This window comes from Geotrypetes seraphini, chromosome 17 (genome assembly GCF_902459505.1).
Source record: "Geotrypetes seraphini chromosome 17, aGeoSer1.1, whole genome shotgun sequence".
NCBI classification, from domain to species: domain Eukaryota; kingdom Metazoa; phylum Chordata; class Amphibia; order Gymnophiona; family Dermophiidae; genus Geotrypetes; species Geotrypetes seraphini.
Window position 1 is genome coordinate 39,137,245 of NC_047100.1, and position 123,060 is coordinate 39,260,304.

The 123,060-nt window shown below is 41.2% G+C and overlaps 2 protein-coding genes across 5 annotated transcripts; one reads left to right on the plus strand and one right to left on the minus strand.

Annotated features, from left to right (window-relative positions):
- The first annotated feature begins 28,919 nt into the window (after window positions 1-28,919).
- Window positions 28,920-34,710, plus strand: LOC117351398 (hyaluronidase-1-like). Its single transcript, XM_033926628.1, has 3 exons — window positions 28,920-29,984; window positions 31,048-31,137; window positions 33,343-34,710. Exons 1-3 carry the CDS (start codon window positions 28,920-28,922, stop codon window positions 33,805-33,807), a joined length of 1,620 nt encoding a protein of 539 aa, XP_033782519.1. The 3' UTR covers window positions 33,808-34,710.
- Window positions 34,711-41,929: 7,219 nt separating this feature from the next.
- On the minus strand, window positions 41,930-119,160 carry TWF2 (twinfilin actin binding protein 2). 4 transcript variants are annotated; one of them, XM_033926149.1, is made up of 10 exons: window positions 118,765-118,846; window positions 112,782-112,850; window positions 107,509-107,586; window positions 103,850-104,028; window positions 93,138-93,233; window positions 83,367-83,471; window positions 61,058-61,183; window positions 55,720-55,870; window positions 46,425-46,546; window positions 41,930-45,350 (listed from the first exon to the last, which is right to left on the minus strand). In XM_033926149.1, the coding sequence occupies exons 2-10, from the start codon at window positions 112,813-112,815 to the stop codon at window positions 45,183-45,185; spliced, it is 1,059 nt and encodes a 352-aa protein (XP_033782040.1). In that variant the 5' UTR covers window positions 112,816-112,850; window positions 118,765-118,846; the 3' UTR covers window positions 41,930-45,182. The 4 variants fall into 4 exon arrangements, with proteins under 4 accessions (XP_033782040.1, XP_033782041.1, XP_033782042.1 ...); XM_033926150.1 differs by lacking the exons at window positions 112,782-112,850; window positions 118,765-118,846 and adding an exon at window positions 118,969-119,160; XM_033926151.1 differs by lacking the exon at window positions 112,782-112,850 and having other exon boundaries at window positions 118,765-118,891.
- Between the last annotated feature and the right edge of the window lie 3,900 nt (window positions 119,161-123,060).

Genomic DNA, 123,060 nt, shown 5'->3' on the forward strand with positions numbered 1-123,060 from the left:
GCTTTCACATTTGATTTAGTATAAATTTTAGATAAACAGAAGTTAGTACCATTAGATTTTCTGAGTATAATACAGTTTTTCAGCACTTGTGTGCTGAATTGCTCTGCACTGCTCTGACGCTTTCTTTCTTTTTTACGCTTTGTCATTCCCTCATTCTTTTTATCTTTCTTTTTCACGCTTTCTCGTTCCCTCGTTCTTTTTTAACTTTCTTTTTCACACTTTCTCGTTCCCTCGTTCTTTTTTATCTTTTTTTCACACTTTCTCGTCCCTCGTTCTTTTTTATCTTTCTTTTTCCTTCTTTCTCGTTCCCTCGATTTTTTTATCTTTCTTTTTCACACATTTTTGTTCCCTCATTCTTTTTTATCTTCCTTTTTCCTTCTTTCCCATTCCCTCATTTTTTTTTATCTTTCTTTTTCACACTTTCTCGTTCCCTTGTTCCCTCGTTCTTTTTTATCGTTTTATCTTTCTTTTTCACGCTTTCTCGTTCCCTCGTTCTTTTTTAACTTTCTTTTTCACACTTTCTCGTTCCCTCGTTCTTTTTTATCTTTTTTTCACGCTTTCTCGTCCCTCGTTCTTTTTTATCTTTCTTTTTCCTTCTTTCTCGTTCCCTCGATTTTTTTTATCTTTATTTTTCACACTTTCTCATTCCCTCGTTCTTTTTATCTTTCTTTTTCACACTTTCTCGTTCCCTCGTTTTATCTTTCTTTTTCCTTCTTTCTCGTTCCCTCGTGTTTTTAATCTTTCTTTTTCACACTTTCTCGTTCCCTCGTTCTTTTTTATCTTTCTTTTTCACACTTTCTCGTCCCTCGTTCTTTTTTATCTCTCTTTTTCCTTCATACTCGTTCCCTCGGTTTTTTTAAATCTTTCTTTTTCACACTTTCTCGTCCCTCGTAATTTTTTATCTTTCTTTTTCCTTCTTACTCATTCCCTCGTTTTTTTAATCTTTCTTTTTCACACTTTCTCGTTCCCTTGTTTTATCTTTCCTTTCAACACTTTCTCGTTCCCTCGTTCTTTTTTTTCTTTTTCACACTTTTTCGTTCCCTCGATTTTTTAATCTTTCTTTTTCACACTTCCTCGTTCCCTCGTTCTTTTTCATCTTTCTTTTTAACACTTTCTTGTTCCCTCGTTCTTTTTTATCTTTTTTTCACGCTTTCTCGTCCCTCGTTCTTTTTCCTTCTATCTCGTTCCCTCATTCTTTTTTATCTTTCTTTTTCCTTCTTTCTCGTTCACTCGATTTTTTATCTTTCTTTTTCCTTCTTTCACGTTCCCTCATTTTATCTTTCTTTTTCAAACTTTCTCGTTCCCTCGTTCTCTTTTATCTTTCTTTTTCACACTTTCTCGTTCTCTCGTTCTTTTTTATCGTTTTATCTTTCTTTTTCACGCTTTGTCGTTCCTTCGTTCTTTTATCTTTCTTTTTCACGCTTTCTCGTTCCCTCGTTCTTTTTTAACTTTCTTTTTCCCACTTTCTCGTTCCCTCGTTCTTTTTTTATCTTTTTTTCACACTTTCAAGTCCCTCGTTCTTTTTTATCTTTCTTTTTCCTTCTTTCTCGTTCCCTCTATTTTTTTATCTTTCTTTTTCACACTTTTTCGTTCTTTTTTATCTTCCTTTTTCGTTCTTTCCCGTTCCCTCATTTTTTAATCTTTCTTTTTCACGCTTTCTCGTTCCCTCGTTCTTTTTTAACTTTCTTTTTCACACTTTCTCGTTCCCTCGTTCTTTTTTATCTTTTTTTTTCACGCTTTCTCGTCCCTCGTTCTTTTTTATCTTTCTTTTTCCTACTTTCTTGTTCCCTCGATTTTTTTAATCTTTCTTTTTCACACTTTCTCGTTCCCTCGTTCTTTTCATCTTTCTTTTTCACACTTTCTCGTTCCCTCGTTTTATCTTTCTTTTTCCTTCTTTCTCGTTCCCTCGTGTTTTTAATCTTTCTTTTACACACTTTCTCGTTCCCTCGTTCTTTTTTATCTTTCTTTTTCACACTTTCTCGTCCCTCGTTCATTTTTATCTTTCTTTTTCCTTCTTACTCGTTCCCTCGTTCTTTTTTATCTTTCTTTTTCACACTTTCTCGTTCCCTCTTTCTTTTTTATCTTTCTTTTTCACACTTTCTCGTTCCCTTGTTTTATCTTTCTTTACAACACTTTCTCGTTCCCTCGTTCATTTTTTTATCTTCCTTTTTCACGCTTTCTTGTTCCCTCGTTCTTTTTATCTTTCTTTTTCACGATTTCTCGTTGTTTTATCTTTCTTTTTCCTTCTTTCCCGTTCCCTCATTTTTTTTTATCTTTCTTTTTCACACTTTCTCGTTCCCTCATTCTTTTTTATCGTTTTATCTTTCTTTTTCACGCTTTCTCGTTCCCTCGTTCTTTTTATCTTTCTTTTTCACGATTTCTCGTTCTGTTTTATCTTTCTTTTTCACACTTTCTCGTTCCCTCGTTCTTTTTTATCGTTTTATCTTTCTTTTTCACGCTTTGTCGTGCCCTCGTTCTTTTTATCTTTCTTTATCACGCTTTCTCGTTCCCTCATTCTTTTTTAACTTTCTTTTTCACACTTTCTCGTTCCCTCGTTCTTTTTTATCTTTTTTTTAACACTTTCTCGTCCCTCGTTCTTTTTTATCTTTCTTTTTCCTTCTTTCTTGTAAGTGCATACTTATAAATATGTATTTACAAGTGCGTATTTACAAGTGCGTACTTATAAATACGTATTTACAAGTGCGTACTTATAAGTTCGTATTTACAAGTGCTTATTTATAAGTACGTATTTAAAGGTGCGTATTTTCAAGTGCTTATTTATAAGTACGTATTTACAAGTGCGTACTTATAAGTAAGTATTTACAAGTGCGTATTTATAAGTACGTATTTAAAGGTGCGTATTTTCAAGTGCTTATTTATAAGTACGTATTTACAAGTGCGTACTTATAAGTAAGTATTTACAAGTGCGTACTTATAAGTACGTATTTACAAGTGCGTACTTATAAGAACGTACTTACAAGTGCGTATTTACAAAGTGCCTAATTACAAGTACGTATTTATTAGTGCATACTTACAAGTTCATATTTACAAGTGTGTACTTATAAGTACGTATTTACAAGTGCGTACTTATAAGTACGTATTTACAAGTGCGTACTTATAAGTACGTATTTACAAGTGCGTACTTATAAGAACGTACTTACAAGTATAAAGTGCGTACTTACAACTACATATTTATAAGTGCATACTTATAAATATGTATTTACAAGTGCGTATTTACAAGTGCGTACTTATAAATACGTACTTACAAGTATAAAATGCGTACTTACAAGTTCATATTTACAAGTGTGTACTTATAAATATGTATTTACAAGTGCGTACTTATAAATACGTATTTACAAGTGCGTACTTATAAGTTCGTATTTACAAGTACGTATTTATAAGTACGTATTTAAAGGTGCATATTTTCAAGTGCTTATTTATAAGTACGTATTTACAAGTGCGTACTTATAAGTAAGTATTTACAAGTGCGTACTTATAAGTACGTATTTACAAGTGCGTACTTATAAGAACGTACTTACAAGTGCGTATTTATAAGTGCATACTGATAAGTACGTATTTACAAGTGCTTATTTACAAGTGCATACTTATAAGTACGTATTTACAAGTGCGTACTTATAAGAACGTACTTACAAGTGCGTATTTACAAGTGCATACTGATAAGTACGTATTTACAAGTGCTTATTTACAAGTGCATACTTATAAGTACGTATTTACAAGAGCATACTTATAAGTAAATATTTACAAGTGCGTACTTATAAGTACGTATTTACAAGTGCGTATTTATAAGTACGTATTTACAGGTGCGTATTTACAAGTGCTTATTTATAAGTACGTATTTACAAGTGCGTACTTATAAGTAAGTCTTTACAAGTGCGTACTTATAAGTACGTATTTTCAAGTGCGTACTTATAAGACCGTACTTACAAGTGCGTATTTACAAGTGCATACTGATAAGTATGTATTTACAAGTGCTTATTTACAAGTGCATACTTATAAGTACGTATTTACAAGTGCGTACTTATAAGTACGTATTTACAAGTGCGTACTTATAAGTAAGTATTTACAAGTGCGTACTTATAAGTATGTATTTACAAGTGCGTACTTACAAGTGCATATTAAAACGTGCGTATGTACAAGTGCATATTAAAAAGTGCGTACTTACAAGTACGTATTTACAAGTGCGTACTTATAAGTACGTATTTACAAGTGCGTACTTATAAGTACGTATTTACAAGTGCGTACTTACAAGTGCATATTAAAAAGTGGGTACGTACAAGTGCATATTAAAAAGTGCGTACTTACAAGTATGTATTTACCAGTGCGTACTTATAAATACATATTTACAAGTGCGTACTTACAAGTGCGTATTTACAAAGTGCGTACTTACAAGTACGTATTTACAAGTGCGTACTTATAAGTACTTATTTACAAGTGCGTACTTACAAGTGCGTATTTACAAGTGCCTACTTATAAATACGTATTTACAAGTGCGTACTTATAAGTACGTATTAACAAGTGCATACTTATAAGTAAGTATTTACAAGTGCGTACTTATAATTACGTATTTACAAGTGCGAACTTATAAATACATATTTACAAGTGTGAACTTATAAGTAAGTATTTACAAGTGCGTACTTACAAGTGCGTATTTACAAGTGCGTACTTATAAGTGCGTACCTATAAGTGCGTACCTACAAGTACGTATTTATAAGTGCGTTCTTTTTTATCTTTCTTTTTCACGCTTTCTCGTTCCCTCGTTCTTTTTTATCTTTCTTTTTCCTTCTTTCTCGTTCCCTCGTTCTATTTTATCTTTCTTTTTCACGCTTTCTCGTTCCCACGTACTTTTTTTATCTTTCTTTTATGTTCTTTCTCGTTCCCTCGTTCTGTTTCATCTTTCTTTTTCAGGCTTTCTCGTAACCATTTAATTTTTATCTTTCTTCTTCATGCTTTCTCGTTCACATTTAATTTTTATCTTTCTTTTTCCTTTTTTCTCATTCACTCGTTCTGTTTTATCTTTCTTTTTCACGCTTTCTCGTTCCCATTTAATTTTTATCTTTCTTTTTCCTTTTTTCTCAATCCCTTGTTCTGTTTTATCTTTCTTTTTCACGCTTTCTCGTTCCCTCGTTGTTTTTTATCTTTTTATTTTTCACGCATTCTCATTCCCTCGTTCTTTTTTATCTTTCTTTTTCACGCTTTCTTGTTCCCATTTAATTTTTATCTTTCTTTTTCCTTTTTTCTCATTCACTCGTTCTGTTTTATCTTTCTTTTTCACGCTTTCTCGATCCAATTTAATTTTTATCTTTCTTTTTCCTTTTTTCTCATTCACTCGTTCTGTTTTATCTTTCTTTTTCACGCTTTCTCGTTCCCATTTAATTTTTATCTTTCTTTTTCCTTCTTTCTCCTTCCCTCGTTCTTTTTTATCTTTCTTTTTAACGCTTTCTCGTTCCTTCGTTGTTTTTTATCTTTCTTTTTCACGCATTCTCGTTCCCTCATTTTTTTAAATCTTTTTTTTTTCCTTCTTTCTCGTTCCCTCGTTCTATTTTATCTTTCTTTTTCACGCTTTCTCGTTCCCTCGTACTTTTTTTTATCTTTCTTTTATGTTCTTTCTCGTTCCCTCGTTCTGTTTTATCTTTCTTTTTCAGGCTTTCTCGTACCCATTTAATTTTTATCTTTCTTTTTCACGCTTTCTCATTCCCATTTAATTTTTATCTTTCTTTTTCCTTTCTAGTTCCTTCGCTCTTTTTTGTCTTTCTTTTTCCTTCTTTCTCGTACCCTCGTACTTTTTTATCTTTCTTTTACACGCTTTCTCGTTCCCTCGTTGTTTTTAATCTTTTTATTTTTTACGCTTTCTCGTTCCCTCGTTCTTTTTTATCTTTCTTTTTCATGCTTTCTCGTTCCCTCGTTCTTTTTTCTTTCTTTTTCACACTTTTTCGTTCCCTCAATTTTTTATCTTTCTTTTACCTTCTTTCTCGTTCCCTCGTTCTTTTTTTTTCTTTTTTCACACTTTCTCGTTCCCTCGTTCTTTTTATCTTTCTTTTTCCTTCTTTCTCTTTCACTCGTTCTTTTTTATCTTTCTTTTCCTTCTTTCTCGTTACCTCGATTTTTTAATCTTTCTTTTTCACAATTTCTCGATCCCTCGTTCTTTTTATCTTTATTTTTCACACTTTCTCGTTCCATCGTTTTATTTTCTTTTTCCTTCTTTCTCGTTCCCTCGTTCTTTTTATCTATCTTTTTCACCCTTTCTCGTTCCCTCTTTCTTTTTTATCTTTCTTTTTCCTTCTTTCTCGTTCCCTCGTTCTTTTTTATCTTTCCTTTTCATGCTTTTTCGATCACTTGTTCTTTTTTATCTTATAAGTACGTATTTACAAGTGCATATTTATAAATACGTATTTACAAGTGCATACTTACAAGTGCATATTTACAATGTGTGTACTTACAAGTACGTATTTACAAGTGCGTACTTATAAGTACGTATTTAAAAGTGCATACTTATAAGTTCGTATTTATAAGTGCGTACTTATAAGAACGTACTTACAAGTGCGTATTTATAAAGTGCGTAATTACAAGAACGTATTTATTAGTGCGTACTTACAAGTTCATATTTACAAGTGTGTACTTATAAGTACGTATTTACAAGTGCGTACTTATAAGTACGTATTTACAAGTGCGTACTTATAAGTACGTATTTACAAGTGCGTATTTATAAGAACGTACTTACAAGTGCGTATTTACAAGTGCGTACTGATAAGTACGTATTTACAAGTGCTTATTTACAAGTGCATACTTATAAGTACGTATTTACAAGTGCGTATTTACAAGTGCGTACTTATAAATACGTATTTACAAGTGCGTACTTATAAGTACGTATTTACAAGTGCTTATTTATAAGTACGTATTTACAAGTGCGTACTTATAAGTAAGTATTTACAAGTGCGTACTTATAAGTACGTATTTACAAGTGCGTACTTATAAGAACATACTTACAAGTACGTATTTACAAGTGCGTACTTATAAGTACTTATTTACAAGTGCATACTTAGAAGTGCGTATTTACAAGTGCCTACTTATAAATACGTATTTACAAATGCGTTCTTATAAGTACGCATTTACAAGTGCATACTTATAAGTAAGTATTTACAAGTGCGTACTTATAATTACGTATTTACAAGTGCGAACTTATAAATACATATTTACAAGTGTGAACTTATAAGTAAGTATTTACAAGTGCGTACTTACAAGTGCGTATTTACAAGTGCGTACTTATAAGTGCGTACCTATAAGTGCGTACCTACAAGTACGTATTTATAAGTGCGTTCTTTTTTATCTTTCTTTTTCACGCTTTCTCGTTCCCTCGTTCTTTTTTATCTTTCTTTTTCCTTCTTTCTCGTTCCCTCGTTCTATTTTATCTTTCTTTTTCACGCTTTCTCGTTCCCACGTACTTTTTTTATCTTTCTTTTATGTTCTTTCTCGTTCCCTCGTTCTGTTTCATCTTTCTTTTTCAGGCTTTCTCGTAACCATTTAATTTTTATCTTTCTTCTTCATGCTTTCTCGTTCACATTTAATTTTTATCTTTCTTTTTCCTTTTTTCTCATTCACTCGTTCTGTTTTATCTTTCTTTTTCACGCTTTCTCGTTCCCATTTAATTTTTATCTTTCTTTTTCCTTTTTTCTCAATCCCTTGTTCTGTTTTATCTTTCTTTTTCACGCTTTCTCGTTCCCTCGTTGTTTTTTATCTTTTTATTTTTCACGCATTCTCATTCCCTCGTTCTTTTTTATCTTTCTTTTTCACGCTTTCTTGTTCCCATTTAATTTTTATCTTTCTTTTTCCTTTTTTCTCATTCACTCGTTCTGTTTTATCTTTCTTTTTCACGCTTTCTCGATCCAATTTAATTTTTATCTTTCTTTTTCCTTTTTTCTCATTCACTCGTTCTGTTTTATCTTTCTTTTTCACGCTTTCTCGTTCCCATTTAATTTTTATCTTTCTTTTTCCTTCTTTCTCCTTCCCTCGTTCTTTTTTATCTTTCTTTTTAACGCTTTCTCGTTCCTTCGTTGTTTTTTATCTTTCTTTTTCACGCATTCTCGTTCCCTCATTTTTTTAAATCTTTTTTTTTCCTTCTTTCTCGTTCCCTCGTTCTATTTTATCTTTCTTTTTCACGCTTTCTCGTTCCCTCGTACTTTTTTTTATCTTTCTTTTATGTTCTTTCTCGTTCCCTCGTTCTGTTTTATCTTTCTTTTTCAGGCTTTCTCGTACCCATTTAATTTTTATCTTTCTTTTTCACGCTTTCTCATTCCCATTTAATTTTTATCTTTCTTTTTCCTTTCTAGTTCCTTCGCTCTTTTTTGTCTTTCTTTTTCCTTCTTTCTCGTACCCTCGTACTTTTTTATCTTTCTTTTACACGCTTTCTCGTTCCCTCGTTGTTTTTAATCTTTTTATTTTTTACGCTTTCTCGTTCCCTCGTTCTTTTTTATCTTTCTTTTTCATGCTTTCTCGTTCCCTCGTTCTTTTTTCTTTCTTTTTCACACTTTTTCGTTCCCTCAATTTTTTATCTTTCTTTTACCTTCTTTCTCGTTCCCTCGTTCTTTTTTTTTCTTTTTTCACACTTTCTCGTTCCCTCGTTCTTTTTATCTTTCTTTTTCCTTCTTTCTCTTTCACTCGTTCTTTTTTATCTTTCTTTTCCTTCTTTCTCGTTACCTCGATTTTTTAATCTTTCTTTTTCACAATTTCTCGATCCCTCGTTCTTTTTATCTTTATTTTTCACACTTTCTCGTTCCATCGTTTTATTTTCTTTTTCCTTCTTTCTCGTTCCCTCGTTCTTTTTATCTATCTTTTTCACCCTTTCTCGTTCCCTCTTTCTTTTTTATCTTTCTTTTTCCTTCTTTCTCGTTCCCTCGTTCTTTTTTATCTTTCCTTTTCATGCTTTTTCGATCACTTGTTCTTTTTTATCTTATAAGTACGTATTTACAAGTGCATATTTATAAATACGTATTTACAAGTGCATACTTACAAGTGCATATTTACAATGTGTGTACTTACAAGTACGTATTTACAAGTGCGTACTTATAAGTACGTATTTAAAAGTGCATACTTATAAGTTCGTATTTATAAGTGCGTACTTATAAGAACGTACTTACAAGTGCGTATTTATAAAGTGCGTAATTACAAGAACGTATTTATTAGTGCGTACTTACAAGTTCATATTTACAAGTGTGTACTTATAAGTACGTATTTACAAGTGCGTACTTATAAGTACGTATTTACAAGTGCGTACTTATAAGTACGTATTTACAAGTGCGTATTTATAAGAACGTACTTACAAGTGCGTATTTACAAGTGCGTACTGATAAGTACGTATTTACAAGTGCTTATTTACAAGTGCATACTTATAAGTACGTATTTACAAGTGCGTATTTACAAGTGCGTACTTATAAATACGTATTTACAAGTGCGTACTTATAAGTACGTATTTACAAGTGCTTATTTATAAGTACGTATTTACAAGTGCGTACTTATAAGTAAGTATTTACAAGTGCGTACTTATAAGTACGTATTTACAAGTGCGTACTTATAAGAACATACTTACAAGTACGTATTTACAAGTGCGTACTTATAAGTACTTATTTACAAGTGCATACTTAGAAGTGCGTATTTACAAGTGCCTACTTATAAATACGTATTTACAAATGCGTTCTTATAAGTACGCATTTACAAGTGCATACTTATAAGTAAGTATTTACAAGTGCGTACTTATAAGTACGTATTTACAAGTGCGAACTTATAAATACGTATTTACAAGTGCATACTTATAAGTAAGTATTTACAAGTGCATACTTACAAGTGCGTACCTACAAGAACGTATTTACAAGTGCGTTCTTTTTTATCTTTCTTTTTCACGCATTCTCGTTCCTTCGTTCTTTTTTATCTTTCTTTTTCCTTCTTTCTCGTTCCCTCGTTCTATTTTATCTTTCTTTTTCACGCTTTCTCGTTCCCACGTACTTTTTTAATCTTTCTTTTATGTTCTTTCTCGTTCCCTCGTAATGTTTCATCTTTCTTTTTCAGGCTTTCTCGTACCCATTTAATTTTTATCTTTCTTCTTCACGCTTTCTCGTTCCCATTTAATTTTTATCTTTCTTTTTCCTTTTTTCTCATTCACTCGTTCTGTTTTATCTTTCTTTTTCACGCTTTCTCGTTCCCATTTAATTTTTATCTTTCTTTTTCCTTTTTTCTCATTCCCTCGTTCTGTTTTATCTTTCTTTTTCACACTTTCTCGTTCCCTCGTTCTTTTTATCTTTCTTTTTCCTTCTTTCTCTTTCCCTCATTCTTTTTTATCTTTCTTTTCCTTCTTTCTCGTTACCTCAATTTTTTTATCTTTCTTTTTCACACTTTCACGTTCCCTCGTTCTTTTTATCTTTATCTTGCACATTTTCTCGTTCCATCGTTTTATTTTCTTTTTCCTTCTTTCTCGTTCTTTTTTATCTTTCTTTTTCACCCTTTCTCGTTCCCTTTCTTTTTTATCTTTCTTTTTCCTTCTTTCTCGTTCCCTCGTTCTTTTTTATCTTTCCTTTTCATGCTTATTCGATCACTTGTTCTTTTTATCTTATAAGTACGTATTTACAAGTGCGTACTTATAAGTACGTATTTACAAGTGCGTATTTGCAAGTGCGTATTTACAAGTGCGTACTTATAAGTATGTATTTACAAGTGTGTACTTATAAGTACGTATTTACAAGTGCGTACTTATAAGTACGTATTTACAAGTGCGTACTTATAAGAACGTACTTACAAGTGTGTATTTATAAAGTACGTAATTACAAGTACGTATTTATTAGTGCGTACTTACAAGTTCATATTTACAAGTGTGTACTTATAAGTACGTATTTACAAGTGGGAACTTATAAGTACGTATTTACAAGTGCGTACTTATAAGAACGTTCTTACAAGTATAAAGTGCGTACTTACAAGTACATATTTATAAGTGCGTACTTATAAATATGTATTTACAAGTGCGTACTTATAAATACGTATTTACAAGTGCGTACTTATAAGTACGTATTTACAAGTGCATATTTATAAGTACGTATTTACAGGTGCGTATTTACAAGTGCTTATTTATAAGTACGTATTTACAAGTGCGTTCTTATAAGTAAGTATTTACAAGTGCGTACTTATAAGTAAGTATTTACAAGTGCGTACTTATAAGAACGTACTTACAAGTGCGTATTTACAAGTGCATACTGAAAAGTATGTATTTACAAGTGCGTATTTATAAGTACGTATTTACAGGTGCGTATTTACAAGTGCTTATTTATAAGTACGTATTTACAAGTGCGTACTTATAAGTAAGTCTTTACAAGTGCGTACTTATAAGTACGTATTTTCAAGTGCGTACTTATAAGAACGTACTTACAAGTGCGTATTTACAAGTGCATACTGATAAGTATGTATTTACAAGTGCTTATTTACAAGTGCATACTTATAAGTACGTATTTACAAGTGCGTACTTATAAGTACGTATTTACAAGTGCGTACTTATAAATATTTACAAGTGCGTACTTATAAGTATGTATTTACAAGTGCGTACTTACAAGTGCATATTAAAACGTGCTTATGTACAAGTGCATATTAAAAAGTGCGTACTTACAAGTACGTATTTACAAGTGCGTACTTATAAGTACGTATTTACAAGTGCGTACTTATAAGTACGTATTTACAAGTGCGTACTTACAAGTGCATATTAAAAAGTGCGTACGTACAAGTGCATATTAAAAAGTGCGTACTTACAAGTATGTATTTACCAGTGCGTACTTATAAATACATATTTACAAGTGCGTACTTACAAGTGCGTATTTACAAAGTGCGTACTTACAAGTGCGTATTTACAAAGTGCGTACTTATAAGTACGTATTAACAAGTGCATACTTATAAGTAAGTATTTACAAGTGCGTACTTATAAGTACGTATTTACAAGTGCGAACTTATAAATACGTATTTACAAGTGTGAACTTATAAGTAAGTATTTACAAGTGCGTACTTACAAGTGCGTATTTACAAGTGCGTACTTATAAGTGCGTACCTATAAGTGCTTACCTACAAGTACGTATTTATAAGTGCGTTCTTTTTTATCTTTCTTTTTCACGCTTTCTCGTTCCCTCGTTCTTTTTTATCTTTCTTTTTCCTTCTTTCTCGTTCCCTCGTTCTATTTTATCTTTCTTTTTCACGCTTTCTCGTTCCCACGTACTTTTTTTATCTTTCTTTTATGTTCTTTCTCGTTCCCTCGTTCTGTTTCATCTTTCTTTTTCAGGCTTTCTCGTAACCATTTAATTTTTATCTTTCTTCTTCATGCTTTCTCGTTCACATTTAATTTTTATCTTTCTTTTTCCTTTTTTCTCATTCACTCGTTCTGTTTTATCTTTCTTTTTCACGCTTTCTCGTTCCCATTTAATTTTTATCTTTCTTTTTCCTTTTTTCTCAATCCCTTGTTCTGTTTTATCTTTCTTTTTCACGCTTTCTCGTTCCCTCGTTGTTTTTTATCTTTTTATTTTTCACGCATTCTCATTCCCTCGTTCTTTTTTATCTTTCTTTTTCACGCTTTCTCGTTCCCATTTAATTTTTATCTTTCTTTTTCCTTTTTTCTCATTCACTCGTTCTGTTTTATCTTTCCTTTTCATGCTTATTCGATCACTTGTTCTTTTTATCTTATAAGTACGTATTTACAAGTGCGTACTTATAAGTACATATTTACAAGTGCGTATTTGCAAGTGCGTATTTACAAGTGCGTACTTATAAGTATGTATTTACAAGTGTGTACTTATAAGTACGTATTTACAAGTGCGTACTTATAAGTACGTATTTACAAGTGCGTATTTACAAGTGCGTACTTATAAGTACGTATTTACAAGTGCGTACTTATAAGTAAGTATTTACAAGTGCGTACTTATAAGTACGTATTTACAAGTGCGTATTTACAAGTGCATATTAAAAAGTGCGTACGTACAAGTGCATATTAAAAAGTGCGTACTTACAAGTACGTATTTACAAGTGCGTACTTATAAGTACGTATTTACAAGTGCGTACTTATAAGTACGTATTTACAAGTGCGTACTTACAAGTGCATATTAAAAAGTGCGTACGTACAAGTGCATATTAAAAAGTGCGTACTTACAAGTATGTATTTACCAGTGCGTACTTATAAATACATATTTACAAGTGCGTATTTACAAAGTGCGTACTTACAAGTACGTATTTACAAGTGCGTACTTACAAGTGCGTATTTACAAGTGCCTACTTATAAATATGTATTTACAAGTGCGTACTTATAAGTACGTATTAACAAGTGCATACTTATAAGTAAGTATTTACAAGTGCGTACTTATAAGTATTTACAAGTGCGTACTTACAAGTGCGTATTTACAAGTGCGTACTTATAAGTGCGTACCTATAAGTGCGTACCTACAAGTACGTATTTACAAGTGCGTTCTTTTTTATCTTTCTTTTTCACGCTTTCTCGTTCCCTCGTTCTTTTTTATCTTTCTTTTCCTTCTTTCTCGTTACCTCGATTTTTTAATCTTTCTTTTTCACAATTTCTCGTTCCCTCGTTCTTTTTATCTTTATTTTTCACACTTTCTCGTTCCATCGTTTTATTTTCTTTTTCCTTCTTTCTCGTTCCCTCGTTCTTTTTATCTATTTTTTTTACCCTTTCTCGTTCCCTCTTTCTTTTTTATCTTTCTTTTTCCTTCTTTCTCATTCCCTCGTTCTTTTTTATCTTTCCTTTTCATGCTTTTTCGATCACTTGTTCTTTTTTATCTTATAAGTACGTATTTACAAGTGCATACTTATAAATACGTATTTACAAGTACGTACTTGCAAGTGCATATTTACAAGTGCGTACTTATAAGTACGTATTTACAAGTGCGTACTTATAAGTACGTATTTACAAGTGCGTACTTATAAGTACGTATTTAAAAGTGCATACTTATAAGTTCGTATTTATAAGTGCGTACTTATAAGAACGTACTTACAAGTGCGTATTTATAAAGTGCGTAATTACAAGAACGTATTTATTAGTGCGTACTTAAAAGTTCATATTTACAAGTGTGTACTTATAAGTACGTATTTACAAGTGCGTACTTATAAGTACGTATTTACAAGTGCGTACTTATAAGTACGTATTTACAAGTGCGTATTTATAAGTACGTATTTACAGGTGCGTATTTACAAGTGCTTATTTATAAGTACGTATTTACAAGTGCGTACTTATAAGTACGTATTTACAAGTGGGTACTTATAAGTACATATTTACAAGTGCGTACTTATAAGAACGTACTTACAAGTGCGTATTTACAAGTGCGTACTGATAAGTACGTATTTACAAGTGCTTATTTACAAGTGCATACTTATAAGTACGTATTTACAAGTGCGTATTTACAAGTGCGTACTTATAAATACGTATTTACAAGTGCGTACTTATAAGTACGTATTTACAAGTGCTTATTTATAAGTACGTATTTACAAGTGCGTACTTATAAGTAAGTATTTACAAGTGCGTACTTATAAGTACGTATTTACAAGTGCATACTTATAAGAACATACTTACAAGTACGTATTTACAAGTGCGTACTTATAAGTACGTATTTACAAGTGCGTACTTATAAGAACATACTTACAAGTACGTATTTACAAGTGCGTACTTATAAGTACTTATTTACAAGTGCATACTTAGAAGTGCGTATTTACAAGTGCCTACTTATAAATACGTATTTACAAGTGCTTATTTATAAGTACGTATTTACAAGTGCGTACTTATAAGTAAGTATTTACAAGTGCGTACTTATAAGTACGTATTTACAAGTGCGTACTTATAAGAACATACTTACAAGTACGTATTTACAAGTGCGTACTTATAAGTACTTATTTACAAGTGCATACTTAGAAGTGCGTATTTACAAGTGCCTACTTATAAATACGTATTTACAAATGCGTTCTTATAAGTACGCATTTACAAGTGCATACTTATAAGTAAGTATTTACAAGTGCGTACTTATAAGTACGTATTTACAAGTGCGAACTTATAAATACGTATTTACAAGTGCATACTTATAAGTAAGTATTTACAAGTGCATACTTACAAGTGCGTACCTACAAGAACGTATTTACAAGTGCGTTCTTTTTTATCTTTCTTTTTCACGCATTCTCGTTCCTTCGTTCTTTTTTATCTTTCTTTTTCCTTCTTTCTCGTTCCCTCGTTCTATTTTATCTTTCTTTTTCACGCTTTCTCGTTTCCACGTACTTTTTTAATCTTTCTTTTATGTTCTTTCTCGTTCCCTCGTAATGTTTCATCTTTCTTTTTCAGGCTTTCTCGTACCCATTTAATTTTTATCTTTTTTCTTCACGCTTTCTCGTTCCCATTTAATTTTTATCTTTCTTTTTCCTTTTTTCTCATTCACTCGTTCTGTTTTATCTTTCTTTTTCACGCTTTCTCGTTCCCATTTAATTTTTATCTTTCTTTTTCCTTTTTTCTCATTCCCTCGTTCTGTTTTATCTTTCTTTTTCACGCTTTCTCGTTCTCTCGTTGTTTTTTATCTTTTTATTTTTCACGCATTCTCATTCCCTCGTTCTTTTTTATCTTTCTTTTTCATGCTTTCTCGTTCCCATTTAATTTTTATCTTTCTTTTTCCTTTTTTCTCATTCACTCGTTCTGTTTTATCTTTCTTTTTCATGCTTTCTCGTTCCCATTTAATTTTTATCTTTCTTTTTCCTTTTTTCTCATTTACTCGTACTGTTTTATCTTTCTTTTCCACGCTTTCTCATTCCAATTTAATTTTTATCTTTCTTTTTCCTTTTTTCTCATTCACTCGTTCTGTTTTATCTTTCTTTTTCATGCTTTCTCGTTCCCATTTAATTTTTATATTTCTTTTTCCTTCTTTCTCCTTCCCTCGTTCTTTTTTATCTTTCTTTTTCACGCTTTCTCGTTCCCTCGTTGTTTTTTATCTTTCTTTTTCACGCATTCTCCTTCCCTCGTTCTTTTTTATCTTTCTTTTTCCTTCTTTCTCGTTCCCTCGTTCTATTTTATCTTTCTTTTTCACGCTTTCTCGTTCCCTCGTACTTTTTTAAATCTTTCTTTTATGTTCTTTCTCGTTCCCTCGTTCTGTTTTATCTTTCTTTTCAGGCTTTCTCGTACCCATTTAATTTTTATCTTTCTTTTTCACGCTTTCCCATTCCCATTTAATTTTTATCTTTCTTTTTCCTTTCTAGTTCCCTCGTTCTTTTTTGTCTTTCTTTTTCCTTCTTTCTCGTTCCCTCGTACTTTTTTATCTTTCTTTTACATACTTTCTCGTTCCCTCGTTTTTTATCTTTTTATTTTTTACGCTTTCTCGTTCCCTCGTTCTTTTTTATCTTTTTTTTTCACGCTTTCTCGTTCCCTCGTTCTTTTTTATCTTTCTTTTTCACACTTTTTCGTTCCCTCAATTTTTTATCTTTCTTTTACCTTCTTTCTCGTTCCCTCGTTCTTTTTTTTCTTTTTCACACTTTCTCGTTCCCTCGTTCTTTTTATCTTTCTTTTTCCTTCTTTCTCTTTCCCTCATTCTTTTTTATCTTTCTTTTCCTTCTTTCTCGTTACCTCAATTTTTTATCTTTCTTTTTCACACTTTCACGTTCCCTCGTTCTTTTTATCTTTATCTTGCACATTTTCTCGTTCCATCGTTTTATTTTCTTTTTCCTTCTTTCTCGTTCTTTTTTATCTTTCTTTTTCACCCTTTCTCGTTCCCTCTTTCTTTTTTATCTTTCTTTTTCCTTCTTTCTCGTTCCCTCGTTCTTTTTTATCTTTCCTTTTCATGCTTATTCGATCACTTGTTCTTTTTATCTTATAAGTACGTATTTACAAGTGCGTACTTATAAGTACGTATTTACAAGTGCGTATTTGCAAGTGCGTATTTACAAGTGCGTACTTATAAGTATGTATTTACAAGTGTGTACTTATAAGTACGTATTTACAAGTGCGTACTTATAAGTACGTATTTACAAGTGCGTACTTATAAGAACGTACTTACAAGTGTGTATTTATAAAGTGCGTAATTACAAGTACGTATTTATTAGTGCGTACTTACAAGTTCATATTTACAAGTGTGTACTTATAAGTACGTATTTACAAGTGGGAACTTATAAGTACGTATTTACAAGTGCGTACTTATAAGTACGTATTTACAAGTGCGTACTTATAAGAACGTTCTTACAAGTATAAAGTGCGTACTTACAAGTACATATTTATAAGTGCGTACTTATAAATATGTATTTACAAGTGCGTACTTATAAATACGTATTTACAAGTGCGTACTTATAAGTACGTATTTACAAGTGCATATTTATAAGTACGTATTTACAGGTGCGTATTTACAAGTGCTTATTTATAAGTACGTATTTACAAGTGCGTACTTATAAGTAAGTATTTACAAGTGCGTACTTATAAGTAAGTATTTACAAGTGCGTACTTATAAGAACGTACTTACAAGTGCGTATTTACAAGTGCATACTGATAAGTATGTATTTACAAGTGCTTATTTACAAGTGCGTATTTATAAGTACGTATTTACAGGTGCGTATTTACAAGTGCTTATTTATAAGTACGTATTTACAAGTGCGTACTTATAAGTAAGTCTTTACAAGTGCGTACTTATAAGTACGTATTTTCAAGTGCGTACTTATAAGAACGTACTTACAAGTGCGTATTTACAAATGCATACTGATAAGTATGTATTTACAAGTGCTTATTTACAAGTGCATACTTATAAGTACGTATTTACAAGTGCGTACTTATAAGTACGTATTTACAAGTGCGTACTTATAAATATTTACAAGTGCGTACTTATAAGTATGTATTTACAAGTGCGTACTTACAAGTGCATATTAAAACGTGCGTATGTACAAGTGCATATTAAAAAGTGCGTACTTACAAGTACGTATTTACAAGTGCGTACTTATAAGTACGTATTTACAAGTGCGTACTTATAAGTACGTATTTACAAGTGCGTACTTACAAGTGCATATTAAAAAGTGCGTACGTACAAGTGCATATTAAAAAGTGCGTACTTACAAGTATGTATTTACCAGTGCGTACTTATAAATACATATTTACAAGTGCGTACTTACAAGTGCGTATTTACAAAGTGCGTACTTACAAGTACGTATTTACAAGTGCGTACTTATAAGTACTTATTTACAAGTGCGTACTTACAAGTGCGTATTTACAAGTGCCTACTTATAAATACGTATTTACAAGTGCGTACTTATAAGTACGTATTAACAAGTGCATACTTATAAGTAAGTATTTACAAGTGCGTACTTATAAGTACGTATTTACAAGTGCGAACTTATAAGTAAGTATTTACAAGTGCGTACTTACAAGTGCGTATTTACAAGTGCGTACTTATAAGTGTGTACCTATAAGTGCGTACCTACAAGTACGTATTTATAAGTGCGTTCTTTTTTATCTTTCTTTTTCACGCTTTCTCGTTCCCTCGTTCTTTTTTATCTTTCTTTTTCCTTCTTTCTCGTTCCCTCGTTCTATTTTATCTTTCTTTTTCACGCTTTCTCGTTCCCACGTACTTTTTTTATCTTTCTTTTATGTTCTTTCTCGTTCCCTCGTTCTGTTTCATCTTTCTTTTTCAGGCTTTCTCGTAACCATTTAATTTTTATCTTTCTTCTTCATGCTTTCTCGTTCACATTTAATTTTTATCTTTCTTTTTCCTTTTTTCTCATTCACTCGTTGTTTTATCTTTCTTTTTCACGCTTTCTCGTTCCCATTTAATTTTTATCTTTCTTTTTCCTTTTTTCTCAATCCCTTGTTCTGTTTTATCTTTCTTTTTCACGCTTTCTCGTTCCCTCGTTGTTTTTTATCTTTTTATTTTTCACGCATTCTCATTCCCTCGTTCTTTTTTATCTTTCTTTTTCACGCTTTCTCGTTCCCATTTAATTTTTATCTTTCTTTTTCCTTTTTTCTCATTCACTCGTTCTGTTTTATCTTTCCTTTTCATGCTTATTCGATCACTTGTTCTTTTTATCTTATAAGTACGTATTTACAAGTGCGTACTTATAAGTACGTATTTACAAGTGCGTATTTGCAAGTGCGTATTTACAAGTGCGTACTTATAAGTATGTATTTACAAGTGTGTACTTATAAGTACGTATTTACAAGTGCGTACTTATAAGTACGTATTTACAAGTGCGTATTTACAAGTGCGTACTTATAAGTACGTATTTACAAGTGCGTACTTATAAGTAAATATTTACAAGTGCGTACTTATAAGTACGTATTTACAAGTGCGTATTTACAAGTGCATATTAAAAAGTGCGTACGTACAAGTGCATATTAAAAAGTGGGATCATCTGGTTGCAGGAAAACAAGCTCAGGGCTCCCACTGATTCTGCATTATGGAAAGTTGTATAATTTCTATTACGATATTATAACTTAATAATAATAATAATAATAGAGATCTAATGTATATTGTATATAAAACTGCCCTATGAACCCACCCCAAATCCTACTTCCCCTACCGGTCCCTGGAAAAATTTACTTCTATAAAAGCGGTCCTTGGTGTCAAAAAGGTTGGAGACCATTGGTGTAAGCAGTGTACAAAGTCTGATTCTTTATAGGACACAGCTCATGCCAATCATGTGTCAATCACGCAATGACATCCTAAAGAGAATTGTGTCTACATCGCTGAATAGACGCCTTAAATGTAGGCCACCATTTTTCAGGTCTACATATAAAGCATCTTCTCACATCTACGGAGATGCGTAGGGATGCTTAAGCATGCCCAAGGCCACTTCCAGGTAAAACCATACCCACGCCCCCGCCTTGGGCATACTTAAGCATCCCTACATGTCTCAATAGATGCACTACAGAGGCCTACAATATGGGTGTCTGTCCTCACTCTATTTTTCCTAAAAACTTGCATCCCAATTGACTGCCAGACAGCAGTAGGACGCCTACTGCCACCTGCAATCAGCACACGCATTTCGATAATCAGGCCCAAAATTTTAATTGATGCCAAATAAGTGTTACATGAAACCAAACCAAAATTCTGAATATGAAAATCCTAAAATTGTGAATAAAAACGAAGTCCTTTAAATCTCTATGGGCTTTGGGGCCATTACCGCACAGCAACCACTAGCGCGGCTTTGTAAAACAGGCCTTAAATATATATGCATGCATATATGTTAAAGGTGTGAATGCGTGTATGTGTAATGTTATATAGAATAGAATATAGATTCTTTTAATGTTTATAAATTTTATTTTCATTTATACTTCTACTCTGCTTAGTAATTGTGGTAACTAAACTATAAATGGTTTAAATAAATAAATCAGTAATTATTTAATGTGAAATCCCACTGTCTTTAAACACACAAGAGCTTCAACAGAGGAATTTTTACCTAAAGGGTACTTATATCCAGGGCCGGTTTTAGACATTCTGGGGACCAGGGCAGAAATTAAGGAGGAGGCCCGTGTTCCCTTCTCCTCTCTGCATCCTCCCCCTGATATCCTTACATCCCATTAATACCACACATAAAACAACTTTAAATGACTTCTTCACACACAAAACACAGACTGACTTTTACCAAATACAGAACAGGAGTCCACAAATAGAAATTGAACTGGGAACCCCAAGAAATTAAACTCAGCAAGTATTACAATACTGGAGAAATAAAATCAGATATGCACTTTCTGTAACACACAAGGTCCAGGCCCACCAAAATTTAGCCACTTCCCTTGCTCTGGATGGTGGGGATCCCAAAACCCTGCCAGTTGAAGACCACCTCCTCCAGTCTGGCAGCCAGAAATCTCCCAAGCTCTGCAGCTAGCAGCAGAGTCTCTGAGCTGCCACCAGCTGCAGAGCTTGAAGAGTTCTGGCTGTCGGACTGGAGGAAAAGATTTTCAGCTGCCAGGCCTTTGGGAAACCCACCAGCTTAGGTACAGGCAGTCCCCGAGTTACAGATGCCCGACTTGTATGACTCGTACTTAAGACCGTGATTGCGGCTTCATTTGATTTTACTGAGCAGTATTTCCAGTGGCATAGACTCCTACACTTCTCATGTAGCAGATTCAGGAATGACGCATGGCCATATTAAGAACAGTGTGTGGTTGTGCATGCTGTACCTTAGAGGGAACACCGGTAGGGACAGTTGGCCCTTTTGTCAACTGAGAGCAGAGGTAAGCAGCAAGAAATTTAAAATCTACAAGTTCTGAGTTACATACAAATCCGACTTAAGAACTGCTTTAAAAACGTAACTTATTCTTAACCCAGCGACTGCCTGTATTTATATTTTACATTTGAGAAGGAGGCATGGTAGGAAGAAAATTTAGTGCCCACTTTGGGTTCAGGGCCACTGCCCATCCTCACTGCCCACTGAACACAATACAAAAATCTGTGATGCACATATCCCAAAGCTAACATTCCACCGTGGCATACCTAGCATATATGATACCCAGGGATGATAATTTTTTTAACATCCCCTCCTCTTTTTAAAGAACATGATTTTTGGTAATAATCCACAAGTCGCACATGAGTGTACCTAGGAAAAGGCAGCATCTTACACACTGCAGCGAGCACTAGAATATCAATACACCGAATGTAAAACAAACCCAAGCCAGATTAGAACAGATTAACCCTTCACAATTAATACTAACAAAAAACATGTATTTCGTACACACAGAACATACACAGAAACACCCTTGCCCAATATGGAATAAGTAATCACAAACTAAAAATAGAAATATGTAGATAAAAGTTAAATTGAACCACCAAGAAGCCAGAATCTGCATACAATGCAACACCAATATTGTACAAAATATAAAGACAGCAGATGTATATTTGGGAAAAGAGAAATAAATCACATTACAAATTAACATATAAAATTTTAAAAAAAGGAAAATAAGATAATACCATTTTATTGGACTAATACATTTTTCTGTTAGCTTTCAGAGGTCAAAATCTCTTTCCTCAGATCAGTAAACTATACTGTTGTTACAGTATCCTGTCCTAACCTGAACATGGGGAATTTGGCCTCTGAAAGCTAGTCAAAAGTGCATTAAAATTAATCCAATAAAAGGATCACCTTATTTCCATTTCCATTTAAAAACATTTATCAACAGAGTTACAATAGTACTTTATCCTAAAGCAAAAAAAATACAAACAAATAAATAGAAATTTTTTTCTACCTTTTGTCGTTTAGTTTATGCTTTCCTCATCTCATCATCCTCTTCCTTTCATCCACTGTCTGCCTTCTTTCTGTCTCTTCTGTATTACAGGTTTGATCTAAACAGACCGGGGATTTTAAATTACAGTCCACTTGAGGGAGCAATACTTTCAAATTAGAACAAAACACAAAAAAACCCCCTCTCATCAATACTGGGCAAATTTCTCAAATAATATTTTCATATATATACCTTCATATATATATAACATTTAAAGGCTTTTAAATATTTAAATGTGCTCATAAGCTCTTCAGCAAGGCGCCACTGCAGCGGTACAATGTCGCTGGGAAGGTGCTTGAATTTTAATCATAACACATTGCATGGAGCAAGGATTCTTGGTTCTACTGGAGTGGCAAATGCTATGGCTCTACAAAAGTTGTTTAACAGTAGCCCACTTATCTGAAAAGGCCTTGCTGAAGAGCTTATGAGCACATTTAAATATTTAAAAACCTTTAAATGTTATATGAAGATATTATTTGAGAAATTTGCCCAGTACTGATGAGAGGGTTTTTTTTTGTGTTTTGTTGCAGCAATAAATACCTATACTTTCAATGCAATTCACACTATAAATATGTTATCATTGAAATATGCTGTATATCTTCCACCCTTATATTCTAATTACCCCCTATTTACACTATAGGTGGATAAACAGCCTCAGAATAGTGACCATATAGTCACATGGGGTCGCAACGGTTCACTCACATTTTCAGTCCTCTTCTGTATGGCATCTTCTCTCTTTCTATGCCCCTTCCAGAAACTGTCTGCGTCCTCCTCCCATCTCCCCCCCAAACATTGGTCTGGCATCCTTCTTCTTGTCTCCGTACCTCCCATGTCCTTGTCTCCAGCCCAGTCCTTGTATCCTCCACCTGTGGTTTTTAGTGTTTCTCTCTTCTCATTTCCTCCCCTCAGATCTGGTATCTCTGTCTCCTTCCCCCTCTCTTTCCTTTTCTTCCCTGGTCTTCCTTCTCAATTTATTTTCTGCCTCCATCTATTTATTTCGGCATTTATATACTGCCTATCAAGGATATCTAGGCAGTTTACAATCAGGTGGGCTCACAATCTATCTAATGTACCTGGGGCAGTGCAGGATTTGAACCCACAACCTCAGGGTGCTGAGGCTAAGCCACACTCTCCTCCACTAGATTCAATTCCCCTCTTTTCCTTCACTAACTCCAGCAAATGCCCTCTTTCTCCACTTCCATTCAGCATCTGCTCTCCCCTCCCCCACTGACATCCAAAGCCTGCCCCTCTTCCTCCTTCCTCCACCCCAATTCTATCGTTCCCCTCAACGCAGCTGCTGCTTTCCCACACTTGGCACCTCAGGGAACATAATAAAGCTCCAGCGCCACTCGGCCTCTCGCCCTTTCCCCTCACCTTCGCCTCCTCACATCGCCGTTTCCTTCTTCAGGAGGGCCTCGCGCCGCTGCCCTTCTCAGAAAAGGCGCGCGACTGCCCCGCCCGAAGCTTTCCCTGTGACGCAACCGGCCCAGGCGGAAACAGGAAGTCGCGGGCTGGGGCCAGGCAGCCGCGCGCCACTTCTGAGAAGGGCAGCGGCGCGAGGCCCCGCTGAAGAAGGAAACGGCGATGTGGGGAGGCGACCGCGAAGGTGAGGGAGATGCGGCAAGAAGGGGAACAGCTGCCCGGACCCTGGGACCCGGGACAGCTGCCCTGTTTGCTACCCCTTAGAAGTCGATGCTAGGTTTGGAGGGCTGCAGATGAAAGTTGTTATCTGTGTACACAGGACCAGAAAGTAGCAGAGGTTTCCTTCTTACCTGTGATAGACTCTTGTGTAACCTAATTGTCTGTCTACAGCTCTACTACTACTACTACTATTAATTATTACTATAGCGCTACCAGACGCACGCAGGCTGCACAGAGTCACAAAGAGAAAGAAACAGTCCCTGCTCCAAAGAGCTTACAATCTAAACAGGCAAGACAGACAAACCGGATGTCATGGATACAAGGACTGGGCTGGAGGGCAGAGGGGCATACAGGACAATCAAGCCATTGTGACATCACTGATGAGGTTGGCTCTTATTGGTGGAATGAATGATGTATTATGACATCACAATCTCAGCTCTGTTTCCCAAAGACAAAAAGGATGTCATGGAACAGTTAAGGAGAATGGTTAATCTGCTGGCTGGATTGGAGGGCAGAGGGGAGAACAGGACAATCAAGCCATTGTGACATCACTGATGAGTTTGGCTCTTATTGGTGGAATGAGGCATTATAATAATAATAATTTTATTCTTATATACCGCCAAAGCCATAGTAGTTCGAGGCGGTTTACAACAATGACATCACAGTATCAACTCTAGCTACTAAAGACAAAAAGGATGTCATGGAACAGTTAAGGGGAACGGTTAATCATTGGGCTGGGTTGGAGGGCAAAGGAGTAGGGTTAAGGATTGAAAGCTATGTCGAAAAAGTGGGTTTTCAGTCTGCTTTTAAACAAGGGAAGGGGCTTGACAGACAAAATTGGTTAATTTATCCCAGGCATAGGGGGCGCTAGATGAAAGGAATGAAGTCTGGAATTGGCATAGGAGGAGAAGGGTAACGCTGTACAGAGTTCTCTGGGAGGTGTATAAGGAAAGATATTAATGGGCAGCAGAATGAACATACTTGTAGGTTACTAATAGGAGTCTGAAGCTTCAATTTTAACCTTGCTTTCTCTTCACCAGTCCAATCAGCTGGCCTTAGGAAATAAAGCAATCGGCTTTTTTTATTTGAAACTGAAGTAGAGAGATTGAATGCATATATTTGTTGGGAGAGAGATACTAGGCTGTGAGAGCTAGGATGTGCAAATTAGGAAGGAGAAGGAATCCTTCTGAGTCATCAGAGTTGAAAAAACCTGTAGTGGAATGGGTTCCCTGACACTGAGCTGAAGGAGAAGTGGAAACCAGGGTTGCCTTGCTCTGAGAATCATGGCTCCTGTCTCATTTTGAACAGTCTTTCCTGTTAGGGGAATTGGAGGGAATGCATACAGAAACTTGTTCGTCCAATCTAGCAGGAATGCATCTGACTCCAGACGATGAGGCGAGTGTAGTCTGGAACAGAAGTGCAAGAGTTTGTCATTGCTCACTTGTATTACTGTGGCATTTTCTCTAGAGGGAGACACCTACTTGTTCAAATGTTCTTTATGATCATTTATAATTCAGGAGTTTTGTGCAAACCTGGGCTTTGCTGACAAAAAAAGCTCACTTCCATTCTCTCCTCAAGTGAACAAGTTAAATGATATTTGTAATCCTATGCTTTCCATTTGAAAGGCAGACTAACTTTTGTACTGAAATGTTCCATTTTGGGGAGATGGAGCAAAAATCAGGGCTGACAAAAAAGCCCTGGTGAGCTGAAGTCATTTTTACAATTCTGTATTCAGTAACTGAAGGAATGTGACATAACCAGAACCTTTACTCACTGCATGTTACTATCCTGGGTGTATATCATACATATGTGTTTTATAGAGCACCTTAATACTTCAAGATACTAGGCCATGTAATATCTTCTACAAATGCCGCAAATTCTTCTCTAAGCTATATCTGCCAAAAATTTGTCCTTCTATACTGTGAATGTACCTCTGTAACCCGTTCTGGGCTCCTTTGGGAGGACGAGCTAAATAAATGAATGAATAAATAAATAAGATCTTTAAACTTGTAATTAATAGATATTTAGCCCCATACTGAGAAAACTGATAATTTACCTAGATAAAATTATTCAGATATACACAGTTCACAGAGATACCAAATTACCCTGTTCCATGATGGATATTTTTGGCCAGTCCTGGATCTGGACTTACATTTCAAAGCAGTGTAGGATTTGTAATCCAGTCCTACTCATTGAAATTAGTGCTACAAGTCCCTTAATGCAGTGCTTCTCAACTCGATCCTGGAGTATCCCCAAGCCAGTCAGGTTTTCAGGATGTCCACATTGAATTTGCATAAACTTGATTTGCATACACTGCCTCCATTATATGCAAATGTCTTTCATGCATATTCATTGTGGATATCTTGAAACCCTGACCGAGTTGAGAAACACTGCCTTAATGCACCAGGATAGGGTGGTAAGAAATCCAAGATTATTCCAAATCTCCAGCCTAGAACTGAAGAACTTGGTGTTTCTGAGCTCATTCTGTGTGCATTCATTCTGCAGTTCTTTAGTACCTTTCCTCTTATATCTCTCTACACCAGGGCTACTCAAATGTTTTGAGTAGAAATACAGACACTTCAGCTAACTGAAACCCAGAGTCTGCAAACTACCGCATGCACCTCATGTCCCTTCCATCCCTGGGTTCAACATCTCTCCTCTTTTCCCTCCCTCTCTTCCTCCTTTCTAACCGCTGTCCAAGATCTCTCTCGCCTTCCCCTCCGCCCCCAGGGTCTAACATCTGTCCATCCACTGCGCTCCTTGGATGGTAAATGCAGAAATTCAATAAATAATAATAATCTTGCTTTCTTCCTTCCATCCTTCCCTCCCTCCCTCCATCAAACAATTTGGTTCTATTATAATAGCTCAAGTGGAGGGCAGCCACATAAAACTCAAAGTCCTGGATTTCAAACATTCTGGAGCACCTGAAGAAAGAACTGATAGGATGGGAGAAGTGGAAAGACAGTGGTCCAAGCTGAAAGGAACTATAAATATAGCTAGTGCCATTTATGTGTGAAAAATAAGTTAAAACATAATAAATGACGGCAGACCCGAGTGGTCCATCCAGTCTGCCCAACCATACATGCTCCATAAATTAATTTAGTTTAAATGGTCCTTTTTCTTAGATATTTCTCAGCCAGAAACCCAGAGCTCTGTCCAGTAGTGTGCTTAGGTTCCATCTACTGGAGTCTCCTTCAATGTACCTATACCCCAAAACAATTACAAATGGTAGAAAACACAGCTCTTAGATTGATATATTCATTGAAAAACTACGATCACATTACCACTGCTTACCAAGACTCACACTGGCTCCCAATACAAGCACGCATACAATATAAATTCTTTTGCATCCTATTCAGAGCCCTAAATGGATCTGGTCCCAGCTACCTAAACAAACACCTTATCAGAAATAACACTTCAAGACCAAGGAGGACACAGGCTCTCTTCACCCACCCCCCAGCAAAAGGCATACAAAGCAAAAAACTATATGACGAACTACTAGCCACCAGAGCAGCGAAAATAGATGGCCACCTCTCCAAGCTACTGACCAAGACGACCAACTACAAAACATTCAGGAAAGAACTGAAAACTATACTTTGCAAAAAATTTGTCAAATGAGCTAATCAAAATCCTTAGAAACCCTCCCCCAAAACATAAGAAGCGCCATCTCCGGATCAGACCTTCGGTCCATCAAGTCCGGCGATCCGCACACGCGGAGGCCCTGCCAGGTGTATACCTGGCGTAATTTTTAGTCTCCCGTATCCTTCTATGCCTCTCATCGCTCATGCTAGTCTTCAATTCGTGTAAGCTCACTCTATCAGTTTAAAGCGGTGGGACCAGTGGCGCGCATACATCCTGCGAGTGATTGCCAGCGCATCTTTGTTGTAGCACTTTTGTCCTGTGCTCAATTGACCAAATTTGGTCAATTGACCAAATATAACATCTATCAGAAAATGCAAATAGATGATGTAAGTTACAAAGGCTTGATATACCTCCTCATTTTGCATTTAGCACCACTGAGTAGAGTGCAATAAGCACATCTGGAGAAAACTGAAAGAGAATTAGAAAGGATTAAAAGGGGGAAAAAGAAGGAAGAAATTCAGGAACAGCAAATGGAGGAAAAGAATGGAAGAATTAACCATTAACAGAAGATGGAGAAAAAGGGAAGGATTAACCATCTAGTGGACAATTTAGAAAAAAGGTTCTACTGTTTTGGAACCAGGATGCTGGGCTAAATGGACTCTTAGGGGTTCTTTTATCAAGCGGGGTTAGCGCGTCGGACATTTCATCACGCGCTAACCCCCGCGGCCGGCTAAAAAACTAACGCCTGCTCAATTCAGGCGTTAGCGGCTAGCGCGGCAGGCGGTTTAACGCGTGGTATTACGCGCGTTAAACCCCCTACCACTGCTTGATAAAAGGACCCCTTGGTCTGACCCAGTACACTCTTTTCATAAATAGCCCCTCCACTCTCTACAAAAAAAAGGCAAGTGTAATCACTCTTCCTAAGGAACCATAACAATTTAAGTCAGTTTGCCAAGACTGGGAGAGCTCAATATTTTCTACCACTGACAGTTAACTGTCTGCTGCCACTGAATGAGTAGACATCTTACAAAAGAAAAACTGAATATATAAATTCATGACTGTAGCTCACTGGCTGATCCTTTCATCATAATGTATCATAATCATAATGAATGATGAAACCTTTCCTTGCTCTGCAGTTTTAGAGATAGAAATGGGTAGGAAGTTTTTGTCCCTGGCACAAATCCACTTCTTTCTCATGCTCTTGAATATAAATATTTTATATGAAACATGCACTTTAAAACCTCTTTTTCTTTACTTGAAATCAGTTAATGGTGATTTCCTTTGGGCATAGTCCCAGGCTTTGAACTACTGAGTGTCTACAAGACTTAGCACAGGGGTTGCTGGAAGGAAAGCAACCCCAGTGGACCTGCTGAGAGCGCAAGCTGACCTTTTCCTCTGAGGACCTCTACAAGGCTTCTAACAAACTGATCATATGCAAAGACAAGAGGAAGACCACTGCCTGGAGGGACCCAAACCTGAGCACAGAGCAAACAGGGAAAAAAAGCATGACTTCCCACCACCACTGGGACATGAAGAGAAGCCAGTGAGGTTATGTGCATTATCCTACAGGACATCCCATGAACGACCATGCCACCTATTTCTTTTGCTTGTGTTGCTTCTGGGGAATGGCTTGAACTGCTGCTATGGATTAAAGCCATCCCTTCCCTCCTTCCTCCCAGATCACCCTTTTGTGGTAGTTTGGAATGCTCCAACCATCAGATGTGAAAGTGAATATAAAATACCCCTGAACCTGGATGCCTTTTCCATTGTCCACAATACACAGGAGGAGTTTATTGGGGGGAATATCACCATCTTTTACCATTTCCAGCTGGGCCTCTATCCGTATTACAAGAATAACATGCCTCACAATGGAGGTTGTCCCCAAAACATAAGTTTACAGGAACATTTGGAGAAAGTGGTTAAGGACCTTATTGGAATGATGCCTCGGAACTTCACAGGTTTAGCTGTGATTGACTGGGAGGAATGGAGACCGCTGTGGATACGGAACTGGAGCAAGAAGGACATTTATCGGCAGAAGTCTGAGGTACTGGTAAGGAAGAAGCATCCTTGCTGGTCAGTGGATTATGTGAGAGTGAAGGCCCAGCAAGAATTTGAGACTGCTGCCCATGACTTTATGTCAAGGACAATACAGCTGGCCCAGATCAAGCGCCCTGATGGGAAATGGGGCTATTACCTTTTTCCAGAATGTTATAATAATGACTACAGGAACCATTTTGAGACATTTACTGGGCATTGCCCGAAGATTGAGATTGAGCGCAACAACCAACTACAATGGCTTTGGGAGGAGAGCAATGCCCTGTACCCGTCAATCTATATGGAGGAAATACTCGAGTCCTCAAACCAGGGGAAGAACTTTGTGAAAGCCAAGTTGCTTGAGGCTATGAGAGTCGCACGGCTGCCCTCTTCTGAGCATTTCTTGCCAGTGTATGCATATGCAAAGCCTTATTATAGCTACTCTTTAAAGCCCTTAACTCTGGTGAGAAGAAACACCCTCTTTCCCTGTGCATGGGAAAATTTGAAAGCTATTTATAAATCACCCCTTTAAATTGCTGCGGCAATCAGCTACATTTTAAAAAAAGCATCCTCGGGGGAGTTTCTTTTACAGTGCACAAAAACAGCTTATTCCTGCCCGAGAATAACTTTTGAAGAACAGAAAGTTTACAGGTTGTGGCACAGCACTCCTGCTTATAGTGGTAATAGCTCTGGCACAGCCACCCCCCTCACTTTCCTTCTGCCATCCCAGTTAGAAACAAGGCTTTTCTCTCTCTCCTCCCAATCTGTCACAGATGCTAGAGTTCCTAATGTATTCCTCCTCCTGCTTAACTAGCCTCTCCCATCCAGTTGAAAAATCAAGTAGTTTGAACCACATGGTGCTCCATACATCCCATTAGATGTGTTAGCACTAGTGATAGACTGAAAGGAAGTACTAGCCTCTCCCACTTAGTTACCAGATGTGCGGATTTCCCTGAACATGGCCTCCTTTTCGAGGACGTGTCCGGGGGTCCGGATGGATTTTCAAAATCTGGCACTTTGTCCGGGTTTTGTATAGCTTCCTGTCAAAATTGCGTTGGGAAGGGGCATGTGCGGACACAATGCAGTGATGTCACACGTGTGACAGAGTATTGCATCCGTGCATGCACGGATGCCGTCTGGGGGCAGGGATGGGAGGGTAGAACGGGGCAGGCCTAGGGGCGTGGCCATGGGTCGATTTTCTCGAACTCTACTTCCACTCCTTTTGTGGTAACACCTATGACCAAGTGACATTATGTTGCCATGTTTTTCCCTCCCTTATTCCAGTACATCCCCGACCCACTGCTTACGCACCCCAAATGTGGTCTAGTTATAGATAATCCTATTTCAGAGGAAATGGAGACTAAATTGTGATACAGTATTTAATATTTTTTTAAAAAAGTGAGAGAGCGAATCACAGCTCAGATTGCTGCTATTAGTTCACAGGGCATACGTTACCCAGACTGCTTCACTTTCTTAACTCTGGTCCCAATGTAAAGCTATCATATTGTCATCCTTTTCACTTGCAGGTGGACCTAATGCACACAATTGGACAAACTGCTGCACTTGGAGCGCAAGGGGTTGTTCTATGGGGAGGCCTGGAATATGCTCGAAACAGGGTAAAATAAACCTATGACACCTCTTTTACCCCATGGTCTTTCTCTGATCCTCCACCATTTATCCTGAAGTCCTCCTTTCTCCCCACCAGCTTTAAGCAGAGTCTGACTACTGCACAATGGAACATGAATCAAACAATTCCCACTTATATGAAAGAGTGCACCATATTACCTCTTCAAAGTATAATTTATGCAGGAGGAGGCCTCAGTAATGGAGCCTACGCACAGTCGTATTCACTGACTGAATTTATCAGCATAGTTGCTCTGCTCCTTTGCTCCAATCATCGGCCATACTCCTGTATCACCTTATTTGAAACAGCTTATTTCTGCCCGTTTTATTAAATACTAAATAATCTAAAAATTCTACAATAGAGTCACATAGGAGGCAGTGCCAAAATATAGCTAATTCTAGAGTGCCAATAACACGCATAATTTCTGCTTATAGAATACTAGTGTAAGTCAGCTTTAATGCACCTATATTTTGGCAACACCGCCCCCTGCTCCTTCTGTGCTCCCACACTACACTCAAGCCTTCCCTTCCCACCCCTGTACCTCTTTAAATCTTCACCAGCATGAGCAGCTTCTCCGTCCTGCTGCTCATACTAGCATTGGCTTTCCTTCTAATGTTACTTCCTGGCCCTGTGACCTGGAAGTGATTTCAGAGGGCGCCAGGCCTGCGCGAGCAGCAGGCTAGAGTAGGTGTTTGCACTGGAGAAGATAATAAAAAGGTACAGTGGGGCAGGGAAGGGAGAGCACAAGCTTAGTGTATAGTGGGCAGAGAGGTGCTGGTGCCCCCACCAGGACGACGCCCGGGTGGTCATCCCCCCTTATTACACCACTGATACTCTGTCGGTGGCAAGTATAAACACACGTGACTAAATGTGGCAAAAAACTTAGAACATTTTATAAGCATTGCATATAACTGAGGAGAAGCATGCCCATGTCCTGACTAAGCTCCTCCCCCTGTGAACATCCCCTTGTATTTGCATACTAAAGTTCTAGAATACCACTCAGCATGCACCAAGTATGTAGGCTAGAATGTTAGCCATTTTGCACACAAGTTTAGGTGAGCTGTTACAGAATTAGGGGGATAACCTCCTTCAGTATTTATGGAACAAATTGTCCTTTGGAAGTAATAATATGATAAAAGAGTATCCATCTGCATTTTGTCCTTCAAGGATTCTTATAGCAAAACCTTATTTGTCCATGAAATTCCAGTGGACTGCACTAAATGAATCCCACATACACAAGCTAAAGGGAGAGTATGTCCTTTTGGTTGATTTTTCTTTGCTGTCCTTTAGTGTTGGCTGGCTATGTCTGATCTCAGGCCTATGAAACGATTTGTAACGTAAATTGCTTGAGTTCTTCTCTTACTAATCACTAACATTATCTGAACCAGGAAAAGTTAACCTTAACTTTTCTTAAGTGTTATTATATTCCCTAAAAAACAAACAACCAACTCCAAGGAGAACACGTTGATATCTACAGAAATATAACTAACAGCATTTTTGGAAGACACTCAAGATGTTATATCAACTCTTTTGGTTTCTTGTCTTTCTGAACAAGATAAATCTTGGCACCTCCCTGCTCCTTCTACACCCCCTTGCACTTCACCCCCACATCACACTCATGCCCTCCCCCCTGGTATCTCTTTAAATCCTCACCAGCGCGATCAGCTTCTCCGGCCTGCTGCTTGCGCCAGCATTGGCTTTCCCTCTGTCACTTCCTGGCCCCATGAACAGGAAGTGATTTCAGAAGGGAGCCAGGCCGGCATGAGAAGCAGGCCAGACAAGTTGCTCATGCTGACATAGATTTAAAGAAGTAGGAGGGAAGGGAGGGGTGCGTGTGTGTAGGGGGGAAGCAGAGAGGTGCCAGCAGCACCCTCACCAAGATGGCACCCAGGGCAGTCCACCACCCACACCCCCTTACTACGCCTCTGGAGCCACATATTGGAGACCACAAGCCCATGGCATACTAATTGCAATCACTGACAATCGGTCCTTTCTAACCCTAAGTGCATCTAGCTAGCTGCAGAAGTGAATGCAACTCTCCTATGACTATTCAGCATTTAGCCCAATGACAGGTTCACTTGTATATTTGGATTACTGGTCCATACAGCAAGGATCACATTTGTATACTAGGGAAGATGTCCTATAAGGAAAGAGATGTCATTTCCCAAACTAAAGTAATATTTCTTTTCTTTTAAAGTCAATGTGCCAGATGCTTCAGAATTACCTGAAAACCACCTTAGGCCCTTACATCATCAATGTCACCATGGCAGCAAAACTCTGCGGTCAGCTCATCTGCAACAATCATGGCCGCTGCTTACGAAAAAATTCTGATTTGGACACCTACCTCCACCTGAACTCCGATTCCTTAAAAATTCAGGTTGAAGATATTGACAGGTATAGTTACACATCGGTGAACGGGTCCATGAGTCAGACTGAGAAAGAGAAGATGAAAGAAGAGTTTACATGTCATTGTTACGAGGGTTGGACAGGTGACAACTGCCAGAGCCAGGCAGGTACTGAATGCCAGAGCTTCGGCAAAGGCCTGAGGCTTGCATGGCAGTGGGACTGGTGCATGGTAACAGCGATAAGCTGTGGACTACTTTTTCTGGGGCAGTTAGAGACTCAACGATGTGGCATTACTTTCGGATCGAGAATATTTTGAAACTCTTGTCTTAAGTTACCAGCAACCAAAATTATTGTAAGCGAATGTCCACTATGTTTGCTGCAGGATGCCACTTGATTGTTCAAATAAATGTTATCTTTTTTGAAATTCTGTTTTCTAAAATCAAGAATCCTTGGCAATGGCCAGGCTCAGATAATTGCATTTGTAGCATTACAGAATATAGTCACCATAAATTTTGAGTGCAGACAGTTTAGTACCTGCAAAAACAGGAATGAACATGTTTTAATCTTTAGTCCAGTGGTTTCTTTTCCGAGTACCTGATTTTTTTTCCCCTTCAGTTTGAGTACCTCCAGTTTTTACAACCAATATAATGGTATACCAAATCACTTCCATTTTCGGTAACCGCACATCCACTTTCTTTTTAGATCTGTAATTCAACAAGTCACTAGGACACAAACCCGAGTCAGTGGCACCTTGGATCATTCATTTTGTTTACCTTGTGGAGACTAATTTTCCAGTTCTTTTCCATGAAGTTAATTTATATACTTTTTGGGCCCCTTTTACAAAGCTGCAGTAGTGATTCTCTTGCGGTAAATGCATTGAAGCCCATAGGGAATGGGTGTGTTTGCTGTGGGAGAACTGCTACCACGGCTTTGTAAAAAGGGCCCTGTTGTGTCAGGCCAATGTCACACCTGGCAGCACACCAGAGGTGGTTAGTGTTTTAGGAGGTTTCAGCCTAAAGTAGAGATTTTCAACCAAATCCTCTGGCGACATCTAGTCGGGTTTTCAAGATATCCACACTGAATATGCCCGAGAGGAATTGTACATGAATCTAATCTCATGCACATCCAGTTGTGGGTATTCTGAAAACCTGATTGTCTAAGGGCTCCTTTTACAAAAGTACGTTAGGGCCTTAACGCACAAAACAGCGCGTGCTAGCCGCTCCGCCTCCTTTTAAGCAGGTGGTAATTTTTCAGCTCGCGTGCGCTAAAAACACTAGCGCACCTTAGTAAAAGGAGCCCTAAGTGTGTCTCAAAGATTGGGTTAAGAACCCCTGATCTAAAGGGAAGACTGCTACGTAAAGAACCTTAATATTGTAACTTCTAAAACGGTTCATGCTGGAATCTCTGCCTGATGTCTTAGACATCACTTTTAGACACTGTCATCTCCATCTCACACACCGTTTTTTTCCCCTAAAGCTCGGGATTTCTTACTCAATGCATTACTTGTTGTATTTTAAAAATGTGACACATTAAAGGCATGTTATTAACAAATTCAAGAAATTTCTTCAAAAGAACCAAAGGAAGGAAACCATGACATATGCATACAAATCAAGACGGTAACTGTTTAAAAAATATTTTATTCTTTAGAAAATACAGCAAACACAGTGGATATTCTGAGTTTGATTTTCCTCACAATCATGTCATCACCACTATCTCCATCAGGAATGTGCAAACTCGTCAAGCGTTTAAGGAGCCACTACCTATAGACTTTCAGGAAACACATGGACAATCAATCCTGTAGAAACAGGAAAACCCTGTAGCTTATGGGAACCTTATTGAGAGGGATCAATCCCAGACCAAAGAGGAAGGAGTGAAAATAAATCATAAGACTTTCTTCAACTGAGGACACAAGATCTAATTACATATTATCTAAGAAATCTGCTCTTTTGCAAATGCCCTTTCATTGTCTAAGATGATTTAAAATGCACTAATTAGAAATTGGGGATATCACGATGACAAAGGAAAATACAAATGAAAAAAGGGTCTCAGGAAAAGTAATGTGTTGAGAGGGCTTTCAGGAGTCTTTTGTTAAAATTATTTTATAACAAAATCTCTCCCCTATTGAAGGAAAATGGATTAGAGCCTGTTGATTAAAATAGACTGGCACAGATAAGATAAGAAACTGGCAGCATATTATAATAATAATAATTTTATTCTTATGTACTGCCAAAGCCATAATAGTTTGAGGCAGGGAATAAAATACAATATAAAAACATCAGTACGTACATACAATTTAAAAATAAAAAAGTAAATCCTTAACTTACAAATCGATTAAATAATTTTGTTTTTACTAATTTTCTAAAACTGAAGTAGGATGAAGAATGCATAATGATATTACCCAACCATTCATTTAATTTACCTGCCTGGAAAGCAAGAGTTCTCTCCAAGAATTTTTTATATCGACAGGCCTTTATTGAAGGATAAGTGAACATATGAATACTATGAGTAGACCTGTTAGAACAATTCAGTTTAAAATGAGAGACCAAATACATAGGAGCCAACCCAAATATTGATTTAAAACAAAGACAAGAGAATTTGAACAGAACTCTTGCTTCCAGGGGCAACCAGTGTAATTTATGATAATAGGGACTTATATGTTTCCATTTTTTCAAAACCAAAGATCAATCTAACAGCCAAATTTTGAATAACTCGAAGTCGTTGAAGGGTTTTCTTAAAAGTTCCCAGTAAATGATGTTACAGTAGTCAAGCATACTTAGAATGGAAGATTGAACTAGTAAACGGAATGATACAGCATCAAAATATTTTCTGATGGATCTAAGTTTCCATAATACCGAGAAGCATTTTCTAACCAATGCGTCCGTATGTTCATCTAAAGTCAGGGATCGATCCAATGTCACTCCCCAAATTTTTATGGAATAGTCAATTGGAAAGACCTGACCATTCAAAGAAATCGATAAATCTTTAATTTTGTCATTCGAGCTTGCCAGAATTTGCTTTTGTCATAATTAAGTTTCAGTTTAAATGCAATCATCCACAATTCAATTTGCTTTAAAATAAGACAGATGGTTCTTTATCTCAGAAGTCAGGTTAGTAAAAGGAATAACTATAGTGATATCATCCGCATAAATATAAAATTTTACTTTTAAACTTTGCAATAAGTTCCCTAAAGAGGCAATGTAAATGTTAAACAAAGTAGGGGATAAAGGTGAACCCTGTGGAACTCCGCAAGAGTTTACCCAACTGCAGGATTGCTTATTATCACTATAGACTTGATACTATTGTTTACCCTAAAAACCCTGAAACCATTTCAACACATTACCGGAAATTTCAATTGACTCCAAGCAGACAAGCAGAATAATATGATCAACTAGATCAAAGGCACTACTTAAATCTAATTGCAAGACTAGAGCACTTGTGCCTTGACTGAACAGACTATGAAGAAAGTCTAGTAATGATGCAATAACTGTTTCACTACTAAAACCAGGCCGGAAGCCTGATTGATTATCTTGTAGTATACTGAATTTATCCAAATATATTACTAGATCTAGGTTAACCCTCCTTTCTATCAATTTGACAAATAAGGGGATACTAGCAATAGGTCTGTAGTTTGATGTCAACTTAATGGATTTCTTGGGGTTTTTTTTATAATTGGTGTAATCAAAATCTGATCTAGATCATCAGGAAATATACCGACCAGTAACAAAGAAGAGACCCAATCATATAGCTTGGCTTTGAAGGTAACCGACTCAGCAGTATGTAAATTCACTGTTGCATATCAGCAAAATGTGCATCTTCCATCTTACACTCACCTATTCCAAATAGCTTTAAAAGCAAACTATACATGCTATGGAATTAAAAAACTACAGGTGGCAAGCAACAACATATAATCGTTTAAAAAAAAAAAAAAAAAAAAAAAAAAAGGAAAAATTATTTTTACATTTTAACCCTTTATTTGGCATTGTAGCTCAGAAGCAACATCTCTTATGGGGGATCTGCATCTCCAAATGCCTGTTGGCACTGTTGCTCTCGTTCATCAAGTTATGTAAAGCAGCTGTTTCGCCACCAATTAAAGGGTTAAAACAGGTATTTTTCTATTCCCTCATCCTAGGAGCCAGAATGTCTGGAAGCCATTACCCATTAGATTGATTCATACACACACATTCTAAATTTGTTATAGTGCTTATCAGTCTAGTTTCAAGTTATTAGAATTTACTAAGCAGCTCATTGTAAAAAATTAAAATAATAATAATGGATGAGCAGCTCAAAATCTAAACATAAACTGAGGTAGAGCCAAGACAAAATGTTATAAGTAGGTAGGGTGAACTACAATGTTACACATAAGGAAAGTAATTGTTATCTTGCAGAAAATGTCCCCAGGATAGCTGATTTCGTGGACATCACTTATAGTCACTGTTACCTCCATCTCACACATCTTGCATCTTTTTCATACATCATTTTTTCCCCTAAAGTGCAGGGATTCTTGTTACCCTAAAATCGTAGCCAAATAAAATTGTGTAGCCACCCCAGAGGTACAGAATAACTGTGCACCTAGAGAGTGCTCACCCAGGTCATGACTCCCAAAGCAGGTTTTTAATCTCATTTAGAGTCCCGACCTACAGTTTGGGAAACTCAGCCGCATTTAGGACCCCTTTTACAAAGCTGTGGAAGTGATTCTCCTGCGGCAAATGCACCAAAGCCCACAGAAATTGAATGGGCTTCGGTGCATTTGCCATGGAGGAATCACTAGTGTGGCTTTGTAAAGGGGGCCCTTATCTTAAAAATAGATGTCCAAATTTTGCAATATATTTTATAAAAGGCTCGCTGAATGCAGAACCTTTAGTAAAAGGCATATGGAGCTGCAACAAATAAAATAGGCTTATTTTGTGTGGCACGCACCAGAAGACAATATTTTCCAAAAGAAAATACAAAAACACAGTTTTTTTACATGTAGCCAGTGCCACTCACATGGGCTAGTAGCATAGGGGCTAATTTTCAAAGCACTAGACTAGTGTATCTCAAACTATGCTGCCCGAGATTCCAGGTGTGCTGGGAAATGCCAGGGGGAGGAGAGGCGCCAGTTCTGGCTGACTGCCTACAGGACATTCCTCTCGAGGTGAGAGGTGCAGCCTGTAGGCAGTCAGCCGGTGCCTCTTCCCTTCCAGCACCCTCCACTGGTGGCTCAGGGCCCTGCATGTGCAGACGTGGCTGTATTGACGTCCACACACTTCCAGATACCCTTGAACCGCAGCCACCCGATTAGTGTGCCGTGGCTTCACAAAGTTTGAGACACACTGCACTAGACACACAAAGTACCATAGGTTTCTATGGTACTTTACATGTCTAAGTGCTTTGAAAAGGAGCCCCATGTTCTGCAAAATTGCACAGCCAAGGGAAGCCATGGTAAGTTGCTAAACTCAAAATTGTTTGATTTTAAATTGATTTATAACTCCAGAGAGGTAAATAGAATTCCCCTCATTGTCCTGGTCTAAAGGAAAATGTAGCCAACACTTATGCAGGACTCAAAGCAAGTATAAATATCAATATTGAAATTTTACCAGGTATACCTGTACTGCTAATCTAAAATACAGAATACACACTTTGAAAGCACAATCAAACCATACTCTCCTGCATAAGTAGCACCTGTTCTAAAATTGCTATTTATAGCCTGATTTACATGGGTAAATGGATGTTTTAAAATGTGTATGCCTTCTAAAATAATTTTGCTGTAGAGGGCCAGTGGCCACAGTAGTTCTGAACAAAGTTGGAGGTAGTGCTGTGTGTATAGGAGTAACCTGACAATCCGGATTTCCCGAGATGAAGGGGAAATTACAGGAGGACAACTTTAAAAACAACTGACAATGTTTTCCAATAGGCTTATTACTAGTTTTCTTTAGAAATGTATTAAAGTGCTAAATGCTCAGATGCTCATAGAATTCTATGAGCGTTGGAGCATTAGCGCTCCCCCGGGCTGTGATAGAAACCTCTACCGCAGTTTTGTAAAAAAAAAAAAAAAAAAAGGGGTTAATTAGATTTAGCTTGTGCCTTTCATTGGTACCTTACAGATAAACAAATTTCATTTAAAGTTCGGGCATTGCAAACAAGTCTAAGGCAGGCTGTTAATGTGCAATATTTCAAAAGTATAAAGTAGCAACGTCATATACTAATTAAATGGTTACAGACTCACAGATGTTGCTGAACTCCGTAACCTCTGGAAGCAGCCATGCTCGACCAGTCACAAATTACCCTACGCTTACTGGATTCAATTAGTCGACAATGCCAGTTACGACACTTGGCTGCTTTCAGGGTTCTGAGGGCATACAGTTAAGCAGCATGAAGAGTTAAAAAAAAGTAGTAATTGAGAGGTATTACTAATGTGGACTGTATTACAGTGAGATGTTTTAGATTATCCTAAGTGAGATGGCCGATGCCAAGAAATCTAAGGCCTGCAGGAATGAAGCCATTTAACCTCTAGTGTCACTCTCTTTCTAACCCAAGCTCGTGGGCTCCTTTTCACTTGATGCTTTGACAACCCGCTATCCCCTCCTCACACACAGACTCTTCTTGAAGCTGCTCCTGACACTATTACTGGCTGTACTGGTGGACATTTTTTGCACATTCCTGATTTTACACTAGTGTGAAAGATTTGCTGCATCAGTATCTCACATTAGTCCTTTGAAAACAGCAGCATAGTCCGTCAAGGAATTCCTTGGGTACATTGATGGAATTTCTGTAGACAGAGGCTATGTACTGTGCCCATGCATCTACAAAAACCTTTTGATTTTTACTTAGAACTCCTAAATTTCTAAAGTTCCAGGGGCAGTAGGATAATGAAAAGGTGCCAGACATACATGTAAGTCAGTGGCTCTTTACGGTTTTTAACTAATCAATGAAACCCTTACATCCCCTTCCTATACCAAGTGTCCACTAATGACTAACAGCTACATATGTTGTTAGCCACCAACAGTGCCACCTGCTAACATGTCACTAAGAAGTAGTACATGGTTATACTACCAAAGAAGTTGCATTAAAAGCTACAGTGCTACACAAAATGTACATAATGTTCTAAAATAAAATGACAGCCACTAGGAAACATTTGCCCTGCCTTCATTCGGTCTAGAAAGTTTCAATAAATTGCCTCCGATTTCAAGACCTTTCTCTGTACCCCGTTTGACCCATTCCTGCACCCTCTAAGTAATAGCAGCTGAGTCAGCTATGAGATGCCATCAGGTTATTCTGTCCCAATTGCCAAAGCAAAGCAAAGTACAAGTCTAGACTAGCTTTGTGTAACGCAATCAGTCTAGTACTAATTCACTACAAGCATGACTCAAAGGAATGCTGAGGGAATACGACCAATCATTTATTATTCTGATCTGCAATCAGCATAGGTTTGCATTTACTCTCACGTTTTAGCAGCTGTCAATATTATGCACGCTCACACACTGTGGCTGTGGAAGGCCTCTAAAATAAAAAGGGCTGCTCAAAGAATGTTTATTAAGCTCGATTTTCTTCCTCTTCTCCTTTTACCTTATCCACTACTGGAAATATTTTGGCTATCCTTGTGAGGGAGTTGGCTATGTAACAGTAAGAGTTGGTGTTGGCATCCTCTGGCCAGCACAGAATCACGGAGCAGCAGCCAGTGCAAAAATGTGGTTGAATCAGAATTAGAGGTTACTGGTGGTAGTGGCAGGTGGAGGGGGAGCTTGAAAACAGGGGAGGCTAATCTGGCTATATCTGAATGATTGCCAACAGAGCATTCAAGTAGTTTCTTGGTTGTGGCTGAGCACCAGTCTTCAAACTCCTGAAAAAGGTGTAAATAAAGGCAAAATTCCCTGTAGATATTTTCCTGCTATTATGCTGTTGATTCTGATAACAGCTGTATAATATGTACACAAAATAACCACAATTTAAATATGTGAATAGAGATAAGCTCTCAGTTAACAATTAGAGCAGGGGTAGGGAACTCCGGTCCTCGAGAGCCGTATTCCAGTCAGGTTTTCAGGATTTCTCCAATGAATGTGCATGAGATCTATTTGCATGCACTGCTTTCAATGCATATTCATTGGAGAAATCCTGAAAACCGAACTGGAATACGGCTCTCGAGGACTGGAGTTCCCTATCCCTGAACTAGAGCAATCAAGTACTTAGTAGATTGTCTATAATGAATCAAGTGTAAATAAATGCTCTTATTTAAATTCCAACCGTAAAGTGGCTATATCTTATAAACCAATGAAGCTATCAATATCACGAAATTTTCAAATTGCTTCTTATAAGTTTCTCCATTAGTAAAGTTTTTTTCTTTCGCTTTGACACGCAGCTCCTGATTGGATAAGGCCCAACTTAGTGCAGGAAGAGGCGGTCAGAGCATACCGCAAGTGATTTCCTGCACTTGCGGCGCTCCGGCTGCTCTCCTACTGCCCTCCAGGCTCCCCGTATTCACGGTTTTTCGAGATTTGCGGGGGTTCCTGGAACGGAACCCCCACAAATATCGGGGGAGTACTGTATCCCTGATTTTTTTCCATCTCCAAAAGGAATTTTTAAAATGACCCTTATCTTTCCAAGCACTGAAATGCAAAAAAAAAAAAAAAAAAAAGGTATGGGTCAACAGAGCTCTGTTTCAAATTTCTTCTTCAGGAACCTAGACATTAAATCCCCCAGAGGCTCATATTATTTTATCCTTTGTTATTACCAACAGCTAACATGCCTCACTGCAATGGTGATATCTCCTCCGCTATATCACAGAAAGTCCACTAAATATGACATCATGAAGATAGTGTCATAAAGAACCAACTGACATTGCTGAGAGCTTGTCCCTATTCACATAGTCACTAATGATTTTATGGTAAGAAAAGAATATAACCCTTCCCCCGGTACAATAATTAGATTGTAGGCCCACTCAGATAGAAGGGGAAAATACTTAATTACCCAAGAATTTATGTTAAGTGATGTAACCTGTTGCATAGAAAGAACCGATTATACAGCATATTTAAATGTTGGTTATTTTGTACACATATTATACAAAAGTTATCAGAATTTTGTTTTAATTCCTATCGTTTATTGAACTTGATATATCACCTTAGTTGCAGCACAATTCAAGGCAATTTACAATAAAATATATCAAATAAAAATGAAAAAAAAGGAACGCCATTAAAATAGTACACTACTTTCATACAGAAAACATAAAACCATCCATGATCTATCACTGCAAAGATGTGTTCTCTACTAGTTACAAAGTCAACAGAAAGAGATAAGTTTTCAAAAGAATGCGAAAGCGAGAATATGATGATTCCAAACGTAAACTAAGCGGTAAAGAGATCCATAGAGCTGGCGCTTTTGGAAAGAATGCTGAATTTCTAGTTCTCTCCCATTTTCTTTTTGAGCGGTGTATTTGTTTCTTAACAAAAGGTTATTTTTGTGAGTCGATTACTGCAATACACAAAAATAAGCAGCTGAAAGACATTGCTAAGGACAATCTCAGTAGTGGTTTTATTGCACTTATATACTGTGCAAAGTAGCTAGTGGGAAAAAGTTTTCAAATGTTTTATTTATAAATGAAAAGTACTTGGTTCTGTTTTTGGCAAGGACTGCCTGGCCCCTTAGCTTGCTCCTGGATCCCCCATCATCTTGATGAAGGCCTCCAAGGGCGGTAGAAACCTGCTGGGGAGCCCAAAACCTGTTTTGCTCATACTACGCAATTCTAAAATTAAAGGAGAAATAAAATAATGTTTGCAAAAAGCAACCTTTACATTAGCATGCTACAAATCTGGCAGCATATATAAAACAATCTACTTAGTGGGTTAGTGTGAAATACTGCTGCTTTATGTGCAAATGTAGTCCGACTGTACATCACAAGCAACTTCAATGCCCAAAGAAGGATCATATAAAAATTATGTACAAATTATATGGGCCCAGTGGCATAGTGAGGGTGAGCAGCATCCCTCTTCCGCCAGCCCCTTCCCCGTATCTTTTTATTTTCAGCGCGAGCAGCTACAAACTTGCTGCCCGCATCGGCTTTGGCGCTGTTGCTTCCTAGCTGCGGGTCCCAGAAGTAACATCAGAGAGAGCGCCGAAGCTGACGCGGGCAGCAAGTTCGTGGCTGCTCACACCAAAGTTAAAAAGGTACAGGGGGAAGGGGATGGAGAGCAGAAGGGGTGCCTGCAGAAGACCGTGCCCGGGTCAGACCGCACTCCCTTTACTACGCCACTGTATGGGTCAGTCCAATAGCTCAGAGAAATGCTGCTATGCAGGAGGTCCCTGTTTCAATTCCCAAATTAGGTCTTTCACGGCCAATGTCAACGGGGGCTAAGCCCTTGGAGGGAAGGAGTCTGTCATGAACAAGGGTGATGACCCATGAGACAAAGTTCTTAATGGAGCTCTGGTGCATGGATACTGGCCTCAAGATCATTACTGCAATGATTAAGCACAGCCAAAGGGAGGCAGGGTCTATTAAAAAAAGAGGGTAAAAATACCTAGGCAGTTGTGAATGAAAAGTTTTCAGTGTCTCGATTCCAGCACTGGTTTTGACTGAGTTGAAGAAAGAAGAAAAGAGAAAGGCTCTGCATTAGACCAAAAATAAATGCTATGTATGAGTTAACGAAGTTAAATTTCAAATTTACTACAGTGCAAATTCTGCTATGAAACGAGCTTAAATTGGTTTTGACAATAGCAGTGTTCTCTATATTAGTGATGGAGTCCATACCATCTTTGTTCCCTTCCTTCTCCCATGATTGTTTAGCAAATGGCAGCAACTGAGCCCCCGGTTCTGTGACCAGCTCTCTGTCTGTGAAAGGTGTAGCCAGTAGCTCAGACTCCTAGATTCAGGTATCTGAAAGACCACATAGGAGGCTGGCCCAAGCAACTGGAAAAACAAAGATAGAAGAACCCAGCTATCCTTGACCTCTCGATAAAAATACCTATTTTTCTTCTCATCTAGATAAGAAGATGGCAGACGATCAAGAGATCATTAGCAAGTTCAGGTTTGCCAGCCACAGCCCATCTTACCCTTTGTAATCCAAAAGACATAACATTGTTGGTGGCAATATTTCAAGGGCCTTTGTATCGGGAGCCAGGGAAACTTGCCAACATCAGCAAACCTGCAAAGGCTTCTAGGAAGCAGATGGCTATGAATCATCTATATTTATACATTAGGATATTAATGCAACAAAATGAGATTGTAGTAACTGTAACAGACGAGCATTTGAGACAGCCAATTTTCCACTATCCATTTTCCTTTGATTTAAATCCCACAATAGGATCTGTTGGAAGAATTTTTGACACACGCAGGTTTATAAATCAGAAGACCAAGGGAGGAAGCAGGTGACTCAAGTGGCAGAGTTAATACAGGGGACAGGCAGTTAAGGTTTATAACTGTAGAAGACACTCTTCTGCAAGGAATTATTCACCAAAGAGGAAAAGGGAAGATTAAAAAAAACTAAAAAGCAAAATTCTTCCCCTCCATTTCTTTGTCTACTGTTAAACTCTTCTCTCTCCCTCCACTCTCTTCAACACACACACACACAAAAAACATATTTCATGAATAGTAAAATTTGAGACAGGTCCTCTGAATTTTCTGAGCAGGAATGGGATTTGTTGCGATTGCTATTCGCCTGAAGTATGGTTAAAAAAAAAAAAATCAAAATCGACTCCTTCTCCATCCTTTGTTCTCTGTGATTTTTAGCTGTCATCTCCATTCTCTCCGGGCCCTTTGATAAGCCGTTTTTGTCCTCGTTTCCCAGCAGGCCCTTTGGGTTTTGCAAAGGCCTGTTTGAAAGCATGCTGCTTCGGGTGCACCTCATCATAGAGGAACTCTGAAGTCAGCTCAGCACCATTATCAATTTCAATCTAAAAGAGAGATAAAGGGATTCAAATATAGAAAACTTTCTGCCCAATATGAAATCAATTAATAAGAAAGTAAGAGAGAGAAGGCAAACAGCACTGAGAAGAAAGAATATCCGTAAATAAAGTTCTCCCATATTTGTCCTTCTTTCAGTTGCTCTCTGCTGGTGTTGTTCAGTTTTCCCTCTGCAGTTCCTCATTTCCTAGGATCCTCCTCCCTCTTTTTCTTTCATTTTCATCCTGTTTTACTCTAACCTACTCTGTTATACTTTCTCTCCCAATATTTTTCCATTCCTCCTAATATCTATTCACCCCCTCACCCCCTAATATCTATTCACCCCCTTCTTCCACCTGCCTTATTCACTCTTCTACTACCTGCTTCCACTCATGCCGAAGTCTTCATTTCCGCTGTCCTTGTTTTTCCATATTCATCTTCCTGCCTCCCTTTTTGTCCCTTTCCCTTCAAGTGCTAGGTGTTACATTTGGAAATATCCAATGCATAGTGTCATATAAACTATTTCTAGTAACAAATGGGTCCGATACTCAAAATGATTTAAATGGCCAGACTCCTGTCCTTTTTAAATCACCTGTCCAATACTCATCAGACATTTTCAGTGGCACTTAATTAGTGCTGCTGAAAATGCCTAGTTAGTACCCAAGTCAAAACTGGCCTTTTTTAAAGAGGGGCAGGGTAGTGTCCAGTGGCAGAGTTATCACTTAGCCAGTTAAGTACCAATTCTGAGCATTTAATTGACTAAGATAACCGCATAAAACAGTCATAACTTTATCCAGTTTTTCATAGCTAGTTATGTGTCAAATATCACACTTAACCAGCTATGTTTTTGCTAGCTCTGTAGACCTGGAAATTTACTGCTGAAGTATAGCCATGGCCCAGAATTGAATTTCTAGGTATAATGCTAGGGGTGGTCAATAAAATGCTAGTTTCCGTTGGCTGAGGCCCTGTAATTCCAGAGCATCCACCAATCCCAAATATTTAACTCTGCCTGATTGGAGGCTGGCCCTAGCAAGCAATTAAAAGAGAAAAGAAACATAAAAAGCAGAACACAAAGTTTACTACACCTTCTTTGCAATTTCTAACTGGAAATCTTGTTCCACGGTATCAAGGAGTCTGTTCTTGCAGCTTGAGTAGAGCATACGTTCTTTGATGCTACACTTGTACCCAGGCATGGAGTAAATAAACACTGCAGAGAGAAAAGAGGCGGCTCAATGTTTATTCTGCTAAGCACAAATCTCATGTAGCCTGGCATGACCCTGCTTAAGAGTACATGGTTCAAATGATTACAGTTTCACCCTGCTCAGTACATCCCATTCTGATACTTGGTGGATAATTTTATAAAAAGAATATTCATACCTGTAGAAGAAATTTCCAAAATGCACCTATTTTATGAAGGCAATATAAGTGTCCATGTGCCTTTATTAAAAAGAGATTATGTCCTTACCTTGATATCTTTTCCAGTAAATAGGTGTGTCATTCTAGACAAGTGGGTTATCTCCCCATGGCTGTGAGCCATATGCAGAAGGAATCCACTCCAGATTTTTTCTGTCCCTCCTACTTCACAGGGAGCTCTACTGCCACCTGCAGTTAGTACCCAAACAAACAAGAGCTCCATCAGAATTATGTGAAGTAAGGCCAAAAACGGGAAATTTCCCAAGCAAATCAACTGTTCTGCTCAAATATAAGTACACTTGAACACTCAATGAACAAGTAACAGCCAAAAGAAGCATCAAAGGAGTTCAGGTAGTACCTCTGAATACACTATAAACACATGATACAGAAATCTTCAGGACCCACAGGGCTGACTGGCATCCAAGATGCAACTTGGCGAAGCATAAAGATAATGAAACAGTACTTAGGTGCAGAAAGGACAGGTCGGGAATCTAGAATGACACACCTATCTACTGGAAAAGATATTATCAAGGTAAGGACATAATCTCTTTTTCCAGTGCAATAGGTATTTCATTCTAGATAAGCGGGATGTACAACAGCAGTCTCAGGAATCTAGGGCGGACTGACTGCATAGAGGAACTAAAAGGAAAGTCCTCTGTTGTCATAACATCCACCCTATAAAACTTTGCAAATGTGTGCAGACTGGACCAAGTTGCCATTCTACAAATCTCTGTAGAGACTGCCCTAGCTTCCGACCACGTCAAAGCTAGTTAAATGTGCCTTAACAGAAACAGGAGACTGTTTCCCACAGATAATGTAGGCTGACGAAATGGCCTGACGGATCCATCTGGAGATCGAGGCCTTGGAAGCAGGCATGCCACGCTTAGATGAATGAGTCAGCACAAACAGATGGACAGAGAGCAAAAAACTCATTGGTGACCTCTAGATAGCAAAGAAGCACTATCTTCTTCAAAATTTGGTCCTGTTTCCTAGAGCCTTTAGGTTGGAATACAAGCAAACGGAGCTCCTGATTAACATGAAATGTTGAAACCACCTTCCAGCTCGCGTGCAGAAGGGAAAAACTGCAGGTGGCAGTAGAGCTCCCAGCGAAGTAGGAGGGACACAGAAAAAAATCCGGAATGGATTTCTTCTACATAACCCACAGCTATTACACTGGAAATATATTTGTGAAAATATCTTTATTAAATCCAGAAGCCGGAATAATGAGCAAAAACCATAAACTAGACTCATGTTGAGATACATAATTATGCAGTCTGTACAACAAAGGTATATATGGCACCAGCCACTTTTTTTTTAAACAAAGCACTCTTCCTACCTAGTCAATCCATTTGTTTATTAATTTGATAAACCGTCTTTCATCTATACCATCAAAGTACTATACAAAACTAAGAACAAGGAATAATCTAAACAAAGATCAAGGCCAGTAATATTCAGTAGCAACCAAAGGCAAATAAAAACAAAAGCCCAAGTAAAAAGAACAAGTTCTAAACAACACTCTTACAGTGTGACACAATGATGTGCTTCCGTTTTCTGCATTTCCAGACTCAGGGTGTGGTGTATGTGGAGTTTTTGTTTGTGGTTTGGTTTGGTGGCATATAAAGTGTTTATGGAAGGGATAGGTTATTTATGTAGCTCTGTGGGTATGGATGGAGGCGTAAGAGGGGTGGAGTCGAATGTGTTTTGGGAGGAGAAAGAAAGGGTGGAGGTGGAAGTGTGCGGGGGATTAATGAAAAAATTTGGGGGGGAGAGGAAGATAAGGTTCTGGCACACTATGGTATGGAGGGACAGGGATGTTATATACACACACCCCTATATATATATATGGGGTGGTGGGTACTGTTGTATATAGATTTGTGTCTCTCTAATAGAGGCCCATATTCTTTTTCCTTTCCACACAATATTCCATATTCTTCCCCTTTCAAAGCCTTGTCTCCATATCTCCGTTGTCTCTCCTTCCTTCACTAACTTCATAATCTCACCTCATCCATCCATCTTCACTCCTCCTTTCCAGCCCCTGTTTCTAAACCCATTCTCCCAACATATTACTGTATGCCCTCCTTTCACAGTCATTATACTACTAAAAATAGATCATCAGAAACCGGACTAGCTGGAATGCTCTTAAATTGTTCAGTTCTTACTTAACAGAATAGTATAACAGAATAGATTTTTAGCTCCCTTTTCATTCTCCAATGCAGTTCCGAAGGATCAATCCTAGCGCCTACATTATTTAATCCCTTAATGCAGTGGTCCCCAACCTTTTTGACACCAAGGATCGCTTTTATAGAAGAAAATTTTTCCAGGGACCGGTGTGTGTGTGTTGCGGGGGCAGGGGGGGGCGGAGGGATTTGGGGCGGTTCATAGGGCAATTTTATACACAATATACATTACATTTCTAGCAAAAAATACATTTTTACCTTTCTTATTTCTGCTTTCCTCATCTTCTTGTCACTCTCTTCCTTCCATCCCCTGTCTGCCTTCTCTCTGCCTCTTCCATATGGCATCTGCTTTATTTCTATGTCTTTACCAGAAACTGTCTCTCACTCCCCCCCATTGGTCTGACACCTATCTTCTTCCCTCCGCTCCCCACATGGTCTGACATCTGTCTTCTTCCCTTCCATCTCTCACTCACTCCCCTAGATGGTTTTCCCTCTTTTCCTCCCTTCAGATCTGGTATCTGTCTCCTCCCCCTCCCCCAATGCTCCGGTATCTCTCTCTCCTCTCCCTTCCTTTTCTTTTCTGCTCTTCCTTCTCAGTTTATTTTCTACCTCTTGTCTGAAAATCAGGGGTGGGAAATTTCATGGCGACACCAGAAAATATTTCTTCACTGAAAGTGTGGTTGACCGCTGGAATAATCTTCCACAACAGGTAATTGAGGCCAGCAGCATGCCAGATTTTAAGAAAAGATGGGATTGGCATGTGGGATCTCTTCATGGAGGTAGTTAGGGGGTGGGCCATTAGTGTTGGCAGACTAGATGGGCCGTGGCCCTTTTCTGCCGTCATTTTCTATGTTTATTTACTTTCCTGTCCTCAAATTTCCTTTCATTGTGTCTACCTACAACTTTCCAACTCTTTCCCTCACCCCTTCGAGTATCTCACTAATCTATCCTCTTCCCCCAATCCAGCATGTGCTCTTTCTTTATCCCCCTCCTTCCATCCAGTATGTGCTCGCTCTCTCCTCTCCACTTCCTTCCAGAGTCCCACTCCCCTCTCTATCCTCTCCCATCCAGTGTCTATTCCCCTTTCTCTCTCCCATCCCAATTTTACTAAGCTTAATTTCTGAATAATGGCCCTTCCTCCTTCCACTCCTCCTGGATGTGGACGATGTTGTGACAACAACTACAACCCCTTATATCTTGATCTAGAGGGGGAAAGACTCCTAATCATAGGCTTCCAGAGGGGAATTTTAGAGGGGAATGATGACGAATCAGAGGAGAAGCGGGAGTAAGACCTGCATGAAAATATAGGCGGAAAAAGACACACAAGTATAAGACCTGCATATATTGTAGGCGAAGACCCCTGAGATCCCCAAATAGTTATATTTCTAAGAAAGACATTGTGCTTATGAATTAAATCTTCTAAGTTGTCATTTTCCTCTCTGCTAGTAAGAGAGAGATTCACCTTTGCTCCAGAAACCAGCAGTCAGATCTCCTGACTGTGGTATCATTGTTTTGGGACTTTTCAGAACAATAAAGTACATGATAAGAGGTCCTCCTAAGAAGTACTAGTGAAGGACAGTGTAACTCAGGAAGGTAGGGGCTTGCTCTCTGGAGTTATTAGCCTTAGTATTGGAAATGCATTGGTCAGGGAAATATAGAAAGGTCAGTTTTGGCACCAGGTGACGTCATGCTTCAGCATGGCTCCATGATAAGTGTATAGACTATTCAGCCAATAAAAATGACATATGTGACAAACCAATGAGAAGTGAGTAACTAGGATGTACCTCAGGATACTAAAATAATGTATATAAGTGACATGCAGGATGGCATAAGGGAGAGAGATGAGAGAGGAGTCAGGCCCAAAAGAACATCAGATTGCTATTTCTTATGTATGCTATCCTTTGTAGCCAATATGCTGTACTTTGCTATTTCATGTGAGTTGCCTTATGCTGATTGCCAATAAACCTATCTTATTGTAACTGTTACTGTCACCAGGCCTACCAGAAACCGCAACCTCTTTACTTACCCAAATATCACAGGCTGTAGATATCATACCTTTTTTGACAGAACGTTCAAATTCCAAGCCGGTAGACAGCAAACTTGGCTAGGCTACTTCACCGATGCCGCCAGAGAGTCATACAGTGTCTTTAGGAAAGAACTAAAAACCACCTTGTTTAAGAAATTCATAACCTAACCAGACTTCTCACCCCTAAAATCAGAGCCTCCTCCCATCCGAAGTTCTTCTATCACCTTAACAGGAACCCGTCAACCCTCATCTACCATAATCCGTCCTCCAATCGTTACCAGTTTCCCACTGGTGCCCGTCCTTCGTTAATGTATCATGTTAAAAACAAACAATTTCTCTTCAACATCCTATGTTATTTTTTTCATCTATTCAGTCTTGCACCTTGCAATTCATTGACCGCGCAATTTTCTTTTATCTACTTATGCTCTGAATTCCACCGATTGTATAATATTACTTATTGTGAACCTTGTAATCCACTGACCCTGTAACTCACCTTGTACTATCACTGGATGTTCAATGTTCTCTAATCAACCTATACTCTGTAATTCGCTGTCTGTACAGCTTTTCTTCATTGTGAACTGCCTAGAAGTCGCAAGATTATGGTGGTATAGAAAAATAAAGTTATTATTATTATTATTTATTATGGGCTGATGATGCAAGCCGCCCAGACAGAAACAGGAAGTGCGTCAGAGGAAAAGCTTTGGGGCAGTCGTGTGGGACTTATGAGAATGTTGCCACGTCCATACACTCAGAAAGAGAAAACTCTGGAGCACCCGCAAAGTTGAGGGGAAGGGAGGGAGATGGCAACACAAGGGGAAGAGATGCCTGTTGCCTGCAGTTCTCTTACGGCCTGGCTGTCAGAAAGTAGCAAGATGAGGCAAAGAGATGCCCATTGCTGACAGTTCTCTCGTGACCCGGCTGTCAAATGGCCGAGGACCGGGGGTTGGGGACCCCTGCCTTAATGGACCCACTGGGCAGTTTGATTCAGACTTTGGTACTAACTTCATTCACCTGAGACTTAGATCTTTAAGCCTGACCCAGCAAACTGCCAAGATATTTTGCCTCTTAACAATAAGCTATCCATGAAAGCAGAATGGCTGAACACAATAAGCTAAAATTAAATCCTGATAAATCAAAAGAACTGGTCTTTGATTCTCTTGCTGATTCACAATACTTGGCAGGTATGAAAATATCTCTGGTAGATCCATTATATTCTTGGAGTACCTAGGCCACTGTTCTTCAACTGCTGGTCCGCGGACCAGTGCCAGTCTGCAGGAAATTTCTGCCGGTCTGCGCAGGGCCGGGAAGATTAAAGTGACCATAGGTCCGTTTTCAAACTTCCTGTCCCGTTGTCCCCACACACAGCTTTGGGACATCATCCCGAAGCTGTGCTCGGGGACAACGGGACAGGCGATCATTTCCTGTCCCTCCCTCCTTCCTTTCCCCGGGTCCCCTTCTCTTACCGCCCTGCCGCTGTTGCTAAAGCCGACAGGAAGTCTTCTTTCCGACATCAATTCCAACATCAATCGCTGCCTGGCTAGCCCAGAACATCCTCTCCGACATCAGAATTGACATAATAAAGAAGACTTCCTGTCGGCTTTAGCAGCAGCAGGGCGGTAAGAGCAGGGGAAAGGAAGGAGGGAGGCTTTTTTTTTTTTTGCAGGGCAGGGAGGGAAGGAGGTAGGCAGGCAAGCAGGCTGGCTTTGGCCAGGAAGGGAGGGAGAGAGGTAGACAGGCAGGCAGGCTGGCTTCGGGGGTGGGACAAAGTGTGGAAGGCAGTGAGAGGGACATAGGAAGGAGGCACTGGGTGTACTAAAGAGATATGAAGGAGGCACTGGGGGCACTAAGGACATGGGAAGGAAGCACTGGGGGCACTAAAGACATGGGAAGGAGGCACTGGGGACACTAAAGACAGGAAGAGGCATTAAGGACATGGGAAGGAGGCAATGGGGACACTAAAGACAGGAAGGGGCATTAAGGACATGGGAAGGAGGCACTGGGGGCACTAAAGACAGGAAGGGGCACTAAGGACATGGGAAGAAGGCACCGGGGCACTAAAGACATGGGAAGGAGGCACTGGGGGCACTAAAGACATGGGAAGGAAACACTGGGGGCACTAAGGACATGGTAAGGAAACACTGGGGGAACTAAGGACATGGGAAGGAAGCACTGGGGGCACTAACGACATGGGAAGGAAGCACTGGGGGCACTAAAGACAGGAAGGGGCACTAAGGACATGGGAAGGAGACATTGGGGGCACTAAGGACATGGGAAGGAGGCACTGGGGGCATTAAGGACATAGGAAGGAAAGAGGGAGGGAATAGAAAGGGACAATTCTTGGGCCTGAGTGCAGAAAGAAAGAAATGAAAGAAAGGATACACAGACAGAAGGAAATGCAAACAGAGACTCATGAAATCAGCAGACAGCAAAGGTAGGAAAAATGATTTTATTTTCAATTTAGTGATCAAAACGTGTCCGTTTTGAGAATTTATATCTGCTGTCTATATTTTGCACTATATTTGTCTATTTTTCTATAGTTACTGAGGTAACCGAGCTCGCGGAGATGGGGCGGAAACGAGGTTTTTAAATTTTAGTCCTAGTAGTTTGCCGGTCCACAAAATAATTATTTGATTTCTGCCGGTCCACGGGTGTAAAAAGGTTGAAAAACACTGCCCAGACCATGACCTGAACCATTGATTCCATATTTCTGATATAATGAGTAAATTTGAGGCAGACTGAATTTTGGTTTCAATGCCAAAAATCAGCCCTATATCTAAATTTGGCCCCATTTCATTTTTGTCTGAAACTGAAACATTTTCTTCTATGTCCCCTGGCTTTCCTCCTTCTCTCTGCCACCCCTCCACCCAGGTCCCACTAGGCCACTGCCCTCCTGGGTCTACCTTACTACCCTAATGGTCTAGTAACATAGTAGATGACGACAGATAAAGATCTGTACAGTTCATCCAATCTGCCCAACAAGATAAACTCATAGCATACTTGATTTTGATTGGTCATTGTCTTTTACAGAACACAGACTTTAGAAGTCTTCCCAGCAGTGGCCTTATTCTCCAACTACGGAATCTGCCATCAAAATATCACTCCAGCCCATCCAAATCTGTCCAGTCATAATCAGAGCACAAATGGTGAAAGTTTGTCCGGCACTAGTGGCTAGACTGCAGAATGGAGTCAGCACCAGCAGTGACAAACTCAAAATGGCTGCCATGACCTCCAGCTGCAAGCCATTTTGACTATAGACATGTGGTGGGCAGAAGCAACCGAGGATCACTCCTGCCCTGAATCGCTATTAGACCACCAGGGTGGCAAGGTAGGCCTAGGGATGTCAGTTGTCTACGGGGTGGGCCCTGGGTGGAGAAGGGGGAGAAATTGAGGGCTTCTTATGTTTGAGGGGATGGAAGTAGAACCAGGAATGGAAGAGGCAGGAAAGGAGGTTAAAGGTAAAAAGGGTCATGGATGGAGGGATCAGGGGCTGTTCCTGGTTAGGGGGCGGGTTTGTTTTGGTTTCAGCTGAAACTGAGTTTTGGCCACAGATTCAATCAAAACTGAAGAAACTGGTTTTAGATGCCCTCTAGAGAAAATGTTTCTTCATTTTGAAAATGATCTACACTGTTAAGGATCTATTAGGGAAGAAAGCTCTCTGTTTTGATACATGCATTGGTGATGAGTCATCTTGACTACAGCAATGCCTGATGTCAGGCATGTGTTGACATCAGATGCCTACAACTCATTCAATATAGAGGTAAAAATGATGACAGAGGCTTATAGATCTTATGTCACTCCTTTGTTGAGATGAGCATTGGTTACTCCACTCCAAGGTTTTGATAATAGTACACAAGATGTGTTATTCTAATCTGTCATGATTCATATCAATTCTACTAATTCCTTAAACCTCACCTCGGGCTCTTAGCTCTTCATGACAGTATCTTTTAGTGGTCCTCCATTAGTTTAGTTTACTTGGTATTTGATATATTGTCTTTCCCTTACATCAAAACATATACAATATAAATTGAAAATAGGAACAAACTACAAAATCAAGAAGTAGGCTTAGCCACTCTAAGGGTCTGCAACTTTTGTGACATTTTCCATAGCTGGCACACATGTTTGGGCATGTGCAAACACATACATAGGGATGAACAAACAAGAAAGAGAATTCCTGTCATCAAAGTCAACCTCTTTTTCAGAAATGTGCCTAAAAACTTCAAAGCTGTCGAACCTCATTATGTCACAGATGACCGCTGATGGCCTATGTCAGGGGTAGGCAATTCCGGTCCTCGAGAGCCGGAGCCAGGTCAGGTTTTCAGGCTATCCACAATGAATATGTATGAGATGGATTTGCATGCACTGCCTCCTTGAGATGCAAATCTATCTCATGCATATTTATGGATATTCTGAAAACCTGACCTGGCTCCAGCTCTCGAGGACCGGAATTGCCCACCCATGGCCTATGTAAACAACCAAGTCTTCAAAGATTATAGCCTGGTATGGTTACATCCTACTTGTCTCTATGATAGCAACAATATCTAATTAAACTTCTATCATCGGGTCTTGCTTTATTAACTAAACTACGAGCATTCGTGCTCATCTCTACCGTGTTTTGCTAACTCTCTCCTTTCCCTTAGTTGATGATTTATTCATTTTAACTCATAGTTTGGGCTATCAGATTTGACAGGATGAATTTCACCTGCTAACCTCTGTGCTACCTAATAAAGAATTATAAATGACAGTTAGAAGACATGAAAGTCTTACCAATAGATTCCAGATAGTCTCCTTCATGGGAGTGTTTGTAAAGAAAGAAATGATAGCGAGCAGATTCCTGTGGGATCCTTCGGGGGAGCTCTGACAGTTCCGTAGAGTGAGTATGAACCAGGTCAATGGTCTCCTTTTCCAGATCCAGTTTCTGAGACAGGTGTGGGAGAGGAATAATAATAGATGCAACAAATTAAACTTGCTCGACAATTATAAGCATTTTGAGAAATCATACACAATATTCAATCCAGTTGAGAAGGCAGCCTTAGAAAGATTGCTCTACCCTTATCAGCTGAGCTTCTGTAAATACTACTAGGACAAACCTCAACAAATTTCTTAGGATCTAGGAGCCAATTAGAATAACTGGAATTTTTTTTATGCTCATTTATAAATCACACATTCATAATCTACTTTATTTGATGTACAGAGAAGCAATATATCTGGCAATGGAAATAGTCTTTAGGCTGTGGTTGCTGGAGCAATGGGGGAGAGGCTAAAGCTGCAGCTGCTAAGGGTAGGTACCCTCTCTGAATCTCTCCTCTCAAGCAATAGCATCTCTGAATCCCTCTCTCCCCCACCCTGCAGTAGCTTTTCACAAGGCCTTCCCTCTCCTACCAGAGCCTTTCAAAATCTCTTGTCCCACCTTACTGTGTAACCTCTCTCGTTTTACAAAGCATGGTATTATCAAAACTTGACTACACTTCTCCCTTGTCATTGGCGGCTAGCCTGTGGGAATGTTTTTATTTTTATTTTTTTTAAAATCAGCCCTTTGCCAAGCAAGGCTTTTTACCTCTCTGAGGAGCGGTAAATGGCCTTGTCCTCACAAAGGATCTGCCGAAAGTCACCTCCCTTCCCACCCCTCCAGGCCAGCAGCCCCCCTCGCGATCGCTGGTCCAGCAGACCCTCTCATGAGTTCAGCAGCCCCTCTCCCTCCCTATCGCAAGTCCAACAGCCTCCCTTGCACCCAATCAGGATCAAAACCAGTAAAATTTAAAAAAAAAAGAAAAAAAAGTTCTGTGAATTCCGTGGGTCAGCCCCTTTGTGTCTCCCAGGTCAGGCTTACTAGCCTCTTAGAAGCTCAGAAGGAGGACAAATAAGCAAGGAAAGAACCAGACTGAGATCCCAGGCAGACACCCAGGCAGAATTTTGTTGCTCTCAAGAATCGAATCACATCCGGAGAAGTGGTAAAACACTGACCATGCAACACTGCGAAAAGCTGCAATCTGAACCCTGAAGGAGGATTAGGCAAGGCCCTGCTCCAGGCCATCCTGTAAAAACTCCAAAATGTGAAGAAAAGACACGCAAAGGGAAACCAAGCCCCGCGTGGAACACCATTCCTCAAAAGGACGCCAAAAGCACACATAAGCCGGAGAGGTAGAAAGTTTCCAAGAGGGTGGAGATCACCTTATGCAAATATCTATGTGGGAAGCCGAGATGTCCAGATGAGCCAATGCCCATTCCATGAGAAGAGAAGCCTCCCGCGCCACCAGATGATTCTTGTCCCCCCCCCTGATGACTGACATATGCCACCGCTATGACATTGTCCAAGAGAACCCGAACCAACTTGCCCTCCAGCAAGGACTGGAAAGCCACCAACACCAACTGAAGGGCTCTGATCTCCTTCACCAGCGACCAGCTGCCCTGAGCTGAGCGACCGAGACATTGAACTCCCCAACCGAGGAGAGTGGTGTCCGTGAGAAGCAAGCACTTTCCACTGGGGCTGATCTAGACTCACTCTCTGAACCAGATTGGAAGACTGTAGCCACCGGTGCAGGCTGCAATGAACCAACTCCTGAAGAGGGACGGGAGAGTCCAGATTGTGAATCTGTGGTGACCACTGCCGAAGAGGAGCATACTGAAGAGGGCGCATGTGAGCCCGAGCCCACTGGACTACTTCCAGGGAGGCCGTCATCAACCCCAAAGCCTGCAGAAAATCCTGAGTCCGAGGGCAGCGACAATCCAAGAGGGAGTGAATTTGCAACTGCAATTTGAACATCAAGGCCTCAGGAAGGAAGACCCTCCCCAAACCAGAGTCGAAGAGAACTCCGAGATACTCCAAGAGCTGAGACGTAGTCAACCTGCTGACCACTCAGCCCAGCAACTGCAGAAACTCCACTACTTGAGTCGTGACCCGGGAGCTCTCCTGAAATGACTTTGCTCAAATCAACCAGTCACCCAGATAGGGGTGAACCAGAATGCCCTCCTTGCGCAAGGCCGCTGCCACCACCACCATAATCTTGGTGAAGGTCTGCGGAGCCGTGGCCAAACCAAAGGGAAGAAAATCGCAAAGTAAAGGAATTGCTAATGGGAGTCCTGAACTGGAACATGCAGATAGACCTCCATCAGGTCAACAGAAGTCAGAAATTCCCCAGGATGTACAGCGAGAATTATGGATTATAGGATTTCCACATGAAAAGACACAACTCCTTGTTGACACCTTTCAAATTCAAAATGGACCGAAAATACCCCTCCTTCTTGGGCACCACAAAGTAAATGGATACCTACCATTGGGAATCTCCTGGGGAGGCCCTGGACCACTGCTTTGAGGTCTAACAACCACAGCAGCATCTGACAAAATGCCCACTTCTTCCAAGTTGCCTAACAAGGAGAAGAGAAAAACGATCTGGTAAAGGACAAGAAAACTCTACAGCATAGCCATCCCAAATTACTTCTAGGACCCACTGATCCGTTGTGCTCTCGGCCCACTCCCAGTAAAATTCCTACAACTGGGTTCCCAATGGAGCCGGAGGGAAGGACCTGCAGTGAGTCATTGAGTTGGACAGGCAGAAGAGGTGCTACTAGCGGAGTCCCTACCTCCTAGGTGGGCTCTCCGAAAGGACTGCAGGCATTGAAAGAAGCGACTTCTAGAAGGAAAAGGATTTGAGCCCTGTCCAGGGCGATACCTACAAAAATCCCACAAACACCCACAGGTGGCACCACCCCGCGGCACTTGGCAAGGATGGCACTTGACAAGGATGATCCTCCAGAAGCCGAGGCACCTTAGAATCAACTCAAGGCCTGAACCAATTTATCCAACTCCTCCCAAAAGAGGAAGGAGCCCCAAAAGGGAAATTTATTGAGCTTAGACTTAAGAGGCCGCATCCGCCAGCCAACTCTGAAGCCACAGGACCATGGACTTGATTGATACCCTCTACTGGTCATACATGGCATCAGAGACATAAGAAGCACAGAGCCAATCTTAGCCACCAAATTCAACCTGATCCACCAAGGACCAGTCAGCCGACTGCCGATCAAGGTCCTGCTCCGACTACTGGAAACAAGCTCAGGCTACCAGAACGCCACTGCCTGAACAGCCAAAGAAGCCACATCAAAATTCTGCTTAAGGAGAGCCTCCATCTTACGGTCCTGAGGGTCTCTCAGGGTTGAACTGCCCTCAACTGGCACAGTATGCCAATGTGTGATAGCCGAGATCATCGCATCAACCACAGGAGACAAAGGTATCTCTATCCCCATCAAGAATGGGATAAAGTCTGGCCATGGACCGTGCCAAGTGAAAAGGCACTTCCAGTGTCATCCACTATTTGTGCACCACATCCTGAATATCATGATGCATAGGAAAAGAGCAGGATGATGAATGGATCCCCCGAAGCAGAGGGTCAACAACTTGAGGGGGGGACCTTAGATTTCTCCTCAAAGCGCAAACCAAAGACACCTGGAGAATAAGCTCCAGCAGCTCTTCCCATTGAATTAATGCGCACAACCGATGCATCTTTGCCAACCGGTGTCTCCAAAAATCCTCTATCCTCCCTATAGGATCTAGGAGGTCCACCCAAGGTCCAAGTCCTCATCTGGAAAAACTGGGTCAGCCATAAAAGAGTCATCATCCCAAGACCGCTTGGACGATGGCTGGGCAGCCATCATCCTCGACCCATAGCCGCTTGGATGATGGCTGGGGTGGTCGTGAAAAGGCAAAGACCTTCCCCAACCGAAGACCTCGAGACCCCAGGGGCAGAAGTAAGACCCTAAGCTGCCTGTAAATGAGCCTTGTATATGGCTAACACAAAATCAGGGCAAAAAACCCTGGCGGCACCACAGACAGCTAAGACCTTTTCCCATCTTTCCAAAACAGGAGGAAGATCACTTGAGGCCACGGGCAAAATGGCGAAACTTCCTGCCAAAATCGAAGGCAGGCCTGCCAAAAAACTGTCTTCCAAAATCAGAAGCGCCAATGAGGCCTGACTAGACCCCTCCGCTATATCAGAACCGCAAATAGCAGTTGCTGTAGCAGAAAGGGAGTCCCCAGCACCTTTGGCGGTCAAAACAGCCTTATCTCCTTGACTGGCGGTGGTGGAGGAAACCCCGGCGTGGGCGGCAGGGGAAGCCCGGATTTCCCCACTGCTGCCCGACGAGCGGTGCACACGCGAAGGGGAACCCTGCACACCCAGCACCCGAAACTGATGCCGGGTCCCCCTCAAAGCAGCCGGAACACTTCGCGCACATGCCGGCCACATCCACTGCTCGGCGAATACATAAAATGCACTTTTTCTGCTTTTTAACAGTGCTCATAACGTATGTGCAGGAGACCTCCGCACAAAATTTCCCTATAAACATGGCCGCCTCAGGCCCTTTATGTTCTTTTTTTTTTTTATAATCTCACAACAGCTCTAAAGATAAACAGAGCAGACCCCACTGGCACTTTAAACTGTACTCTGTGCCTGGAATGTGGCCAGATGTACAGTTGAGGCTCCTCTAAAGAAACAAAATGTGGGGAGGTGGGGGAATTGGGGGGAGGAACTCAGCCATTTCGAGTGTGGCACCCCTGGCAGGACAACTGAGAGAATCCTGCAAGCTCTGTTCAGACAGCAAAAAGGGACAAGAGAAAGGACACTAATCAGATTCAACAGGCCCTAACTAACCAAAGGAAAGACTGCACAGGCTTACCAACACCACCTGCTGGAGACTGAGAACAGACTAATTGTAGATGGGACTACACAGCCCACTTGTACTATTGCCAAAAGTCAATGTGTCTCAGTCTCCACCTGTTGGCTGAGGAATGTAAACCCAACTGTTCTGTGCCGGTCTGGAAGGACGATAAAGAATGGTATTTTTCCAGAGCAGGTACCTTTTCTGATGAAAACAAACACATACTTTTGAGCTCAGGAGTTGTTGGCATCCAAAGCAGGCTAATTGAGGGATGAAAAAATGATAGGGGAAGTGGGAATGCGTCTGGTGTTTATTGGAAAAACACCTAATTTACTGTTTTTGCAGCAGGGTGTTAATTGATCAAAACCTCAAATATGAAGCCCTAGTTATGACATAAGCTAGGGCATTTCTCTCTTCTCCCTGTCCCATGAAATACCTGGGTTTGGTTCCTTACCAGCTGGATGTAGTTGATTTTTTTCTGTTTCAGTAACAAGATGGCCTGCTCAGCCTCGGTCCTGAGAGGAAAAGCCAATCCTTGCAGTGTCTGGTGTTTGCTCTCTACACTGATCTCCGTCTTCACCTAAACAAACAAACAAAAGTCTATTTAAAAAGGAACTAAATACAGGGAAAGGGGAAAAAAAACCATCAGAGAGACATATATCATGCAATGTCTGTGCTCACATAGTAAGGACAGCATAAATTAAAAAGATGCACACAGCACATGTTTGTTGTCCCATCTACCTAGAAATCACTAGGAACCGGTGTGAGGAAGTATGAAGAACTCAACATTTTTCTAGCAGTATTATAATACTACAAAGTTAGGGAAAGATCACTTCTTCTACAAGGAAGGAAGTTCATAAAGCTTCAGTTGATGATGGTGGACCTTTTACTGAATGCGACTTCTGTACTATTTAAATATATTGGATCCAATAGTCAAAAGGGTTTAACCAGGCAGAATTCTGCCGAGCTGGCCATCTGGCAATATTCAGCGGCACTTAGGCAGACAGTGTCATTGAATATTGTCTGTGAATGTCCATTCACTGTCTAGCGGTCCAGAGGAGGGCAATGAAAATGGTAGGAGATTTGCGCCAAAAGACGTACGAGAAGAGACTAGAGCAGAGGTAGGCAATTTTGGTCCTCGAGAGCCAGGTCAGGTTTTCAGGATATCCACAATAAATATGCATGAGATAGATTTGCATTTCAAGGAGGCAGTGCATGCAAATCCATCTCGTACATATTCACTGAGGACCGGAATTGCCTATCCCTGCCCTAGAGGAAAGGAGGAACAGGGGAGATATGATTCAGACGGTTCAAATACTTGAAAGGTATTAATGTAGAATAAATTCTTTTGCAGAGAAAGGAAAATGGTAAAACCAGAAGACATAATTTGAGGTTGAAGGGTGGTAGACTCAAGAGTAATGTAAGGAAATTCTTTATGTAGAGGGTGGTTGATGCCTGGAATGCGCTCCCGAGGGAGGTGGTGGAGAGGAAAACGGGGACAGAGTTCAAAAAAGCATGGGATGAACAGAGAGAATCTCAAATCAGAAAATGTTATTTATTGAAGAACTGGGAAGACTTGCACGGCCATTTGGTTGAAAGGAAAATTTTAATTAAATCAGTAATTTAAAGAGAGGGTAAGGTTGGGCAGACTGGATGGACCATTCGGGTCTTTATCTGCCATCATTTACTGTGTTAATGGAAGGGCAGTTCAGAAGTGAAACTGGAAATTAACAGGTTAGCAATGATATCTAGCCCATTAACCAGCTAAGAAAGTGAAAAAGGCCACAGCACAAAGGCTGAAATGTTTGTTAGACAATGACATGTGGATGGGTACCCTCGGTTAACCACAGGGCGGGATGGAGACAAGAGTCTGTGTCCTCATGTTTTTCTCTAAAAGCTTGAGACTAGGATCAATATGTAAATATTTAACATATCTTAGAAAACTGGCATCTAAATTCAATGATTAAAAAAAACTGCAGAAGCTGCTTTTGGATTTGGGTCTTGTCTGCCTTTGATGTGGCAACAAGTTATGTGCTGATCAGACTTCTACCATCCGCAACGACCTTCCATCATGTGCCCGGCTGCTCAAGCATTGTACTATTGATTCAGCCATCATTGCTGGCATCAAGGAACATTTCCAACATTTAATAGACACTTATTTTCCTGTTCATCCACTACATAGTGTTGGTTCTCCTCTACATCCATGTATGAAAGACAATTCAATTACTTTCCAGATGATGTAAAATCATAGGCTACTGAATCTTTGGGAAGGTTGTACCAAAACCAGATTAAAATGGAAAGTTCTATTTGTGATTTATAAACAGCTGTACAAAATATTGTCCCTTTTTATACTTTAATAAAAAGATTTAAATATAAAATCATAAGTATTTGAGGCTTGTGCAAATGAGGACAGAATCTCCGGGGATGGAGACAAAGTCTGTGGGGCGGGATAGGGACAGAGCCTCCAAGAAAAGGGACAAACTTTGTCCTCGTATCGTTCTCTAATGTTTGTTCTACTTACTCAGATGCATCAGAACCTGGACAACTGCAACAATCATGATGCCAGCTGCGGAACCCTAAGAGAACAGTCCTGTCTGTCGAGCTAACTGGGCACCAGTCTTAATTTCAGCTGGTGCATGGTTAACTCCCGGCTGACTGCACATACCTGGATATTCAATGCCGGAGCCCAGATATCATCCAGCATTGAATATTCTGGATTAATTCAGCCCGTGTCAGCGGCTTAAAAACCACCGACTGTTATGGGCTGAATATTATCCCACAGCAGACTAACTTCTCCAACTTTTGGGTTTTTTTTCTGTATTTGCTATCCCTAAAGAATTTTTAGACTGACCTGCCAGAAAATAAGTTCAGGAAAGTACCCACCACCACCGACTGGTGCTTTGTAAACTTCCTTGTAATATACACACAAATAAAAAATATATAAACATACACATTTCTTTCTGTGTATCTTTATATGAAATTCACATACAGGTATATGCACAAAGAAACACCACAAATATGAGAGCGCGAGTGAGCTATGGAGAAATTATTCTATAATAGTGTGTCATAACAGAGCTATACTAACACCCCCCCAGGAAGCGACACAGCCTTTGAAAATGTTAGGAAAAACTGAATGCCATTTACTGTTTTTCTCAATAAATTACTTACACTATCAGTACCTGCAAGCATCTTACTAACACTTTTCCCCACAGAGAGAGACCAAAAGCGGGGCAAGGTTCTACAGAAAAATTCTGGACCAGCCTTGTCCAGAACATGGTCCTACAAGTGCTTTTTATGTGGCCCTCAGCTTGGCAATTCATGTAGTGCTTACAGCAAGATTCCTGTTTCCCCACCATGACTCAGCTCTTTGTAAGTTTGAGCTGTACAGTACCAGAATTTTGGGTTGGTCTTTTGGTTTCAAATCTCACTCAGTCTTGCAAACAGCAAAGTCATGGCGGGGAAGCAGGAATCCCACCGTTTCTTCTGCAGCTGAAGCCAGTGAGGGGAAAGAGACCGGGTGAATGCTTGGGGGGACATGAGAAAGAGCAAGTAGACTGGGTAAAGGCTGTGGGTAGATGAGACAGACAAACTGGGTAAAGGCTGGGAGGGGGTTACCCGAGAGTGGGAGAGACCGAGTAAGGCTTAAGGAGGGGATGAAACACTGTTGTATTTTGCCACTATTTGTTGACACATGTGACAAAATATGATTGTTTCTGTGTTTTGGCCCTCCAAATGTAACAAAACATATAATGCGGCCCCTCATAGTAAAAGGTTGAACAAGTCTGTTTTATAATCTTGGACTAGGAGACAGTTTCTTAGCTATTTGGACAATGCTGCAAATACCCTGACCTATGGGTTGCATGTAAAGCCACAAAAGAAAGGCATGTGTGTATTTCCTAGCCTAACACTTTAGGCAGAGATTCAGGGCATCAGGCCCTGCTGTACAGGGTCTTGCCACTACTCTGTTTAAGAAGTCATCTAGTTCAGTGTTCTTCAACTGCCGGTCTGTGGACCAGTGTCGGTCCGCAGAAGATTCCTGCCAGTCCACGCAGGGTCTGCGAGATCGATGCACAAAATTCCTGCTGGTCTGTGCAGGGCCGGTGAGAACCTCTGACAGTAGATTCCTCCCCTCCCAGCAGCTCTCAGTACTTGCCTGCAGCAGCGATTCATTTCGGCAGCCTTGGGGCTTTTGCTGAGTCGCAGCCCGCCTCTGATGATGCAACTTCCTCTTTCCTCAGAGACAGCGTGACCCATCAAAGGACCCAAGGCCGCCTAAGCGAATCGCTGCTACAGGCAAGTACTGAGAGCTGCTGGGAGGGGAGTGGAGGGAAGAGGAGGAAGCCACTGTTGGAGGCTGGGAAGCTGCTGGATAAAGGGAGAGCTGCTTCTGGACCTGCAGAGAGGAAGAAGGAGAGATGCTGCTGGGAGGGAAGGAGGGAAAGGAAAAGGAAGAGAGTTACTGTTGGATAGGGGGAGGAGGGAAGGCAGAAGGGGAAAAGGAAGGAAACAGCTGGCAGGGAGATTAAAGGAGGAGAAGGGATCAGGGTGGAATGAAGAGATCAGATGAGGGAAAGGGGAGAGACAGGAATGAGAAGTAGAGAGAAATTGATGCTAGGAAAGGGGATCAGCAGAGAAATAAGGAGAGAGGGACAAAGATACTAGATCTGGTGTAGGAGAGATAAAAATGAAGAGAGCAGTGAAGCTGGAATGAATTATGTGAAAAGGAAAGAAGGGGCACAGGCTGGATGGAAGGTGAAAGGACAGACAGTGGATGGAAGGGGCAGATGCTGGACTGAAGAGATAGAGGGGGCAGACGCTGGAAGGAAGAGAGTGAAAAAAAGATGAAAGCAGAAACCAGAGATGACAAAAGGTAGAAAAAAATAATTTTATTTCTATTTTGTGATTAGAATATATAAGATTTAAAATATGTATCCTGCTAGAGCTGGTGTTAGACATAACTGGGGAATGCAAAGCCTAGGCAGTGCTTTTTTAGCTTTCAACTGACTTAGGGCTCTCTCTGACCAGGGGGCAGTTGCCCTAGTTGCACTCCCCTAACACTATTCCTGTCATGTGCGACTGTGGCATTCTGTTAGCATGTTATTTCTGTGTAGCATTCTGCAATAATTTGGCTTATTCAGTTTTCTTGATAGTAGAGGGGAAATATGTGAAGGAGAGGGGAGACAGGGGTTTTGTTGATCCTTGCTCTGTATTATTTGCATTTATAAAATGACAATTGTACAGAATATTGTTTATTTTTACACTTTAATAAAATACATCCACTATAATAAAACTCTTAGCGCGCATGCGCATTGCAATCTCTGGGTGTCTGTGCTTTGTGATCCATGCCACGCATGTGCAGTGCCTGCCTCAGCTGATTTCCTGCCCCAATCTCCGACGCCAGCTGACTTTCTGCCTTCTGACTACACTGCCGCTACCGGGACGCCTCTTCTTCTCACTCCTGGACCAGCAGCGGCAGCAGCCGCGGTTTCATCAAGCAGCTGCGGGGCATTTGCCAGGCCAGACCACTTCAATAATGCGAGGCGGGCTGGCCTAGCAAAAGCCCCGAGGCTGCCCGGCCTAGTGGATGCTGGACAGGGAGCAGGAAAGGGAGAAAGGGTACTACTGGACGGGGGAGATAAAAATAAGGGAGAAGGGCTACTGCTGGACAGGGGGAGCAGGGAAGGGGTGCTGCTGGACAGGTGAAAGGTAAAAGTAAGGGAGAAGAGCTGCTGCTGGACAGGGGGGAGGTAAAAGGAAGGGAGAAGGGCTACTGCTGGACAGGGGGGGAGATAAAAGGAAGGGAGAAGGGCTACTGCTGGACAGGGGGAGCAGGAAAGGGGTGTTGCTGGACAGGTGGGAGGTAAAAGTAAGAGAGAAGGGCTGCTGTTGGACAGGGGGGAGGTAAAAGGAAGGGAGAAAGGCTACTGCTGGACAGGGGGAGCAGGGAAGGGGTGCTGCTGGATGGGGGAGGTGAAAGGAAGGGAGAAGGGCTATTGATGGACAGGGGGAGCAGTGAATGGGGTGCTTCTGGACAGGCGAGAGGTAAAAGGAAGGGGAAGGGCTACTGCTGGACAGGGGGAGCAGTAAATGGGGTGCTGCTGGACAGGAGGGAGGCAAAAGGAAGGGGAAGGGCTACTGCTGGACATGGGGAGCAGGGAAGGAGTGCTGCTGGACAGGGGGGGAGGTAAAAGTAAGGGTTAAGGGCTGCTGTTGGACAGGGGGAGGTAAAAGGAAGGGAGAAGGGCTACTGCTGGACAGGGGAACAGTGAATAGGGTACTGCTGGACAGGCGGGAGGTAAAAGGAAGGGGAAGGGCTGCTGTTGGACAGGAGGGAGGCAAAAGGAAGTGGAAGGGCGACTGCTGGACAGGGGGAGCAGGGAAGGGGTGCTGCTGGACAATGGGGAGTTAAAAGAAAGGGAAAAGGGCTACTTCTGACAGGGGGAGCAGGGAAGGGGTGCTGCTGGACAGGGGGGAGATACAGAAAGAAAGACAGGCAGACAGCAGGGAGAGAGACAGAAAGACAGACAGACGGCAGGGAGAGAGACAGAAAGACAGACAGACAGGGGGAGAGAGATAGAAAGACAGACAGACAGGGGAAGAGAGACAGAAAGACAGATAGACAGCAAGGAGAGAGACAGAAAAAGACAGACAGGGGGGGAGAGAGACAGAAAAAGACAGACAGGGGGGAGAGAGACAGAAAGAAAGGGGGCAGGGAGAGAGAAAGACAGACAGAGAAAGAAAGAAATGCCTAAGTCTACACATCTATTCTAGCACCCGTTAATGTAAAGAGCTAAAAAACTAGTTCAATATAAAATCATAACTGAGGCTTGTGCGGATGGGATCAGATGGTTTGCGGGGATCAAGCTTGCGGGGACAGGGTTTTTTATTTCAGTCTTAGTAGTTTGCTAGTCCACAAAATAATTCTTTTATTTCCGCCGGTCCATAGGTGTAAAAAGGTTGAAAAACACTGATCTAGTTATATCCTTTGCACATTTAGTGTTCCCCTTCCTCCTTCTAGACAATTCATGCTTCATTTCTCAATGACGGTGTGATGAGACAGAGAAAACCAAGTGAGCGTTCCCTCAAGGCATTTATTTAACAAACAGCAACCAAAACATGTCAATCAGATTGAGGAGGAAGGAGATGGGAAAAGAGTCAAGGAATTATATCTAGAGCAGGTCATATAACCCACTGCTCTCTCCCGAGTCTTACATTTTACGCACCAAAAGTTTTTAAGTTTAGGTTGGGGTGGTCATTCATTGTTCAGTTTATACACCAGGAAATATATAGAGAAGCTGCTGAATATCTTAGAGCAGAAAGAATCAAAGTCAGATCTAGGCAGCACAGCAGGTACACGGCAGCAAGGCCCAAGCGTACCTCTTCTGGGGGGAACACCAGAACTTTAGCACAACAGCAGCAACCCGATACAATCTGTCACGAAAGAGATGGGGGGAGGGTGAAGTTTTTAGAAGTGTCACAGAACTTCCTTTAAAATGTAAGTTAAATCTCTGCAACAGTCACTTACAGAACAAGTAAACTACAGGAACTGTCTTTCAAGCCCCTTTACTTTCTCATCTCTTTCACTCTCTCAAGTGTGAAATGCTGAATGTTTAACAACATGGAGTACTGTCGCCTATAAGTCACCATATCTCTCTCCTGGCTTTTAGTCCTCCTAATGAACATAAAATTAATTTTCTACCGACTTTATGCTATTTACCACTTCCTATCCCAATCCCCTCAGTTTTTACTGGCTAGCTATCTGCTATATTAAATTTAACTAGATTTGTTTTGTTTGTTTTTCAAGTTTTAAGTTTAATATGGATTAGATATACCACCTTATCATTTGTTTCAAAGTGGGTGTACAATAAAAATTAGGGTAAAAACAGGTAAACATTTAATATAAATTCACAAAGGATAAGGTACATTACTGGACAAACAGGAATGAATGGAAAGAAGGGAAGAACTACAATAATTAAAGAAAAGTAAGGTACAAAGGGGAAAACAAGAGGACGGGTTTAAAAACAAGTAAGTCTTCTATCTAGTTTATTCCATTAAAATCCAGTATTGTTAAAATGTGTTCTATTAAAACAGTCCATTGCAACTTCTTTTTACAGATTATAACTTCCTCTACATTAAACCAAAGCTTTCTAAAACTCAACTGCACCTTTTCCTTAATAACAAATCTATTATGTTGTCTCTTCTGCATTGATTTTCTATACCGTCAAACCTTTATCATTTGCAACGTTAACCATGTGGTTCTTTTACTAAGCTGGGGCAAAAAACAGCCTTAATGTACCTTGCACAAGTTTTTCCATTTTTTTCCGCAGACATAAAACAGTTGATATTTCCATTTTTTGTATTGGCCATGCGCTAATGTTGCTATTGGGGACGGCAGAGTAGTGAATGTACAAAAAAAAACAAGAAAGAGTACAAAAAGAAGGAACTTACCATATTTCCCCATGTATAGGCCACGGCCTAAACATGTTTTTTTCAATCTCTTGCAGTGGGTACGGCTTCCTTATATGGGGGCGACCTATCTAAAGACACTATATATAAGCTGCCCCATTGGAAGATCAGCCGCGGAGTCTCCCGTACCTGCAGCTCCTTCCTGGACGGCTGCCGGCTGCCTCGTCGTGGCCAGTGGTGCAGGGCAGGAACGATCTTTTCAGCATCCAACTGGCCCCGCGCTGCTTCCTCAATGCCTGCGCGAGTCCCGCGAGAACTGACGCAGGCATTGAGGATGCAACGTGGCGCTGGCTGGATGCTGAAAAGAATGCCCTGCCCTGCACCGCTGGCTGAGACGAGGCAAGAGGCAGCCAGTGAAGGTATTTACTGGGGGGGGGGGGGGGATGTATTGGCCGCCCCATTGTATAGGCCGTTTTAGGTTTTAAAACGCTTAGATAAGCCACGGCTAGTAACATGGGGCGGCTTATCTAAGCGTTTTAAAACCTAAATTGGCATTTCCTGCGGCCTATACATGGGGAAATACAGTAGTTTTAGAACATCCTTAAATAGTTGCAACAGCAAATGATGGTGCATTAACACGCAGCCATAAAAAAAAAAAATCACCATGTAAGCACTTTCTATCACCTAATCCTGTCCTAACCAGTGATGTAGCTGTGATAATTAGTGCAGAAATGCCTCCTAGTACTCCTCCTCCCCAAAAAAACAAACCCAGAAACATTTTTCAGCACCTGCTCAATTGGCGCGTACCATTTTAAGGTGTGTTCGGTGTGTATTAGTGCTTTAACGAAGCTTAGTAAAGGACCCCCTAATTTTGGAAGCCTAATGCTTTTTACTCAGGGAATTCAGCTTTATCACTGTCCATCCTCAACGCAAGTACATAGAGGCAAAAAGTTGCCCTACAACATGCATAGTTAGAAGGCATTCCCAAGGGTATGTTTAGGACAGGAGAGGAAACACATGTAAATAGCATTTTTGAAATTACAAAGGCTTTAGTTTCTATTTTGTGGAAACAGCCTACTCTCATTTATAGTTTTGTTTACTATACTTGGCAGAGACTACCACCAAAATAAAACAGACAGCAATACACAAATAAACAGTGAAAAACACAAATAAAAAAGGGCATCAACACCTTACAAAGAATATATAAAATACCGCATATCGCATCTTTAACCCCTACATGCTCCACCACAGCTATTACGACTATTACTTTGTTGGAGGATGGGCTGTGGAGGGCTTCAGTGGCTGGGAGGGTGTAGATGGGCTGGAGTAAGTCTTAACAGAGATTTCGGCAGTTGGAACCCAAGCACAGTACAGGGTAAAGCTTTGGATTCTTGCCCAGAAATAGCTAAGAAGAAAAAATTAAAAAATTTAAATTGAATCAGGTTGGGCAGACTGGATGGACCATTCGGGTCTTTATCTGCCGTCATCTACTATGTTATGTTACTTATTTCTTTACAGGGGCAACAATACCTCCTTTCTTCTGCTTGAATATGTTGTGGACAGTTCATAAACGTTTTTATTTTTACACCCTGAGCACTTATCACACATTAGAGCCCAATGTGTAGAGTCAAGCGATCCTTTAAAGAAATGGATCACGGTGATTAATTTAATTTAATCTGAATTTCTGAATGGCTCTTATCCAAAACAGGTTCAAGGCAGTTTACATGAGAAGAGGGTCCATACATTATTATACAGAATGACATGATAATTACCAATTTTGAGTACAAGTTTAAAAGTTTACATATATTATCAGAATTTGTGATAGCTCAGAAAAAAGTTTGTGACAGAGTATTATCATGCACCAAATTATTTAAGGGAAGAAACATCCTTAAACCATTTTAAGTATAAATTAAAGGCCTTCCTGTTTAAGACGCCTTTAACCTATAATCGTCTTACTAAGGACGTCATCTGATCTTCTTTTTATCATTGTATGTGTTCCCCATCCTCTCGTGTTGCCCTTCCTTGTTTCTTTCCTGTCAATAACTTAGTTCTAGCCCTAAACCTACTACTGTTCTAGTTTATTCGTCTCATTTGTCTCTGTATTAAAAATTTGTTCTAATCTAATCCTTAGGTTTGTATACCGCATCATCTCCACGTTCGTAGAGCTCAATGCGGTTTACAGTAGGAGAAACAGGAAGGAACTACAACAGAGGGTTAGAGGTAGAAGTGTGAAGAAAATTTAGAGGACTTGGGATGCCAAGATATAAGAGTTTCCTTGATTCCTAAGTTGGAGGGAGACTTACATTTTTTGAGAAAAGCCAGGTTTTCAGATGTTTGCGAAAAACTTGGAGAGAGCTCAAGTTCCGAAGAGGGGAGGTAAGGTTGTTCCAGAGCTCAGTGATTTTGAAGTGGAGGGAGGTCCCTAGCTTTCCTGTGTGGGAAATGCCTTTTAGTGAGGGGAAGGATAGTTTTAATTTGTGGGAGGATCTGGTGGTATTAGAGTTTGAGGAATTCCAATTTCTGCCGTCAATTTCTATGTTTCTATGTTTCTAAGGGAGGGAGGATACCATATAGGATTTTGGAAGTTAAACAGGCGCATTTATAGTGGACCCTGGCGATTATCGGAAGCCAGTGGAGCTTGGCCAGGAGCGGGGAGACATGGTCAAATTTACTTTTAGCGAAGATGAGCTTGGCCGCGGCATTCTGAATCCGTTGGAGTCTGTGGAGGTTTTTCTTAGTTAGGCTTAAGTAGATAGAGTTGCAATAGTCCAATCTGGAGAGGATGATGGATTGGACAAGGAGGGTAAAATGTTTTTGATGGAAGCAGGATCTAACTTTCCTCAGCATGTGAAGGCTGAAAAAGCATTTTTTTACCAAGGATTGGAGGTGGTCATTGAAGGACAATGTGGAATCAATGATGATGCCCAAGACCTTGCTCGAGAACTCAAGCTGCAGAGAGGAGCCAGAGGGTAGTGGGATGGAGGTGGGTAGGTGATCTAGTTTTGGACCGAGCCAAAGAAGTCTTGTTTTGGACTCATTCAATTTAATTTGCACAGTGTGGACCCAGGATTGTAGGTTCATTATACAAGAGGATATGTTCTGAGACAGGTCGGTGAGGTTTGAATCGGTCTCGAGGAGGACGAGGATGTCGTCTGCATAAGTGTAAATTGTTTCAAGGGGGGATAGGTGGAGGAGTTTTAGGGAGGACATATAGATGTTGTTCTGTTCTAATATTTGTATTTTATATAATACTATTTTTACTTGCTGTACACCGCCTAGAAGTCTGAATAGGTGGTATTATCAAATTTTTAATAAACTTGGATTATGTTGCAGGTTGTTGAGGTACGTCGTAAAGGTAAGTTTTCATTTTTTTTTTCAAAATTTGAGGTAATTCGGTTTGGTCCTAATAGTTATTGGGAGACCATTCCCAGTTTTGGAGTTTGTGTTTGACTCCTTTGGTAGTGGGGAGCATTAATAGGTACTTGTCATTGATCCAGGTAGAAATTAAGTGGGAATTGGAGAAGAGTTGGCATGGAGGGTATGGAACATGATGCAGGATAGTTTAAATGTAATACGTGCTCCTATAGGTAACCAGTGAAGTTTGTGGTAGCATTCGGAGATTGTGTGTTGTGTTTTTAGTCTGAAAATCAGTCTGATTGGTGAATTTTGGATCATTTATAATTTGTGTGTTAGAGAAGAGCTCAAGCCGGCGTAGTAAACTAGTTGTGACAGGACCAGAATTTGGACTAAGATGGCGAAGTGATGATTGTGGAAGTATGGTCGGATCAGTCTTAGGTGCCTCAGGCTGTAGAAGGGTTTCTTCCATAATTTAGAGATCTAGGTTTGATAGAGTCGAGTCGAGCACAATTCCAAGGACTTTGGCTGTTTTGTCTATGCTTAGTGTTGTTCCCGATGTTAATGATAGGGATGTAGGGGCCATCTGAGCTGTATTGTGGAACCAAAGTAATTTAGTATTGGATGTATTTAACTTTAGTTTATTTTGTATTGCCCAGGTGTAGATTTTTTTCTATGCTATTTGTTTGATACTTTTCTACAGGCTTTGTTCATGTTGGCTCCTAGAGGAATTAATAGAAAAAAATGTCATCTGCATAAGATAATAGGGAATCCCCATTAGTGAAGGAGATGTTACCTAAAGAGCTCATAAAAAGGTTGAATAGTATGGAGGAAAGCGGAGACCCTTGTGGGACGCCAAGGAAGGATTTCCAGCTTTGGGAGACAATGTCATTCTTCCAGACACAATGTGCCTGATTCTTGGAAAACATGCGTCCCAATTGCAGGTGGAGGTAGGTGTCCTACGAAGCCAATTAACAGGCACATTTAAAAAAAAAAAAAAAAAATCCTCTCTTTGGCAGGATGCCCACATTCCAGGCCTCTGGAGCGCATCTAAGGAGATGTGCAGCAACGCTTAAGCATGCCCAAGGCGAGGTGTAGACATGGCTTTGCCTGGAAGTGGCCTTGGGTGGGCTTAAGTGTCACTACATATCTACATAGATGCAAGACAAGACGCTTTAAATGCAAGACTGCAAAATGCTGGCCTACATTTCTGGGGTCTGACCAGGACTGTAGATGCAATTCTCTTTTGAATGCCAAGGCATGATTAAAACGTGATTGGCGGTCGTTTCTTTGGAGGCCGCCAATATCAGCATCGAAAACAGAATCAAGTTCAAATATTCTCTATTTTTTTTAGAAAGTCCTTAAATCATTTGAGGACTGACCTGGTTAGACCTAGTTCATTTAGTTTGGTCAGTAGTAAGTCATGGTCCATGGAGTCGAAAGTACTGATTAGAGTAGGATAGACTGTTGTCCTATACGTAGCATCTGCTTAATTTTAGTTGTTAAGGTCAGTAGAAGAAGTTCTGTGCTGTGAGAGGTGTGGAAGCCAAATTGCGTGGGATGAAGAAATTAAAATTTATTAATTGAAGCAGACTTGAGTTTCAAGTACCATATAAACTTGAATATAAACGGATCCGAATATAAACCAAAGTGACCTTCTCCCCCCTCCAAAAAAAAAAAAAAAAAAAAAGGAGGAAAAGAAGGATGACAAGTATAAACCGAGATTAGAAATTTGGGTGATCCTAGTGAGCCAGTCTACAAAAACTTGAGAATATCCACTGCTTTTTTCTAGGCTAAGCAGCATAAAATCTGTTTTATTTTTTGGGGATCTTGCAGTCCAGGTAAACAATTTTCAGAAAAAAAAATTATAAAATATGAATATAAGTATGATATATTGTACTTAAAGTGTTCATGAAGAAAATCAAGTGTGTATTTATAAGATTATATGAATTTTTTTGTTACACTTGTTGTAATATGCAAAACTGATTAAAGAAATTGAAAAAAAAAAAATTCTAGACGTATTTTTCAAAAATGTGCACTTTCCCCACTGCCGTCTTTGGGCGCCTAGCACCATACATCCGAATCGGACTTAGACGTATGTTTTGATTATGCCCCTCTATGTCTAGGACACGTCTAATGTAGAGATTGAATAACAGGAGGGGAGATAGTAGAGCCCATTGCAAAACACTATCTGATTGGTTTCGGTTGAGCAGTATGCTTTGGGATTCAAGAAGGAGGTGAAACATCGTAATGCAGTGTATCGGATACAATTTCAGAGAGCCATACGATGAGGAAAGGATGGTTGATAGTGTTGAACGCCATGCTGAGATCCTGTAGCACCAGAAGGACCTTATCCGTGAGTTTCCAGCAGTCATTGATGTCGTCGAGAAGGATGGTTTCAGTACTGTGGAATTTCCTGAATCCTGATTGGAAGATGGAGAGGGCTCCTTGTTTGTTGATGAAAGGGTGCAATTGGTTTAACACTGCTTTTTTTCCCAGAATCTTGGAGATGAAGGGTAGGTTGGAGACAGGACTAAAGTTGCTGGGCATGTTAGGGTCAAATGTGGGTTTTTTCAAGACCAGTCTGATAACTGCTGACTTCCAGTTTGCTGACACTATACCTGTTTGTAGAGAGGTGTTGATGTGAGGAAGGATGGAATCTACAAAGGCATGGTAGAGAGGGGTCTAGGTTTGAGCTGGAAGGGTGACTAGTATCTCAGCGATGTCATCATGGGAGACTGTTTCGAAGCGAGTTAGGTTCCCAGTTGTTTAAATTATCTTGTCTGAGCTGTAGGGGGACGACATCTGTAGTGCGATGGAGTCAAGATGAGATTGTATTTTGTCTACCATAAGATCTTGGATGTTATTCTAGATCAACACATGACTATGCAGGATCAGGTTAATAATCTGTGGAAATTGTGTAGTATAAGATCTTATTTCGATACCGCATCGTTCAGCCTACTGGTTCAGTCATTGGTGTTGAGCCAACTGGACTATTGCAATATAGTCCAGGCTCTCAAGAGAATCTATCTAGGATGCACATTGTCCAGAATGCAGCAATTCGCCTGATCTATGGATTGAAAAATTTTGATCATGTGAGTCCTTACTATTGAGAATTGCACTGGCTTCCTGTGGAGGCTCAAATTAAATTTAAATTCGGTTGCCTTTGTTACAAAGTCCTCTTCAGCATGGCACCCATTTATCCTTTACTCAATCCAAGCATTCACACAGTCCTTTTACTTTTCCATCTGTCAAAGGCTGTCGTTACACAAAATACCACCAATCTTTGCTTTCTTATCAGGCAGCTTTCTGGGACAAGGAACTGAAACTTTTATTATTGAGTTCCATTTCTTACAATCGTTTTCAAAAGCAACTGAAGACACATTTGTTCGCAAATTAATCAATTTTCTTTAGTTTGTATTATTTGTTAAATTTTGTAAACCGTATCAAACTTATCGGTTATGCGGTATAGAAATTACTTGTTCTGTTGTCTCCTTACGATGTTGTATCTTTTCTGTTAGTTTAAAAAGGTTTTTTGATCTATGGGGGGTCTTTAATAATTGTTGGGAGTTTTAGCCTCTAGGGTGGCTTTTTTATATTCTTCATGCAGTTCCTTCCATTTGGACCTGTCACTGTTAAGCCTGGATTTGTACCATTTCCTTTCCGTTTTCTTTAGTTCTCTTTTCTCAATTCTTAAGGCATCGGTAAACCAGGGGAAGGAATATTTGTGGGGGTAGTATTTGATCTCTTTGACTGGCGCTAGCTCTTCGTATAGGTTTTTTTTTTAACCTCAGTGTGCCAGTCTACGGCAGCCTTGAGTTTTAATGTTCCCACTAGGTTGGCAAGGCATGTGGAGAGATCATCTGAGTTGACAGCGTTGTCATTGTATAGTTTCTTTTGTTGGGTTTGCTTCCTAGTAGACGGTTGAGTCATGGTGTAGGTTTAGTTGAATGTAATCAGACCAGGGTACTGTTTTGGTAGTGCAGCCAGGAATTCCTTTGATGAGTGAAGCAATTTTTTGAAAAAAAGATTAGGTCTAGGATGTGACCCACAGAGTGAGTCGGTGAGAAGACCATTTTCTGGAAGCCTAGATCCAATAGTGAAGTGATGAAGTTTGTTGGGGATCCGGTCTCATTTGGGTAGCTTGCAAAGTTAGTGTCTTCAAATATGATGACCCTGTTGTATGTGATGACTAGTTGGATAAGGATGGATAGCAGGTTTTCTAAGATGGCCATTGGAGAATGCGGTGCTCTGTATATCAAAGTGAAGGTTAGGTCTCTATTGTGACCCACTGAGAAATTGAAGCACTCTAGTATGATGGTGTCTAGCAGTCTTGGGTTGAGGCTGGACTTAATGATGGCACTACACCTCCACCTCCAGTGTCAGTGCATGAGCAAGCTATTGCTTGGTACCCCCTGATGGGTAAAGCATACCCAAGGTAGCTCAGTCATTGTCTTTAAGCCAGGTTTCAGTAAATAGGAAGATGTTCTAATTATTGTCTGTGAGGGGATAATTTAGTATAATGATTTTGTTGTTTACAGATCTTGCATTTGCCAGTGCAATTTTGAGGTTATTGGGTATGGGGGTGATGAGGATAGGCCTAAGGTAGCAGGGTCTGTGTGCCAAGGATTTGCTGTGGGAAGGTAACTCAGGTCACCATAATCTACCCTGGCCTGTGATGACTGGGATGGCTGGCAAGGAGAGTAATTGGTCTCTATTTCTGTTGTAATACTCTTAAGGTTATGTGTTATGGAATGACTGGTGAAAACAGAGTATAATAGATGGTCCTCTTTCAGCCTACTTTAAAGATAATTTCTGTATTTAGGTAAGCCACAACAAAAAAAATCCAACAGGGTCTGCAGTACAGTGAGCACAAGCAAAAAACAAAAGAAAAACTGCAGATCAAAATGTACAAGATGCAGGCTATGTTTATTGTACCAAATATTAATGCAGTTTACTAATATCACCTTATTACAAACCAAGGGACCCAACACACCTTCTTCAGGGGTCCTAAGAAATATGAACAAAAGTTCAAATAGTACATAATAGATTCAAAATGGTGTGCAAACAATGTGATGTTTAAATGAGTACAGGTGATGTGAAAAACTCCAGAGTATAAATAATCAAAATGCGATATATAAATAAGAGGTAAACAGGGATGCTTGAGAACTCTGTACTTCAGATCACTCAAGCATCCCTGCTCACCTCTCCGAAACTAAACTAAACCTTAAGTTTTTATCCCGCATCCTCTCCACAATCGTAGAGCTTGGCACGGTTTACAGGAACTGGTATAAAGAAGGAACTCCAATGAAGGGTTACAGGAACTTAGTATAAAGAATGTTTAGAGGGACTTAGTAGACCATAGAGGGAGGAAGTATTACATTTTTGAGAATAGCCAAGTTTTCAGACCGTGTTGGGTCCCTTGGTTTGTAATAAGGTGATATTAGTAACTGCATTAATATTTGGTACAATAAACATAGCCTGCATCTTGTACATTTTGATCTGAAGTTTTTCTTTTGTATTTTTGTATTTAGGTAAGGTCAAGTTTGAGTTTGTCATTTATTTCAGTGGTAGATGGGTGGAGAGTGAATAAATGGAATCACAGAGGCAGTGTTGTGGTTTGAGCTCTTAGTTTTAGGGTATTATGCAGAAATTTTGTTGTTGGTTTAGTCACTTTCAGGTGTGTGCAGTGGTTAGAGTGGTGAGGAAATAGTTTGGTAAGGATTAGTAGTGGAAGCCTTCATTAATGTTAATTTTCTAGTAGAGAATGACACGGTGGCGGTTTACCCGCGGCCACCGCATTTTAGCCGCGGTCACTCGCCGAAAACGGGGAAGAAAACTAGCAGTCGCTGCGGCGACAGGGACAAGGCCATTCACCGCCCGCGGGGCGGTGAATGGTCTTGTCCCCGCAGTGAGGCATGAAGGATCGTGCGGTCCTCGCAGCTCACACCCGCCTGCCCAATCGATTCTAGTGTTTAGCCAGCTCTCTCCCTTCTCCTCACCTTAGTTTGTAGATTTTCTTTTTCGGCGACCTGCACGCTATCAGAGAGCCGCGCACCCGCTGCTGCTCAGTTTCGATCTTCTGCTCTGACGCAACCGGAAACAGGAAGTTGCAGCAGAGCAGAAGATTGAACACTGAGCAGCCGCGCGTGCGCGGCTCTTTGGGAAAGCGTGCAGGTCGCCGAAAAAGAAAACCTATAAACTAAGGTGAGGAGAAGGGAGAGAGCTGGCTAAACACTAGGATCGATTGGGCAGGCAGGTAGTGGCTGCGGGGACCGTGCGATCGCTAGTGTTCCCGGCTTAAATTGGAAGGAGGGAGTGAAAGGGAAAAGGATTCTGGGCCAAGGGGATGAAGTCGGAAAGAAAAACCCACAGCAGGAAAGAAAGGGAAGGACTGGCAGGTGAGCCAGATGCTAGAAGCAGGGGGGGGGGGGGAAGAAAGAGGGAAAAAAGCTAGATGGGGTTGAAAAGAAGAGACACACTGGTATGGAAGAGGAAGATAGGGGAAATCTGGACACAGGAAGGTAACAGAAAGAGGGGAAATTATTTGCATGGGGCATAGGGACAGAGACATAAAGGGGACATGCCATGGGGATGGTATATGGACACAGGGGGGGCAATGACAGATACATAGGGGAGATATTAGAAATGGAGAAAATAGGAGCACAGAAGCGAGATGGTTTGTGGGGATGGGACAGGGACCGAGCTTGCAGGCTCCAGTGGCTTGCACAAATTACATTGTAACGTGCCATGAAAATAAGAGGAAGGAAGGTAGATAGGCCACGTGAGAGGAGCTGAAGGGTAGTAGAAAGGAACAGATGGTAAAGGAGGGAGGGAAGGGTGGTGGTGGAAAGGAATAGAACAGACATTGAAGGAGGGTGGAGAGGAACAGACCCCCAAGGGAAATGTGGAAGACAGAGTGGGAAGAAGACAGATGCCAGACTATGCGGGAGCGGAGGGAAGAAGATGGGTGCTAGACCAATTGGGGGGGGGGGGGTTAAGGGAGAGGCACAGTAACAGCAAATGGAAGACGCAGAGAGAAGACACACAGTGGATGGAAGGAATTCAATGAGAAGATGTGGAAAGCAGAAACCAGACAACAAAGGTAGAAAAAAAAATTATATTTATTTATTTATTTTTTGCTTTAGGATAAAATAGTATATTAGTTGTGTTGATAAAAATTTATAAACAAAGCCCTGCCAGCTGAACATCTCTTTCTCTAGTTCAGCAGCAGGAACTTTGATTTATAAGAAAGGAATAAGCTAAATATTACAGTACTAAGGCTTATATGGATGCAGCGGGGACGGTGACGGGACGGTGAATGGGATGGCAGTGGCGGTGACGGGGCGGTGAAAGGGATGGCGGTGATGGTGACGGGGCGGTGAAGGGAACGGCGGTGACGGGGCGGTGCAGAGGATGGTGGGCCGGTGACGGGGCGGTGACGGGGACAGATTTTTTCCCCGTGTCATTCTCTATTTTCTAGTTATGGGTATATAAGTGTAATGTGAGCGGGCATAGGCCTCAGGTCTGTGAGAATGATATAGCTGTAGTAGGTAGGTAGAGAGAGAGCTCTTATTTCAAAGCTGGTATTCCTGAGATAACAGGAGTTAGTGCCATATTGGAGTCTGCTTCAAATAGAGCTGAATTAAGAGTTGGAGACAGGAGGCACAGTTGTTATAGAGTGCAGTGTTCTCCCAAGGGCCTTTTAGCCGAGCGCTTCGCCCAGCTAATTTAGATAACCGCCCGGCGAATCCTTCTGCTGCCGCCGATGCTCCTTCCCGGGCTGACTCTCCGCCGAAAATTTTGTTTGACGCCTGCCTTTTTTTTTGCCAGCATGCTTTTACTTGCTTCGGGTCTTCCTCGTTGCCAGGTCCTGCCTACTTTGTTTCCGCGAAGGCGGGACCCAGCAGCGAGGAAGGCCCGAAGGAAGTAAAAGCAGTAAGTTGTAAGCTTCCCTCTGGGGCTCTATCGTGTGCATGCCGGCTTCCCTTCTCTTCCCTCCCCCCCACGGGACGCAACTTCCGGTTTCAAAGAAAAGGGAAGCCGGCACGCACACGATAGAGACCCTGAGGGAAGCTTACAACTTGCTGCTTTTACTTCCTTCAGGCCTTCCTTGCTGCCGGGTCCTACCTTCACGGAAACAAAGTAGGCAGGACCCGGCAATGAGGAAGGCCCGAAGCAAGTAAAAGCAGCAAGTTGTAAGCTTCCCTCCTTCGCTGACCTATGAAAGATAGGTTAGTGATGGAGGGAAGCTTACAACTTTCCTAGCGACTCTACCGACGGGTTTGTGAGCTGGGAGGGATGGGAAGAGAAATGCTGCTGCTGCACCCAATTGGGGAGGGGGAGGGGAAGAGAAGTGCTGCTGCACTCAATTGGGGAGGGGGGAGGGGAAGAAAAGTGTTGCAAGCAGCACCCAATTGGGGAGGGGGAGGGGAATGAGAAGTGCTGCAGCAGCAGCACCCAATTGGGGAGAGAGAGGGGAGAAGGAAGACCAGGGAAGGGAGAAAAGCAAGAGACACCAAGACTATGGGAGGGAGAGAAAGGAAAGGAGATACCAGACCATGGGGGGGGGGGGAGAAATGTAAGTGCATATGGGGGGAGGGGGGGAGGGAGATGCCAGGGCATGGGGGGAGAGAAGGGAAGGAGACAGAGATGCCAGACCATGGGGTGGAGTGGTAAGGAAGGAAGGAAAGGAGAAGAGAGAGATGCCAGAGCAAAGGGGAGGGGGTGAAGCTGAAATGAATCTTGTACAAAGGAGAGAAAGGGCACAGGATATACAGTTTATTGAAGGGACATAGAAAGAGGGAAGATGCCATATGGAACAGAGAAAGGGCGGACACTGGATGGAAAGGGCAGAGAGGGTGGACAGTGGATGCAAGGGGCAGAGAGAGGGTGGGATGGAAGGGATAGAGAGAGAGAGGGCAGAGGCTGGGTGGAAGGGGCAAAGAGAGAACAGATGTTGCATGGAAGGGAGTGAGGACAAATGCTGAATAGAAAGAAGAGAGCGAAGAGAAGATAATTAAAGCAGAAACGACAAAAGGTAGAAAACATTTTTTTGTTGTTGCTTTACATAGAATCAAGAAGTATTGTAACTGTATTAATTAAAGTTTATAAATAGGAAATTGAAATAAGGCAGTTTTTTTGGGACTAAACCCCTTTCCTCAGGTCAGGATAGGATACCAAAACAGCAGGGGTGCCCAAATGGTTGATTGCGATCGACCAGTAGATTGCCTTTGCAATCTTTTTCTTCCTGCCTCCCCGAGCCAGGCCAGGCGCGTACAAGTGCCAGACTCACAAGACTTCTTCACCTCTGACATCAATTCTGACGTCGGAGAGGTAGTTCTGGGCCAGCTAATCGCTGCCTGGCTGGCCTGGAACTTCCTCTCCGACATTAGAATTGACGTCAGAGGTGAAGTTTTGTGAGTCCGGTGCTTGTACGTGCCTGGCCTAGCTCAGGGAAGCAGCAGGGAGAAATCGGCGTGGTGGCTTAGGGGGTAGGGAAAGAATCGAGGAAGTGGAGAAATCGGCGTGATGGCTTGGGGGGACAGGGGGAGAGAGAAAGAAAGACAGGCAGGGGGAGAGAGAGAGAGAAAGAAAGGCAGAAATAAAGAGGGGGCAGGGGGAGAGAGAAAGAAAGAGAGAAAGAAAAGGGAAGTGGCAGAAATAAATAAATATTGGATTTACAGTCAGAAGAAGGAAGTGCAACCAAAGACTCATGAAATCACCAGACAAAAAGGTAGGAAAAATGATTTTATTTTCAATTTAGTGATCAAAATGTGTCTGTTTTGAGAATTTATATCTGCTGTCTATATTTTGCACTATGGCTTTACTAAACCTGAATGGCAGTTTTTAGCGCAGGGCATTCAGCGCATCTCCCTGCGCTAAAAACCGCTATTGTGGTTTAATAAAAAGGGAGGAGGTATATTTGTCTATTTTTGTATAGTTGTTCCTGAGGTGACATTGCATAAAGTCATCTGCCTCTTTGAAAACCCGCGGAATATAAATGATAATTAACATTTTCTCTGCGTACAGTGTGCTTTGTGTTTTTTAAAATTTAATTGTTGGTAAATCATTTTGACTTGGTCATTTTAAAAGTAGATCGCAAGCCCAAAAAGTATGGGCACTCCTGCTGTAGAGCCATTCTTGTATGACTGGATGAGCTATATTTTATCTTTTTTTTTTAGTTGTTTAAATTCATGCAGAAATAAATGGCTAGATTGAACCTAATAACTTCATTAACGCCTTTCCCTTTTTTAAACTCTATACCATTCGAAAGAGGGCAAATATCTAATTATTCCCTTCTAGCATTGGATGCTTCTTAAATTTAATAAAAATATTCTGGCACAAGTGTCAAACCTTAAAAAAGGAAGTCATATTGAGCATTGGAAAATAATAATAATTAACTAATAAAAATAGTACATATTTAGGGCTCCTTTTACTAAGTTGCGTAAATGGTTTTAGCGTGTGCTTAGCGCGCACAGAATTACCATGCGCGCTAGACGCTAATGCCAGCATTGAGCTGGCGTTAATTTTCCCATGTAGTGCAGGAGTTTGCGCGTGCTAAAAATGTTAGCGCACCTTAGTAAAAGAGGGGGTTAATTTTCCCCACCACCAAATTTCCCCATCCCGCCCCACTCGGCTACTTTTTCATGCCACCCGGCTGGAAAAAATTTCTGGGGAGAACACTGGGGTGACTGAGATAAGGAGAAGCAGTGCTATAAACACAGTTAATAGTTTAAAAACATTTGTCTGAATTATACAGTTCACAGAATATTACATACTACTCCAAAAACAAAACATTAAGCAAATTTTAGGGCATCCTTGCTCATCATTTGTTTCACGAACATTTGCTTTGTTTCTTTAGCTCTCTCAAGGGGCTTAATCTCTGAGGTTCTTAAGTCATTTCCTGCCCCATCCAAGTTTACTGATCTCATTCCATGCTTGTGGATCTTTTTGGAGATTTACACTGTGTGTTATCTTTACTATTTCAGAAACTGTCTTACCTCATTGATTTTGATTTGCTGGAGTTCCCTTTCTGCTGCAGTGAGCGGGGCAGGAGCAGAACAAGATGACACATGCTTCTGGTAACCTCCCAGTGATATATCCTCCTGTCAAACATAAAAAAGGAGAAATTTAATATATAAATTCTATTTTGCATGCTGTTCTACTTTCCACTCCAATTAACCTGCCATCTGCCAGTGCTTTGGAAGCTCCGCACAATCAAGAAGTACTTTGATGAAGCCTCTTTTCGCTTGTTAACTCAATCTTCCATTTTAAGTATTCTGGACATCTTATATTTGGGTGCTTTTAAGAAAATTCTCAAAAAGTTGAGAGTAGTTCAGAATACAGCTATGCGTCTTATTTTTGGTTTAAAAAAAACAGGAGCATATCACTCCATTCTATCACAAGCTTCATTGGCTGCCATTGGAATTCAGAGTCTTATTTAAGTTCTCATGTATCTGCTACAAAGCAGTATTTGGCATGCTACCAGGCAATTAATAAGAGCACTCGAAGAGTACACTTGTTTGCATATCCCTCAATAAAATCCTGTCATTACAAAAGGTTCCTCGACAGAACCTTTTCTTTTCAGGCGGCCACACTGAATACATGGCTTGCCAAAATTACGTTAGAAACTTCCTCTTATCTTGATTTTAGAAAACAGATAAAAATTCAATTATTCAATAGACTGGCAACCTAATGTATCTTATTACTAAGCAGCAATAGGACCAGCCGCCACTACCGGGAACCCTTTGCCACGATCCAGCCAGACATATAAGATCTTCCCCCAGCATTCCATTGGATAGATCAATCTACCTGCTTTTAAATATCAGCAGCAGTGGGAGAACAACTGCTTTTACACCTAAGCAGCATTGGGACCAACCGCAACTACCAAGAGCCCATAGACCAGATCATGACAGGAGTGTAAGCTCCACACCTCCTGCAGTCCGCTAGGAAGATCAACTGCTTTAACACCTAAGTAGCAGCAAGACCAGCTGTCTATAATAGGAGCCCTTGCCCCGATCCAACCAGGCATGTGAGCTCCTCCCCCTATATCCCGTTTAAGAGATCAATCTACCTGCTTTAAATATCAGCAGCAGTAGAAAAACAACTGCTTTTACATACAAGCAGCAGCGAGACCTACCACAACCACCAAGAGCCCACAGACCCGATCCTGCCAGGAGTGTGAACTCCTCCCCCTGCAGTCCATTGGAGAGATCAATCTGCCTGCTTTTAAATATCAGCAGCAGTGGAGATCAACTGCTTTTACACCTAAGCAGCAACGAGACCAGCCACAACCACCGAGAGCACACAGACCCGATCCTACCAAGAGTGTGAACTCTTCCCCCCATGCAATCCGCTAAGAAGATCGACTGTCGGCTCCGGGCGGCTTTCCCGCAGAGGAGAGAATCCTGCATTCACCGTGGGCCTCATCTGGGGCAGCCTCCTTGGAGCGGCTGGGGCACGGGCAGTGTGTCTGGGAGGGAATGCATGGATGGGAGAACATCGCAGGGGAGGAGACATAGGCATCCTGGGACTGTCTGCCAAGTCTCTTCCCTGAAGAAGCCCTTTCTGGAAACGTCAATCGCTCCTCCTAAACTTACTTGCTCCACTTCATCACTGACGCTGAAACCGTGGATTGAAGACAAAGTTTTATTTTATTTTTCTTTCCAGCTTATGATTTATCTTTAATCTTATCTATTGTTTTGCCTTTTGTCTTTGTTTTGTTCTATTTCTATCATTTAAATTTCTCCAGAATTCTACTGTTCAACGGTTCTCCCTTCTGTATCTATTCCTTCTCTCCTCTCTTCTACCTTCCAAAGTATCTAGATCAATGCTGTCTTGTTAAAATGTTTATTTTTATTTTATTTTTCCTCTATCTCTACTTTTCACTTCTCTATTACCCTCCAGGTACTTTAGTTAGATTGTGAGCCTTCGGGACAGTAAGGGAATTTTTCAAGTACCTTTCTTATTTCTAATCTTAATGTATATTTTCTGTAAACCGCTTAGAACCTAACGGATGTAGCGGTATATAAGAAATAAATTACATTACATTACATTACATTACTTACTTATAATTTTTATCTCATTTTAAATTGTTTGTATCTTCCCACTGTAAGCTTTTAATTTTGCCAAAATTTTAGATGATTTCAATTTTAAATATCTATTTGTACTGTATGTATAATGACTTATTGATGTGAACCGCCTAGAACTCCCGGGTATGGCAGTATATAAAAATAAACTATTATTATTATTCTCTTGTCATGATACTGCAAGTCCTCTAGTCCTTGGGTTGATGTTTCTGTAGAACTTTTCTTAACAGCATTTACTCTTCCATCCCAATAGAATTTTGGAAAGAAATTCTATATAAGGAATAGAGAATCTTTGCTGGACCATGTGAAGGGTGCTGAAGGGGGTGGAGAGGAACAGATGCTGAAGGGAAATAGGGAAGAGAGAGTGGGGAGAAGACGGAAATGGGGAAGAGAGAGAGAGGGGAGAAGACGTTGAAGGAAAGTGGGTAGGAGAGAATGGAACAGACACTGAAGGGAACTGGATGGAAGGAGGGAATAAAGAAAAAAAGGCACATGTTGGATTGGGGAGACAGATACCAGATCTGAGAGGAGGAAAGGAGGAGAGAGATGCTAAAAACCACCTGGGGAAGGGAAGGAAAGATGGAATGGAAGATGACAGAGATGCCAGACTATGGAGGGGGGGGGGGAATGGAAGGGAGAAGCACAGTAACAGAGCATATGGAATAGGCAGAGAGAAGGCAGACAGTGGATGGAAGGAATTGAATGAAGAGAAAATGAGGAAAGCAGAAACCAGATCAAAGGTAGAAAAAAAAAATTATATTTATTTTCTTTTTTTGCTTTAGGACAGGGGTGTCAAAGTCCCTCCTCGAGGGCCGCAATCCAGTCGGGTTGTCAGGATTTCCCCAATGAATATGCATGAGATCTATTAGCATACAATGAAAGCAGTGCATGCAAATAGATCTCATGCTTATTCATTGGGGGAATCCTGAAAACCCAACTGGACTGTGGCCCTCGAGGAGGGACTTTGACACCTGTGCTTTAGGATAAAGTAGTATATTAGTTGTGTTGATAAATATCAATAAACAAAGCCCTGCCAGCTGAAAGATCTCTTTCTCTAGTTCGGCAGCCAGAACTTTGATTTATAAAATGACAATTGTACAGAATATTGGGTTTTTTTATACTTTAATAAAATAAGTTCAGTATAAAATTATTCGAGGCTTGTGTGGATGGGATCAGATGGTTTGCGGGGATGGGGACCGAGTTTGTGGGGACAGGATGAGCTCATGGGGACAGGGCGGAGACGGGGACAAATTTTCCCCCCGTCTCATTCTCTAAGCTAGGTCTGAGTTTCTTCTTAAACAAAGCATCATTCTCCCAGTATTTTCAATGTTCTTTCCTACTGAAGTGAAGAGATATAGCACTCGAGTGCAAACATGAATCTACTACGCTACTATATTGCTTAAAAATATTTTATTGAAATGAATTACAGTCATCGGACAGGAAAGTAAACATTCATACCACATCAAGATAAAGAAGTAAGCATCAGGTAGTGCGCTCGGTTCAAGCTGTTTTAAAGACAACTTACCTAAAACGGAAGTAAAATCCATAGTGCTGGAGCATGAAATAAAAGGAACTATTTCATGTGCTTTTGAGCTGAGCTAGTTGGGGTTCAGGACTGAAGGACAGGGGAAAGCCGACAGTCGACGACCGGTCGATGGTACGGACAACAGGATGCCCGGACGTAGGAACAAAGGACTACTACTCATACACAAGAGAGGTCAACCTCACAGCCAACAAAGGAGAACAAGCAGGAAAGGACAACTCAGACACAGGAGGGGATGACCACACAACAAACACGGGAGATAACACAGGAGCAGTAAAGGATACCGTAAATGAAACTGTAAGGGCAGCCAAGAGTAAAAAGTCCAAAAAGGTAACACGAAGGGAACTTAAATGCATGTATACAAATGCTAGAAGTCTAGGAAACAAAATGGGAGAACTAGAGACGATAGCAAGACATGAGAACATGGATATCATTGGCATAACAGAAACATGGTGGAATGAAGAAAACAAATGTGACACCGTACTGCAGGGATACAAACTATATAGAAGAGATCGAGTAGGGCAGAAAGGTGGAGGTATTGCCCTATATGTTCAGGAAGGAATAGAATCTGTTGAAGTGGCTACGACGGAAACAAAAGAGAAGCTAGAGTCCCTCTGGGTCAAGATTCCTGGCCAAAACAGCGCAGACACGAAAATTGGCCTTTACTATCGTCCCCCAGGACAGGCGGAGGAAACTGACTCAGAAATGATAGAGGAAATCAAACAAGAAAGCAAAACGGGCAATGTAATAATATTGGGAGACTTCAATTTCCCGAGGATAGACTGGAAACTAGGAACCTCCAACTGCGGCAAGGAGGCCAAGTTCCTGGAGGTGCTAGGGGATTGCTTCCTGGAACAATTGGTAAAGGAGCCGACAAGAGACAACGCCACCCTGGACTTGGTACTAAATGGCCTCACGGGACCGACAAAAGAAGTAGAAGTTACGGTACCGCTGGGGACGAGCGATCACAATGTGATCAACTTTAAGCTTGACATCGGGAATAGAAAACGTGCCAAAACCTTAACCAAAACCTTTAACTTTAGAAAGGGCAAATACGATTGCATGAGAGCCATGGTGAAACAACGACTCAAGAAAAAGGTGGACAAACTTGAAACGGTAGACCAGGCATGGTCCCTACTGAAAAATACTATCACAGAAGCACAAAATCTCCACATTCCAAGGATCTCCAAAGAGGGGAGAACAAAAGGTAAGGGAGAACCGGCATGGCTTACCGGACAGGTGAAGGTAGCCATAAAAGAAAAGAAGGACTCTTTCAAAAAATGGAAACACATGAAAACAACCGAAGCATGGAAAATACATAAAGATGATCAAAAGAAATGTCACAAGGCGGTGAGGGATGCCAAAAAGGACTATGAGGAAAAAATAGCGCAAGAAGCCAAAAACTTCAAACCCTTCTTTAGATACGTGAAAGGGAAAAAACCCGCAAAAGAGGCGGTGGGACCCCTGGACGACCAGGGAAGAAAAGGGTACATCAAGGAAGATAAACAAATTGCGGACAAACTAAATTCCTTCTTTGCATCCGTCTTTACGGAGGAGGATACCGCTAAAATACCAGAAGCAGTGAAAGTGTTTAGTGGAGTAATAGAAGACAGCCTCACCACAGTTGAAGTGGAGTTGGACCAGATATACTACCAGATTGACAAACTTAAAAGTGACAAATCCCCTGGACCGGATGGAATTCACCCGAGAGTTTTAAAGGAATTGAAGGTTGAAATCGGAGAGCTATTGCAGAAACTTGCCAATCTGACAATCAGAACTGGACAGATACCAGAGGACTGGAAGATAGCGAATGTCACGCCAATTTTCAAAAAAGGATCGAGAGGGGAACCGGGCAACTACAGACCTGTGAGTCTTACGTCTGTCCCTGGAAAGATGGTTGAAGCACTGATCAAGGATAGCATAGTCCGGCACCTAGATACACACGACTTGATGAAACCCAGTCAACATGGGTTCAGGAAAGGGAAATCATGTTTAACGAATTTACTTCAATTTTTCGAGACCGTGAACAAGCAAATTGATAGTGGAATGCCGGTGGACATAATATATTTGGACTTCCAAAAAGCATTCGACAAAGTTCCACATGAAAGGCTTCTCAGGAAACTACAAAGCCATGGAATAGAGGGAGATATACAAAGGTGGATAGGCAAATGGTTGGAAAACAGAAAGCAGAGAGTGGGCATAAATGGAAAGTTCTCAGACTGGGAGAAAGTGACTAGTGGTGTGCCCCAGGGCTCAGTACTTGGGCCGATCCTATTTAATATTTATATCAATGACCTGGAAGACGGAATATCCAGTGAGATCATTAAGTTTGCAGACGACACAAAGCTATGCCGGGCAATCAGATCGCAGGAGGATAGCGAGGAACTCCAGAGCAACTTGTATCAGTTAGAGAAATGGGCAGATCAATGGCAGATGAAGTTCAACGTGGAGAAATGCAAAGTAATGCATTTAGGTAGTAAGAATAAGGAATACGAGTATAGAATGTCAGGCGCAACTCTGGGTAAGAGCGAACAAGAAAAGGACCTGGGTGTACTGATAGATAGGACTCTGAAGCCGTCGGCACAATGCGCGGCAGCGGCAAAGAAAGCAAACAGAATGTTAGGCATGATAAAGAAAGGAATCACGAGTAGATCGGAGAAAGTCATAATACCGCTTTATAGAGCAATGGTCAGACCACACTTGGAATACTGTGTCCAACATTGGTCTCCCAACCTAAAGAAGGATATAAAACTGTTGGAGAGGGTGCAGAGACGAGCAACGAAGTTAATAAGAGGTATGGAGAACTTGGAATATGAGGAACGACTCAAGAAACTGGGACTGTTCTCCCTTGAGAAGAGAAGGCTGCGAGGGGACATGATCGAGACGTTCAAAATGCTGAAAGGCATCGATAAAATAGAGCAGGAAAATAAATTATTTACATTGTCCAACGCGACACGGACAAGAGGACATGGTTTGAAGCTAAGGGGGGACAAGTCCAGGACAAATGTCAGGAAGTTCTGTTTTACGCAGCGAGTGGTAGACGCCTGGAATGCTCTCCCAAAGGAGGTTATTAAAGAATCCACTGTGCTGGGATTCAAAGGCAAATTAGATGCACATCTCCTTATGAGAGGCATAGAGGGATATGGGTGACTAAAACTACATCAGGTGTATACCTGACTGGGCCTTCGCGTGTGCGGATCGCCGGACTCGATGGACCATGGGTCTGATCCGGAGATGGCAGTTCTTATGTTCTTTATGTTCTTAACCATGTGATGATCATTTAAAGACCAGAGCAATTGAGCAGATGAATAAGGGATGGTGAGATGCGACAGGTAAGGAGGTTTCAAAGGCTAGCAAAAGATTTTTGAATTTAACCATAAAGTCATCAGGAAGCCAGCAATGCTGCTTCAATGCAAAAATGATGCAATATGATTTACAAAGGTTACATAGAAGACGGAAGTATTTTGTAAAGCTTGAGGGCACCAAGAAATTTAGGATGTGTTTGTGTTATTCGTGTCATTAAGCCAAGCAATTCTGGCACACAGATCGTCAAATGTATGCTCTTTGAGTATCAGATTGCATTGACCTAACATTCTATCTCTAAACATAGAAACATGGAGTTTGATGGCAGAAAAGGGCCGGTGGCCCAACAAGTCTGCCCACACAATAACCCTCCCTCCCACAAGTCTACTTAAGACAAACCCCCCCCCCCACCTGAAGTATCCATCTTTTAAGCAAAACTCTGAGTTACCCCCACCTGTTGGTCCCATCGACGCTTGAAGTCAAGCACGCTACTGGCCTCGACCACCTGGCGAGGAAGACTATTCCATTAATCGATCACCCGTTCGGTGAAGAAGTATTTCCTGGTGTCGCCATGGAATTTTCCCCCCTTAAGTTTTAACGGATGTCCTCGTGTCGATATGTGACCCTTCAGAAAAAAGATTTCTTCCTCCACTTCAATGCGACCCGTGATGTATTTGAATGTTTCTATCGTGTCCCCCCTTTCTCTGTGCTCCTAGAGAGAATTTAAGCGCAGTCTGGTTAGGTGTTCTTTGTATGGGATGCCTTTAAATCCTGAAACCATCCTAGTGGCCATTCTTTGGATCGACTCCATTCTCTTCACATCTTTTTGGCGCATCAGTATACAAAGGTGGCATTCATGTTGACTAGGATGGTCCATAAGACTATGGTAAAAATTCAGCCTTATGAGAACACACCTCCACAAGCCCAAATATGTTGTACCTCATGTAGATAAGATGTTGTTAAAATTTTAAGTAGTTTGGGAAAGATTTAGAGATCAACTCATGCTCCTACTAAACAGCTATTCTTTGTAGTTGTTCTTATTGACAACATTTTTACAAGTTAGTACTAGTACTGCTGCAAAGCAGAAAGTTAGTTTAGTGATAAATAAGCAGTTGAAAGTAGAGTTATCACATTTTAGGATACAAACTAATCTAATCTCATCTGAATTTCTGTATCACACTTATCCAGTACAGGTTCAAGGCGATTTACAAGTTAAGAGGTCCATAAGGAAGTATGGGGAACAGTATTTACGTCACATCAATGAATGTAAGATATTGTGTTGCAGGTTGATAGGATGATGCCTAAGAACTAAGAGGACGCTAAGAACAGAGCTCCTCCACGAACCCTTGAAAAAGCCCTTGTGGGCGAAACGGGTCCCGTCGGGGCATGCTAGAGTCACTGCATTAAAGGATGAGTTTCAAGTTTATTAGTTTTTTAATATGTCGACCATCAACAAATATCTGGCCGGTTAACAATAAAATTTTAAAAAGAGAAAGAAAGAAAAAAAAATAAATAAATAAATATTTGGAAATAAATAGAGTGAACATCAAAGACATTAACTGGACAGACTTGAAAGTGAGGGTAAGAGGGAATGGAGGGGAAAAGTTACATATTTGAGAAGAAGAGGAGAAAGTGGGAGTAGGATAAAACATAGGGTAGGGTCGCTTTTTTAAAGCGGCTGGTTGCTTAAGAAAGAAAAAGAAAATGAAAAAGAGGAGAATAAATAAAAAAGAAAAAAAAAAGGAGAAGAGAAGATAAGTCTAAACACAAACGAATGTGTCACGAAATAAAAAAGTCTTCAGTCTTTATTTATTTATACACTAGTGTTTAAGCCCGTTACATTAACGGGTGCTAGAACAGATGTGTAAACCTTTAGCACAATGAGGTGCTGAGGCCTTTCTTTTCTTCTCCCCCTGTCCAGCAGTAGCCCTTCTCCCTTCCTTTTACCTCCCCCTGTCCAGCATCACCCCTTCTCCCTTCGCTGCTCACCCTGTCCAGCATCCGTTAGCCCGGGCAGCCTCGGGGCTCTTGCTAGGCTGGCCCGCCTCGCATTATCGAAGTGGGCCAGCCTAGCAAAGGTCCCGTGGCTGCTTGATGAAACCACGGCTGCTGCCGCTGCTGGTCCGGGGGTGAGAAGAAGAGGCATCCCGGCCGCATAGGCAGAAGGCAGGAAGTCAGCCAGCGTCGGAGATCGAGGCAGAAGGCAGGAAATCAGCTGAGGCAGGCATGGGTGATCGGTGGCAGGCGAATTATTGTACTGCACATGCGCGGCACGGAGCACAAAGCATGGAGGCACGGAGATTAAAGTGCACATGTGCTTAGGGTTTTATTATGATAGATTTTGTAAAAAAGACGATAGTTAAAACAGCAGTAAGCATACCAGCTACATTCAACCAGAAGGCCAGGATTTGAGCTCAAATAGAACAATCACAGATGTGGATACGTTAAGAGCTCTTGTGCCATTCTGTAATTGATCCCTAACCAGTGAGGTTTATATTTGTTGTGGGAGTTTCCAAGCTGCCTCACTTATTCATCTTCAATACTCCTTTAGTGTTGTGGATTCAAACTCCAAGCTGCTCCTTGTGACCCTGGGCAAGTCAGTTAATCCTCCAATGCCCCTGGTACAGTAGATATATTGTGAGCCCACCAGGACAGATCGGGAAAATGCTTGAAATGCCTGTATATAAACCTTTGAGTGTGGTTGTAAAACTACAAATGGAACCCAAGTCCCAATCCCTTTCCCCTTAATGGCGAAGCATGACAAGGACAGTGGATAAAGATGATGGCACAGCAAGTTTTCAAACTGACAGCATTGACAGAAAACCTGTAAACTCTACCTTTAGAGTTCCAAAGAGTTCATCTTTGATATGTCCACCTCCAAATTCCTTCTTAACCGTAGCTCTAGTTGCTGCATACAGCATTTTCAATCGAACCTGAAACCCAAAGAGTAGAAAACAATTTTACATAATGAAAGTACAATTTACATCTGCAGGCACAGAAAATATAAAGAGAAAAACAAAATAAATAAAAGGCAAGAGGATGCAGACAATAAAGGGAGAATGGCGCTTAAAAGCCACTGGTGCCGCCAGCAGCACGACTTTTTCATCGGGGTAGGAAGCCTCTGTAGTAGCCTGACGCTCTCAGCGTCCAGGAGAGGGGTCCTTTTGGGACTCCTGAAAAAGATCAGGAGCTGCGGTACGCAGCCCGTGGTCGTGAGCCCGGGGCCGTGAGTCCAAAGGGGCGTGGCCAAAAGGGCAGGACCTGCCCCTTTTGAGCCACGAGGAGCAGGGGATTCTTCACCGTTAATATCATGGATAAGAGAAAAGGCAAGACTCCTTCTTTACCATCTGTACCTGCCAAGGGGCCAATAGATCATCATCTTAGGCCCCTGAATATATCTCTGCTGGAAGAAAAGGTAACTCTTTCCTCCCAGTCAGTCTCCCTGTTTTCTGGGGAACCGTCACCTCCTCCTCAACCTTTTGCTAAATTGCTTGAGAAGGCAGGAAGTGCCTCCAAAGTTGGGGCTGTAACTCCTTCTGAAAACTTTTTGGAACTAATTGAAAGTAAAGATCCTGATCCTATTCAATCTCTATCACCAGAGACGCAGTCTCCGACTCCTGTTCAGATGATAATGGAGCCAGATAGCATTACGCTGCCTGCGGATAGGGTAATTACCTCGAATGATTTCTGGTTGACAGTAAAAAAATACTGAGTGTTCATTCAAGGCACTGTACAAAACTTGTGTCAATTTTCTTCTGATATAACCTTAAAGGTGAATGACCATGAAACTCAGTTGTCTGATTTAGGGGAAAAGCTGGATAAACTTGATACCTCAGTAAATACCATATTTTTTGCTCCATAAGACGCACTTTTTTCCCCTAAAAAAGTGGGTGGAAATAAGGGTGCGTCTTATGGAGCGAATACCACCCCCCCACTCCTGTTTTTAATCGCGGCGCTTCCCTCGTTAGATGGCTCTCCCCGTGCCGTAACAAATCAAGATACACTTGCACAGAAAGTGACTACAGCAAAAGAAAAAAAAAAATATCTCACTAATTTTGTATAACAACAAAATATTGCATAATCTCTCAAGTCCACTATAGGATCCATGATGTAATATAAACGGAATAACAAGAAAATATTAACTAAAGATACGTGGTACGTGGTTAACTGATATTCAGGCGTCTAATATCTTAAAGACTTCATTTATTTCCCTTCTCCAGGGGGGGCAAAGAAAGAAAGGCCGTCAGCTGGTTTGGCTCAAAGAAAACATATTTCTGAGAATTATATTGTACTATACATTTGCAGGGATGACGGAGATAAAAAGTTCCCCCAAGAACCAAAACTCCAGGTTTTAATAATAGAAACTCTTTTCTACGCCTTTGTGTATCTTTTGCCAAATCTGGGAACATTTGTATCTTAAAGTCAAGAAACTTTTTCTCTTTATTTTTGAAGAATAATCTCAGAAGCCAATTTTTATCCAATGTAATAGCCAAGGTCACAATCAATGTTGCAGGTATTGCGTTTTCTCTATCGGACAATTCAAGTAAAGCAGATACATCAATTGGTCCTTGGTCTCTTTCCTGGTAATCCTGATTTTTATTTGGTAAATAATAGACCTGAGTGAAAGGAGGCAATGAATCTTCCGGTACTTCCAATATCTCCAACAAATAGCGTTTTAACATTTCTCTTGGAGTAACTGTTAAAATTCAGGGAAAATTAATCAATCTAAGATTATTGTTCCTAGAGAAATTTTCAAATGTCTCTATCTTCCTTCTTAAATTGACATTGTCCTTAATTAATGTCTCCTGAAGCAATTTGGAAGACTTAAGTTGATCTTTAATATTCTGAATATCTAGTTTTGATTCTCCCAGGTCTTGTTTTATCTGAAGAACTTTCTTCTCCTGGGATTTTATTTTCCCCTCAATCTGAAAGTAATCAGCAAAGTAGAGAGTTGGCGGTCTAATCTCACTGCTTGTGTGGCCAGGAGGCCATTATACCGTTTTTTCCCGTTTGACTTCTCTGATTGGGGGTATGTGAATGGAGCGACTCGCGAGAACTGCCTGCAGTCATTCAGGCAGGCGCACGGGACCAGGCAAGTGCGCCTGCCTGAATGACTGAAAGTGAAAGTGCCTGAAAGTGCGCAATCATGAGAAACCTAAGACAAGTGCGAAAATTCTTCGACAAAACTCAATTCCAGATCCTAGTTCAAGCCCTAATGCTGGGTCTACTAGACTATTGTAACATTCTCTATCTACCCTGCCCCGCGACCATGATTAAACAACTGCAAACAATCCAAAATACAGCCCTGAGACTCATCTACTCTCTGAGAAAACATGATCACATCACCGAGGTGTACCTCCACTCACACTGGTTACCAATTCAAGCAAGAATACAATTCAAGTTCTACTGTCTTCTATTTAAAACCATGAACGGAAACAGCCCAATATACCTAAACAACTGTCTAATCCGAACCACCTCAACCAGACAAAGGAGAACCCACGAAGTCAAATGGGAAAAACGGTATAATGGCCTCCTGGCCACACAAGCAGCGAGATTAGACCGCCAACTCTCTACTTTGCTGATAACGACCACTGACTACAGAACATTTAGAAAAGAAATAGGTCTTCTCAGCTGACAGTCCCAGACGCTGAGTAGCACGCCGGAGAAGTCTACTTGAAAAATTTCTTTTAGACTGATTTACTTACTTGAGATGCCGAAGAGGAAAGGCCGCAGCGCTGCTGGAGCCTCGCGGCGTTCAGCGGTCCCCTCGTTCGGCAATATTGAAGAACTCCTACGTCGGATGCAGGATATCCCGGCAGAGTCGGCACCCCCCCTCGCTGGAGACGCCTCAGAGGGGCGGAAATGAGGTGATCTCCTTGGGGCTAGAGACTACGCTGAGCCCCGACGCTAGGGCACCTCCCCCACCTCCTCAGGTTACCAGCTCCCCACGAGTGGAGGAGCTCCCGGAAGAAGGCAAGCACCTACCCTCGGAGGCCAGGAAGAACAGAGAGGGGAGCGTGGAGATGGACTCCCTAAGTTTTCAGGTGAGTCCAAGAAGTACCGAGGATTTGGAAACATCAGGGATTATTTCAGCCCAGCAGAAGGATTGCCAGAAATAGCTGATAACTGGTGAGACTATTCAAACTTTTAATCTCTCATATGTTATTGAAAAACCCAGAGAAGTAACACTGGACTCAATCTGGGATTTTGTTGCTGACCTAGCCAAGTCTGTTAAGCCCCAGCTTTTGCAGCTGGAAAATAAAATTACTCTTCAAGAAACTGAGATAAAAAATATAAAAGTTGAAATTGATGAATCCAAGAACTCTATTGTGAATATACAACAGGAGTTAAAAGCATCAAAACAGCTTAGTGAAGCAATGGTAAAAGATAACACAAGTTTGCGTAGAAAATTGGAAACTTTGGAGAACTTTTCTCGTAATAATAATCTCCGCCTGATTAATTTTCCTAAGATAGCCTCGGTGACACCTAGATATATGTTGAAACGTTATATGGTAGAGATTTTGGGTATTCCAGAGGATACATTACCACCATTTACTCAAGTATACTACCTACCAATGAAAACTACTAAATTACCACTTAAACAACAGGAGGACAATCGACCACTTAATGTTTCAGCAATCTTGGAACTTTCGGATAGAGAGCTTGCATCTCCGGCAACATTGCTTCTTACTGTGGCTCTTGCACCAGATAAAAACTGGTTGCTTAGATTGTACTTTAGAAATAAAATGAAAGAATTTCTTGGACATAAAATATTAATGTTTCCAGATTTGGCACGGGAAACCCAGAGAAGAAGGCGAGAATTTCTTTTGATGAAGCCAGGTGTTATATCTCTAGGAGGGACTTTTTTCCTACGACACCCTTGTAAATGTGTAATACAATACCATATGAAGAAATATGTATTCTTTGAGCCATTCCAGTTGACAGCCTTTCTGGCAGGAACTCGACTGGATGAAGGGAAATCAAGTGAGGTGCAATTGAATAAATGATATCCTTCCTCAGCCAAGGGATTTTGTTTTCCTAATATCTGAATTGATACTTGTTAGCATTTGTTAATATGTCCGCCTCACCCTTCTTGGATCTAATTTAGAGGACTTGAGCTGAATTTAAGCTAAACATTTATTTTTATTTGATTTGATTATTATGTATTTTACCTATGAGTATTATTTTCCTGCTTTTCTTCAACTTTCTGTACAAGTGGATACTTGATTTATAAAATGTAAAATTTGATAAATAAAAAATAAAAAAAAAAGAAAAGAAATAAAAACCATACTATTTAAAAAATCCCTGATACCCAACAATCGAAACCAACCTAATGCCTCCCCATTCTCTAAAACAACCTAACACCACATGAACCACCTCATCTCTATGAACCAAGTTGACTACTCCCTAACTATTCTATAATTCCTCTGGAAATGGCCAGATAGATCCTTTTTGTAATCCGCCTTGAACTGCAAGGTAATGGCGGATAGAAATCACTAATGTAATGTAATGTAATGAGGGATATCTTGAAAACCCAACTGGCTGGGGGTCCCCTAGGACAGTGTTGAGAACCACTGCCCTAGAAAATGCCAGACGACAAAGACTGCTTATCTGTGTTCTTTGAAGACACCAGCTCACCAATCATATTTATGGTTGACCTAAGTAACAGCAACTCCAGGGACATTTTCCTGAGCTTTCTAGCAAAAGCTTAGCTTGAGTATTCCTCTGAACATGTATTGGAGTCCATATATCCCTGCAGCTGTGTGGCATGCCAGTGCTTGATAATGAAGCTAATAAACACAACTCCAAACAGGAGACAAAAGGCTGTGTATTAACTGAACTGTTATCCTCATAAAACATCTGGTACAGGCAAGCAACCTTGTTTACTCTAAACATAAGCAGTTCAAAGTAGTTACATCCATGGGATTCCTTAGATAAAGGTTGTCCTCAACAAAAAAGGGACAACAGATCACTAACAAGACCAAATATTTTTCAAAGGATCAGAAGATTTCCTAAAATAATAAAAATGTGCCCCAGGATTGCTAGAGTTTTGGCTCAGTCCACCAAAAAGATTCTGGAGAAAATAATACCCAAACTAGCTATAGCTCTAACATCATGGAGTAATTTAGTAAAGTAGCTGAAACAGATTTTTCCGAGGACATGTGTGTGATATCAGCCAACGAAGCCTGGGCCGAACAAAACCCAGCACACGAAGTAAGGTCTTCCAAAAGCTTCTATAATATGCTGAAGTGTTTGACCCAGGCTTTGACAGATGACATCACTTATATTTGGAAATATGGTGTCCTGCTTGTCCTTAAGAGAATGTAAAGGATTCCCTGGTAAAACATATTTTACAAATGGAAAATGACTGTACAAACAATTATAAAAGGCTGGCACAGCATGCTCATATATTAGTGTCAACAGCATATGCAATAAAGCCTAGGGCAGTGTTTCTCAACTCGCTCCTGGAGTACCCCCTTGCCAGTCAGGTTTTCAAGATATCCACAATGAATATACATGAAAGACACTTGCATATAGTGGAGGCAGGGAACGAAAATCAAGTTTATGCAAATTCAATGTGGATATCCTGAAACCCTGACTGGCATGGGGGTACTCCAGGACCGAGTTGAGAAACACTGGCATAGGGTGTAATCAAAAATGAAAACACAGCTACGCTGTGCTAACGGCCCTGAAGCCCATAGAGATTTAAAGGGCTTCAGGGCTGTTGCCGCACGGCTTTGTAAAAGAGGCCGAGGGTAAAAAGTACGAAAATTTTATTTTATTTTAAATGATTTGTAGCCTGCCTCTCTACAAGTCTAGGCAGGGAACAATGTAAACATACACAAACAGCAATTAACAACAATAACAAAATAAGAGGACTAATTGAAAGAAAGTTGCAAGCAACATCAGAACAGTGCATAAATATAATCTCAGCTAAGGTAGAAGAAGATAAACATGTCCTGCTACAGCATGTGCAGCTGGAGAGTTATCTTGTGTGTGTATGGGCTGCAAATTTGTTACATGCAACAAAAGCTGGGTAAACTATCTAGAGCACAGGTGTCAAAGTCGGTCCTCGAGGGCCAGAATCCAGTTGGGTTTTCAGGATTTCCCCCATGAATCTGCATGAGATCTATTTGCATGCACTGCTTTCAATGCATATTCATGGGGGAAATCCAGAAAACCCGACTGGATTCCGGCCCTCGAGGAGGGACTTTGACACCCCTGATCTAGAGATACTAATTTGATCCAAAATGGAAAAAAAGAGATGGCTCTTATACAGTCCAACACGTGTGGGGCCTAGTCATTTTTGAGAGCTTGTAACTTTAGGAAAAAATATCTTAGAAATATGACTAAGGTTCAACAAAATGCATTGCAAGGGATGCTAAAAAAGATTGTTACAAAACTTTCTAAAAGTCTGCCAAACAATGGCCTTCCATCAACTGGCTTAAAAATCATACAAAGGTTCCGTAAAACAGCAATTAGGGGGATTCAAATGAAGCAAGACCCTCATAGGTCGTACAGTTTGAAGGCTGAACAGCAGCATGCTCTGTTACAGGAAGTGAAAAGATTTTGCAGAACTGCTTGTCCAAACCAACTGTCTCTTCTGGAATTATGTGCCAAACAGTAATGAGAGGAAATGCATGCATGTAGCCGCTTTGCAGATTTCTTCAACAGAAGCAGAGCAGAAGCGAGCTATTGAGGCAGTCATAGCCTGCACGTTGTGGGCTGCAACATGGCCTTGAAGTGTCAGCCCAGCTTGAGTATACGTGAAGGAAATACAGTCTGCCAACCAAGTTGAAATGGTTCACTTTGTAAAGAAACCCCCCCAGACTGTTAGGATCAAAAGCTACAAAGACCTGGAAGGACTTCTGTGAGATTTGCTACAGTCTAGGTAGGATGTGACAGTGCACTTGCAGTCCAAGGTATGGAGTGCTGCTTTGGAAAGAAACCCAGTAGACTATGGATTGACTTAAGTGGAATTCCAAGACTACCTTAGGAAGGAATTTCGGATGTGTTCAAAGAACTACTCGGTCACGTTAGAATTTTTATCAGGCCGAAAACTTGCCAACCCACTGAGCAGACATGAGAGTTAAAAGGAAAATAACCTTCCAAGTAAGAAGTTTTAAGGAACAAGATTGAAGCAGATCGAAAGGAGTCTACAGGAGTACAGAAAGAACCACACTGACGTTCCAAGCAACTGGAGGCAACTTGAAAGGAGGTTTTGTATGAAAGAAGCCTTTCTTGAAATGCATCATTAAAGAGATGAACAGACAAAGGTTTTCTATCTAACTGAGAATGGAAATCACTGATAGCATTTAAATGAACTCAGTCAAAAACACAAATGGAGGAAAAATATATATACTCATTCTAGTGAGGAAGTGTGAAATAATCTAATTAAAATAATTAAAAAACAACACGCTAACATCAGAAATAGAAAATATTTTTAACTAGTCTACTTGATTTTTACAAAGGAAGGTAGTGCTCAGAGACACGGAAGAAAAAGGGGAACAAATTCCCCCAAAAACCTCACCACCAAATCATTGCAGTACTTTCCAACAGATGGTATTTTTTTAGTGCACTGTAATGAAATGAAGTTGAAAAAACTTATCCTTAGTTACAATTCTTTGGCCTCGATGTGCCACATTTCAAATCCTCATCAAGAAGCCAAACAGAAAAGATTAATAAGACAAAAAGTCTCACATACGGGGTGTTCTTGATAGTTGTATAGTCTCACATACAGGGTGTCAGTCTCTCAAGAGCTTTACAGAACAGGCTTTAAAGAAAAACTTCTCTTCACTGTTTGCAGCCTTGCAAGTTCTACTGAGCAGGGACTGTTTGTTGAATGTTTTAATGTTCAGTGCTGTGTACATCTAGCAGCGCTATAGAAATGAAAAAATAGTACTAGTAGAAAACCGTTGATGTTCCCTGGGCATGACAAAAAGCTTGAAGTGGCCCAAAGGTCAAAAAAGTCAAAGTTGTTTACTCAAGAAAAAGAAAAAAAAATATGAAGAAAATAAAGGAAAAAAGGTACCAGGAAGGCACAACAACATCAGAAGTTTGACGTGTTGAGGGACTGAAGAACACAGCTTGTCAGCTCTGCAGAAAACTAAAGACTGATGGTCCCATGTGTCAATGTCAGGCGGGAATGAACCTGTATGCGTCAGGTGGGGACAAAAGGCTCTGTGGATGATGTCACCCACATTGGAGAATATAACGCCTTCTTGTCCTCGGAGAACATTCGTTACCTCTAGACAACTGAATGCTATATTCTTATAGAATCTGGAAAGTGTTTAAAATTGCATATATATTATTTTTAATGATTTAGGGCAGATCTTTACATTTCAAATTTTTACTTATCATTAGTTTATGACACAAAGTAAAGTAAAATGCTACTGTGGGCAGAAAAAGAAAATCAGAATTAAAAATCTACAGCAGATTAAAAAGAAAAAAAAAATAATCAGCCCAAGCATTATATAATAAAAAAAATGAGGATTAAAACATAAAAAGCTAATTATATCAAATAGATATATTTTTATATTTATATAATAGTATCTTTTGTGTATTTAAAATATAGCAACATGGGGCTCCTTTTATTAAGGTACGCTTCTAGAATAATGCCAGCTCAATGCTGGCGTTAAGGTGTAGCGCGCGGGGCAATTTAGCGTGCGCTATTCCGCGTATTAAGGCCCAAACGCATCTTAGTAAAAGGAGCCCATAGTAAATGACGGCAGATAAAGACCTGAGTCTGCCCATTAGTTATACACATTACAAATACATAATATTTCTGGGTCATAGATTGCAAAGTCCACCTGGTATTTGATTACTTTGTACATAAACACAACATGTCATCAATTACTAAAACAAAATTTAAGGAACTAAAACAAAATTTAAGCTATTCCTGCACCTCCTCGGTTCCTGACTGAAGTTACTTAGAGTTTAAAATAGAGTGTAAAAAAAGCTATAACATGTTAGTCTTTAAAGGACGTACACAACCTTCTTCTCCCTCAAGGGCTCTCCAGTCTTCCAGTGTGTCTAGATTAACCCTGTCCCCCCCACCCCCACCTCCTCTTCTGTTCTCGTGTTTTTTTTACGTTGAGTTGTTTTTGTTAGAAGGTTTTGTATGGCACTGCTCCTCTCTACCTGGTTAATAGATTTTCTATAGCATCGTATAAACATAGCAGAAAATCTCATACCTTGTTTAATTTTCCCTCTGTACAGGGCTGTAAAAGCCTCTTCAAACTGGAGGGCCTTCCCCTCCCCAGTGCACCAGTGTATCCTGGGATGCGCCAGGGAGGAGCCTAAAGCTTTAATTGGCCCAGGCGCTTATAGCCCCTCCTAGGCATCTGGGCCAGTAACAAAGGTAACAAAAACTAATGTCACAACTATATTTCAATTGTTACCAAACTCAGGCAGTGGAAGAAATCTACAGGGTACCTAGCAGTCTCAAACATGTGGAGAAAAAAGCCTGAAACTTAAGTAGCAGCACAAATACAGAAACTTCTAGCCGCCTTCAATCTTGTCACTGGCATAAAAAAAACTCCAAAGTGAACTTGCTTCATATCCATATTTATTCATTTTCTACATTTCTATTCCACACTTTCTAATCTTCGGTCTAAAGAAGTTCGATCACGTGACGCCATATTTCAAACAGCTACACTGGCTGCTGATGGAAGCTCATGTAAAGTGTAAGTTCGCCTGCCTCTGTTTTAAAGTTTTCTACGGTCTAACCCCTAAATACATCACTGACCTATTCTCCTTCTCAGCCAACAAACACAAGAGAAGCTCCCACTCGCACTTCGTTTCTCCCCCGGTTAGAGGATGCAAACTAAAAAAACACCATGAGCATCTTCTCTCACATCAGGCTGCTCTATGGGGTAAAGACCTAGAACAACTCCTATTGCCCACCACTTATGAGGTATTCAGGAAACGCCTCAAAACTCACCTATTCCTGAAATACCTAGACAGCTGACCCACTTCCCTCTTTCCCCTCTCTTGCCCTTTCTCCCCATTGTTCCCACATCCCTTAAGTTAACTCAACTTGTACGTCAACTCAACTTGTACTCCACTAATCTTTTGTAAACCGCATAGAACTTAACGGTATTGCGGTATATAAACTGTTATTATTATTATTATTAAAGTTCTAGGTAGATTACAACAGACATACACAGCATTAAATGAAACAATAGACAATGAACAGTGATAATTAACAAAAATACCGAACCAAGGTGGCAGAAGTCCCCCATAGGCACAAAGGAAAATAAAAGTTGAGCTTTTTCTTAACTCTCATGTTTTTAATTTAAAGCCTTTTGCTTTTCTTCTGGGTTCTGGTATGTCTTGACCATGCCTGCCACTTCTATATGTTTTGTTTAACACTATACATGGCTGGTAGAGTTATACAAATAATATTCCAAAAGCAATACATCTGAGGTCAGGACTTTTATGGTCTCAAGAGCTCATACACTGCAAAATATTAGAACTAAAACTCCCAAGTTTTTTCAGCCAGGCATTAATATGATCACTAAACAACTCTAATGTAATCTTATCTTACCGGGGAATGATCAGGTGACCAAGAAATGAAGAGCCATTCATAGCCCTGTGCATTCTGGGTATCAAGGCGGTAAAGCAGATAGCAGGGCTGATGCTCATCCAGCAGCGGCAAGATAAAGAAATCATAATCCTGGTCCCAGCTCCGTGACAATTCTTTGTAAGCTCCCAGTACCAATTGCTCTACAAAGTAGGAAAGAACACTGAAATAATAGTTAAGGACCACATGGAACATATGAATCACAGTAATCCAGACAGAGGTAAGCAATTTTGCTTTATTCTCCTAATAGGTGTTCTTTGAGAAAAGCAGTTTGTTAGTCACATGAATGAGTCATGCATCTCACAGCACTTTCCAGAAATTCAGGGTACAGACTTGAATGCTCTTGCATATGATTTCTTATACTGTACACTGCCATGGAATAGAACAAACTCCAAAGGTTTAGCGAGTAGGTTAAGTGGCAGATTGTTGTCTTCAGAGAACTTTTCCAGGTAAAGTTTCTTTTGCTGAAGATAGGTTTAATCAGTCCTGAGTGGATCCCCTAGTTACCAAGTGTTCTTTTACAAGGAGAGACAACTTTACTGACTGTGGTTTATTTGGTTTGATATACCGCTATTCCTATAAACAGTAACAAAGTGGTTCACAATATAAAAACTAAAAATCGAGAAAGGAACACCAATTTAAGAGGAAAGTAAAGGTAAAACAGACTCCCCCCTCACACACACACACTCTCACACCAGAGGCATCAGGAGACAGGGAAAAAAGCATTAGTGACGATCAGTTAATCCCCAAGGCTGCAGTGCCATAAGAAAGGTGTGGTACAGAAGAAAGCTCTGTTCCTACTGGTTTGATAGTGAGCTTGTTGCACCGTAGAAATGAAAATCAACATATTTGCATTCCTATATTAAAACAGCAGAGCATCCTTGATGGAGAATAAAGCTGGATTCATAAGGACAAATAGGAGGGAGAGTCAGTGTGGATAGCCTTGTGTGTAAGAATAAGAATTTAAACTGAATATGGAAGGCAATGGTGTTCAAAGAGTAAAGGAGTGATCAAATCTACTAGCATCTACTATTTCCAAAGGGCTGCTGCCAGCCCTGGCTACAAAACAGCTATTTGGTTTTCATTTGGGACTCGGCTGGTCTCAGCAAGTTTGAACCATTTGGTATCCAAGCGTAAATGCTCTTGGGAACAAGCAAATAGTGAAAATCTGGGTACCATCTGGTTCAAACTCAAATGCAAATTTCTACACACACTACCCCAGGGCTGCCCAAGTCCAGTCCTTGACATCTACTGGCAGGCCTCGACATCAAGAAGGCAGGGCAAGCAAATCTCTCTCATGCATATTCATTGTGGATATCCAGAAAACCTGGCCTGCCAGTAGATTTCGAGGACCAGACTTGAGCAGCCCTGCTCTACCCTGATCCGTGGGACTCTCATTCATACCTCATCTACAACTTTCACTGTGACCCTTCATATCCCAAGTACAAAATCTAAACACACTGACTCTAGATCCTCCACTCCCATTCTCATTCCTTGATCCTCATTCTCCCACACTCAAATCCTGCCATGTCAACACCAGCCCTAGATCCCCAGCTTCAACAGTCATCATTTTTCACCCTAAACTCTCACACTAACCATCCATCACTTCCCTCTATTTTTACATTCAGCACTCATCATTTTCATAGTACAGTGGTACCTCGGTTTACAAGTGCACCGGTTTGCAAGTGTTTTGCAAGACGAGCAAAACATTCACAAAATTGGTGCCTCGCAAACCGAGTTTGCCTTGATGTACGAGCGCCTCCCCCTGAGATCCGGCAGCCCCCCCTCGCGATCTGGCACCCCCCACCCACCCGAATACTTCGTTACCCTCCATCTGGCACCCGGCACCAACGCACAGGACATGCTGGTGCCGGTGCCTGAAGATCTGGATCTGCAGTCCTTTTTGCTGGGCCTTGAGCATCTACACATGCTCAAGGCCCAGCAAAAAGGAATGCAGATCTTCGGGCACCGGCACCGACATGTCCTGTGCGTTGGTGCCGGTGCCGGGTGCCAGATGGAGGGTAAGCGAAGTGTTCGGGTGGGTGGGGGATGCCGGATTGTGGCAGGGGGGATTCCGGATCACGTGGGGGGGGGGGGGCCTTCTTGAGCAGGGGGAGCAATGCCGGTTCTTGGGGGGATAGAGCAGTGTTTTTAAGAACATAAGAAGTGCCATCTCCGGATCAGACCTTCGGTCCATCAAGTCCGGTGTTCCGCACACGCGGAGGCCCTGTCAGGTGTACACCTGTTGTAATTTTTAGTCACCCATATCCTTCTATGCCTCTCGTAAGGAGATGTGCATCTAGTTTGATTTTGAATCCTAGGACGTTCGCTTCCGCAATAACCTCCTCTGGGAAAGCATTCCAGGTTTCAACCACTCTCTGAGTGAAGCAGAACTTCCTGATATTAGTCCTGAACTTGTCCCCCCTTAGCTTCATTCCGTGTCCTCTTGTCCGTGTCAAATTTGACAATGTAAATAGTTTCCAGTGCTGCTGGCCTCGGGGGGGGGGGGGGGGGGAACAAATCAAGCGAGTTTCCCTTACTTTCTATGGGGAAACTCGCTTTGATATACGAGCAATTTGGTTTACGAGCATGTTTCTGGAACGAATTATACTCGTAAACCAAGGTTCCACTGTATTTAACTACTTCATTGTCATCATGATTCAATCCTGTTTGTCTTGTTTGATTTTCTCCTACTTCTATCTGTTTTTTCATCTCATTTGTAAACTATTTTGAAAATGAGGAATTGGTTTACTAAAAGAATAAACTAAACTAAAACCTCACACTTAACATCTACCTCTTATCAACTCTTCACATCCAGCCCTGACACCCAGCTTCTACATCAAGGTTGTCCAATGTCGATCCTCAAAGGCTGCAGTCCAATAAGGTTTTCAGGATTTCCCCAATTAATTTACATTAAGAACATAAGAATTGCCGCTGCTGGGTCAGACCAGTGGTCTATCGTGCCCAGCAGTCCGCTCATGCAGCAGCCTTTAGGTTAAAGACCAGTGCCCTATTTGAGTCTAGCCTTATCTGCGTACGTTCTGGTTCAGCAGGAACTTGTCTAACTTTGTCTTTAATCCCTGGAGGGTATTTTCCCCTATAACAGCCTCTGGAAGAGCGTTCCAGTTTTCTACCACTCTCTGGGTGAAGAAGAACTTCCTTACGTTTAGATCTATTTGTATGTGCTGCTTCCATTGTAGGCAAATAGATCTCATTGATATTCATTTGGGAAATCCTGAAAACCCGAGCTGGCGAGGGCCCAAGGTTGGACACCCCTGTTCTACGCTAGCCATACCGCACTTCTATCCCCAATTCTTACCTTCCACTTCAAACCACTTTTCAATCTCTCATACTGCTCTTCAACACTCATTATTACCCTCATGTGTAAGGGATGCTTTATTTCTTTAAGCTTGTCAGCTGTGTTTATACCAAAATGAGTACCCCACACAACTATTCTAAGCAGTTACATTCCAGCAGAGCTGAGAAAGATTTTCCATGAGCACTTCAGACAAGCTTTACATGGTTTCATTTGCAGCAAATACTAAAACCTATCAAGAGTGAAGACAGAAAAAGTTAGAAAAAAAAACAACGCACATAAGAAAATCATAAAAGCTGAGACTTACCGTCCTCGATGACAACCTTGATCAGACGAATTGAACCATTTCGGGCTTTGGCAAAAAAATCCTTTAGCTCCGGGGTAGCTATAAGAACCAAAAACATATTGATCAAAACCCTTGGGAAAAATAGGTTGAACAGGAGTCCCAAAATAAATTACGGTCAGAAAACAAATGGAAAAAAAAGTAAGTTAGTATAGAACAGAAGTAACTGCTAAAATTAAAAGTAGGTAAAATGGAGGTAAAAGCTGTTTTCTGTAACACTGGAGTTGATATCACAGAGTGCCAACCTGAAAGGTCCTGCTTTTCTGAGTGGTAATCAGTGTTAAATACTGTCTGTGAAGGGCATGTGATCCAGAAAACCTGATATCATGATGAGGGGGAACATAATCTCCCAAATTTAGCTGATGGTTTGGCAGTCAAGGAAGGCAGAGCTCAAGTAACAGCCGATGCAATTTACAGAGTGAACTGGAGGAGGGAACAGAAGAAAGAGGAGGAAGATAGACCCTCTGTTGTATTCGGAGCTTTGTTTTTATTCTGTTTTGGAAGCTGTAGTCTTGCACATACGATTCCAGTACTGCCCAGAAAAGCCAGACACAGTAACTCGGATATTTGTCATAAACTAAGCTAACTTGCCTGATTGTCCTGTAGTTACTATGTATTTCTTAATATAGAAGCCCTTTAACAGTGGGATGCATTTTCAAGCCTGTAGCAGAAGTCCTTAGTGAATGGCGCTTGGTAAATAGCAGATATATGTTAAACCAGAACACAGTACTGTATTAGTTTTGGTCAAGAACTGCAGCATCGAGGGCCTGTTTAACAAAGCCGTGCGGCAACAGCCCTGAAGCCCTTTAAATCTCTATGGGCTTCGGGGCTGTTACTGCGCGGCTTTGTAAAACAGGCCCTGAGTTAGCACAGTTACTTACCGTAACAGGTGTTATCCAGGAACAGCAGGCAGATATTCTCTACATGTGGGTGACGTCATCCACGGAGCCCCGTAGCGGACAGCCTCGCAAGCAAACTTGCTTGAAGATCTTCAAAGTTTGCGAGTGCTGCACCACGCATGCGTGGGTGCCCTCCCGCCCAAGTCAGGGCACGTGTCTCCTCAGCGCGGCCTCAGTTCATATAACTAGCTAAGAAGCCAACCAGGGGAGGTGGGTGGGCTGCGAGAATATCTGCCTGCTGTCCCTGGATAACACCTGTTATGGTAAGTAACTGTGCTTTATCCCAGGACAAGCAGGCAGCATATTCTCTACATGTAGGTGACCTCCAAGCTAACCAAAAAGGGATGGAGGGAGAGTTGGCAATTTAGGAGAACAGGTTACACAAAACAGATTGGCCAAACTAGCCTCCCGTCTGGAAAAAGTATCCAGACAATAGTGAGAGGTGAAGGTATGAACTGAGGACCAAGTGGCAGCCTTGCAGATTTCCTCAATAGGAGTCTATCTGAGGAAAGCTACGGATACCGCCATTGCTCTAACTTTATGCCTCGTGACCCAACCCTGCAGAGGGAGACCAGCCTGAGCATAGCAGAAAGAGATGCAAGCAGCCATCCAGTTGGAGATGGTGCGCTTAGAAACAGGACGCCCCAACCTATTTGGATCGAAATATATGAAAAGTTGAGGAGCAGTCCAATGAGCGTTGCAAGTAGAAAGCCAAAGCAGAGTATGAAGCACCACTTCTCCAGGATGAGTATGAGGCTTTGGAAAAAACACTGGAAGGAGAATGGATTGGTTGAGATGGAAATCCGAAACTATTTTAGGTAAGAATTTAGGATGTGTACGGAGGGCCACCTTATCATGATGGAAAACGGTAAAAGATGGATCCGCAACCAAAGCTTGCAGCTCACTAACTCTTCGAGGTGTGAGGGCAATAAGGAACATGATGTGAGGGCAATAAGGAACACCACTTTCCAAGTGAGATATTTCAAATGAGCCCTATCAATTGGCTCAAATGGAAGCCTCATCAACTGAGCAAGGACAACATTGAGATCCCAAACCACCAGAGGAGCTTTGACATTGAAAAGACCCTTCATAAACCTGGAAACCACAGGATGAACAGAGAGAGGTTTCCCTTCAATCGGCTGATGAAAAGTAGCAATGGCACTGAGGTGGACTCGAATAGATGTTGATTTGAGACCAGCCCGAAATAAGTGCAGCAGATAATCCAGCACTGAAGATAAGGAGACGGATTGCGGCTCCTTGAAATGCGCAGCACACCAAGAAGAAAATCTAGTCCATTTTCGAGTGTAACACTGTCTAGTGGACTGTTTTCTAGAGGCCTCGAGAACATCCTGTACAGATTGTGAAAACTGGAACGAGGCAATCAGGTTGAGAGGTACCAAGCTGTTAAGTGTAGAGACTGCAGGTTGGGATGAAGCAGAGATCCTTGACTGAGTAAGCAGAGAAGGAAAAACCGGCAGAAGCAGAGGCTACCTGGCACTGAGCTGAAGCAGAAGGGAGAACCACGGTTGTCTGGGCCATCGAGGAGCTATCAGAATCATGGTGGCGCGGTCCGACTTGAGCTTGACAAGAGTCTTCAGAATCAGAGGGAATAGAGGGAACGTGTAGAGAAACAGGTCTGTCCAATCTAGAAGGAAAGCATTCGCCTTGATCCAATGAGGAGAGTAAATCCTTGAGCAGAAACGAGGCAATTTGTGGTTGAAGGGAGACGTGAACAGATCTATCTGCGGAGTCCCCCACCGAGCAAACACCTGACGTAGAGTCGAGGAATTGAGTGTCCATTTGTGAGATTGCAGAAGACGATTCAATTTGTCCGCCAGACAGTTCTGCTGGCCCTGAATGTAGACATCTCTGAGAAAGATGTTGTGACGTTATCGCCCACTCCCAAATCTTTAAAGCTTCCTGGAAGACAGGGAGCCCGTACCTCCCTGTTTGATGACATAATATATGGCCACTTGGTTGTCTGTCCAAACAAGGACCACGTCGTGAAGCAGATGTTGAAAAGCTTTGAGAGCATTGAAAATGGCTCGGAGCTCCAACAGGTTGATGTGACAAAGACGATCCGTGCTGGACCAATGGCCTTGAGTACGGAGGCCGTCGAGATGAGCCCCGCAAGCATAAGCGGAAGAATCTGTCGTCAGGATCTTCTGCGGAGGGGGCATGTGAAACAGTAAAGATTGGAAGAGAGCATCCAACAGAGCAGAGACTGTCGCAACAATGGAGTCAATGCAATGTGTTGGGAGACCGGATCCTGATCCTGCCGCCACTGGGATGCCAGTGTCCACTGAGGAACTCTGAGGTGAAGTCTGTGGCCACGCTGAGGAGACGCGCGCCCTGACTCAGGTGGGAGGGCACTCGCGCATGCAGCACTCACAAACTTTGAAGATCTTCAAGCAAGTTTGCTTGCGAGGCTGTCCTCTTCGGGGCTCCGTGGATGACATCACCCACATGTAGAGAATATGCTACCTGCTTGCCTGGGATAATAATTCAGTTTTTTGGGACTTTTCTCATATTTACATTCTCAACAGTTATTGTGTTTTGGCTTTTCAAAGCACAGTAGTGCAACAGACTCTAGGTGGCAGAAGTTTGATTCTTGATTTGCTTATATTATAAACTCAAGAGCAAGCAGCAAATTCAAGGAGATCTACAGTATATGAAAACTGGGGAATGCCACCCCCCCAGCAAATACATTATTAAACCATTATTCAGAAGGAATATATCGATGTATCTGAAGTGAATGCCCCAAATTTAGAAGCATGAGGGTAGATAGAGAAATAAAGACTGAACAGCATTGAAAGCAGTGCATGCAAATAGATCTCATGCATATTCATTGGGGAAATCCTGAAAACCTGACTGGAATATGGCTCTCGAGGACCGGAGTTCCCTACCCCTGCCGTAGAGTGATACAAGGGCATTATATCATTTTCATCTATGTTTTCCATTCCTTTCCTGATAATTCCTAGCATTCTATTTGCTTTCTTAGCAGCCGCTGCACATTGACCTGAGGGTTTCGACTTATCCTCAATGACACCTGGATGCTTTTCCTGGGCAGTGACTCCTAACACAGAACCCAGTATCACATAGCTATAGTTTGGGTTTCTCTTTTCCACATACATCACTTTCCACATGCTCACATTAAGCATCATCTGCCATATGTTGCGCAGAGTCGCCCAGGACCAAATTCTGATCACTATTTCGCAAAGCAGGCAAAACTCGGTGCCTCCTAGTTTGTTTACATAGTACATGGCTACTTGCTTGTCTGTTTGAATAAATACTACTTGATTGAGGAGGTGATCTTGGAATGCGAACAGAGCATTTCGAACTGCTCAAAGCTTGAGAAGATTGATGTGGAAAGATTGCTCTTGAGAATTCCAGCCACACTGAATATGGAAACTGTTGAGGTGGGCAACCCGAGCACGGAAGCATAGATTGTCAATATCTTTTGATGTGGCAGAGTGTGGAAGAAAAGGCCCTTTGACAGATTGGCTGGTGATAACCACCACTAAAGGGATTGTCGAATTGCTGAGGTCACCTGTACTCTGTGAGATAACACATCGGTGGCCTGAGACCACTGGGTCGAGTGTCCACTGAGGATCCCTGAGATATAGAGTCAAATTGATTTACATGAACTGTAGATGCCATGTGATCTACAAGACACATCATTTAACATGCCTTGAGGCGTTGAAGATATGAGACCTTCTGGAAGATATAAATTAGATTGTCGAGTCTTTGTTATGGTAGAAATGCACAAGTTTGAGTTGTGTCTAGAAGTGCCCCTATAAACTCTAGAGTTTGAGTAGTCTATAGATGGGATTTCTGATAGTTGATAGTAAATCCCAGAAGTTCTAATAATTGAATTGCTGCATTCATGGCTTGGTGAGCTTGATGAAGTGTTGGGGCTTTGATCAACTAGTCATCTAGATAAAGGAACACATGGAAACTGCAAGAGCAAAGGGTTACAGCCACTAAAACTAAGCATTTTGTGAATACTCTGGGGGGAGAAATCAGTCCAAACAAGTACATCGGGAGTTGGGGAGAGAGAGGGGAGGGGCAAGAGGAGAAAAAGTGGCAAATGACAGTTAGTGGTTCTGTACTCTTCCATCTTCACACCCATGACTTTATGTGCATTTGTTTTCCTTCATAGATATAATTGTGAACCTAAATGAAAATTTTGAAACTCCCAGTTTGGAAGCCCTGATATACAGAACTGGTTTCTAATAAAATCGTATTTGGTCAGTTGTTTCCATGAAAATGAAATGCACACAAGAACCTCTAGTCTGTAAGAAAAAAAGCTTGCTTCCTTCCAATAAGAAGGTTTACCTTTTCCCCCAGTAATACAAACAGTACTTCTCATACACACTTATGAGACTTCTTCCTGGATACTAAAAGCTGTGAATAATGTAAATAGAAAACATGAATTTTAACTTGAGGCTAGAGATGGAAGGGTCTGTATTAAATGCCAAATAGAAGATTCTCATTAGTATGTTATAAGAGGACAGAATAGGTTTGAAATGACAAATGGTAAGTGAAGAGCAGATTTACAAAAACACATTCAGTGAAATGCCATGTCCCCATCACATCTTGCTAAATACAACTCTTTTTGTCACTCGGTAATTCTCCTTGTGATATTACAGACGACTCATGAAGCAATTATTGCACAGTGTGACTTAACACCCTGCAGTCTAGGGACACAGCACGTATAAGGTTACAATCTCTAATGACAATAATATCCCAGTCAAAGAAACACTATACCTTACTGGCATATAAAAATCCCTTCTGCCATGTTCTTCACTTCACATCTATATCTTGTCCCTATCTCCCAATTCACTGCCATGTTTCCTTCAGACATGGCAGTAGACAGCAGCCTTGTGTCAGGGTAATAATTACAGAGTCCAAAAGAACAGAATTTGATAGAGACTAGGAGCTAAAGTAAATATGAACGGATCCAAAAACTGAAATCAAGTGAGAAAGTGACCACCCACAATTATCAAGCAAAAATATGGAAATAGTGCTCTGCACAACAGCATTTCCTCATTCCTGCTTTGGTTACAAACCTATAGCTATCAAACATAGAAACAGGACGGCAGATAAATAATAATAATAATTTATTTCTTATATACCGCTATACCGTGAAGTTCGAAGTGGTTTATAAAGGCCAAATGGCCCATCCAGTTTGCCCATCCACAGCATCTACTATTTCCTCCTCTCCCTAAGATATCCCACGTGCCTGTCCCATGCTTTCTTGAATTCAGACACAGTCTTTGTCTCTACCACCTCTACATGGAGACTGTTTCATGCATCCACCACCCTTTCTGTAAAAAAAAAAAAAAAAAAAAGTTTCCTTAGATTACACCTGAGCCTATCACCTCTTAACTTCATCTCAAGCCCTCTCACTCTGGAGTTTCCTTTCAATTGAAAGAGACTCGCCTTATGCGCATTTATGCCACATAGATATTTAAAAGTCTATCGTATCACCCCCTCACCCACCTTTCCTCCAAAGTATGCATATTGAGATCTTTAAGTCTGTCCCCATACGCTTTATGACGAAGACCACTGACCATCTCCAACCCTCGTATCTTTTTGAAGGTGCGGCCTCCAGAATTGTACACAATATTCTAAATTAAGTCTCACCAGAGTCTTATACAGGGGCATCAATACCTCCTTTTTCCTACTGGTCATTCTTTTCTCTATGTACCCAAGCATCCTTCTAGCTTTTGCCATTGCCTTTTCAACCTGTTTGGCCACTTTAAGATTATCACATCCAAGTCCCACTCCTCTTCCATGCACAAAAATTCTTCACCCTCTAAATTGTACTGTTCCCTTGAGCTTTTGCAGCTCAAATGCATGATCTGGCATTTCTTAGCATTAAAATTTAGCTGCCAAATTTCAGACCATTCTTCAAGCTTCACTAGGTCCTTTCTCATATTATCCACACCATCAGGGGTGTGTATTCTATTGCAGATTTTGGTATCATCAACAAAGAGGCGAATCTTGAAGGACAACCCTACAGCAATATTGCTTATAAAAATGTTAAAATGAACAGGACAAAGAACTGAATGTTGAAGCACACCATTGGTAACATCCCTTTCCTCAGAGTAAGCTCTGTTCCTGATTCAGTTCGTCACTTTGGGGCACATACCAAGGGCACTCAGTTTATTAAGACGACTGTGTGGAGCTGTGTCAAAAGCTTTGCTAGAATCTAAATACTCCACATTTAGTGCACTCCCTCTATCCAATTCTCTGGACACTCAGTCAAAGAAATTGAAACATGCTCAATTCCACATTTTCAAACCTATGGACACTAAAGTAGGGCACTAAACTTTAGCATTACAAATATGTATACATTTTGCTTTGCACGAGTGGTGGGTAACAGATGGAGAAAATGGAGGGGGCTCATGTGTTTGCTCAGGCATATGAAATTTGGAGAGCAGAATGGTAAAGTTTACACTTCAGTAGCTAGAACGGAGGAACAACTGGATTAGGCTTGATTAAAACCAAATGGCAGTGGATAATCTTTACAATGGTATGACTTCATCAAGCTTCCAAGGTGGCTGGGTAACCTGACCACGGTTAAAGACCAACCACCAATGAGAAAGGGGAAATTGGAGGATGTTCTTGGACAATTGCTTAGATTTGAAGATTGTTTAAAAATGTATAGCCCACATTACACTACCCCAATTAACCTTAGGAGGCTGTGGAAGCAGTGATCAGAATAGAGGTCAGGGAGGAAAGGCTGGGGCTGGAGACAATAGATATTACAGAACATTGGGGAGGAGGGGTAAGAGGTTGAAGAGGACCTAAATGCTGAATATGGAACCATACAAATCAAGAGGAAAATAACAGTCTACCATCAAGAAGGGTGAGAGTCAGTATTTGTAATGGAATTTGTACATGCTTGCATGAGATATATAAGCAGTGGTAGAACAGGGCAGTGAGGCTAAGTAAACCTGGTGATATAACAAGTCTTATGGGAGCCAGGCCTATAGACTCAACCCTAAAAAAGTCACTGATTGGCTCAGGCGCCTCAGGCCCCTCCCAAGGGAGGATCCCGAGGCGCCTGAGCCAATCAGGGCCTTAGGCCCCGTCCCGTGCATCATATGATGCACTGGGGCGGGGCCTAAGGCCAACATTACGCAGGAGCTGGCCTCAGGAACAGGAGGAGAATCCTGCTTACGATTAAAAGTACGGAGTGTGGGCCAGACCGGGGGCATCCCTCCTGCCATATGTAAAGGTACCGGTGGTGGGGTAGGCCGGGCCGACGGCGATGGCTGTTAGTTTGATGGCAGTGCTGGCATCTCTTCTGCAATTTTTTTGAGGGGGCTGGTGGGGAGGGGGCGCTGTCGGGGGGGCAGGAGACTTTTTTCCCATTTTTTTTTTATTGGCAAAGATATTTTGCATGTGTAATAGACGCAAAATATCAGTGCCATTTAAAATAAAATGAAAAAAATAAACCGGCAGAAGCCCTGACAGCAGTGACATGAAGCTGCTTCTACTGTCACTAGTGTCCCGACTCAATCGCTCACTGAGCGAATGAGTCGAGAGTTTGCATGCAAATCATTTGCATGCAAAAAAGATAGTGAATCAATCGCCGTTTTAAAATCGGCCAGGAATCAGCCAACAGTGATTGAATCGCTATCTTTAGTGAATCTGGGCCTTTGTCAAAAGTTTTCTGAAAATCTAGATACACTAAGTTCATGCATTTGGGCTGCAAAAACCTGAGGGAATGGTACAGATTAGGGAAGTGAAGAGTTATGTGCACGACAGAAGAGCGTGACTTGGGTGTGATTGTATATGATGTTAAGGTGGCTAAACAGGTTGAAAAGGTGACGGCGTAGCTAGAAGGATGCTAGGTTGCATAGGGAGAGGTATGGCTAGTAAGGAAAGAGGAGGTATTGATGCCCCTGTATAAGACTTTGGTGAGGCCTCATTTAGGATATTGTGTACAATTCTGGAGGCTGCACCTTCAAAAAGATATAAAAAGGATGGAGTCAGTCCAGAGGAAGGCCACTAAAATGGTATGTGGTCTTCGTCATAAGACTTATGGGGACAGACTTAAAGAGCTCAATCTGTATACTTTGGAGCAGGGGTGTCAAAGTCCCTCCTTGAGGGCCGCAATACAGTCAGGTTTTCAGGATTTCCCCAATGAATATGCATGAGATCTAGTAACATACAATGAAAGCAGTGCATGCAAATAGGTCTCTAAATTAAATCTTAAGTTTGTATACTGCATCATCTCCATAAAGATAGAACTCGACATAGTGGGATTAGTGGGATCTCATGCATATTCATTGGGGAAATCCTGAAAACCCAACTGGATTGTGACCCTCGAGGAGGGACTTTGACACCTCTGCTTTGGAGGAAAGGAGGGAGAGGGGAGATATGATAGAGACGTTTAAATACCTACATAATGTAAATGTGCACGAGTCGAGTCTCTTTCATTTGAAAGGAAACTCTGCAATGAGATGGCATAGGATGAAGTTAAGAGGTGATAGGCTCCGGAGTAATCTAAGGAAATACTTTATTACAGAAAGGGTGGCAGATGCATGGAATAGTCTCCCGGAAGAGGTGGTGGAGACAGAGACTGTGTCTGAATTCAAAAGGACCTGGGATAGGCACGTGAGATCTCTCTGAAAGAGAAAATGTAATCTGCTTAGAACTGCAAGGTACAGGCGGAACAGAAGTCATTAATGTAATGTAAAATGGTTACTGTGGATGGGCAGGCTAGATAGGTCATTTGGCCTTTATCTGCCATCATGTTTCTATGTTAGCTCTCCTTTATCCACATGTTTATTCACACCTTGAAAGAAGTCAAGCAAACTGGCGAGGCAAGATCTCCCTCGGCTGAACCTATGCTGACTCTGTCTCAGTAAATCATGTTTATGTGTTTCATTTGATTTTTTTATAATTGTTTCCACTATTTTGCATGGCACTGAAGGGTTTCAGCGCATAAACTACCTGGAAATCCTTACTACTCAGCACTTTAAGATGCATTAAATGCGCATTAATACAATCATCAGCAATCCTACAGTGATGCAGGAAAAAAAAAAAAGATTTTCCTATATGTTGTGAATGAGAAATTTTGCACCAGATCCAAGGCAGTATAGAAGGGTTGATTGAGAGGAGTGGGTATCTAGTGGCACCCTCTCTCTCACTTACTGTATAATGACCTCCCTCTCCTCAACCCGACGTGATAACATAACAAGTTCACTTATATACAGTAGTAACCTCTCAGTTCAATGCGGTTAACAACAATCAAAAGAGCAGTGTATTATAATCACATTCAGAAGAATTTGTTAAATAAATAGGTCTTTAGCATTTTTCTAAAGGAAATATAGGAGTTGGAGTTTGTTATCAGGACAGAAAAGGGTTTATCCCATGATCCAGCTTGAAAAGATAAAATTCTATGGAAAAATCTTTTGTATATGTAACCTTTTAAGGATCCTTGCCAACAGTAAAAAAATAATTTACCTGGTAGTCTACTGGGTCCCTCACCCCCAACTCAAACATCTACACAAATGTCTCTTGTCCTCACCAACCAGATTCCCTGATCCCAATTTTTAAAAGAAAAAAAATCCCTCAACAGAAACAGACTTGATACCCACTCACTCTACCTCCAGCGCCATGTTCAAAATGGCAGTGCCCTGCCCTGTACAGTGCATACTGGGGTGCACCAGGCAAGGCCACAATTTGCTTATAGGGGAGAAGTTCAGATGCAAGAGCGAGTGGTCATCACACCTGTCTCTTCTGAGGAGCTTCACTAGAGATTTTTTTAATTTGAATAATTGGTGATGGGGGGGGAGGGGGCACTAGATCACTAGGGACTTTAATGTAGATGTTGGAGGCTGGATCAGATGGGTGGAAGGGTCCACTAGAACACCAAATAATTTTTTTTTTTTTTTTACTGTTATGGGATGGAGAAGGGGGTGTCATGCTAGGGTCAGGGTGCCAGCAGGTTTTGTTTGCTTCAAGGACACCCTTTGTGTCAGGGCCTCTGTCAATCACCCGCTCATGGCCATGACAGAAAAAGGTGACATTTATCCATAAACTGCAGATTACTGCCATGCTTTGAATGTGTTCAGAATGCCAGTTGCTTCTTTCGTTAAAGCCTTGGAAGCTTTCGCCGCTTCCTTTCCACACAGGGTGCTCAGAATTAAGCCATATCCCTATTTAGACAAAACGCAGCCTGCTCAATTCATTGCGGTAGGAAAAAGGAACCGAGGCAGAGCTAGATAAGCGCACATGAACGAAGCCCCGGCCCAGAGGCAGGGTGGGGGCCGCTAGATGCCAACAGGAAGCCACGAACCCTCTGCTCTGTGCATTACATCACGCTAGGAGGGGGGGGGAGCAGGAATTTCTACCCTCCCCCTTCTCCTTTCATTCGAAATATCTAAGAGAGACGAAGTCCAAATCTTTCCTTTGCGGTGTCGGTTATAACGCAGTGCTGAGGGGGGGGGGAGGACCTAAGGCGCTCCCGCCCCTCCTCTCCTTCCCAGGTGCCGCTACTCACCGTGGATGCCAGTCTGATGAGCCATAGCCGCGACGAACTAAGGAAGGCGCGAGCCCCGCAGCGGTAACGCCAGTCCACACCTTTGGGAGCCGATGGGCGGGGCGCGCGCGGCCTCAGAGCTGTTCCGGGTCCGTGACGTCACTTCAGCGCGCGGGACAGGGCGGGAAGCGCGGAACACAGAGTAGGAGCGCCAGAAGCTAGAGCGGCGACACACGGGGACATAGAGCTTCAGCAGCTCCTGCCCGTTTCAACGTTTCATTCGTTAGGAGTGGGTCTTTGCCAATTTTGCTTTCTCACACTCCTTAGAGCAGGGGTAGGCAATTCCGGTCAGGTTTTCAGGCTATCCACAATGAATATGTAGGAGATGGATTTGCATGCACCGCCTCCTTGAGATGCAAATCTATCTCATGCATATTTATGGTGGATATCCTGAAAACCTGACCTGGCTCCGGCTCTCAAGGACCGGAATTGCCTACCCCTGCCTTAGAGCAGGGGTAGGGAACTCCGGTCCTCAAGAACCATATTCCAATGAATATGCATTGAAAGCAGTGCATGCACATAGATCTCATGCATATTCATTGGGGAAATCCTGAAAACCTGACTGGAATACGGCTCTTGAGGACCGGATGCTAGCCCTAATGAATATGCATGAAGATTTGCATGTCTCCTCCATTATATGCAAATCTCTTTCATGCATATTCATTAGGGTTATCCCAAAAACCTCTTTCTTTCCACTTCCTCTTGTACCCCTCCCCACCCTGGATCCCAGCACAATTTTACACTTGGTTTTCCTCATTCCTCCATAGTTGTTCATGCAGGTTACTTTTCATTCATTTTATGCTTCTTTCTGTTATGGCTCACTTCTGCCTCTGCTACATTTTATCATCTACCTTTGCGCTTTGGCAACCAATATCTTTTAAGCTTGCTCCTGGCAGTTGAGGCAAATTTGGAGGAGATAAGAGTCTGATGTTGCACTCATAGAACATAAGAATTGCTGCTGCTGGGTCAGACCAGTGGTCAATCCTGCCCAGAAGTCTACTCGCATGGCAGCCCCCAGATCAAAGACAAGAGCTCTAAATGAGTCCAGCCCCACCTGCATATGTTGCAGTTTAGCAGGAACTTGTCCAACTTTGTCTTGAAACCCTGGAGGGTGTTTTCCACTATAACAGACTCCAGCAGAGCGTTCCGGTTTTCTACCACTCTCTGGGTAAAGAACTTCCTTACGTTTGTACAGAATCTATCCCCTTTTAACTTTAGAGTGCCTTTTTGTTCTCCCTACCTTGGAGAGGGTGAACAGACTGCCTTTATCTACTAAGTCTATTCCTTTTATTTTGAATGTTTCTATCATGTCCCCTCTCAGTCTCCTCTTTTTGAGGGAGAAGAGGCCCAATTTCTCCAATCTCTCACTGCACAGCAACTCCTCCAGCCCCTTAACCATTTTAGTCGCTCTTCTCTGCGCCTTCCCGAGTAATACCGTGTCCTTCTTCATATATGGCGACCAGTACTAAACGCAGTACTCTAGGTGAGGGTGCACCATGGCCCGATGCAACAGCATGATCTTCTCCAATCTGCTCCTGATCCCCTTCTTTATCATTCCTAGAATTCTGTTCTCCCTTTTTGTTGCCGCCGCCACCGTGCATTGCACAGACGGCTTCATCAACTTGTCAATCAGAACTCCCAAGTCTCGTTCGTGGGAGGTCTCTCCAAGTACCGCCCTGGACATCCTGTATTTGTGCATGAGATTTTTGTTACGAACATGCATTACTTTTTTTTTTTTTTTTAATTCTTTATTCATTTTTAACCTTATATAAAGTGTACAAATAATAAAACATTTGATATTAAATACATCACTTGAATTTCTTTCTAATATAAAATCAAATATATAAATTTATTCCCTTCCCACCCCTTTCCTTTAACATTTTATCAAAAATATACAATATTATTTTTCTTTTGATTAAACCCACAGTAAACTATAAACCACCCTCCTCCCCCCATTTTCCAGTGAAAGTACATTTGCAAACATGCATTACTTTACTTATCCACATTGAACCTCATTTGCCATGTTGATGCACATTTCTCAAGCTTGATTATGTCACGTTGCAGATCTTCACAATCCCCGTCTCTTCACTACTCTGAATAACTTCGTATTGTCCGCAAATTTAATCACCTCACTCGTCATACCAATGTCTAGATCTGCAGAGGAAGGAACAGAGAGAAACAAAACTCACCAGACTCAGGAGCAGAGGGTAGGGGAGCGGGATGGAGCAAGTAAGAGACATACAACCCAGGAGGGGGAGAGGGACCTCAGAGACAGCAATGTTACTTACCGTAACAGTTGTTATCCAGGGACAGCAGGCAGCTATTCTCACTAGTGGGTGATGTCATCAGACAGAGCCCCGGTACGGACGTCTCACAAGCACGTGTTGCTTGTAGAAACTTAAAAGTTTCTAGATGCCCGCACCGCGCATGCGCCGGTGCCTTCCCGCCCGGAGGTCCGGGCGTGTCTCCTCAGTTCAGGTAGCTAGCCTGAGAAGCCAACCCAGGGGAGGTGGGTGGGACGTGAGAATAGCTGCCTGCTGTCCCTGGATAACAACTGTTACGGTAAGTAACATTGCTTTATCCCAGGACAAGCAGGCAGGTATTCTCACTAGTGGGTGACCTCCAAGCTAACCTCAGTGGGATGGAGGGGGAGTTGGCGACTTAAGAGAATAAATTTTTCAATACTGTTTGGCCAAACTGTCCATCCCGTCTGGAGAGAGTATCCAGACAATAATGTGAGGTGAATGTGTGAACTGAGGACCAGGTGGCAGCCTTACAAATTTCCTCGATTGGTGTTGATCTGAGGAATGCTACTGAGGCTGCCATTGCTCTGACCTTATGGGCTGTGACCTTACAAGGAAGTGATAATCCAGCCTGGGCATAGCAGAAAGAGATACAAGCCGCCATCCAATTAGAGATGGTGCGCTTTGATACGGGTCTTCCCAACTTATTAGGGTCGAAGGAGACAAAAAGTTGAGGAGTGGTTCTGTGTGGCTTGGTGCGATCCAGGTAGAAAGCCAAAGCGCGTTTACAGTCTAGAGTGTGAAGGGCCGATTCTCCGTGGTGAGAATGGGGCTTAGGGAAGAATACTGGAAGTACAATGAATTGGTTGAGATGAAATTCGGAGACCACCTTAGGCAGGAATTTCGGGTGAGTGCGGAGGACCACCTTGTCATGATGGAATACTGTGAATGGTGGATCCGCCATCAATGCCTGGAGTTCACTGACTCTGCGAGCGGACGTAAGGGCTACAAGGAAAAGCACTTTCCAGGTGAGATACTTAAGAGGGGCCCTGTTGAGTGGTTCAAATGGGGGCTTCATGAGACGGGAAAGGACTACATTGAGGTCCCAAACTACTGGGGGTGGTTTGAGAGGAGGGTTAACATGGAAGAGTCCTTTCATAAATCTGGCGACCACCGGATGGGCCGAGAGGGGTTTCCCTTGTAGGGGCTGGTGGAACGCCGCAATAGCGCTCAGGTGGACTCGTATGGATGTAGACTTGAGCCCAGATTGAGATAGGTGTAGGAGATAGTCCAGCACGGAGGATAAGGAAGCTCGCTGAGGTTCCTTTGATTTAGAAACACACCATGAGGAGAATCTAGTCCATTTCTGGGAGTAGCATTGTCGAGTGGCGGGCTTCCTGGAAGCTTCCAAGACCTCCCTCACTTCTTGTGAGAATTGGTGAGGGGTTACGTTGAGAGGAACCAAGCTGTCAGGTGGAGAGACTGCAGGTTGGGATGAAGCAGTGATCCTTGATGTTGAGTAAGTAGTGAAGGAAACACTGGGAGTGGTACTGGTTCCCTGCTGCTGAGTTGAAGTAGGAGGGAGAACCAAGGTTGTCTGGGCCACCGAGGAGCTATTAGAATCATGGTGGCCTGTTCGAGTTTCAGCTTGACCAGAGTCTTCTGGATCAGCGGGAATGGTGGGAACGCATATAGAAATCGTTTCCCCCAGTTCAGTAGAAAAGCATCTGCCTCGAGGCGATGAGGAGTGTAGATCCTGGAGCAGAACTGAGGCAGTTTGGAGTTGTGGGGAGCCGCAAAGAGGTCTATC

Excerpts from the sequence above, each read along its gene's own strand:
- LOC117351398 (XM_033926628.1), top strand. The coding sequence starts at position 28,920 with ATGCAAAGACAAGAGGAAGACCACTGCCTGGAGGGACCCAAACCTGAG. Across the intron at positions 29,985-31,047 it reads CTTTAAAGCCCTTAACTCTG|GTGGACCTAATGCACACAAT; the intron begins GTGAGAAGAAAC and ends TTTCACTTGCAG. Across the intron at positions 31,138-33,342 it reads TGGAATATGCTCGAAACAGG|TCAATGTGCCAGATGCTTCA; the intron begins GTAAAATAAACC and ends TTTCTTTTAAAG.
- TWF2 (XM_033926148.1), bottom strand. The coding sequence starts at position 113,629 with ATGGGCCATTTGGCCTTTATAAACCACTTCGAACTTCACG. Across the intron at positions 93,234-103,849 it reads GGTCACCTGATCATTCCCCG|GTTCGATTGAAAATGCTGTA; the intron begins GTAAGATAAGAT and ends TTTGGGTTTCAG. Across the intron at positions 61,184-83,366 it reads AGCAAATCAAAATCAATGAG|GTGAAGACGGAGATCAGTGT; the intron begins GTAAGACAGTTT and ends TTGTTTGTTTAG.